Below are 144,179 nucleotides of genomic sequence, written 5' to 3'. Positions count from 1 at the left end.
TTTTTAATTGATTTGGAGAGTAATAACATTTAGTCCGTACATGTATAACACTACTGAGTAAAAAAATATCCATTTGCGACATTTTTTGTGTCATCATCATTTCTTCGCAGAAAAATTTGTCATTAATTTAAAAAAATAAAAATTTCCTGAATTTATTATTTCAGTCAAACTATCTATCTATCAAACTAAAAAATAATCAAAACTATCTACTCAGCGCGTTTATTTTTTATATTAAATTTATTTATTGTTGTTATTCTAAATACCTTGAGAACAATTACTCGTAGCGATTTTTACCAAGAGACATTTTTTATGTAGAAAGTCACGGAAATGTATATTTTTTTACTCAGTACTTTTATACAGATACGGACGAAGAGTTATTACTCTTCAAAACAGTTAAAACACATGTAGGTGGCACCTGGCACCCCCTACAAATAGAATTCATAATATTGACATCAAAATCAAATTTCTCATGTCAAAAAATTCCCAGACACCAATTTTAATTCAAATATTGAAATAACTTCAGAAATTATTAAAAATCGATAATAAAAATAAAACTTCTACACCCTGTATCTCGAAAAGTACACAATATAGGACATACATTCATACGAACTTTTTTACTTATTTTTACCTGCAGAATATGCTGCCGAAACCCCAGTGCTATTTACTGCTCTCCTTGTTTAAATTTTCTGTAGAACTTTTTCACGTAAATAATATATAACAGCTTTAACTAATATACTCTTTCAGAACAAGATGAAATTAGCATTCCAAAGTTTCACGAATGCCATTTACACTTCCGCTGGATGATGCTAAAATTTTTGAAATATCAGTCGACCAGGGTTTAATTAAAATTTTCATAATTTCAAGTGTTATAATCTGGTTCTGTGAGAACTCGTTCTATAACCGACTTAATTAACCCATTAACGCCCGCCGTACTCAAATGAGTACAGTTATTTTGGACAAACTCTGCCATCTGATGGGCAATATATTAAGTTGTTAGCTATCGCGCCATATTTTATTAATCTCTGGGCAGTGTTTACTGATAGTTGACAGGTATTGGTGTGTTTTGAAAAGATTAGTTACAGTTTTAAAATATGACTTATTTTGAACCTGGTAAGTAAAGTGAATATAATATATTTAGGAGGCTATTTGTATAATTATTGACAAATTACGCCAAATATCTATTTTATATGTATTAAACAAGTGGTAAAAATTAGCCATAGATTCATAACCTCATTTCCTGAAACGTGAATCAGCGCCAAACACGGATGTACTCAAATGAGTACAGTGGGCTCAAGTATGAATTTTTAATTTCAAGCTACGTTTTGTTTCAGAAATGGATGACGACTTTCAACCAATAACGACCACAAGTTTTTATGGTCGAAAAATATTTTCTACATTGCAAGAAGCTGCGGATGCAATTGAGAGTCACGAAGACGAGGCTGATGTAATAGTCCTGCCACCAGAACCGGATGTTCTCACCGATCAAGAAGAGTTTGATGATGATAATATTATGGAAAGCCATATTCCAAACGATGTGCCCGGATATATTGAAGTAAATTTTGGCAATACAGACGAATGGAGTGACAGTGACGACGAGCCATTATCAATATTTGTCAGCAAGCGTCCTCGTGCCGAAGAGAGAAATCCTGTATGGGAGAAAATTGAGCCGGTTTATGTTTTCTCACGTGACACAGAAAATGGCGCTAATGATCGTTTAGAAAAAGTAAAGGAAAGTTTACGTGGCTATAATCCAGTGCAAATTTTTGAGAAACTGTTTGACGATAATGTGTTCCAACTTATGATAGAGCAATCAATTATTTACTCTCGACAGAAAAATAATCATGATTTTTTTGCTACCATGGAAGAAATGAAAATTTTCATTGGAATTTTGTTGCTCTCTGGGTATCACAAATTGCCACAACAGAGGATGTATTGGTCTTTAGATGAAGATTTAGGTGTCAAAATTGTTTCGGGATCTATCTCACGCAATAGATTTCTAGAAATAAAAAGATACCTACATTTTGCAGATAATGATAAAATAAATAAAAATGATAAAATGTTCAAGTTACGGCCCCTTATGGACATTTTGAACAAAAATTTTAGACAGTGGGGATTTTTTCATAAATCTCTGAGCGTGGATGAAGCAATGGTGAAATATTTTGGGCACCACTCCGCCAAACAATTTATCCGCGGAAAACCAGTCCGCTTCGGATTCAAGGATTGGATGTTGTGCAGTTCAACCGGGTATTGCTACGCGTTTGACACCTATTGTGGCAAAAACAGTGAGAAGAAGGGGCAATCACTTGGTCTTGGTGCTGATGTGGTAATTTCATTGCTAGAACATCTAGACAACCCAGCTGACCACATAGTGTACTTTGACAATTTTTTTACCACTCTTCGTCTCATGAACCAATTGACAGCTAAAGGTATACGTGCTACAGGCACTATTCGTGAAAATCGGCAGAAGAATTGTAACATTCAGTCTTCTAAAATGATGGACAAAGAGGAAAGGGGCACATACGACTATAGATTTAACTGTGAGAATAACTTACTGATTGTGAAATGGAAAGACAATAGTGTTTGCTCAATGGCTAGTAATCACGATTTTATTGAACCTCTCAACTACGTCAAGCGATGGTCGCGAGCCAAAAAGGAGATAACTACGGTCCAACAACCTTTGGTTTTTCAAAATTATAATGCTGGAATGGGCGGCGTTGACTTGAATGACCAGGCAACAAATACTTACAGAATAAGCATAAGGGGCAAGAAATGGTGGTGGTGTTTATTCACTCATATGGTCAATGTAACCATGACAAATTCCTGGAAGTTACATCAAATTTGTGCCTCGCCGGAAGAAAAAATTAGCCTTCTTGACTTTACAAGATATGTTGCTCGGTATTATCTCCGCTTGAACAATAAAACTCGTAAAACTAATCGACCATGTCAAGTTCCTGGTGCTGTGAGATATGACAATGTTGGTCACTTCCCAGAGAAGATTGAGAAACAGCTTAGATGTAGCGTGTGCCATTTGCGTATTAGATGGCGTTGTAAAAAGTGCATTGTTACACTTTGCGTAGAAAGAGAGTGTTTTGAGAAATATCATACTTAAAAATATTTTATTTATGACCTAAGTTTTTTATTTGTATAGGTATAACAAAAATAACTAGTATATTTTCACTTATTTTGTTAAAAATACTTTAAATAGATATAGTTTTGTAGTATTAAAGGAGTAGTATTTTTATACACCCATTAGCCCAGTGTACTTATTTGAGTACGGCGCCATATTGCATTCCTAAAAGCCCAGATTGCCATTTTTTTATATTTCTAACTATTACTTACACCCAACTGAGTTACTTTTTCTAATAAAATTGGGTATTTTATTATTAATTTGCATTTGGGCCTTAATGGGTTAAGATTGTGGTTCTGAGTTTTCCATGTTATTGATCAAAACGTTAATTTCCTTTATGAAGGAGAAGAGAATTAAATTAAACTGTGTTGTCGAAAACAAAATCACTGATAAAACTTAATATTTATTTATTTACAAAGACTGGGATATAACGGAAATTTCAAAAAGCATCCTAGACTTAATTCTAATATACAGGGTGTTTCAAAACAAATGCGAAAAACTTTAGGGGGGTGATTCCTTGTTCAAAATAAAGGGTAGTTTGTTTATAAACGTTGGGTCAAAGTCAACCATTAGGGAGATATCGCGGTACAAAGATGGCGGAAAAATAATGTTTTTATTTTTATCTTGAAAACGAAAGAGATAGACTAATGAAATTTTATGGAAGCATTACTGTTATGAAAACACACTTTCTGGTAATTTTTTCATTTTTAAAATGAGGGGTTGAAATAAACTACCCCTATCATTCTTGTTAACAAAATTTAAAGAAAAATCTTATCAAACACATGCAAAAAATTAATTTGGATAGTTTAGTTTGTTTGGAAACTTTTTTTTTATCTCTTGTGTTTTTTGATAAAACTCACCGATTAGAAATTAAAAAATAAAATGTAAAGCATTACATGTCAGGACAAAAAACATTTTTAGATTAAGAATCTAGTGATAATAACGATAATAATAATCATCTAGATAATAACGTATTGCAGTAGAGTAATGTCAAATAAAATAATATTAGGAACATCCTAAAAAGTTAACAGCGGCCGACTAGATTTTTTCCTAAAAAAATTACAGCAGCCCACTAGATTCTTTATCAGAAAATGTTTTTTGTCCTGGCATGTAATGCTTTACATTTTATTTTTTAATTTCAAATCGGTGAGTTTTATCAAAAAAATACAAGAGATAAAAAAGTTTCTAAACAAACTAAACTATCCAAATTAATTTTTTTGCATGTGTTAGATAAGATTTTTATTTAAATTTCGTTAACAAGAATGATAAGGGTAGTTTATTTCAACCCCTTCCACTCATTTTAAAAAAGTGAAAAAATTACCAGAAAGTGTTTTTTCATAACAGTAATGCTTCCATAAAATTTTATTAGTCTATCTCTTTTCGTTTTCAAGATAAAAAATAAAAACATTATTTTTCCGCCATCTTTGTACCGCGATATCTTCCTAATGGTTGACTTTTGACCCAACGTTTATGAAGCAAACTACCCTTTATTTTGAACAAGGAATCACCCCCTGAAGTTTTTCGCATTTGTTTTGAAACACCCTGTATACAGTGGTTATACTTACTTTAAATATGATTATCTCTGCCAACTAGTACTAGAAAACAAAATTATTGAGCATGTATCACAGTTTAGATACATAGGAATAGATAAGTCGTACTACCATGATCCAGAGAAAGATTTGAGAAGCCAAATAAACAGAGCAACGGCCATGTCAGAAACTCTGATGCAAATAGTGTGGAAAAACTCCTTTCCTCATGCGAACTGTAGCGTTTTTTAAACCACTACCACTGCGAACGGCAGCTTTTCATCGGAGAGCAGTCGTGGATAAGGTATTTCACTGGAAAGAAAACTAATTAATAACAATAAACAAAAAAATACAGATATTGGGCGCCAGGCATGTACAGAGAAAGAAAACACAGTTGTATAATACTTAAAACTAATGACTAGATTTATTCATGACGTTCTTTGCTGATACATGATATTCTAGAGTTCTAGTAAATATATAGTGGTTATATGACAAAGAAAGTGGTGGTAAGAGTCGTACTAAATATCAATGAAAAAACAACTACGATAAAATACAGGACATGTAAAGTTTAAGAGAAAATATGAAATGTAGCATTACTTTAATTAATTCGATATACTCCATATGATGCTAAATCGAAGATGTTACAACCTGTAGATTCTAGAATCTATGTTTGATTATCCATCTATTAAAATAGTGCAATAATATCTATAAAAGTAATACCATTACAAGACGTAATGCAATGAAACCTAAGATCTAAATTATATTTTAAAGATTATATCGACATGAATGTTCTTAACAATCTAACGACTGAACATAGTCTGTACGATATTACTTAAGATGTACGTTATTGTTTAAGACTGAAAATATTTTAGATGTTAGATGTAAAACTAGAACTTAAATATACACTTAGCTGTTCTTTTATGTAACCTTGCTTCAAACAGTAGCAGCGTGAGGTGGTCTAGCATCTCTGTACTGTCTGTCGGCGATCCTGTTGGTCAAAACAACAAAGGGGCCAGATTGAGGACACCATGAATCCTTACAGCCGTAGCTACTGACTAGGCTTAGAAATGGGAGTGAAGCAGCATGGGACTCAAGCTACATCCACGCTGTGGCACTTAGATGTAAGAAAAAATCGTTCTTACTGGGGACACTCGTCCACAGGACATCTGTACATAAGATAATGTCTGTACATAAGGCACTACCCGTACCTTGGAAATAGTCTGTACCTTGGACACAGTCCGTACCTTGGAAATAGTCCGTACCTTGGACACAGTCCGTACCTTGGAAATAGTCCGTACCTTGGACACAGTCCGTACCTTGGACACAGTCTGTACCTTGGACCCTCGAAATACTTCCGAGGGCTCAATAAATAATAAACAACATGTCCTTTCTTCCATGTGACATTCTGGAGGACAAAAGAAAAGGGACGCCAACGTGCCAGCAAAACACAAATACAAGTTGGGACATCCGTAACTCTACCCTGTAGCTTCGAAATAGCAGCTGATTCAGATTATACAGCAAGATTTAAATAATCACCATTTCTAAAAGCTGGGATACAACAGAGCGTCAAAACAAAGTGAGGTTAAGCACAGAGAGAGTTGACAGAAGCGATGTTGACAGCGCGCGCCTCCACAGAATAGTAACAGGGTTGTGTCGAACGATAACAGGGTTGGTGACTAGGAAACGTAAAAATTACGCGTCAAATAAACTATCCGGCCTGAACGAGAGGGAATCCGGTGATGATAGGCCAGACATCATATATTATATATAAAAAAGACATGTAACGAACTAAAAACGTTACAGAACAGACAGCAAAATTAAGACCTGCATCAGACCAATAATGACATATGGCATAGAAATCCGAGAGGAAACAAACAAAACCAAAAGCATGTTAAGAGTCGCTGAAATGAAGAACCTAAGAACCATAAAGGGGAAGACTAGAAGAGACAGAATTAGAAACACAAATATCAGACAACAATGTGGAATACAGGACGTAGTGAGATGGGGTAGGCAAAGAAAAAGATAATGGTTCGCACACGTAAAATGCATGGAAGAAAACAGGCTACCACGCATATCTCTTGAAGGGAAGCCCATGAGTAAGAGACAGTCCTCCAAAAAGATGGAAAGACAGTTGGCAGTCCATCTCCCAAGAACTCCTACACAGGCAACCTTAAAACTAACAGATCGACTAGATCTCAAATAAGTAGAAAAAGAAGAAGTTATACTTAAATATAGCACAGGTTAGTCGTGACTGACTAAGTTAAGAAAAAAACTCAAAATCTAAGTGAGGATGCAGTCAATAATCACCACATAGACTAATAAAACTACTTTTTCAAATTTGTCAAGCTAAAATTCCAAATCATATGATGCTAGTTTTAAGGCCTTTTTTGTGCAGAGGATGTTTTTTACTAATTGACTCAGTCAAACTGTCCATATGATGGGAATAAAATTCTTGAAAGCTTGACAAATTTGAAAAAGTAGTTTTATTAGCCTCACTTACTGAGTTTTTTCTTATTTAAATATATCAACTTTATCTCTATCTTAACTTAATCCAACTATTCTTATTCCTTTTATGTATGTGCTCTATAAACGTTGTTCTACAGTAAAAAAATATATCATTATACAGGGTGAGTCCTAAATAAGTGCAAATATTTTCAAGGCTGGTATATTTTCTCCTTACCGTTTTTCAAATAAGTCCAAAATAACCGAGTTAATATAGTTTCAAAATTTCAAAAAAAATTTTTTTTTTACTTAAATTTTGAGAACCATTGGATCTTTTGTGGGGTTTCTTTCTTGTATATTTAATCTACTACTTATGTTGTCGTATTATCAAGAAATTATGTTTTTTAACTAAAAACTAAAAAAAATTTCAAAAATTTCACTCATGTACAAAAAATCCTATATGAAGCACGTAATTTTGGGCGAAAATCGAAAATTACCCGGCGAAAATTTCCCGCAGAATGTCTAAGTGACAATGACACATTTGTCACTTAGACGTAAAGTATTTTTAATAGGTATTCTAAACATGTCCCGATTTGGAAACGATTCTTTAAGTGCAATTGAAGAAAAAGTTGCCGAAAGTAAGCCGAAGAACACTATAATTAATAACCAGTATGTATGGAAACAGTTTATGGACTTTATAAAAGATAGAATCTACATTTTGGATGCGAACATCTCAATCTCGGCACTGGCCATGATACAAAGAATACAAGGTATGATATTGCGCAGGTTGGTCACTACGTCACAGGTGAACGGCACTATTGGTCGGCAAGCTCTGCGCGCCAATTTCAAATTGTGTCATCTGTGAATTTTGATTGTGTCAAAATGTGAAATAATTTTTCAAATGTCAAGCTCGATGTCAAAACATAACTTTTGGGGTTATGTCCTAATTCTTCCCTATTTTAGGTCTTTTTTTTATTAGTGGCAATTGAACAATATGGATATTTTTTTGTATGGCGTATAACGTCACAGGTGGTATGCGCAAACTTAACGAAATTGGAGCCGCTATCGATCATACCTTGTTTTCTTTGTACCATGGGCACTGGCCAATATTTTGACCGATTGGGCATTTAATATGAAAAGGAAAAACGGCCATGTAACAGCCAACCTATTAATGGAAAAATACCAAAAAATATAATATTAAATTTAATCCTTTTACTGACACCGAATTTAAAATATCCCGGGAGGCAAAAAGTGCCAAAAGGAAGGAATTGCAGATGGATCCTCTAAAAAGAAAAAAAGCTCTAAGGCACTCAAATACGAAGAATTCAAATTGATGGTACGAAATTGTAATGAAGAATGTCCATTATGGTTTGCAAAAAAAAATATTTTTTGTATTATCCCACGAATTGGCATGGCGAGGAGGAGAAGGAGGAAAATGTTTTGGTTTGGTTTGGATGATATTGATAATATAGAACAACCCACCGGTCGCATTGAATACAACCCGATATTCGATAAAACCACTCAAGGAGGAGATAAACCTTGTGCTCCGTCAAAATGGCTGGTCATAAATAGAGGTCAACCGAATATATGTCCAGTAAGTCTATTCTAAAGAGCCAATTTTAACCTGATGCGGTCATTACTGTGTAATGCCACCCTAAGTCTGAATCTTAGATACCGGTTTGTGAAGTGCTATGTACACCCGGTTTTGTTGTATGGCTGTAAATCATGGACTCTAAAGGTAACACCATTAACAGAATAGAAGCCCTTGAGATGTGGATTCTTCGTAGACTTCTCAAAATGCCTTGGACGGCACATGTCACAAACGAAGAGGTGCTGATGCGAGCCCAGTGCGAAAGAGAATTAGTGCACATAGCCAAGACACGTAAGAGAGTCTATCTGGGTCATATAATGCGTGGAAGTAGATATGAACTGTTAAAATTGATAATGGAGGGAAAAATTGAGGGCAAGCGGGATATAGGTAGAAAGAAATATTCATGGTTGAAAAATATCAGAGATTGGACGGGTATGGATGCACACTTGTTATATCGAGCTGCCCAAGATCGTCAGATGTTCGCCGAGATTGTTGCCAACCTTCAATAAACAATGAAGACGGCACTCTAAGAAGGCTATTCAAAAAAATTATGGAAAAAGGAGTCGCCTTCGGAGTCGGGCTCTTATGGCAAAATATGAATATAAACTCATGCAGTTTTTAGACAACATGCTTTCATGAAAAATTATCGGTAATTTTGATGCACTTGGGCAATTACTTCCGAAAAAAACCTCATAATCTAAAAATATTTGCACTTATTTATTACTCGCCCTGTACCTTTTGTGTCAAAAGGCGATCGTCACATTATGTGTTTGAATGTTTGGAATAGTAATCGTTACTTGATTTTAGATTAATGGCAATATTTCATAATTGTGTGAATTATGATTCACACTTTGTTTCTCAGAATAAACTCTAAATATTATATATAATAATATAAATACTATATATATAAATAATATATTTATGAAACGCCTAATTTATTCGTCTTAAACCAAAATTTATTTGTTGGGAATAAAATTAACACAACAGTATTTCAAAACGAAGAATTTAGGATGAAAAAATAAACTTTCTTTAAATGTTTCGCCGTTTCATCTGGATTAAAATGTTTATAAAGTATTAACTTTCTTTAAAACATCCAGGTTTTGCCGTGTCTTTGTTTTGCTTTGATGTTTTTGCGACTTAAACCCTTTATTGAATAAAAAGTATCGTAAAATAAAATTTAAAAATTTCAGAGGTTTATTTTGAAAAGATTAAACATAGTTATTTTTTATACAAGACGATAAAATACCATTCGACCGAAAAGATTAATTAATTTCGGGAGACGATAATGCAATTTTATCGTCGTGCATAAAATAATATTTTACGTTTTAAAAAATATTTAGGAATTATTATTTCAAGCAATTTATTACGAGTAGAAAAAAAATATTGTGCTGGGTGGCGTTGGTTTCTATGTAATTTGACAAGTAAACAAAGCTGTCTCTTTAGTTGTCAGTTTTGAGTCAATATGTTTTAATTCTCTTTCGTGTCGATTGCTGATTGAATTGGAGCCAGAAATGGCTCAAAATGAAATAAGTAAATTACCAACAGATATTCAGGCTGAGGCGACAAACGCCATATCCAAACTACTTCCATTTAAATCTCGAATAACTTATGAAAAGGAATACAAAAATTTTTAAAAATGGAAGCAATTAAAAAACGTTTGAGAAGAAATAAAGTTTTTAATCTATCCCCGCTGTTAAAGTATCATTTAATCTACCCTTGCGGTTAAAGTACTATTTTATCTACTATTTTTGATAGATATAAGGCAATTTTAACAGTTGCTATAGAAAAAAAAATATTTCACTAAGATAAATTATAATATACAGTAAAAAAAGGGAAAGGTTTGTAAATAAAAGTATCTTCTACATATTAAGTCCAAGTCCTTTAAGAAAATATAGAATTTGTTATCACTTATATAAATTATAAAACTAAAAATAAAACTTTTAAATTATTATTGTTTATTAAAAATAATAGTTTCATAATAATTAAAATCCTTTAAACCTTCGATAAACCTAAAGACGTGCCATTTGCCCTAATGGGACCAAAGCTTGGGGATATTAGAAATAAATGAGCTATCGTGTTCACTCGCATTTATTGTTATTTTTACGAGTGTACGGTGTAGGTACGTAATGGTGACGCATAATTTACAAAATGTCGGATTATAGGGCGGTTAAAACATAAACTATCCGTATATTTCGTTTTGGAGCATTACGCGGCAGATTAGTAGAAGCATTTATCAAAAATTTCAGATCCGAATGAATTGAATCGAAAAATGGGACAATAGCACACGGCTCAAAAGTAAAATAAAAATTGGTTTTAACTGTCAGTCTAATATTAACGAGACATTATATATATATATATATATATATATATATATATATATATATATATATATATATATATATATATATATATATATATATATATATATATATATATATATATATATATATATATATATATATATATATATATATTTTTTTTTTTTTTTTTTTCGTGGGGAAAAATCACGCAAACCAGAGACCGTAGTGGTACTGTCGGGGTGGTTGAGGTACCTTACCGACTAAAAAACCTCCACAAACCGCTTTGAGTATCTCCCCAAGGAACTACCTTTCGGCATTACTTCTGGGGGAGGCAGTTTTATTGTGATGTTACAGGTAATTGAGCACTTCAGTCAAAGTTGGACACTAGCGAGTGTGGTAAGTACAAAGCAGTACTAGAGCAGTATGGTAAGTACACTCAAATTATTCTTCTTTTTTTTTACTTTCCAAACCTTTTGGCTTCGTTTTCCTTTGCAGATATCAGCGCCTCCATATATTCCCGGACTGCTTTCCAGTTCTCATTTGACTTAAGCATCGTTGGAACCAAGTTAGTGTAAGTTAGTTTCTCTGTATTTAGACTCTCCATTAATTTATTTCTTTCATAGGTCCACCTTTTGCATTCCAGGATTGTGTGCTCTGCTGTGTCGTTATCGTGGTCACCGTAGATGCATTTTGGACTATCGGTAAGTTTCATTTTATATAAGTAATTCTTGAAGCATCCGTGTCCTGATAAACATTGTGTCATAGCGTAGGTAACTTCTCCATGGCTCCGGTCTATCCAGTTTCTTATATGTGGTATAAGTTGTCTTGTCCACTGCGCTTTCCCGTCTACATTGTGTTTCCATCTGTCGCTCCATGTGTTCAGTATTTTTTCCCGGTTATACTCTCGCGATCTATCCGGACACGCCTTTCTCTGCATCCTCTCTTGTATTAGAAGATCTATCGGTATCATGCAACTAATTACTTCTGCCGCATCTGCTGATATAGTGCGGTACCCTCGACATATTCGCAGCGCCAATCGCCTTTGAACTGCCCTTAACCTTTCCCTATTCTTCTTCACTTCAACGGCCCTTCCCCAGACCTCGGAAGCATACAGAATGGTAGACGTCTGCACGGCGGCCAACATTCTGCGCTTGGTTTCCCCCATAACGGACCAGTTCGGCATAAGTTTTGATAGCAGTATACATTGCCTCTTAATTAGGATATATATATATATATATATATATATATATATATATATATATATATATATATATATATATATATATATATATATATATATATATATATATATATATATATATATATATATATATATATATATATATATACGTTCTTAATTTTATTCATTTTTCTTAGTAGGGTAGTAGGTACCAGTGAGACTGGCACCAGCTACTGGATTATAATAAATCGAAAAAAAAATAGTCCCACTGAAGAGGGGCTATTTACAAATTTAGCGTTTCATTTACATAGCCTATTCTCCTCAAATTTCCCAAAATATTGCATCTGTCGAGGCGCATCCGAGGTAATCACAATAAAAATATTATTAACACAACTTAGGTTCCTTTATTTCATTTAAATTGTTTTTCATACAGTTGGCCAAAATATTACCTCTTCATCTTTTTTGAACGAACTTGGGTTGTTATACTTAGTAGAGTGCCCAGAGACTTTTACCTCGGAATTCAATTACTACGAATGTATTAATGTGAAACCTTCTGTATTGTGTTAATAGATAAAATACTAAAATGTTTACCCATTTTTTTTCGTTGCTTTTAATTTTTTATTTTAGTAATTTTAGTAAATTCTTAATTATTTCGTTCTTAATTTTTTGATTTTTTTAATTCTTATTTTAAAATAAATTTGTTGAAATAAATAAATCTAATGCATAAGCTATACCTATTCTGCTTATATTCTAATCATTGAAATTTGGCTTAAAATCGAATTATAGAGGGTGGTTTTTGCAAGGAGAACAGAAGTTTATATTGAAGTGAAATTTTATAAGAAATAAAAAAAATATGTAAGTCAATTTAAAGCATTTTCTAAAATTATGTAGAGTTCTACAGGGTGTCCCCAAAAAAAGTTACACATCAAAGTATATCATCATATGTTTTTTGTAATGGAACACCGTATATATTAATTGATTTTTGGATTCTAGTAAAAAAATAAAGGTTTGGTTCATTAGAAAAGTATATGACTAAAATGTATAGTTTTTGAAATACATTCACTGGCACGAAAAATGGGCACTTTAAAACTTTGATATATTTAAAGGTTAATATATTTTGTTTTAATGGGCCGATTTTGATGATTTTTTAAGCAGTGTGTAGCCAAATTATTTGACTTTTTAGTATCTTTTTCTAAATTAAAAATGAAACTCCCCATCTGTTAATTATACGAGGGAAAACAAAATGTTGATATTTTGGTGAAAGTTTGAAACACCCTGTGGAATATGTTGTAGAATGTAGAATGTTTAGGAGGGGAGTTAATCACCGCGACCTTATAGATCTATTGTGTGTTCCCCTTTCTTGAGCTATAACGAGTTATAACTCATCATACAGTCTCAGGGCTTTAAGAAAAGCCAGTATCTGAGACGGCTCCACAGAGGCTAGCTCTCCATCCTCGACATCAGACGTACCAAGGTTCATGGCACGAATGGTCGTCGTCTCGGCACACTCAGTGATAAGGTGTTCTGGTGTTTCCCCATTTTCCCCACAAAATCTGCATTCGCCGTTGTTTCTCAGTTTCAGCCTACTGAGGTGTTCGTTGAGGAGACAGTGTCCTGTTAGAAACCCCGTGACAATCCGAAGATTGTTTTTACTTAAATCAAGGAAAACCTTTGATTTTCCTCGGTCATAAGTTCTAAGGAACTTTTTCGAGTGTCTTAGACCGTTGGGGGACACCCATTCCAAGTTACGGATGGAGTCTTCCAGATTCTTCAGTTCCGCTTTCAGTTGGTTCCCGTTTGGAAAACAGAACGGTTCTGGTCCAGTTAGTGGAGTGTTCGCTCCTTTTCTAGCTAGATCATTTGCTTTTTCAAAGTGGAATATGTTAAAACAGCAAGAAATTTAAAAATAATTTTATCATCTAGATACATCCTTTATCGATAGATTGTTTTTAGTTCTTCTCATTAGCTTTATTTTTGTTGGAAATATTCGGTTTTGAAGAAGACAGTAACATTTTTCGTAATTTTTACATTAAGACATTTACATGCCTTTGCTTTTTGGTCTAGTCAACACATCTGGTAAGTTCTGGTCCCGAAGCAGGCCTTCTTGACATAAGATTTGATTCGTTTAATCTTCTTCTTATAGTCCGTTAGCTAATATGTACGTTCTTTAAGGCTTAAGGAAAAGTATATTATTGCACTTAGTGCAATTCATTATCAATTTGAAAAGCTGGCAAACGGCGCGGCGGTTTCTTAGCGATAAACTTACAATAAGTTGATCGTCTCGATTAGAAGTTCTCATACGAAGGTTCCTGGACGTGTAGATTGACATCCTCATGGACGTGGTCATAATTCAAAAACCATTTAGTATACTCTATGGTATTAAAGTATTTTTGGAACCGAAATTTTATAGCAACCCTGTATATCTATAAAAATATTTTTGAAATGTGAACTACCATTAAAGACATATTTTGTAAAAGTTTTGGAGTGAAAATCTCAAATAGGAATCCTGATACAGAGCTTTTCCGGAATACGGAGCCATCTTGTATGTATGCATTTGTATACACTACTGGCAAAGGAATATTAGCAATAGGAGGTTTTCAATGGGATAAAAAAAGATGGTAAGGCTGCAAAATACACTGCAGTGCAACAGAGACGGATAAAGTGTTTTCCCTACCATCGTATAGGGGAAGTGATCATAGAAGTGATACGACGAGAGAGCCCCTGCGAGAGGGGGCGCCGGGCGGGTCTTTAAGACGCTTGTGTGGGGGCTACCGCCTACTAATAGAACAGAATCGAAAAAATAGAAACAGGACGGACAGTGTTGCCATTCAATTAAATCGAAATTATGTTGGCTTGTCAAAATCCTAAATCTTCTAATCCCATTATCTTGCCTACTTAATGAAATATTAAATAAAGTACGAAACAATTTTAAGAATGTTTTCTCTAGGCACATAACTTCTTTCTAAAACGAAAAGTAACATGCAAAACTTTGAAATCATTTCTAAAATAGCAAGTGCAATTCTATGAAATGGCAATACTGTACGATCTTCCTAGCAGTCGCCCCGACACAGTCGGTCGGCGGCGGCGCTTGACAAAGCCGCGGCTGTGACAAAGGAATTAGGCCGAAAAAAACTTTATAAGGAGTAGCCGAACAGGGTTGCCGGGTTGGTTAGATTATAATTCCATACGAGAACAAAATTCTCGGTAGATCTTCAACAAAAATTAAAAGTACAGAAACGAAATAAAATATAATATTTAAGTCCAAAATTAGCATTCCTATGTGTCGTAATAATAGATCACTCAAATAAAATACAAATATAATAAATATAACAAGAATTAGAAATAGCTAGGTATATTATTTGATATTAAAAAAAATATTGAATTAAATAATATTAATATATTAATAAAAACATATAAAACTATAACAAGTAGGGATAGCAGTCACAAATTAGTGTAGCAGTCACTTTTTACCTTTGTACAAATTTTGATCAGTGATATCTAAAATTAATTTCATTTCAATGGGAAAGCTGTAGCAACTCTCAACTCTTTTTTCATATTAATATATTTTTTTGACGGGAAAATCACTAAAATATTTGTCCGAATTTAGGTTGTTTCTTAACTTAAATTTTGTTTTTTGTTTACATTTTTTGGGGAAAATATGGGTTCAACTTTAGTAGATGAATGAAATAAAATCTTTTCAAAAGATATCAACTTCTTCGGGCATGTCGCCAATACCGCGCCTAATAAGGAGTAATAAGGAGTAATAAGGATTTTTAGGAATATCTCTGTAACTCTGCAACTAGACAGAACGATGACCTGTATGTGTGTTATTACTAAATAAAATTTAATGAAACAATAATAAAGTCAAATTATACAGATTCCAACACGGCAGTCGCTTAATTTTTAGTCAAATAAGTCAGCTTTTTATAAGTGCTTCTATTGTAAAAACTAAAGACGCAGTTGAATATATCGTTAGATTTTTCTTTAAATCGGTAGATCGGTAGCTTACAGACGAAACCGGTAGACCTGGCAACTCTGTGATGAACTGACGGGAGTCGGAATAGCGAGGTGCGGAGGCGCGGGAAGGGAAATAAAATAATGGCGATAAATAAAGGGCAGGGAGATGGGTATCATGAGTGGATGGGAGGTGGCGGAATTTCCAAAATTTGTTATCTTATTGGCGTTTGTCTAAGTAGACAGTCGTAGTGGAAGTGGAAACGGGGAAGTTGTTGTCCATCTCTGTTTAAGCATAGACTTTTTATAGGCGTTTCATTCCAATGCATGTAATTCCTATGCCTAGAGATCCATTGCCGGGCCTGTATGTGTGTTTATTTAAATACTAAAGTGAAAACAACGAATTTAAATGGGTAAACTTTGTAATATATCTTATTAACAATACAATGCAAAAAGTTTTATAAAAATTCGTTCACAGTAAATGAATTCCGAGGTTTGTATCCCATAAGGGCTTAAAGCACTCCACTAACTGGAACCATATTATTGCAAGAACGGATAGCGACGGCAAAATTAATATTCAAATGAAAGAAGAGCAACGTCACTTCTAAATACATTGTCGTTGGTAAAAAAAACAAAATAAGAATATTGCTACACGCAAACGTTTCCCTATAACTCTATTAGAACTCGCCTGAAGTTCGCAAACGTTATCTAAAATAACTTTCGAGACATTGCGAACTTTTACAATGGCCCCGAGAGTTGGATAACAATTGACGCCGGTTCGATGGAAAAGCCTATTTGGCAGTCAATCGTTCGCCTGTGGAAAAATTGGAAGCTAATATGTTGCCCTTGGCAACTCTATCAAAACACCTGTGCTTCGCCTACATATTCTTTTACGATGTATTTGTGTTGGTTTGGTTTAGCTTATTTATGGTGAGGCAATTTTTAAATGAGATAAACTACACTCGCCGGCACGAAAAACGGGCACCTTAAAATTTTGTTGTATTTTAAAGTTTTATATAGTGTGTTCTAGTGGACCGATTTTGATGATCTTTTAGGCTATATAATAAAAGTATAGGGTCCTATACTTTTCACAAAGTTTAGCAACTTGGAGACTGAACCCTCCATGTAGCTCCTTGGCAATGGCCTATCATTGCCTATTACCGGAAACCGCACATTTGCCAGGCTGTCACACCGACATAAAATGTGTTCTGACGTTTCTTCTTCAGATTGGCAGAACCTACACATAGCTTCGTCTGTCAATCCCGTCAGTTTTAGATGCCTATTTAGCTTACAATGCCCTGTTAGTAGACCTACTACAGCTTTGACTGTCCTTATGTCCTTGCTTATCAAGTCTACCGTGAATTTTAGCGAATGTTCTACAATGAACCATTTCGCCTGTCTCTGCCCTGGTGAGTTTCTCCACCATTCTAGATATTTGTTGGCCACCCATCGTTCCGTGGCCATTCCCGTGGCCGCCTTTGCAACGCCGCAGAAGGGTTCTGGGCCTATGAATGGCATTGATGAGCCTTGCTTGGCCCTTTCATCTGCCTTTTCGTTACCCTTGTGACCCTCGTGCTCTGGCACCCAGGCCAACGTAACAGTTTTTTATGTTTTTTTTCTCAGGTAAGATTTCGACAGACGATGACAGAAGAAAAACAGATGACGCACATACCAATCTATTTATTTTACTAAAAAAATTTCTAATATTTTTTAAGTTAACTATGGATGGGTTTAAAAATAAATCCGTCATGCGGCGTGTCTTGTTGTTTTTAAGTAGTTTTATTGGTTTATTTCAAAAATGACAGATCATATTTCAATGTTATTGGTTTGACGGAACGATGGACGACAAACGGACGCCGATGCATATGAACTCGCCTTTAGATTTTTGAGGCTTGTCAAAGTCTTGCCAAATTATAGGTTATAATTTTCTGTCAACTTATGTCAAATACCCTGCGTTTCGAAAGATAATGCTTTGTGATCGTGTTATTACGTGTGTTTTGTGTCATTTGAAGTCAAGTGGAGGAAAAATCGAGGGAAAATTAACTGTAGACCCAGAGCACAGTTTATAGTTAATACACGGTGCTCGGGCAGAAAGTCTTATGCACCAATAATGTTACCATCAATAAAATTTGTATAGCATCTCGTCATTGATAAGTACCTCTCTTCACTAGTACAAGTACGAGTGCACCTAGTATATGATACAAGGATCGTACTAAACATATACTAAAAACTGGAGTAGCTATAAAATAACGACATCACACGATAGGTAAATAATGGATTTTAGTACTGCAGAAAAATAATGTCAAAAGGTACTGGTTTAAAAAAATTTAGATTAAAGTTAGTTAATCAACCTTTAAGGTATAAAATTCGGTGTTATTATTAATAAAACAGTTTGTTTTATTTATGTTGTTTTATTTATTCCTGTGGAATATTACAAATTTGTATTTGCACATAGGTCATATTGATAAATAATAATAATGCGGGAAGTTTCTTGAAGCCTGAAAGTAAGAAATAGTTCATTTTTATATTTTTTTGGTATATGGTGTTTTGTTCTTCTTTGTTTTGTATTAACACATGCCGCTTTTTTAAATGAAATAACTCGATTAGATTTTTTCAGTTTTATACAGTTTTTTTCACAATATTTTGAAGTAATCACTTGTCACTCAAATTTTAAATATAATTACAATACTTTGAAATTAAAATGACAGACACATCTATCACTGTCAAGGATCTTATCGTTGGACAGACTATAGTAAATGTTACTACTGTAAAGTTTTAATTCAAAACATCTTCAGAGCAGGGGCGCATATACGGGAGGGGTAATGGGGGTAATTACCCCTCCCAGGATAAAATTTATAACTAAGAAAATCTGTTATAAAATAAAATTGTCACAAAATAAATTAATAATATCAATCAAAATAGAAACCAAGAACAATCCAAGTTTATTTTGTTCCATAGTCACAACACCTTGGACTGAAAATTTAATTAAAATCTATTACTTTATTTAAATAAAAATAGAAAACAAATTTCTTGCAGTAGAGGTATATAATAAAATTATATAAGGATTCTTGCCACTTAACTGCTAATATAGAAATTTAATTCTACGCTGTGTTTGACATAATGCGGATCAACCTGCTCTCACTACCGGTTTCGGAGCCCTACTCCATCATCAGGTGAGCTTGGGAGATCCACAAAATGACAACCACAGCGCAGAGATAGTTAATTCCGACTTGTCGGAAAGTATCGGTTAGATATTAGGGAGTTTTCGTTGCTTACAAATTGCAATTCCGGTTAACGCTAATTGGCAACTTTGACATTTCAGTTTCGATTATCGTATATCGTAACCGCTAACTGCCGATATTTTACGAACGTTAGCCAAAGCCGTTAACGTAGCGGTACGCATGCGCAATGCGCACTAGCGCAGTAGAACACAACATTGAAAAATACAGATCTAACCTAACCTCGTTCTATTTTGTTAATGTTTTGATTATTTATTTTATCTGTGTTAAACTCGTTGGGAATTCTTAGTGCTTCAACTAATCGAGGAATGTCTTTTTTTTTCAAAGCGGAAATTAGCTTTGCACTCTTGGTCAGATAATATTTCTAGGTTAAACTCTGCTCGATATTCGATGTTGTTTTCAAATCCTTCCAACAACATAGCATCCTCCAAATCCGATTCATCACTAGAGTCCAATAAAATTAAATTGTCCATCCTATATAGCGATACCCAATAAAGTCATATAAAGCACTTTCAAATCAAACAACAATACAAAAACCAAAAATCAAAACACTACGCTACGGGCTGTGCTCTCAGTCAGCTGTCAGTTTTCGGTTATCGTATCGTATGTCGGCTCCGAACCGATGAACCGAAAGTCCGAAAACGGTTTTTTTATCTGTCAAAATAGCGGTTATGGTTACGTATCCGTTAACCGTACCGTTGAATTTTTTTAAAGCAACGAAAACTCTCTATTAAGTCCCGAACGGGAGATAGCGGCCTGCGTGCAATGATAGTACTTTCGTACCACCGAGGCGCAACTATCGATAGTAAAAGGATGGTAAAAGGCTTTTTTTCAGGCAAGCAAAATTATAAAAATAGAAAACAAATTTCTTGCAGTAGAGGTATATAATAAAATTATATAAGGATTCATGCCACTTAACTGCTAATATAGAAATTTAATTCTACGCTGTGTTTGTCATAATGCGGATCAACCTGCTCTCACTACCGGTTTCGGAGCCCTACTCCATCATCAGGTGAGCTTGGGAGATCCACAAAATGACAACCACAGCGCAGAGATAGTTAATTCCGACTTGTCGGAAAGTATCAGCGTAGAATTAAATTTCTATATTAGCAGTTAAGTGGCAAGAATCCTTATATAATTTTATTATATCTATTCCTATTTTATTATATCTATTTCTATTCTATTTTTATAATTTGGCTTGCCTGAAAAAAAGCCTTTTAACATCCTTTTACTATCGATAGTTGCGCCTCGGTGGTACGAAAGTACTACCATTGCACGCAGGCCGCTATCTCCCGTTCGGGACTTAATATCTAATCGATACTCTCCGACAAGTCGGAATTAACTATCTCTGCGCTGTGGTTGTCATTTTGTGGATCTCCCAAGCTCACCTGATGATGGAGTAGGGCTCCGAAACCGGTAGTGAGAGCAGGTTGATCCGCATTATGACAAACACAGCGTAGAATTAAATTTCTATATTAGCAGTTAAGTGGCAAGAATCCTTATATAATTTTCTTTATTTAAATATTGCCACTACCCCTCCCAGACTCAATCTCTGGATGCGCCACTGCTTCAGAGTGACATACATGACTTACATGACAAATATTTAATATTCCTGTTTTAATCGTTGTCATCATGCCCTAGACACTCAATGGTAATTTTATAGAACTACAAATTTAGTTTCTTCCGCATCGCCAGACGGCGCAAAAGACATTAAAGTACAGGTTTCTAATTTATATTATGAAGATGACATGACAGTCTCTATGTTAACTACTGTCTATGGTCTAGTTTTTGTCTATTTGACAAAATGTTGGTGATCCGTCAAGTTATTTTTAAATCATTAAATTAAATAATTATTAATTCAGCTATTCTCAGATATTCCTGATTTGTCGGAAAGTTCAGTGATTTGTGTTTATAGTTTGTGTTTTTATTAGTTTGTGCATTCTGATACTTACAGTCGATCATCATTTTCGTGTTAGATACTAAACTTTTTTATTAAAGTCATTTTGACATTTTAGAAATAATAATTTATAAACCAAATAAAAAAATAGTTTAATCATAAATAAGTAAGTACATAGTTGGTAATATATAGTATTTTTAGTAACAGTTGATTAGTAGTCTATAATATTTTTACTATATTATAATTTAGTTGTTAAATCAAAAAAAAATAGGCGATATGTGATCTATTGTTGGTGTTTAAAATGTATGTATTTATAATTTTAATTTTGTTGTAATTATGTTACACTTCTAATGATCTAATAAAACATAAAATGGCAGTAAAAAAGTCTATATTTATTATTTTATATTTTACAAGGAATAATTTTGCGCTTGAATAACGTTACCGTTTTAATTAGCGTTAATAAGTAACGGAACGCTAAAATTATGTTATGCTAAAACTCTCCATTAGTTTCTTCCGGATCACCAGGTGGCTCTAAATGACGGACCCATTTGTTTTATATCAGTGTCCAATCTATCTCTAGTACGTGACATTAGTCTATGGTTGTCATTTATTAACACAAAACGTAATATGAGGTTATTACCAAGAACCACTTTCACATTTGCAACGACAAATACAACATTTACCGACATACATAATTGTGTTCAGTTTACACGCATAGTTTTGTCCCGAAATTGTTTCTCACAGCCGGGGAGCATAAGCGTTCAAATTAGCTTATTCTAATTACAGTTGCATGTAAGGCACAAGCTAAAGGACATATTGTTTGAACGAACTTCAGCTATAAATTACAGGCGCTCGTACACTCCTTGTTCTTATTCCCTCAGGATGTGTTTCTATGGATATTATGATATTTATCGTGTTTTACATGGGTCTCTACAAAGTTCTTTGGGTTGGTAAAGTTTCTATATATTTTTATTATTTTTATTTATTATTATTATTTAAAATAAAGGACTTTAAAGACAGCCATGGTATTCTAGATTGAAATTTAAAATGCTATTTTTTAATTGAGAATGTCAAAATTTGACGTATGATATGTCATTCTATTCAGAATGTCACTTCCTATCATATAAAAAGTAAATAAATACCAGGGTGCCATTTAAAAATCAAAAGTTGTAGTCATTCCCGGTGAAACAGGAAGTGACCAAAACTAATAGGATAATGACATACCAAATTTCGTTATAAAAGTTATAATGGTGTATATGTTACAGTAAAAGTCGGAAATTCAGTGATTGTTAACATTCACTAGGAAATGCTAGCAATTACGCATTGGACCAGTGAATGTGGTATTTTAAAGAGATTTGTCGACTTTTCCTAGTAACGTTCACTAGTGAAAGTAACATTTACTAAAGGTTGCCAGTAAAAGTTATCCTATTATACAGGGTGAGTGTGGTGAGGAAGAATGTTGGTGGAAGTTAACAATAACAAATAAAACTTTTAAGAAAATTGGATCACCTCAATATTAAAGCTGATCCACATATTTAAAACTACAATTTACTTCTTTAGTATATTTATTAAAAATTATAGAAAATAACGACATAACCTTCTAAATATTAAAAGAGAAAACATAGTAAACATTTTAAAGCGTACAAAACAATTAAAAAAACATTCATAAACATAAAATTACTTATTGGTACAAGGTTTTTTTAATAAAGTTCTTCATCGTGAACAAAATAAAGTATGCCCGAATTTCCTTCACCGGGAGTTATTCGTTTTTTTGAAACCCGCTACTTCAAGCATATCAAAACGTTTAATAAGCTCATAGTTCATAGTCACGAGGTTCTTTAATATATTTTTCACTTGCACGCTTAACTTTTGCTATGACTTTATTATATTGAAAAAATGAAAAAAAAAGCACTATTACATTCTTAAGAGTGCCTAGTGTACCTTAATTTCTCACAGAAAATTTCTTCCATAGGGAAAATACCGCACAGCACTTTTGACAACATCAAACCTACATAACCACAAGAAACAAAGCGATTTACGCCTGATGTCTGTCCGCATTGCCAACGTTTAACCCAATTTAATGTTATCCTTATTTGCCTATTATTCGACTTGTCCTTATATTTTACTTTATATGACAACCGCATTAACTGAACCTTTCAAACTCACTGCTATCGTCCAGGAAATGCTAGCATTCACTAGTAAAAGTTGATTTCAAAAATAGCTGTTGAACTTTTACTGGCGTAGTCTTAGCAAATCAGTGAATGTGAGCTTTTACTAGTAATTGTTAACAATCACTGATTTCCAACTTTTACTGTAACATATGTTAACTCAGATACAAAAAGAAGCAAATGAAAATGTTTTGATCTAGTTTAAGATGTTATATATTTTTATTTTTAGCCCTATTTCCTTGATTTTCTTAGTAAACTGTATGTAAATATATCAACTTAAATTCGTAAACTCAGTTTATTATAAACTTTAGTATTTGACTTACTATACAGGGTTAATATTTTTTGGCTTATATTTAAAACACTCTGTGCCAAAAATTCGGAGCAAATTTTCCCACAGCATTACATATTGCATTACATTATTTTTCGGGCAGAACCATGTATGCTGAATATTTTGTTTTTTGACTCACATCAACACACGCCTTGGTTAATTTTGAAAAGCAAAATGAATTTACCACAAACATTTGCAATTTTTTCAATTATCGTTACTTTTCTGTATGTTATTCTTCATAATGACGAGGTGGTTTTGGTGATTTTTGTTGTGTACGATTGAAAATGTTTACAGTTATAGCAGCCGGGTGAAGCAATACAAAGTATTAGAGTATTTTTTAGGTTTTTTGTTTGTTTGTATACTTATTTACTACAATTCTTTTCTTATATTCTTAGTTTTGTTACTGTTACTAATATTTCTTAAAACCACAAGCCTCTGTCGTTACTTTTTAACGTTTTTTAAATTTTAGTATAGAGTTCTAATCCAATGTCGATAAGACATTACGACAATAATCATATATTATGTCACGAGACCTATAAATTTAATCGATTAAACCTTTGAATAAGAAGACTAAGGAAGGAGCATAATGCTATCCATGTATTCATGCATGGTGGGCGGAAAAGCCACCATAAAAGCTCTCTAGGGTGGGGATCCTTGACAGTTCTGTTTGACGATTCATTTGACACATTTGAATTTGATTTGAAATTTTGTGGATTTGTCAGTCTTTACGGAGCTTATTTTATGTTATTTATTATTTATTCTACTACTGATAGTTGTATAAAGGTAGTAAATCTAGATGGAAATTGTGGCAGAACTTAAATTAACAGTGACACTATCGCGATTTATCGAAAAGACTCTAAAATAGTTGGTTGTGTAGCGTGCGGTAGATCTCGGCAAAAATTGAGTGAAATAATGGAACAACTTTTCGCTAGTAAGTGACTATATAATATACATACGTGTAGTAAACCGATCATTTATGAAATTCGCTTAAATTAACTAAATTATATATTTTTCTTGCATTTTAGCTTTTATTTATTACTTGTCAAAGATTAGATGTCAAAGAATTTAGATACGTTAATTTGACTTACCTGCTTCAGTAGCGTATCGGATGTTTGTGTTAATAAATACTTATTATAACTTATCTATTTTTATTAGAATAATATATTTTTATAACAATTTTAATAACTACCAACATTTATTCACAACGTAAAATAAAACAACAAATTACTGAGTCTACCCCACGTCTACCCTACATCATAGTTTTACATTTTTTAAATAAAATTAGAACGACACTGATAAACCGGAATTTAAGTCGGCCATATTTGAGGCCCATCGCGGTGTACCTAAGATTTTTGATATGCTCCTTCCTTAGTCTTCTTATTCAAAGGATTAAACTATTCAAATATATTTTGCGCGTGATTTAGCTTGGAAAATAGTTGAATGTACAATAATTTAATAAAAACCCAAGACCGCGAAGCGGTCGATGGTTTTTATTCTAAAATATTACTAAACCGTGAATTCATTTTCACTAAGCGGTAAATAAAATTCACAATAAAATTTAAAGATGTTTCAAAATGACGTCTCGTAAGTAATGCTTGTGCTTCTGCTACCTTGGTTACGCATCCCAACAATGCATCGAGGACCGTTTCGCATGTCAACATATCAAATTCTGACGTATTTTTCTCCACTTATTTGTTCAAAATAATATCGAATAAAACGTTTTCACCGATTAAAATCGTTATTAAGTAATACATATGAGTTGTAAATCAATGTTTTTAAATGAACTGTTGCCAAAATCTCTCAGAATTAGTGATAAACGACAAAAAGAAAACCCAAAAAGAAGCCGAAAAAATAATCGCGGTTAAACTGGTCTTGGGATTCAATCACTTATCTAAACAAAATTTATTCGAAAAATTAGATTAGCTGATTGGTCCATTTCACGATGAAGGAAATAATCACCAAAACCATCCCGTTATATTAAAAAATAACATCATAAAGTAATAATAGTTAAAAAATTGCAAATTGTTGGTGGCAAGTTCATTCCGATCTCAAAAATTAACAAAGGCATGTGTTGACATAAATCAAAAAACAAAATGCTCAGAAGACATGGTTCTCATCGAAAAATAAAGTTTTAGGTAAAGATACCCACGAAATTATTGCACAGGGTGGTTTAAAATGACGGTAAAAAACAACTTTCAATTAACCCTGTATAATAAGCGAAATACTACAGTTTATAAAAAACCTGAGTTTATGAATTAAAGTCGATATATATACAGTTTGCTGAAAAAATCATGAAAATAGAGCTAAAAGTAAAAAAATAACACTTTCAGCTTAACGAAGGAATTTTCCGTTGCGTTTTTTTGCAAATGAGTGTTATTAATTTCTATAAATTATTTTGATGCCCCCTATACAATATATAATCTATCCACCATCAGGCTTTCACAATATACGTACGCTACTTGAACGGAATTGATTTTCCAAACTTTCCCGAAGGATTTATTAATAGTTTCGAACATAAAGGAGATAGATATTGTATTAATCCAAAATTAAACTTTAGATATTCGGCTCAGTATGAAAGATTTGAAATTTTAATCTGACTTTAATACTGATAAAGTAAGTTGCGAGTTGTTCGGAATTGACTGGGGAAACTTAATACTCTAATTTGACTAACAAAACAATATTCTCGGAGATTTTATCCTTCTCAGAAATTTATGCGAGTTTATAAAGTACCTACTGTTGAAATCTGTTTAATATACAGGGCGAGACTTAAATAAGTGGAAATATTTTCAGGGCTTGTAGATCTCTACCTTTTTTCAAATAAATCCAAAATAACTGAGTTATTTCCCAGTGAGCATTTTATTCCTTTAAGGAAAATGTGTTCTAGGTGACGTCGTTGTTACGTTACCAGGCCCTTCATGTTCCTGACAAAGAGCAATAAAACGCAGATACGTAACTATTTCCTAATGTTCCCTAAATGTGACAAAGCCTTGCTCACTGGGTTTTCTTTGAAAATGTCCAAAAAAAGAGAATTTTTGCTAAAATTTTGAGAACCACTGAATTTTTTCTGGATTTTCTTTCTTATAAATTTAATCTACTGCCTATGTTGCCATATCGTCGGCTTTATGACGAAAAGTCAAGGTCATGACATGCCCAATGGGTCATATTTTAACATAGCGAATTTGCGTATCTCAATATTGTACCTTTTTCATTTTATATTAGTTTAAAAATTTGCCCCATATCAAATACTACAATTCTTCGTTATGACGAAGAGACGTATGTTGAGATAGGGCTCTTTGTTATATCAATTATTGTTATACCAATTGTTATACCACAAGAAAGATGGAATTTGAGATAGGTCCTTTTTGTTTTAAGTTATGAAAATGCATGCTAGAGAAAATCACACCATTCTACCTAATTATTTTTTGACGGTTGCTTGAGACAAAATAAAGCGGCGCGCAGACCAGAGCGGGAGCGGGTGCGGTAGCGATGCGGTCACAATGCGATCGTGAACATCCGCACACCAAGCCGGTCCGCGGTCATAGATAGCAGAGCTAATTGGCGGTCAGTGTCAGCACCGTTTAGAGAAGATTGTTACAAATTTTCATTTTTTATAATAATGAACATCGAACAAACATCTTTTTTTCCAACGTCACAGAAGTATTAATTTTTACGACAAGATTGACAATATAAAAACGCAATTTTAAAGCCTAGGCGTAAAAGTAAAGCATTTTTACGCGTCAAACGTATAACTTCGCCACGATCATCATTTTTACTCTTAATAAACAATATACTATTACTCTTGGCTTTATTAGATAAATCATATAAAACTGGTTGCACACACACTTTTTCAATATTTTTTTCTGTATTATACATTATAACTAGGGTAATTCTACTTGTTAAATATCGTGCGAACTGGCGGGCAAATGGTGCATGCAGCGTTCTAATCTGCTGTACCGCCGTCCGCAAAGTTCCACGCGGTAGTTCGCTGCAAGAAAAGGCGGGCGCGTTCGCCAGATTGCGGTAGTGTGCTCTCTTCAATTTAGTTACATGTACCAATACTGTCCGCAACGCCACCGCATCCGCCAACGCTCTGGTTTGCGCGCCGCTTCTTCTATCATGGCAGCAGCTCTCTTTTACAGAGTCTATTTTTTTGCCAAAAAACATTGTTAGAATGAGCTAGACTCTGCACATAGCTGTATCGGGTATGCAAAAGATTGTCAGCGATTAAATGGCCGAATAAAAGAAAAATTTTGATCGAAAACAAAACAACGAAACGAAAATTGGCCCTAATGGAAAAAAAATCCCGAAATCATAATTTCTCTGAGAACATTTTAGCGAAGCAAAAACTTGCCCGAAAAATACAATAATTTTCATCTCATTATCATTGTCAGGCTATTGGCATTGTCATCCCTACCAATTTTTGGAAAATTTTATTTATTTTGCCTATCATCATCCAGCATAAACACGTAGAATGGAAGTCGAATTTGTTATCATTGAACAGGTAAAACAGAAACTGTTACTCCACAGTTATTTGTATAAAAAAAACGAATGAGGAAACATGTTTTGTTTTTGTTTAGTTTGGTTTTTGGACCGTGAGTTTAAATGCCCTGTATTAATGCCCTCAATTAACTAAAAAACTACTAAAAATATATTAGTTAAAAAATGCATTTTTGTATAAAAAACAATATTATTACAATAAGCTAGATAAGAGTATTTTAATTGATTATTGTCTTTACTTCTGGCATGAAAATTGTCTTTGTTTTCAGTTGATCTAATCCAACGGCATGAAAATTGTCTTTGTTTTCAGTTGATCTAATCCAACGCGAATAAAAGTATTTAAAAATATTTGTTTCTGATTTTTTGGCCATTTTCAGACTTTTTCTTGTATGTATGTATTGTATTTTCTTGTAAGTATTCCATAATGTGAATATTGTATCATTTTTTTTTTCTTATTAAGAACACTTTACCGTCATTTTTAAATTTATTTTACATGGGCGTATGTATACTATTCGTTCGGAAATTTATTATTATTATAACAAAAAGGCCTATCTCTATTAAACAACTAAAAATAAATTATTTATTAGAATTTACGCTCAATTTATCTTAAGAACGTTTCCTCGATGTCTCCGTTTAAGTGTTAATACAAAAACACTATTAAAAAATTAAAGACTTTACATTTACTGGCCAAATAAAGCAAGTGATTTTCTTTAAATTGCTCTCCTGAAAAGTAGCAAAAATCGAGATACGCCTTTTCGTCATAAAGCCGACGAATATTATCAACAAATTATGATTTTTAACTAAAAACTAAAAAAATTCCACTTTTTTTTAATTCCAAATTTATAAAATTATTTTCTCGCAAAGAAGACCTCATAATCGTGTTTCTGGGGTCAAAATATTCTGCAGCTAAAATTATTTGCACTTATTTAAAACTGACCCTGTATAGGGTGGTCCGAACTGTATTCCGGAAACTTCGGCAGCATATTCTCCAGATAAAAATAAGTAAAACATCATATAAATGTATGTCATAAAATGCTTAGTTTCGGAGATACAGGGTGTAGAAGTTTCATTTTTATTTCGATTTTTCCCAAATAATTTCTGAAGTAACGTCAATATTGGTGTCTAGGAGTTTTTTGACATGAGAAATTTGATTCTGATATCAGTATGGCTCCTATTTGGAATGGGTGCCACCTTTCATGTGTTTTATCTGTTTCGAAGAGTAATAACTTTTCGTCCGTATTACTGAGTGAAAAAATATACATTTCGATGAATTTTACTTAAAAAAATGTCTCTGGTTAAAAATCGCTACGAGCAACCGTTCTCAAGATACTTAGAATGGAAATAGTCAATATGTCATTATTGACAAAAAATAAACATGTTAAGTAGAGATATAGTCTGTGAAACGAATAACTTTGAATTTGACAGTTCCCGCGGGCTTTTCTAGTGTATATTTTATTAGGTTAGCAACTTGCGGCCTTGCTGATGCAATGCCGTCTCTAATAGAACAGCCTCCCAGAGCGGGATTTATGACGTCACGCTAGTTAGATACTACGGATTAATTATGTTGTAGAATACATGGAAAACATAATTATTCCTGGTATATGTAATTTTTTGGATTATATTCGAGACTATTTTTTTTCATATGACACAACACTGATGAATGCTATAAACGTTAGCTATAACGTTTTTTTAAACAAAACAAAATAATGAAAAACCAAATAAAAACTTAATCAGCGTTTTTCCCGAACCTAAATCCCAACAAAATCAAAAATTTGAGAATAATTTTACATATAAAATGACAGCGATCTTTATTTCATAGCCATCGCTGACGCCTTTTTTTCTATGATATTGTATTATTTGCAAATATAATTTTTCGAACATTGATGCTTGCAAAATATACATATAAATTTTGTGAATGCAAATAATAATATATCACTATTAGTAGATATTGAATGTTTTTTGTTAAATTAAATCGATTTTCAAACCCCAAAATTTAAAATATATTTTAAATTTTACCCATTATCTTATGTACCTATTCATTATTTGTATATTGTGAAGCATTTGCTGCATTTGTATGGTTCATAGTTTATTTGCCAAAGTATTTATTACGATAAATAGGTATATATAGTGTATTTATTAACAGTATATTATGTATATTTCATGTAAACTATATCATTTTTATAATACAAACCAAAAATACGAGGAATAATTATGTTTGCTATGTATTCTACAACATATTTATTAATCCGTGGTATCTAACTAGCGTGACGTCATAAATCTCGCTCCGAGGCTGTTCTATTAGAGACGGCATTGGTCTGATATTAGAAATGTCAAAGGTTGATGACATTTAACTTTTGTCAATTATGACATTTCGTGTTGATTTTTGCAAGAAGAGGAAGAACTGTCACTTGTTTTATTATTTTCCTTTTCTATTTCACGAAATTAAAAAGAGTTACCTATCTGATTCGTTCAGGCACTCATTTTAAAGAATATCAGTAACTTTTTGGACAGAGGGATTTTATATTTGCCATATTGGTAAAAAATAACGGTCAAAATTCAAAGTTATTCATTTTATAGACTATAGTTATTTGACTGAAATGATAAATTTGGGAACTTTTTATTTTATTAAATTAATCATACATTTTTCTTCGAAAAAATGATGATAAAACACTTTATGTTGGATTTTTGGCACAAAAACATTTCAAATTTATGATTTGAGTCTAATAACTATTTAGTCAACATGTTTAATTTATGTCAATAAAGATAGGTATTGATAATTTCTATTCTAAATATCTCGAGAACCATTACTCGTAGCGATTTGTTTAGTTTGGTTTGGTTTGGTTAGGCTAGTTTGGTTCGGTAAATTATACAGGATGTTTAAAAACGTTAAAATTTTTTAAATACTCTAAATACAAAGAGTGGTAATTTTTTAATTCTTATTGATAAAAAAATGATATACCCGGTATATCATTTTTGACAATGGCTACCAATACCCTGTATATAATTTTTTTAGTAATAAAATATAATGTTCTATTTAAAAAAACAAAGAAAAATTATTTTATATTTCAGAAAGTTTGGCGTAGAATTTTGAACAACCTGTATGATTTAAGATTATCATATTTATAGCAAAGTAAGCATATAAGCATATTTTCAGATAATGTAAAGTGACCCGAAACGAAACCAAAAATTCAATAATATACGGGGTGTTCCATTTTAAAAAAATCATCCCGATCCACTAACACTTTTTTGAGACACGCTATAGAAGTTAATTAATACTAATTTTCGTGAAATACATCCCTGTACATACTTTAGGTTTACACTTAAACAAAATTCTCAAGTTTTTTTATGCTAGGAGCTGAGATGCCCGATGAGGATTCTGTATTATAGATTTTAATATCAGGAATTGGTTATTTAATTAAATATATGTTTTACCGGAAATAAGGTTTTAAAATTTTAAAAAGTCAGAATTTAACATATAAACATAACGAAATTTCAGAAACTATTATCCGATTTTATTTAATATGGAGCATTATAATTCATAATATTTTTAGAGTTAATTACTTTCCAGTAAAATAAATTTCAAAACGTGCATTTTGCTTCATTTCGGTCAAAACTTGTTGTGAATGGCAACATAATAAGCGTTTTAGCGTAAAGCCGTCCGAAATAAAAATAAAACGTATTTAAAAGAGAACGTTTTGGCATTCATAATTAAATAAAGCACTTTCTAAAATAAGGCCATTGTCAAAGAATAACGAAATTTTCCATTGTTGGCATCTGTTCCTCGCACATTAAAATAGCGGTGTGCGATGCAAGAGCACCTTGTCAAGATGGAAGAAAATAGTATTATCTTCGGAAATAATTAGAAATTAGAAATTTATTGAAAAGGTTTAATAGAATTTTTCCATGATTTATAAAGAATTTATTAGTAGCTTCCAAAATACATACATATACACACATACATGGCTTCCAAAAATAAAACAAGATACAGAGTACTTAAAAGAGCCGTTTCTTTTATTATCAATCATGGCCTACTAATAAAAATCATATTTTAATGAAAATTTTTAGATATTGTAGTAAATAGTGAAAATAAATATAGAGTGATATATATTTTTCAGAAACTCATAGCAAGACGGAACATATGATTTATAAATATACAGGGTGTTCCATTTAGGAAAACATAACTTTGTTCATATGTTTAAAACTATTTTTTTTTGTAGAATAACAGACTACGCCACTGTGTTCTATGTAAAAAACAAAAACACACGAACTTGTAATGTCACACATAGCTTTTGTAACAATTTGTGAGATTATTTATTTTGGTTCAACCGTTTCCATCCATATTTGTATTTCATTAAGTTCAAAGTCAATAAGCCCAACCAATAATAAACTGAATTACGTAAATATTAACACACATCACAATTACCACCCTTTGCAACAACTTTCTAGAAGCCTCGAATGTTTGAGCTTTGTTACCTATAATACAAAAGCATATAATGTTCCATAAGTAATAAATAATACATATAACAGTGATCTTCATTTCATAGCCATGGCTGACGCCATGTTTCTCAATCATATTGTATTTTGATTATGAAGTCTTTTTGTGACGACATTTCTAAAGTATCCGATAAATAAATTCACAACAAAGCAATAGACAATTAATTTTATTTAATGCGAATATTTCATAATTACGGTAACTATGATTCGCATTTCTTTTTTCAAAAATTACAATCAATATATTAAAATTGTGCATTCCGGTGTTTATGCGTTGACAAAAATGACAGATATCAAATGTCAAGAGACCTAATCCCTGCCTAGGTATTCTCTAAAGTTTGATTTTCATGCATCAGTTGTCCGACGATATGATAATACGATATTAATTTTATTGGTTCAATTATTGCATTTGCATGCCTCCGTTCATCGGATATACGATTTGCTTGTGATTGGTGTAATTTTATATTTTCATTTCCATAACGATTTCGCTGTTTTACTTATAGTTTAAGAACTAGCGACATTTTCGAGAAAGAATTTTAAGAAAACTGGTTCTTCAATATATCTTTTGCTATGCTCTCCTGAACAGAGTGCGGACCGTCTGGCTGCCGGTAGACGTTGCGTTCACTACTGCGCATCATATCTGTTTTCAACATCTGTTCACTACTGCGCATCACAAATTCACCCTGTATTTCAGGAACTAAGGAGGCTAGGACAAACCTATGTGTAGCATATTTAGTTTCATAAAAAAGTATCAAAGTAATGTGAAAATCGCATTATTGTAATCTGTGTATCTCTACTCATAAACGAGAAATCTCATAAAACACACGAAAATGAAACACCCTGTACTGATGTGATGCGCAGTCATGCACCGCAGTAGTCTACCCGCAGCCAGATGGTCCTAACTTTGGTCAGGAGAGCATAACAAAACATATATTAAAGAAACAGCTATCTTAAAATTATCGTTTTCCTGACGGTGCTACCTCTTGTACGATTATGTTTTTATTAAGGTTAGATTAAATTTGTCAAAAAAGTGTCAAAACGTCCGTTATCTTACGATTTTTCTCCGTTGACAGGCTGAAATAAAAAATTGACGGTTGAAAAGTGGCGCGAAAACGCAATGACCAATCAGAGCGCCGCGCCGTAGGGCCATCGTATCAAGGGATAACGGACGCATGAAAATCAAGCTTACAGCTACCACATACAATGTCAAATGTCGAAACGTGAGAAAAGACTTATTGTTTACACTATAGTTATTTAAAAAAGTCTGATTTTTCTGAGCGATGAAATCGCGAGTGAATTAATTTCGGGAGACGATAATGCAATTTTATCATCGTGTATAAAACAATATATTTTTCCATAGCGAGTTACGTTTTAAAAAATATTCAGAAATTATAATTTCAAGGAATTTATTACGACTAGAAAAAATATTGTGCTGGGTTGACGTTGGTTTCTATGTAATTTGACAAAAAAAGTTGTCAGTTTTGAGTGAATATTTTTTAATTCTCTTTCGTGTCGTTTGCTGATTGAATTGGAGCCAGAAATGGCTCAAAACTAAATAAGTAAATTATCAACAGATTTTCAGCCTGAATGGAGCACGACAGACTGAATATTATCAAGCGACAAAAACTTGAATACCTTGGCCATACAACCAGAGGACCTCGATATGAATTTCTCCGATTAATCCATAACGGAAAAATCGAAGGAAAGAAGTGGATTAGGCGCAAGAGGCTTTCGTGGTTGAGGAACTTGTGGCAATGGACAGGCTTGAGCGCGGATGAATTACTCCATGTAGAGCAAGATCGAGAGCGATACAGAGATATTATTAACATGGCAGTCGTCAACGTTCACTAGGAACATGAGACAAGATTCAGGCTGGGGCAACAAACGCCATATCCAAACTACTTCCATTTAAATCCCGAATAACTTGTGAAAAGGAATACAAAAATTTTCAAAAATGGAAGCAATTATTATAAAACGTGCGAGAAGAAAATAAAGTTTTTAACCTAACCTCGCTGTTAAAGTATCATTTAATCTACCCTTGCGGTTAAAGTACTATTTTATCTACTATTTTTGATAGATATAAGGCAATTTTAACAGTTGCTATGGAAAAAATGTTATTTACACCAAGTCTAGAGCCATAGATAAAAGAAAATAATCTACTATTAAGAATCTAGAGCTTCCTTAAATCTACTTCAATTTGCCACTGAATCCCCTATACAGGGTTGTTCACCACATACGACACGGAGTATTGTGGCTAAGCGATGAGATTTTTACAAATTGTAAGTCTTGGGTTCGATGAAGGACTATTAGAGGTACAATTTAAAAATAATTTTACAAGATACAGAGTGTCCCAAATAAGTAAAAAATATAAAAGTTGTATTTTTTTAAATGGAACACCCTCTATATTATTGCATTTTTAGTTTCTACGATTAAAATAAAGGTAAATTTGATTAAGGTTTATTATACTTAAACCTTACCGTTTTTGAAATATTTTCAATTTTGTGAAATTGCAGTAAAAATTTTAAGGCTTCATTCCTCCAAGGGTACCAAAGTTTTTAATACTAAATATTTACTGAAGTTTATTTATTGATCAGTTATTGTGTTGCAATAATAAAAATAATACTACCTTATACAGAGTGTCTAAAAATTTATTTTAAATAATTATTACCTTCAAACGGCAATAACTTGTTTAATTTAAATAGAACACCCTGTATATTTTACGAGAATCAGATGCACAATTTAATTGGCTATCAAATTATGTTATACCATTTTTTACCTATCTCTTTAAGTTTCCGTAGAAAATGCATTTTCTTGTAATTTAGAACTTATTTATCAATATACCCATGGAATATTGACATTTTAGATTATTTTTAAAGATGTACCAAATTTTTAAAGAGTACAGATACTAATATTGTGGATATAATTCGTTTATTTCATTAAAAAATAAAAAAAACTGTTTAAATATTTGTTAAAGAGGACCAATTAATATGATTCCAGTATTCAAACTACATTAACTGACTGCATTGATTAATAATAATTGTTCCAAATACTAAAAAACTGAATTTTGTATGGGTATTAGACAGTGTGATAAAAAGTAACACCTTAAAAATGATATTTCATTTTTTAATAAATCCTTATTTATAACAACAGAGACTTTAATTTTGATAACTTATTATTATATTGATTTCTGACTCAAATCCGCATTTATTTAGAATAATTTATTAACGAATACAATTAAGTATGTAATTAATTAGTATATGGGCCGAAATAATGGTGCTATATTTAATTAATGGTATACTCTTTTATAAAGATTTAAAGAGTTTTCTTTTTGCATACAACATTATTGTTTTTAGCAAAACGATAATATTACTAGAAAACAATATATGACATCAATATTCCATGGGTGTCAATAATAAAATGTCAATATTCCATAGGTATATTGATGAATGAGGTCTAAATTATAAGAAAATGCATTTTCTACAAAAACTTGAAGGGATAGGTAAAAATCGTATAATACAATTTGATAGACAATTAAATTGTGCATCTGATTCTCCTAAAATATACAGGGCGTTCCATTTAAATTAAACAAGTTATTGGCGTTTAAAGCTATAAATTATTTAAAATACATTTTTAGACACTCTGTATAAGGTAGTATTATTTTTATTATTGCAACACAATAACTGATCAATAAATAAACTTCAGTAAATATTAAGTATTAAAAACTTTGATAGCCTTGGAGAAATGAAGCCTTAAAATTTTTACTGCAATTTCACAAAATTGAAAATATTTCAAAAACGGTGAGGTTTAAGTGTAATAAACCTTAATCAAATTTACCTTTATTTTAATCGTAGAAACTAAAAATGTAATAATATACAGGGTGTTCCATTTAAAAAAATACAACTTTGATATTTTTTACTTATTTGGGACACTCTGTATCTTGTAAATTATTTTTAAATTGTACCTCTAATAGTCCTTCATCGAACCCAAAACTTGAAATTTGTAAAAACATAATCGTTTAGCTACAATACTCCGTGTCGTATATGGTGAACAACCCTGTATATACTTGCTCACTGTTGCCGGAATAAAAAAAAACAAAATCTGTTAACCCTAATGCCATTAATCACGACCAAATCAGAAATATTGCCCTTTTCTATTGACTCCATCATCATTTATCACCCTCTCGATTTTTACATAGTCCAACAACATGAACTGTAGAAATAAAATGCAGAAAAAAGGATAGAAATGGAAGGCGTGTTATATAGGCACTCACCTCGGCCGTAGTGGTTATTGTTGACAGCTGACGCTCCCATCGGCTTTTCCCTGCCCATCTCGTCTTCGCCGCTCATCGTGCCGTCCCTCGAACTTCTGTCGACGTCCATTGATGCGGCGCACTGTTGCCGATTTGGCAGTTTTGCACTAAATAGTCACGAAATTTGCACACGACGAAAAGTTGTATGAGTTTTCGGATTGTTTTGTTGTTCTATGAATTCCTCCGAACTTCTGTCTAATTTAGATGACGTTCACGATCTGAAACAACGAAACATTTTAACTATTGTGTAAAATAATAATTTTATACTATGACTTATACAGGGTGAGTCTTAAATGAGTGCAAATATTTTCAGGGCTGGTAGATCTCGATAAAAGAAACATATTTTCTCTTTGCCGCTTTTCCAAGAAGTCCAAAATAACCGAGTTATGTAAGTTTTAAAATTAAAAAAAAATTGCTTTTTTTTTGAAAAAAATTTGAGAGCCACCGGATTTTTTCCGCAATTTGTTCCTATCACGGGGGTGTCACTTGTATGGGAAAACAGGCAACAGTCAAATTTAAACGTGCCAGGACCAACGACAAAGAAAGCAACATCTGCCAGGCATTGGCTTTCTTTGTCACTCACATTGCTTAAATCAAAATTATGGCCATTTTGCCAACAAAGAAGGTGGCCGGGCTGTCCTGGCAAGTGATTTAAAACCTTTTTCCAGTCCAAAAACACTGAATATCCTTTTGATTGGCTAGGTAAATGCGGAACTGAATTTTCGAGCCATAATGAGCCGGGCTTTTTTCCGTCTCTACAATCGTAACCGACGCTGAAGAATCGACAATGCAAAATGCAAATAAAAGTGGATATTTTGCCCGTACTTCACGTTTGGCATGTTCGTACAATGAGCGGAATAAATAGGCACATTCGCCAAGCATATCACAGTAACAGTGTATTACTATGGATAACAACAGGGAGAGTATCCATAGATGTTTAGAAAAACAGAACTTGACATGAATAGAGATTGCTTTTCATTTTTTGTACTGTCATATTGACCAAAGAATTTTTTGCAGTTCATTATCTGAATAAAAATAAAATGGAATATTTATATTGAGCATTTATATTTCTTTATTGAATTAATATATATAATATTTTCTGAAATTCATATTTTTAAAGCATCAGCAACACGCTATATTATTTGAAAAATCTATCAATTTGTATTTTACAAAGGAATATTACACCTTGGCATTGTACTTACATCATATACGGCGTCCACGGGCAAGAGTGTTCTACCAGCGTTCTTTTCTCGAGAAAAATAATTTATAAACTTAGCAATGAGCTCTTGTACGTTTATGTTAAATCTTTGAGGTATTTTTGCAATAAAAAAAATTGAATTTTGTTTTACAGTAACAATCAAACTTTAATTTTCACATTGATCGATGTCCGTCAATAAAATTATAACCCCAAATCAAATGACAATGGCTATTACTAAAAAGATTCTTTGCTAAAAAGAATATGCAGTAATAAAAATGCCTGTAATTTACAAAAATGAATGTATGAAATTCATTTTAGCTTTTATTAATACTTGATTTAGGATGATTTTTATCAAAAACCAGAAAATCTGCCGTTTCCAGTCCAAACAAACCTAATGAAATTTTTTATAGAGCTGTTATTCTTGAAAAGCTTCCAAATGTTTTTTTTTAATACGTGACTTAATAAGATAACAGACCAGTATTTTTCTTCTCCATTTAGTAATTCTCTCTTCGGGGAGATTTATTATTTTATACTTTTACCAATAAGTTCACTTAAAATCTCTCCAAGGTCTAAATTATTGCCGGAAATTTTTCCAGTCCATGATCCCATGAAAATTATCACGTCACACGGACACTAAGGGTAATTTTCAAAGAAAAATATAAGGGTGAAAAATTCCTGGTTATTAATTCAGGCACGTAGGGAGATTTTGAAATAAAATTTTACACAAATTACACTTTTCCAAACTAGTATTTTCCAACGTCTAGAGAGAAATAGCTTGGCTGTAATTGTCAAAAATGCTTAAAACGTGATAACTTAAAGTGATATACAGGGTGTTTCAAAAAACATGTGCAATCTATCGTGGGGAAATTCCTCACCGGTGGGCGCGTATGATTTTTTGAAAAATATTCCAGTGATAACCCATATGCACGTCCCTGATGAAAAAAGCTATCGCTAAAGTACTTGGAAGAAAATTATAATAAATCGAAAGATTATTCAGATTTTAACACCCTGTAGCTACGAAACAAAGCAATATGTTGATATGAAAAATAAATCTTATTTTTACTTGAAGAATCTCCCAACAAGAGGTGGCACCTGTTTTTTGAAACACCCTATATAATGATATATGCCAAAAAAAAATCCTATGAGTTTTTATTTTCATGATGATATATCATTAAAAAGATTGACTGCTATAAAAATAATTAAAATTGAGAAAAATAATTTAATACCAGATCTTTCACCGTTACCTAAAAACAGTGTATCATGTACTAGAAGGTTATGCAATTGATATTTAAGAAATCATTTTTATAATTATAAAAAAATGATACTAAAAACTTTAGAGAAGAACCTAAAAGTAGGAAAAATGAATTATCTATACAGGGTGATTCACGTTAGACGTTTATGGAGAACCCGTGATAGGATTTTTTTGAAAATTTTGATTTTTGCATAAAGGCGCTTGCTCCATCAGTCTAAATTATTTTCAGCATTACAATTGCCCTTTCGTACTAAAAGTGGTAGCATCTTTGTTATTTTAAATAGAACACCCAGTATATTATTATATTTTTCGAAACTACTTCAATATCTTAACATTTTTCTATTATACTCACCTATACCAATCTCTAATAGTTTTCGAGATAAAAAATAAAACTTGATCTAGAATAAGCATTGGTTAAAAAGGTACGAAAGTACTACCATTGCACGCAGGCCGCTATCTCCCGTTCGGGACTTATTACCTTTATTATATACCTATACTGCAAGAAATTTGTTTTCTATTTTATAATTTGGCTTGCCTGAAAAAAAAAGCCTTTTACCATCCTTTTACTATCGATAGTGGCGCCCCGGTGGTACGAAAATACTACCATTGCACCCAGGCCGCTATCTCCCGTTCGGGACTTAATATCTAACCGACACTTTCCGACAAGTCGGAATTAACTATCTCTGCGCTGTGGTTGTCATTTTGTGGATCTGCCCAAACTCACCTGATGATGGAGTAGGGCTCCGAAACCGATAGTGAGAGCAGGTTGATCCACATTATTACAAACACAGCGCAGAATTAAATTTTTATATAAGCAGTTAAGTGGCAAGAATCCTTATATAATTTTAGTAAATTTATTGTGATATATAGTAGTTGGAACCTTAATCAAATAATAATAGTGACAAGTTACCATGTTCCTAATATGAAAACTACCCGAAATTCCTGTTTCAATTCGTCTTGGTGTCCAGGAAACTTTACAAACTGGCCGAATAATATTGTTAGCCGACAAGGTCCTTAAAGTTGGAGGACAGAAATAAATGTACGCTCTCAATTATAAGTTGGAGCGACAAAACACGTAACAGAATAGAGCAGTAAGCAAGAGGAATTTATTAACTGGAAAGGTAAAGTGACTCCTACGTTTGTTAGAGGACTTTTGCGGACAAGAGGGTTAATAAGTGAGATAATTTAACTGAATTATGGAGTTTCGCAATACATTTCATAATCACTTTATTATACAAGGTGTTTAACAAAACATGTGCCATCTCTCGTGGGGAAATTCCTCACGTAAAAATACGATTTATTATTCATATCAACGTAGATCCAATTCTGCTTTGTTTCGTAGCTACCGGGTGTTAAAGTCATAATTTTCTTCCAAGTACTTTTAGTGATTCGAATGAAATTTTCAGGGTAAAAGTTACTATAAGTGCTACATATTTTAATGCTAAAAAAGAAACACTAGAATATTTTTCAAAAAAAACATGTGCGCCACTGACGTTTTACTTTTGATATCAAAATTGTATAGGCGGTTTAATCTCTTGATAGGTTATCAAATTCGGCCTTCTTGATGAGATAAACGCTTTTTTATTAATCACATATTACATTAAAATAAAAATAAAATTAATAAATCATATATTTTAGTCCAACCTACAGCAATTTCAAATAAAAAATAATGTTATTTAAGATAATTACAAAAAACCTAATTTTAAAGTTTTAACATCCTGTAACCCTAAAATCCATTTCCATACCCATGTTTATAGGAACTTTTTTTCGTATTTTATGATGAAGAATCAACGAGTACTTATTTAAAACTTTCGCAAGTTAATGATATTAATTTTTTTTAAAGGTTGCTATTAGACTTGGATCAAGGCAAATTAATAAAATTGCGTTTATCTCATCAAGGAGGCCGAAATCGAGAAAATATGAAGAGACAACTTTTAATCAGCATTAAACTGCTTACACTATTTTGCTAATAAGAGAAAAAAAAGTGAGCAGTCAGTGGCATACATGTTTTTTTTTCTCAACATTTTATTCGAAACGCTAAAAGTAAAAAGAAGAAAATTACAATAAATCAAAAAATATTAAAACTTTAATACCCTGTGTTTTTATTTTGTTAGAGAGTTATCCCGTGGTCTAAAAGGAATTTTTAAAAATGTCAATCATAAACTTGTGTATAGTGCTAATAATAAATTACAACAATTATTAGGTAATCCAAAGGATAAAACACCTCCACTGGAAAGGTCGGGTATTTATGAAATTTCTTGTAAAGATTGTAATCAGAAATATGTTGGGCAAACTAGAAGATCAATATTAACTAGATTTAAAGAACATTTAGCTCAGATAAGATATGGTAGACCGGATAAATCTTGCGTTGCCCAACATATTGTTGATAAAGAACATTGTATAAATCTTAATAATTTAAAATTAATTAAACAAGTCTCAAATTACAGGCAATTAGATGCATATGAAAGCATCAGAATTAATAAATGTAAAGATAGTATGAACAGAGACAACGGTCCAATTCCTTCAAGTTCTTTGTTCCTATTACTCTAGTGGCGGAAATCTAACTGTTACGCTCAGTGGGCTCTGACTCGGTTGTGCTAGATTTTGCCACGCCCACTCGGTGCCCACTGAGCGAGTATATAAACGCTCAACTTGTAGATTGTACTTTAGTTTATAATCATCTGCTGATGGTGCTAACATGGTTAGCGAAACGCGCGGCCAGTGTAAAAGTAAAAGTGTTTTGGTGTATTGTGGTGATTTAGTGTTTTTATTTTGCTGTGTAACACCAAAGGTTCCAACCCTCAACTGTAATATGGTGTATTTGAAATTAAAACTTGCGGTTTGTATCAAGTAAATGTGTGGTATCAAATTATTCCCAAATATGCTAATGAGCCACCCTCGTTCCATTTGAAAAAATTGAGATATGATTAAAAATACGATTTGGGCATCTTTTAACCGGCCAGGATAAGACACTGAAAACATTAAACGATCAAATCTATTTTTCCAAGAGTCTTTGATTAAAAATTAGTGTTTTAACATAGCCATGGCACTCTAGATTGAAATTTAAAATTCAATTTCGTTTTAAGCGAAAATGTCAAAAGTTGACATATGATAATGTCATTATATTCAGAATGTCATTTTCTATTGAATAAAGTAAAAAAAAAATACAGAGGGTGCCATTTAAAAATCAGAAGTTGTAGTCATTTCCGGTGAAACAGGAAGTGACCGAAAACAATTGAATACGTCAATCAACCCTAATTTATGTCATATACTAACCTACCAAATCTCGTTTTTTATCTGAAGAAATAAAAAGTTATAGGGGTGAGCCACTTTTGAGACGCACCCGGTATAAACGCTAAAATTGTATTTTTTAGATTAGTCTTAATCATCTGCTGATTATGCTAACATGGTTAGCGAAACGCGCGTCCAGTGTAAAAGTAAAAGTGTGTTGGTGTATTGTGGTGATTTAGTGTTTTATTTTGCTGTGAAGAATCTCCCCACGAGAGATGACACATATTTTTTGAAACACCCTGTACACTGATTATTTACGATATCCTCCGATGGTGAAGAATGCGCCAAGCCTGTATAGAAAGCTAGTTAAATATAAACTAAGGTAAAAAGTAGCTTGTGTAAACACATCATAGGAATTTAATATCTACCTTCGCGCAAGGAACTTCCCCTAGGAGATGCAAGACCTTGTCGTTGGTGGGGAAGCTCCTTGTCAGGTGCAGGCGGAATCTCTTCTAGCACTTTGGCTCGGTCCAAGAAGCATCTCACTCATTGTCTTGTCTCTGGCTGTAGTGGCCAGGGAATTGCACCAAGACATTTAAACCAGGCACCTTCTACTGTCTGTGGTCAAGTCTCGCGGGTAGAGGGTGTGGGGGGGTCTTGGCTTAACCGCCTGGACCAAGAGGAGACAACCTCACCAAAAACCTAAATCCTACGATGGCGGGGCCAGGTCAAAGGGATGCGTGGCTAGATAGAGGACTAGCCATTACTGGTTTCAACCTTGGGGCATCAGGGGGCACCCCATTGTATTTACCCCTTACTTCTACATGCGGGGCTCTGTAGAATTGGACTGACTATCCCTAGCGCTGGCCTCTGTGGAGCCGTCTCAGATACTGGCTTTTCTTAAAGCCCTGAGACTGTATGATGAGTTATAACTCGTTATAACTCAAGAAAGGGGAACACACAATAGATCTATAAGGTCGCGGTGATTAACTCCCCTTCTAAACATTCTACATTCTACATTCGCGCAAGGAAATGGTCACATAACCACTAACTGCATTAATTACGTACCCAATCGATAGCCGACTAGTGAAGAGCCACTCGTCCAAAGACAGAAAATATCAATTAGGAGTTGAAAAGGCAATGAAAATAGAGGACAGGGCTTAAGTTAATTAAAACTGGGTTATGTACACGCCGCGCCATAGAGCCAAAGGAATAAAAAATATATGAGCTGAATGTTAGATAAGAGACACTTTGAAGAGTAGAGCAGACATTTATCGTTAAAGTGTAACCAGTTTACATATAAAAAAGCGAATAAAATAAGTTAATATAGATATTATTTTAAAAGATATACAAATTGTTCGTTGTTGTTCCTCGCCTGGTGTTAATTTATTTATAAAGAATTTCCATTAACATACAAACTGGATACAATTTTCTCACATTTATGTCAGCATGAGCAAAAAAATATAGCGATATTATTATATAACTTGGTAATATTTGAGGAGTAGTTTCATCTCGTTGGAGTTCGACTTTCGAAAAATCTGTTTGCCAAAAATAAGCTTTTTACGTCAAGCAGTTTAAGCAGAATCGTGGTTAATCAATTATCCAACTTTTTGGAACACCCTGTATGATTTTTTACAAAATTTCAAAATATGTAAAAAACAAAATAAATTATGCGTGTCCAAGCGTTTTCCCGAAAGACTAACCGTTTTTTAAATAACAAATATTGTAATATTTGAGGGGCGTTTTCACCCTCTTGGATTTTTGACAGTCAATCCGTTTACCAAAAATCAGCTTTAAACGTCAGGCAGTTTAAGCAGAATCGTGATTAATCAATGGTCATATTTTATGAAACACCCTGTATAAACTTTTTTAAAATCTTAAAATATGTATATATACACTGCTGGCAAAGGAACATTAGCAATAGGAGGTTTTCAATGCGATAAAAAAAGATGGTAAGGCTGCAAAATACACTGCAGTGCAACAGAGACGGATAAAGTGTCTTTTCCCTACCATCGTATAGGGGAAGTGATCATAGAAGTGATACGACGAGAGAGCCTCTGCGAGAGGGGGCGCCGGGCGGGTCTTTAAGACGCTTGTGTGGGGGCTACTGCCTTCTAATAGAATAGCATCGAAAAAAATAGAAACAGGACGGACAGTGTTGCCATTCTATTAAATCGAAATTATGTTGGCTTATCCCAAATCCCAAATCTTCTAATCCCATTATCTTGCCTGCTTAATGAAATATTAAATAAAGGACGAAACAATTTTAAAAATGTTTTCTCTAGGCACATAACTTCTTTCTAAAACGAAAAGTAACATGTAAAACTTTGAAATCATTTCTGAAATAGCAAGTGCAATTCTATGAAATGGCAATACTGTACGATCTTCCTAGCAGTCGCTCCGACACCGTCGGTCGGCGGCAGCGGTGGCAAAGGAATTAGGCCGAAAAAACTTTATAAAGGAATAGCCGAACAGGGTTGCCGGGTTTGTTAGATTATAATTCCATACGAGAACAAAATTCTCGGTAGATCTTCAACAAAAATCAAAAGTACAGAAACCAAATAAAATATAATATTTAAGTCCAAAATTAGCATTCCTATGTGTCGTAATAATAGATCACTCAAATAAAATACAAATATAATAAATATAACAAGAATTAGAAATAGCTAGGTATATTATTTGATATTAAAAAAAATATTGAATTAAATAATATTAATATATCGAGATTAATATATTAATAAAACATATAAAACTACAACAAGTATAGATAGCAGTCACAAATTAATGTAGCAGTCACTCTTTACCTTTGTACAAATTTTTATCAGTGATATCTAAAATTAATTTCATTTCAATGGGAAAGCTGTAGCAACTCTCAACTCTTTTTTCATATTAATATATTTTTTGACAGGAAAATCACTAAAATATTTATCCGAATTTAGGTTGTTTCTTAACTTAAATTTTATTTTTTGTTTACATTTTTTTGGGGAAAATATGGGTTCAACTTTAGTAGATGAATGAAACAAAATCTTTTCAAAAGATATCAACTTATACCGCGCCTAATAAGGAGTAATAAGGATTTTTAGGAATATCTTTGTAACTCTGCAACTAGACAGAACGATGACCTGTATGTGTGTTATTACTAAATAAAATTTAATGAAACAATAGTAAAGTCAGATTATATAGATTCCAACACGGCAGTCGCTTAATTTTTAGTCAAATAAGTCAGCTTTTTAAAAGTGCTTCTATTGTAAAAACTAAGGACGCAGTTGAACATATCGTTATATTTTTCTTTAAATCGGTAGATCGGTAGCTTATAGACGAAACCGGTAGACCTGGCAACTCTGTGATGAACTGACGGGAGACGGAATAGCGAATTGCGGAGGCGCGGGAAGGGAAATAAAATAATGGCGATAAATAAAGGGCAGGGGGATGGGTATCATGAGTGATGGGAGGTGGCCGAATTTCCAAAATTTGTTATCTTATTGGAGTTTGTCTAAGTAGACAGTCGTAGTGGAAGTGGAAACGGGGAAGTTGTTGTCCATCTCTGTTTAAGCATAGACTTTTTATAGGCGTTTCATTCCAATGCATGTAATTCCTATGCCTAGAGATCCATTGCCGGGCCTGTATACAGGGTTGTTCACCACATACGACACGGAGTATTGTAGCTAAACGATTATATTTTTACAAATTTTAAGTTTTGGGTTCGATGAAGGACTATTAGAGGTACAATTTAAAAATAATTTACAAGATACAGAGTGTCCCAAATAAGTAAAAAATATCAAAGTTATTTTTACGTGGAACACCCTGTATATAAAAAAAAAAAAAAAAAAAACAAGCGAAATTGGGGGCGCTAGTAGCAGTAGACTTGTCAACAGTGTCAAATTTAAACGTCAATTTCACTTTCCAATATTTAGCAAGGCGCTCGCACTTCTTCTTGTGTATGTGTTTTGTGGTCGGTACCGTGCGCTCGCACGATACACATGTTTGTGTCGTAATCCTAAGTACTAAAATGTAATAAAGAAGTTATGAGGGAAATCCAGTGTTTTATTTGAAAATACAAGATCTATTGTTTACACTAGTTTTGTACCTTTTGTTAACATTTTAATACGTTTTTTTCGTAATTAATTAGGATGATACACCATAGGCGTAGTCAAAACAATTATCAAAAAATATAAATATTGCTTCAAACAGCTAGGTTAAGAAAAATATGTGCTACGGCACTGTTTGGTGATATCGTCACAATTTGCTCTCGGGTGTTATTTGTCCTTGGATTCTTTAGTCATTGATTTTGTTAAAGTTTGATGCCCCCTAGCGGACAAATGAAGCACTTTTGTATAGAGGTAAATTTGGTCCAATAAAACTTATTTTGATTCCAAAAGTACGTAGTAATTAAATGTCCACGGTGTATGGGAACACCCGGTACATTTTACATAAAAAAATATTCTGGTATTTATTATTCATTTACAGTTCAGTCAAAATACATACACAAATTGGAGAAACAAAATCATAGAGTTTTAGGAATCGTTTTAAAATTTTCGGTCAAATTAAAAAACCTTAAGTTTATTAAAAAAAAAAGGATTTTCGCAAATCTAAAATTTGTCTATATTGATTTTTGCAAATCTAAATTTTGTCTACATTCATGGGACACAATAAAGACCGTACAGCTGCTACACACAAACAAGTCATAGGTTTGAAGTTCATGTATGTATTCGCAATTCTTTTTAATTATTTATTTGGATAAAGCTGATACATAAAAAAAATTATAAATAAGATTTACCTTCAACGATTCCATCTTTGCACATTAAAGACTTCTCCAGCATCAATTTTTGCTCAAACGTGTACTCTAGGCGAGTTTGCAGTGTCAGTATTTCCGACTCCAAATTCTTAACTATCTTAAATGCCGTCGCCTGATTTTCGAGTGATCGCTCGATATCCGATTCCTTTTGAGCGTCTCGTTTTTCAGCGGAATATTTCATGGACTCGTGGAATTTCTCTTTGGTCGATATCAAATTTTGCTGCATTTGTTGCAATTTTTCCTCATAAGATTGTTTAATCTATGAAGATATATTTTTATTTTTATCCAGAAACGATCAACTTAACTTAAAATTAATTATATTATTGAGGCACCTTAAAATTTTCTTGAATTTTAAAGTCTAATATATCTGGTTCTAGTAGGCCGATTTTCCAGAGTTTCAAAGCAGTTCATAGCTAAATTATTTGACTTTTTAGTAGGTATCTCTTTCTTAATTAAAAATGAAAGTTTCCATCTGTCAATTATTCCCCATAATTGACAGATGGAAACTTTCATTTTTAATTAAGAAAGAGATACCTACTAAAAAGTCAAATAATTTAGCTATGAACTGCTTTGAAACTCTGGAAAATTGGTATCTCTTTCTTAATTAAAAATGAAAGTTTCCATCTGTCAATTATGGGGAGGGGCAAAAAATGTTGTTATTTTGGTTATTAAACATCCAGTGGAATCGATTAACAAAGTAAGGAACATAAAAGCCACTTTATCATGAAGGTGCATCTTTTCTCTATAGTTTGAATTTTGATTCTTCTCAATAGCCAGTTTTTAGCCGACCATACCAACAGGTATGGTAGGCTATTAAGATCGACAAAAAAAAGTTTTTTAATTTCACTCAAAATGAGTTATTTGGGTCATAAATGACCTAAATACAAAATATTTTCATGGTGTCTGTCTGTCCGTCTGTAACACGATAACTCAAAAACCGCTAAACCGATTTTAACCAAATTTGGCACAAAAATACTGTGGCACCCGAGAATCTGGCCATTAGTTGTTGGTGGGGGTGGGGGGTTGGTAAGGGGGTATGGGAGGGGGTTAAAAATTTAAAAAAATCGTAACTCCAAAATTACAGTAGCCAGCGAAACGCGGTTTTCAATTTAAGATTAGGAATAATATTTGCAACAAAATTTGTAATAACATCAAAATCAGTCAAAGTCGCAGTTTTTGAAATAAAAAAAAATTGGAAAAATTCCTTTACTTTGAAACTAAAAGAACTGCCTACCAACTTTTTATTAACATATTTTAGTATGGGCGGCTATACGTGCCTCCCGGCGCCAATTTTTTTGTTTGAGATATTTGATTTTGAAGAGGACAGCTTGATTTACAATTGTAATTTTAGCATTCAAAGCATTTGGTCCTAACTAACACACCTATGAAATAATGTTTATTGTTTTTGTAAAATCACTGTCATTAAAAAGTCATATTAATATGTATTAACTTAGTTCTGGTTTTTCCATTACCGATTCTGAACCTTCCTAGAGCATTACAGCGCTTGCGCAGATGAAAAAATTGCTGCACACGCGTATCATAGTTCTTTCTAGGACAGTTTAGAATGGAATTCACACCTATTGTTTGTTGGCAGTTACTCTAGCAAAGATGGTTTTAAATCCAGAAGTTGTATCGGGCTATTGTTGCCTAAGATTGTTGCTTTAATTGAACATGGTAGAGATCAACTTCTGGACTTTAGAACCATCTCTTCTAGAGCAACTGCCAATAAACAATAATAATAGTTTTCAATGACGGTGACATTAGAAAAACAATAAAACTATTTCACAGATTGTGTTCGTTAATGTTTTCTTCAAAAGCGAATATCACCAACATAGAGAGCTATGAGCTATGAGATTAATTAAAAAACAGACTAGAAAGAAAAAATGCACCTTGGTGATCAAATGGTTTTTAAAATTCCTTACTTTGCTAATTTTGAGTTTGGTGGAGTTAAGCCTTAGCCTCCTTAGCTTCCCCCCTAGTTGCGCCACTGCTAACCGACAAAAATGCTTAACATTTCAGAAGGTAACTTGGTTTCCATTTGGATTCGCAGTGGTATTTAATTATTATTAAAAAATAGGTAGGTGCCCGGTGGCGTAGAGGTACTGCTCTCTTCTACCAATTCAAAGGTTGTGGGTTCGAATCCCACAGCCGGCGTTTCATCAGCCGACTATTTTTAATAAAATAAAAATAGTTTGGGTACCTAGGATGACTCAGCCTTAAATGAGTAGTTGTGATTCACAATCCTGAGGTAATAATAGGCGGTTGAAGCGTAATGCTAGCCACATTACCTTGCTTGTATACCGAACGGCTCTAGTATGGCAAGCTGTACCTTGCTACTCCTAAGGCGTTAAAAGTAGTGATGGGAAAAACCGATTAATTTCAATAATCGAGTACTGGAGTATCAAGCGATTGCAATAACCGAGTGATCACTCGATCGATATATCACTCGTATTTAAAAATACGATTTTCACCCGTCGCATGTTGTAAGTACTCGTTAACGCCAAGCGCCAAGCAGTTAGTTGCGTGCGCAGGGCACATATTCTTTCGGTAAGGAACGGCAAGTAGTAAGCAGCGGGCGATTCGCTTGATCGGTTGATTTAGTTTATTTCGAAGCATTGTCGATGTAGGTCGTAAAATTTTGTCCCTCAGATACGCAACGGATAAATATACCGGGTGTGTCTCAAAAGTGGCTCACCCCTATAACTTCTTTATTTTTTCAGATAAAACAACGAGATTTGGTATGTTAGTATATGATATAAATTAGGATTGATTGACATATTCTATTGTTTTCGGTCACTTCCGGTTTCAGCGGAAATGACTACAACTTATGATTTTTAAATGGCACCCTCGGCATTTTTTTACTTTATTCGGTAGAAAATGACACTCTGAATAGAATGACATATCACATGTCAACTTTTGACATTTTCACATATGGTTTATTTGAAATTGTAACATGCGGTTCATAACGACAATTTGACTCGAAGTACCAAGTGTGTGGTATCAAATTATTCGTAAAAAAAATCTTTTTCGAAATATGCTAATGAGCCACCCTAATGAAAAAAAATACGATTTGGGCATCTTTTAACCGACCAGGACAAGACACTAAAAACATTAGACGATCAAATGTATTTTCCAAGGCTCCTTGATTAAAAATTAGTGTTTTTAACACAGACATGACACTCTAGATTGAGATTTAAAATACAATTTTTTATTAAGCGAGAATGTCAAAAGTTGACATATGATACGTCTTTCTATTTAGAATGTCATTTTCTATCGAATAAATTAAAAAAATACCGAGGGTGCCATTTAAAAATCAAAAATTGTAGTCATTTCCGGTGAAACAGGAAGTGACAGAAAACAATTGAATACGTCAATAAATCCTAATTTATGTGATATATTAACATACCAAATCTCATTTTTTTATCTAAAAAAAATAAAAAAGTTATAGGGGTGAGCCACTTTTGAGAAGCACCCGGTATATACGGCGTCGTATAAATTTGCTACCTGCAATATATGTAGAAAATTCGCTCGGCTTTTTATCGAGTATGTCACATTAAAATCGGATTTCAATTTATTTCATTCTAGGATCGCTTGCGTTCGTCGCTTGGTACTCGTCACTTGCATCGCTCGTTCATAATCGAGCGATGTCGGTTATTTCAATAATCGGGTACTCGAGCGAATTTTCGCTCGAGTTATCCCATCACTAGTTAAAAGCTATATACGGGAGATATTATTATATATTAAAAAACAACTATTTTATTTTGTAGACTTATTTCCAGTGGCGAAAAATCAGAATCTTTTCCAGAAATGAACCCGCCACAAGGGTACCTATAGACGTTATTTTTTTTTCTTGTTTTCTAAAACCACTCTACGGGGTGTTTCAAACTTTTGTCAACATATTAACATTTTTTTCCCTCGTAACTTCATTTTTAAATTTAAGATGAAATAATTTAGCTAAAAATTGATTAAAAAATCGGCCCACTATAACAAGAATATTGAACTTTAAAAATCATGAAAATTCTAAGTTGTCATGATTCTGAGAGTTATGTTTATCATTTAAATTTTTTAATTCACAGATAAATTGTATTTTCTGACTTTTTTAAGACGTTGTCTGTCGAAAACTTGCCTGACTCTGGACACTATATTTATGTACCTACCTTTTCTATTTCAGGCTTTGTCATATAATCATCTTGTCCCAGACTGATCATTCTAGCCTTATCTTCTAATATCTCAATAGTTTTAGCGCTATTCTGCCATAATTTCATGACAGTATTCTTCTCCGTTAATAGCTCATCGATTCGTCCTTTCAGATTAGCAATTATATTTTCGTAATCCTCATTCACCTTCACTTTTAGACTACATTCCGTATTCAAGAGTTTTTTCAAAGTATCGGACAATTTCTTATTTTCTTCAATAACCGATGAGAATTCTTTCTTTAAAATGGCGTGGCTGTTCTAAAAAATGTTGCTTGAAGTTGCAGTTCTGAATAAGTAAGTGTCCGACATTTCAGAGGATGAATTTTCAAGTATTTTTAAGATAAAAAGTTGATTTGGTTAGGTTAGGTTAGGATACAGAGTGTTAAAATTTTAAGAAAAAAATCGTTTTTTCATAATATGAATACCACTCCAATATATTTTTTCTTATGGAACACCCGGTATTTTATTTCATTTTTGGATTCTTGGGCCCAAAAAAATATGATATAAAAAAGATATTTATTATAAGGGTTAAATATGTTTAAAATCTTTGGTTTTAGAGATATTTAAAGATATTTATATTTGCATGCTACAATAGAATAGATTATTAACACCCTGTACATTACTTTTCAGAATTTATTCTTGTGCTGAGTTTAAAGGTAGAGAAATAAACTTTATAGAAAAATGTTATTGCTTCCTTAAATATATACAGGGGTATCAAAAAATGCTGGTTTATTATAAATATTTATTTTACATAAAAACCTCGTTATTTCGAACGCAACGCGTATTTTTTTTAAAATAAGTCGCAGCAGATTTAAATGCTCTTTCAAACTATATTAGGGTTTCCTATACCTATCTGGCTCAGATTTTGAATAAAAAGCCATTTTTCAGTAAAATTGTAATCAAGATGGCTAGTGTCGTCATGGCAAGTTTCTAGTGATAGTAGCTATTATCAAAAACGAAATTAGTTTATGGACTTATTTAAATTTCAACCAGTTTACTTTTATTTAATTTACCTGCAATAGTTTAATAAATTTATTAAATAATAATTATTAATTTATTAAATCTTGATAGAATATTTACCTATTTAATAAATAAATATTATTTATTAAATAGGTGTTTATCATTCTATCAAGAAAAACGAAGAAGTAGTTCTTTAAATTATTTTACAATGACTTGTAGATATATGGATTTTCTATAAAAGAGCCAATTGCGGAAAATTATTAATTTTCTTCACTTCTAACGACGGGTTTCTGCTTAATAGGTTTTTTTTAACCACGACACTCTGCGAAATAGGACAAGTAGTTTTTCAAAGAAACGCTTATCAGGAAGATTCCTATTTGAATATTTTTGAGCATAAGCCCTTGAGACCAAGAAGTAATTTTCCTCACAAAATAATATCACTAGTAGCATACCTATTCGTTCCGCCAGCAGATACTGCTGTATTTTTCTTGATAAAATAATGAATACTTACTTATTAAACTATTGTAGGTAAATTTAAGTAAACTGTTATAAATTATAAATAATAATGTCCATAAACTAATGTCGACTTTGAAAATAGTTACTGTCACTAGAAAATTGCCATGGCGACACCAGCCCTCTTGATTGCAATTTTATTTAAAAATCGTTTTTTATTCAAAATCATAGCTAGATAGGTATAGGAAACCCTAATATAGTTTGAAAGAGCATTTGAATATGCTTCGATTTATTTAAAAAAAATACAGGGTAATAGATCAGCAACTTTTGATAGCCCTATATAAATTTAAAGAACCAACACCATTCTTAAGTAAAGTTTATTTCTCTACCTTTAAACTCAGCATAAGAATTAATTCTGAAAAGTAATGTACAGGGTGTTAATAGTCTATTCTATTGTAGCATGCAAATTTAAATATCTTAAAAACTAAAGATTTTAAACATATTTAACCCTTATAATAAATGCCTTTTTTGGGACCAAGAATCCAAAAATGAAATATAATACCGGGTGTTCCATAAAAAAATATAACTTTGGTATGAATCTTAGTTCTGAAACACCCTGTATATTTCAAAATAATTTTAAATTGTGCACATTGTCTCCCCCCATATACCCATAAAATATTTTGTTTCTACATCTTTCTGTTTTCGTATAATCAACTGAAGCGAATGAGGTGCGCTACACTGTATTATACGAAATTCAAATAATCACTTTTTTGGCAGAAGGAAATAAAATTGTTCGATTGTTTGACACTTAATGTCAAAGGAAGGCACATAAATCATAGCACATAAATTCAAGAAAAATTTATCTAAGAAAGTTGCTGCCAACTTCCTTATTTATATTGAAAATATTTATAATTGATAGATCTAATTGTGAAACAATGATGAGCAAAAACTCTCCGATCTAGATATTGTAGTTCTTCTATCTAAACTTTTAATGCACGCTCAGACTGGGACACCCTGTATACCCAGTGTCTAAATACAGGGTATATTTGAATTTAGGTAAATACCATTATATCCAGTATATTATACCCAAATATACTTACTTCGTTAATTAAAGGTACTCTTTACAAATTTTAACGATTTGTTATTCAATACATAATATTAAAAATACTTCAAAATCACCCTGTGAAATATCAGACACTTATTTAGAAACATCCTGCAGATATACTCACTTTTAAAGAATTTAGTTCTTCGTTTAGATCTTTTATATCTCCGTCATAATTTTCTAATTCCATATTTCTTAAAATTAATACATCAGCTGCAAACTCAAAGGAATTATTTAAAAATGTTAAATATACTTACAAAATATTTATTTGGTTTTCCATTTATTGTCACCTTTAGAATTTGTAGTCGATTTACAGACATTTATGAATTAAAATTATTTGTAATCGTTGCTTGACTACAGTAATACCTATATCAAAATAATTATATTGGTTATAAACATTTAAAATAAAGTTCCTAAAATAGCTCTTTGTGTTTTTTAAAAGACATTTATTTATTTGTCAATGCATTTTCGAGGTAACTTTGGTGACTATTTGTTTGTGTTTACAACAAAAATATATTAAAACATAAAACCCTTAGCAACCCTATCGACCAACATTCCTAACGTAATCAATACCCCCATTTTTTGTCGTTATAAATTTATTTATCGATTCAAATTAGACAGAAAAGAAACAGGCGAATTTAAAATTTATATTTATCGCGAATCTAATATAAAGGTTAAACTATTATGGTGAATAAATATTTTTAGCTATATTATAAACTTTTTTATCCATTTATTGCAATGAAAATGGATTTGTTTTCTTTGCTTAATATATCAACTATAATTTTTAACAATTTTTATTATGTAATTTTAAAGTATATTTTGTTGTCAACTTTTGGATGGCAATCCAAAAAAATAATGTTTTTCTTTGCCGGATCATACTACTACTACTGCCATTGCTCGCTGACGAGTATTTGACACGCATCAGAAGATGGTTACGCAAGGTGTTTTCTTTCAAGAGCTTTTCTGTAACTGAAAAGCCCAATACGTGGTGTTATCTCCCTGAGTTTACAATTCTCCATTGCGTTCTATTCTGCGCTGCTTTCTCCCACGGATTCTGCATACTTACACCCTTAAAGTTTTCATGAAAAATATACTTGTACCTTTTGAGTTATCACCCGGTTTCCTCTTACCGTCAACAAGCTCATCTCTACGATGAGAGAAGATATTTCGGTAGGCGGTGTTCTTGCATCCTGCGTATGTGACCAGCCCATCTTAAGCGGGATTTAGTAATCAGGACTTCAGCGCTCTTGCAGCTAGCTTTTTCAAGGACTGATATTTTTCTATATAATTATTTCTATAATCCTAGATATTCATTTACCGATAAATACCGTATGATCGAAAAAAATGGCGTCCAGTTGGCTGGGAAATAACGATCGATGACATTTGCCAAATAAAATGACAGCGATTTTTGTTTCATAGCCATCGCTGACGCCGTTTTTTTTTCGATCATACGGTAGGTACTATTTTACACTTAAATTACGCTTTTTTAATTACCTATAATAAGTATGTTTTAAATACTGTATGATAAAAAAACGGCGTCAAACACGGTTAGGGAATGATAATTTCACAAGCATACACGGTTTTGGACCTGAGCAACTAAAAGCAATTTCTAAGATAATTTTTGAGGCTGTATCCAAATCAGCAGTCCATTTTTTAAGATTCTTCTAGTTTTCGAAATATTCAATAAATTCATTATTTTACTATTTTTTACCGTTAACGGTAATTTATTTTATTAAACAATATAAATCAGAAATGAACAGAGGTTGAACTGAGTCTTTTATACTGCTTGGGATCTGTTTCACGGATTAGGGCCCAACAGTAATCGCTCATCATGCCTTCGTCCCAAAATCCTTGGTATCGCCTTTCGATTTTCGGTATATCTTGGTGTAGCCGCTCTCCTTGCTCGTCGCTCGTGTCGCCCAAGTTTTGTGGAAAAAAATCAAGATGTGAATGCAGAAAATATGTCTTGAGAGACATTCGAGCTCCAATCTTGTGGTAATTTTGCAACAAATTGTCGATTACTTGCTTGTAATCCGGTGATTCATGATTACCGAGAAAGTTGTGAACAACACTTTGAAATGATGCCCATGCTGCTGCCTCATCAAGCGTTAAACATTTTGTAAACGTTGTGTCAGATATTAGTTTTCGAATATCAGGTCCGACAAATATTCCTTCTTTGATTTTTGCGTATGACAGTTTTGGAAACAACTTGGTTATGTACTGGAAAGTCGGTCCTTCGCGATTGAGGCTTTGAATCGACTTTGCAACGTTCTCTCTGCATTTTCACACGTTCCGCAGCACAATCATAATACAAATCCAAATGTTGTTGAATGCAACGTCGTCAACTGACCGTGCGTCAACTACCCGTTATAAGATCGCAGTGGTACTGCCATGCGCGAACACGAAAACTAGAGCCAATCTTGACAAACGGATTGAAGATTTGAGTTCAAGGCAACAAATAACGTTAAGAATAGTGATGGGTTGTTATTTAACTATCTGTTATTTTATAACAATTATTTATAAATAACATAACGCAACCGTTACTACTTCTAAAAAATAACAGATATAAAATAACAACACGTAGAGATCGGCCGCTCGTGAAACGAAAAACGAAGTCGGCGCTCTGCACCGCTACGAAATTTTATGCTGCTCGAAGCAATTCCAAAAAACAACTAGTATGGATGGAAAACATGTTATTTCGTCAACCATCGATACAGGCGGCGAGACAACGGAGTGGGGAATGCGCTACGGCGAACGTAGCTGCTTCGGTCGATGCCGTTGATGGTCGTATCGGGCTTACAACAGCTTAAAAATAATAGGATATAAAAGAAGCACGTTATTTGAAACAGTTGCGGGCATAACGCCTGGCGGCCGAGATAACAGGAGTGGGAAAGGAACGCTGCTGCATCGGTCCATTGTCGATGGAGGCTCGCAACGGGTTGGAGAAGCAGTCATTTTAGATACGTTATTTTTCAACCTGTTACGAGCATAACAAGGCGGCGGTCGAGATAATCGGAGCGGGAAAGGAACGCTACTGCATTGGTCGATTGTCGATGGAGGTTCGAAACAGATTGGAGAATAACGCATCAGTTGTTTTAGATACATTGTTTTTCAACCTGTTACGAGCATAACGGGCGGAGGTCGAGATATTATGGCGCTGTATGTTTCAGTACTTACTTATTAAGTTTCAATATTTAGGTATTTATTTATTCTGAAAAATTTTCAGAATAATATTTTAAGATTTTTTAAAAATGTATACAGGGTGTTTTTAAAAATCTGGTCATTGATTAATCACGATCCTGCTTAAAACCCGTGACGTAAAAAGCTGATTTTTGGAAAACGGATTTACTTTAGGGTGTAGAGGTTCGATAAAAAGGGTTTTTTCGAAACTCGAATTCTAAGGGGGTGAAACTACCCTCAAATATTAGAATATTTTTTATTTAAAAACCGGTGAGTTTTTCGGAAAACTCTTAAAACACGTATATTTTATTATGTTGTTTTACATATTTTAAGATTTTTTAAAAATATATACAGGGTGTTTCATAAAATATGACCATCGAGAAATCACTATTCTCCTTAAACTGCTTGACGTTTAAAGCTGATTTTTGTCAAACGGATTGACTGTGGGGTTGAGGTTCGATAAGGAAGGGTTTCTCGAATCTCAAATTCCAACAGGGTGAAAACGCCCCTCAAATATTACAATATTTGTTATTTAAAAAACGGTTAGTCTTTCGGGAAAACGCCTGGACACGCATAATTTATTTTGTTCTTTTACATATTTTGAAATTTTTTAAAAAATCATACAGGGTGTTCCAAAAAGTTGAGTAATTGATTAACCACGATTCTGCTTAAACTGCTCGACGTTTAAAGCTTATTTTTGGCAAATGTGAGAAAATTTTATCCAGTTTGTATGTCAATGGAAATTCTTGTTTTGCTTTATCATCACCATTAGAAATTATTAATTCGACGCGAACGAAGTCGCGGGTACACGCTAGTTTAACTGTAAAATGAATTCGAACTCTAGTGTGTAGTTGGTTTACTTATGAAGAATATACTACACATTTTCTTATATTGCTATTTTTTGACCGTAAATGGTAAAATCATAACTAAGAGCTTCTCGCCCGTCGAGTCAGATGCACCCTGTACACTGTTACGCAATTCAGGACCTACGCGGATCGAGGGGCAGGGCGTAGGTAGATCGGAATGTATAGGTATAGACGAGTGGCGGAATTTTGGCTTTTTTTATATAGTGGAGTAAAATCACTGAGAAAAGTCGCTTCCTTCTCGAAAAAAAAATTTTTAAGGTATAACCACAAAAACTCGTTATGAAATGATCGGTTAGAGCTTTGTGCATGTGAAATGACTAATTACGACCTTTTTGGCGGGGTCAGAAATTCGCGAGAGCTTTTGTATAAATGACCAAGTGTGCTGTTCTATAAATATTTTGTTTTAAAGTTTGAGCTAATAAATCTTCGGTAGGTGGATTGTTTATAAATGGCAAGTATAATATTTTGAAAACAAAAATTTCGTTGTCAACTAAAGTGTTGTTAAAATCAGTCCAGTTTAAAAAAGTTACTTTACTTGTCATGCTGGATTACTTACTACTTGCCATGCTAGATTCTTTTTTAGATTTTTCTCTTCTTCGAATCTTTTTTTTAGATACTTTTCTATCCAAAGTTATAGATTTTAATGAAGAATCTCTAACTATAACTATAAGTATTGTTACAAAGCCTAATTAAGCATGGGACATTGTTAAAATTGAATTAACTGAAGCCTAAAAACCAATAATACTTACATTATATGACTACAGTTGAATAAAAATATATGCATAGGTATGTATATCGCATTTAATATTAAATAAATATTTACTAAAAATAAATATACTTTCAATTAAAATGCGTAAAACTTTACTAAAAGTAATTTTAACATAGAATTAGAAATTAAACTACCTACATGTGACATATGCTATAAATGCTATCTATAACACAAAAACTATAATTATTTAAAAAAAAGCACCCAAGAAAACAGCACAACATTTTTTTCACAAAAAATAAAAGCGGGAAGAGATATTACAAAAAATGCCAAAAAAAAAGTCACTGAAAAATTCATCCAATGTATAGTATGCTTTCTTAATTAAAAATGTTGTTAATTTAGCCTTGATTTATTTGGGATTATTTATATAAACAAACGTTGTGGTATTTAGCATCATATGCAAATAAATCGTCATAATATCCAGAAAGCTTTCCGTACAAAATAAAGTATATAAAGTCGGATTCTGACGACTCGTGTACTTGGCAAGTATACTATTTTTGTAAACAACATTTTTTTGTAACAAGCTTGACGCTCACGCTACGCGGCGAGTGACAAATAATTGCACGAGGAACCACTCACACCATCATGGCAAGTATATCCCACTATCAAATGTTTGTACAAGTACACGAGTCGTCAGAGTCGACCTTAATAAAAATAAACTTTAATAAATAATAATAGAAATGTACGATTTTTGATGGTCATAAGCGGTTATAAACTTTAATAAATACATAGACATCTTGCTTTTTTTCCGCAGCATTTATGATAGTTTTTAGGTCTCGTATAGTAGGATTTTTAATAAAAAACTTATCATTTTCGTTTATAGTTTTTCTGCAAATTAAACAGTCCATAACTAAATAATTTATAACGTACAGAATTTACTAAATTTCAAACTGCAGGTACAATGCACATAATCAGAAATAGGCTTAAGGAACTTCGCGTCCGCCGTGCCACTAAATAAAATCTACTCTCGGGGCGGTTATATAGGCCCGAGCGCCGATCGGTCTCGCGCGCGGCCTATTCTATATATCTAATTTAGGATAACTATAAAACTATTAGTAATAGAAGGTTTTAACATGTTTTAAAAACTTTTTCAATATTTTTTCTTTATTTCATACGCAGATACTATGTAAAAATTCCTTCAAATAAAAAAGTTTCTCGCTTACCGAAAACCATGATACAATAAAGTTAATGTTTGAAGTTTAATCCATTTTCCAAAAAAAAATACCCTCATTATGGAACTTTAATTACCTCAGCTATCACCGCCTATGTGTTCCCAATCGATTAAAAAAAAGGGTATGTGAATAAGTTGATTAGTTTAGGAGTTATCGCATAGGAAAGGTAAAAAAACATGGTTATACATTTATGAAAGATTTTTGACATTTTCCGGGATAAAAAATTTCTGACCCCTCCAAAAAGGTCGTAATTAGTGATTTCACATGCACACAGCCCTAACTGATTATCCTGTATAGATAGCATGTAGTTATACCTCCAAAAAATATTTTGACACATTTTTATATCGTTTTTACTCGACTAATATCGGAATTTGTAAACAGCGCTTATTTGTAAACAACCACCGTTTTTAGAGAGGTATTTTAGATAACAATCGATATTTAAAAATGTTTTGACACCCTGGAAATACTACCACCGAGCACGTCATTGTTGCAACTTGCAACTGCGTTAATACGCCTGGCGGTGACCGCCTCATACTCTTTCAGATATTTAGCAGTAAAATAAAGAAACCTGTTATTTTAAGCTGTTTTTTATAAATAACTATAACAGTTTCAACTGTTATCTAAAAATAACAGTTTTGCCCATCACTAGTTAAGAATCGTTCTCATCTGCTCGGGTCCAAAAGTTGACCCGAATTTGTAAACTTGTGTTTGGTGAGGTCAATCTCGAGACGTCGCGTTGACTAAAAATTGACATAAAACTTGTCAATAATTAACACTAAGCTCTCCAGCCGTCTCCGGTGTTGTTTTTTTAGATCGCATGATATTTTATAATAAAATTTTGCTGTTTTAATCAGCCAAAATAAGTATTTTTTAAATATAACTGTTCGAATACTTACCAAAACAATTCAGAGATAAATAAAAACAATTTCAAAGTAAAACACTTTATTTTAAAAATAATTCGTTATTCAATCTTACGTTACAAACGTTAAAATACGAACTTACACATTTAAAGTTTTACCTTGTATAACGCCGACTTTAAGTTCATATACAAAATGTGACAGTTGCAAGCCAAAGTGCAAGTATTTTGATTATTTTATGTACTAGTGACAAATACTGATTTTGATTGACAACCTTAAAATGCATAAAAATAATACTGAAAACATATACAAAACTAATTACATACTTAAAAGAGAGATTTTTTAAATCAGATCTCACGAAATGATAGATTTAAAATAATCTAATCATTAATTTGTACTAAAATTTTTAAAAGAGCGTTGGTTTGTTAATAAACTAACTAAAATAATTTAAGAAATTATCACAAAAATTATCATTATTCGCAAGCCAGTTTGCCATCGAAACTACTCAGTGCAATTGCAAACGCTTGAAGGGCACACAGAGGATAACGGTAGTCCATGGTAAAGGCATCGTCAGCGATACGGCCAAATTGCATGACCACGTATTCGGGATCGCTGTCGTGAACTATTTGAAAATTCTTCACGGATGCCTGAAAATATAACGGTTATTTGAATATCCGATCGACTACATGAACCTTATTCTTGAACCAACGAAAAAAAGTGTTCTATTGTTAGCTAGTGTTTTATTAGAGAGGATGTTCCCATTACGTGACGAAGGAACGTTCGTGAATGTTCTCGAACATTCTCTTTTAAAAGCACGTATAAGTACAATAAACGAGAATGTTGAATCAACATTTTTTTTTACATTTTATAAAGTTATTCTTTATTTTTTAGTCTAAATAGCAGCAGTAGCCTATACGGTTTTCAGCTATTTTTGGATTATATAGAAAAAAATGTATATACTCACATTCTATTGTCCTTAGAGATTGCAAATATACTGGAGGACGAGAGAAATTGTGCAAATTTTGAACCGTGCAAATATTGGCTCCACTATTAATTTTACAGCTAAATCGTAAATAGGTTTTTTAAAGGTCAAATTTGAACAATTTTGGACAAGCCGATTTTAAGTAATTTAAGAAAAACTGCATCTATTTTTATATACCGGGTGCGACTCAAAAGCTGCTCACCCCTATAACTTTTTTATTTGTTGAGTTAAAAAAACGAGATTTGGTATGTTAGTATATGACATAAATTAGGATTGATTGGCGTATTCAAATGTTTTTGATCACTTCCGGTTTCACCGGAAATGACTACAACTTTTGATTTTTAAATGACACCCTCGATAAGTTTTTACTTTACTCGATAGTTCACTCTGAATAGAATGACATATTATATGTCTACTTTTGACATTCTCGCATATGGCTTATTTCAAATTATAACTTGCGGTTCATAACGAAAATTTGACTCGAAATACCAAGTGTGTGGTATCAAATTATTCGTAAAAAATGCTTTTTCTAAATATGCTAACGAGCCACCCTCGTTCCATTTGAAAAAATTGAGATATGATTAAAAATACGATTTGGCCATCTTTTAACAGCCAGGACGAGACACTAAAAACATTAGACGATCAAATCTATTTTTTCAAGGCTCCTTGATTAAGAATTAGTGTTTTTAACATAGCCACGGCACTCTAGATTGAAACTTAAAATACGATTTTTTAATAAGCGAGAATGTCAAAAGTTCACATATGATATGTCATTCTATTCAGAATGTCATTTTCTATCGAATAAAGTAAAAAAATAGCGAGGGTGCCATTTAAAAATCAAAGTAAAGAAAAAGATGTTTCTTTTGGCTAGATCTACCACCCCTTAAAATATCTGCACTTATTTCTGGAGCACCCTGTATATGTAGCTACTGATTTGCCGTTTAAAGGTTGATTCTCACTATACCATCCATATCAGCTCGCTTCCGTTTACGTAAAATATTATATCATGTAATGAACAGGACAATGCACACTATCCGTTCCGTTTCTCTTCCGTTCCATATCCTTTAAGTCCATACATTTTTTGACGGACGGACTGAAGCGTATCGGAAACAGCGTTGTCAAGTTCTTAATTTGTACCAGCTTTGTTAAAATTTTGCTGATATTTTTTTTTGTATGTATCATCTTTATATTAACTTTTTTTTAAAAAAATGAAAAATATGCAACAATGTTTTTATTTATTGTATTTATTTCATTTCATTTATTTATAAATATGTACAATTATTATAATAACTTATAAACATATATTCAAAATTATTCCGCATAAGCTTGAGTGCTTGTGCGTGGGAATAATATTTGTAAAAATTAATAAAAAATAATAGAAAAAAAGAAAATTTGTTGCGTAGACTAAACTCTAGCAGTTACATAATAAGTTCACTATGTATAATCAAAAATAAGAAACAAAAAGAGTTACTTACATATTACAAGTCAAATAAATACTACCGATTTTGTCAGCACTACAAAGCACGGATACCAGAGAGTCACTAATAGAATAGATATACTATATATTTATTCATTCTTTCACCTCTTAATTAAATGTATTACCTTTTTCAGTACAAGATACAATTTTTTAAAATAAAACTTTCGTAATGATATAAATTGTACAATAAAAAGTATGGAACTGATACGGAACGGAAGCTTACGTATAGCGTCAATACAATAAAAAAATATGGAACGGATATGGCATGGAAACGGAAGGTATATGAGAATCAACCTTTAATCTGCAAATTGCAGTATGTAGTGTAACTCTGCAATATAAATACGCCCAGATAAAAGGAAAATGTGTTCTGAATACCTATTTGTTCTTTTTGTTCTAAATGATCTTAAATTTTCTTAACAGACTTTAAAATTAATAAAATATATTACCTGTGTAACTCGTCCATGGAAATTTAATACATAAGACTGAGTATCGTCGTTCCATACCGGAGTTTTATTTCTTAATAAAACGAGACGATCGGTTCGTCCAGAACGCCACGCCTCCACCAAGGGCTCGTCCGGGCCTGCCCTCCTACCGTCGCCCAATGCAGGAACTAAAACCGTCATACGACGTGGACCCTAAGGGTACACGTCATCGCAATGTTAAAATTTTCTGTAGTAATTCAACAATATCTTAAGGTACACAAGCCTCACGAAACTAGCAAGGTAGAAGGTAGGTTGGTTAGGTTATGAAAATACTAGTTGAACACACTACAAGGTGAAAATAGGGTAGTATGAAAAATTTCTGACATCACAATGTTATAGGACAACTCATGCAACAAAATCTGTGCAATTTGTTTGCGCATCATTTGAATTTTAGCCATTTTCGAAGCTATATAGCTATTTGACACTCGCTTAATAGAGTCGATGTAAAGGTTATGATGAAAATGGAGAAAATCGAGAATCCAGCAGTCATCAAATAGTTGTTTTGAGAGAAAATACACCTACGCAAATCAAAAAAAAGTTGGAAGCCACATATTAAGTCATTTACAACATGTGGATTCGAGTCTACTAAAAAAAAATGTTTTGTAGTTCATTCTTTGTAGTTTTATGACGCTTGTATAGCATCAGATATTTAAATTAATGGAAGATATTTTATGTTAACTACACCAAATGGTTCTATATAACAGCCGAATTAAAGTAAGACAGATAGCAGAAATAAATGATAAAGTCTAAAGAATGTGTTTCTCGTGTACTCAATCAAGATTTGAGCAATAGAAAACTGTCTGCTCGTTAGATGCAGCGTTTGATCATTTGGGATAAAAAATGTATTCAAATGTACATTTTCAACACTCTGTTGGGCATTATAGGTAGAGTAAATTCGAGTTTTGGCGCCGATCAATCATCACTGTAGATGAACAGCAAAATAAAACACTCGTTGAACACACTACACCAAAACACTTTACCTTTTAACACAAGATGCGCGTCTCTCCAAACGCATTAGCCTCATCAGCAGATCACTAAAACTAGTTTAATGATATGACTAAAGTTAGTTTAAAAAAATATTTAAAACTTCTGCTGTTAATTAAAACATCTTCTGGTGGTTAGCGAAACGCATGTGAAGTGTTTCTATGTATTGTAGTAAATTAGTGTTTTAGTTTGCTGTTGTAAGACCAAACGTTCGAAACCAAACTGTATACTGTAGATGAGACATTGATAAATCATTAAAAGCATACATAGAGACAACGTTACTGATTAGCCTATTTTTTTCATTAAAATTAAATAAAAATTTCAAAATATAACATTCTTCAATAAAACAAAATTTGAAAAAATGCAAAACTGCTAATTTATAATTAAATATGTATTGTTTAAAATTAAAACAATTATTATTACTTACCTTAAAACCTAGAACGTTGGCATCATATAAAACTGCAGCCAATTCCTCTTTAATATGACTGTCAGACTCGTCTCCAGACTCAGGTTTAGTATTCCCGTTGCTTTTTCCGGCCCAAGCTTGGAAACGAGTGCCTAAAGCATTGCTCCGTAGCTTGCCCACAATTCCTGTGCCGCGCCTGGACAGATCCGTTGGATCTGCACTAATGACGTAATGACTAGTAGCACTCTAAAAATACAATTTTTTTTATATAAACCAGAAGATATTTGTGATAATAACTAACTCTTTGAAACGACATTTTTGTTTTCATAGGAAAATCATTTAGCACTGTTTCTATTAAATCTTTATAACGACACGACGTTTCAAACATGTGGATATCTGATTATTATCAATTTAAATTTAACATTATTTTCACGAACTACTATAAAGGGCTTTAAATAGGAAGCCTAAGCTAAGCATATCAATAAACCTAATAAACTAGCATATCAACAAAACTCTCGCTAACGCGAATTGGAGTATTAATATGATTGACTTAAATTTCGATTTATCATCAAAACCTAACCTAACCAAAACCATATCACACGTCATAGAAATTCAGTAGACTCTCGATTATCTGAGCTAATGTGGATTGTACCCTAGCTTGGAGAATTGGCGGCTCGGATAATACAGAATTTTTTAATTCTGTTTTTTTATTAATTATTATATATTAAATATAAAATGACACCAACGTATATCCGATAAACGGAGGCATGAAAATGCAATAAATTTAAAAACTGCGTTATTTTCTAACCAATCAAAGTGTTTAACTTCTACCAATAAAATTAATATCGTATCAACGTATCGTCGGACAACGGATGCATGAAAATCAAGCTTTAAGCTTTATTGGTTGAATTTAAAGACTTCGATTGGTTAGAAACGGTTAACCAATCGAAGCCTTTAAATACAACCAATGAAATTAATATCGTATCAACGTATCGTCGGACAACGGATGCATGAAAATCAAGCTTTATCCATTGATACGATGATCCGACGGCGCTCTGATTGGTCATAGCGTTTTCGTGCCACTTTACATCTGTAATTTTTTTACTCCAGCCCGTCAACGGAGAAAGATCGTACGATAACGGACGTTTTGACACTTTTTTTGCAAATTTAACCTGACATTAATAAAAATATAATAGAACAAGAGCTAGTAACGTCGGGAAAACGAGAATTTTAAGAAAGCTGGTTCTTTAATATATCTTTTGCTATGCTCTCCTGTGCTCTGCTGACCAAAGTGCGGATCACGGCACATAAAACAATCGGCACGCCAACTCTACTCAGATTCCATTGTTTAAAATTTCTATAAAATTTGACCTTGTCGGCGCCATTATGGTTTCCTAGTCAGGGCCGGATTAAAACGTATTAAAAAATTTCTCAGAAAACACGACAGGGTCGTATTAAAAAAATACCGTAATTGACTGAAACTGAATTTTATTTACAATACTTTTGTCCAAACAAATGAATCGTTAACCGCGCATACTTCTTGAAAAGTAAAAATGAAAAAATCAATTAAATATTTCACTGTAGAGAATAGACAATTAAAATTAAAAAACATGCAACTAACAAAAACATGCCAGGAGTTACAAACAAGAATTAAAAAAATACCAATAAAATATTTATTGAACAATATAAAGAGGCTACGTACAAATTATGCCCATCAATGGGCGTAGCAAATTTTATTAATATTCAAATTTCACAAATTAATAAATCCACAATTTTTTTGAGAAACTTCTATTTTTTTCATGGCAGGAAACAAAGTAGGTACCGTATTGTATTGTATACGGTTACAAAGTGAATTGGTAAACATTTTAAATTCAAAGTGAACAGAACACAACCTGTACTTGTGGGCCTTATTTATATCTTCAATCAAGTCTTCTCCGTTAGCTGCAATTGCCCATGTTCTTGCCCTAAAAATGTATTGTTAACTTGTTACTAATCTATTGTTATTTTCGATATACTCATTTTATTTATTTTTATAATTTTATTTAAATTAATAATATAATTATTTTTAAATTTAATGTTGAATGTCTAGATACAACATTAAATTTTACTAAATATTTAACATTTTAATCTTGCTAATATTTTATATACATATAGGGTGAGTCTTGAATAAGTGCAAATATTTTCAGGGGTGGTATATTTCGACCCCAGGAACACGTTTATGAGTTTTTTTTCGCTAAAAAAAGATATTGAAAATCGTGCATTTTCTTTTAACTTCCCTGTATATTTTTCGAAAACTTTTTAGAACTGCCTGTTCACCGCAAATTTTCCCACGGTATAATTTCTTAATCTCTGATATTACCATAGTTACGGCTTTACTCTATGGTTGCGGCACTAAAAGGGATGCAAATACAGAAAAATTCGGTGGCTCTCAACTCAACATTTAAAAAAAAATTTTTTTTTAAACTTAAATAACTCGGTTATTTTGGATTTATCTGAAAAAGTAAGGAGAAAATATGTTTCTTTTATCGAGATCTGCCAGCCCTGAAAATATTTGCACTTATTTAAGACTCATCCTATATATAAGTTTGTTAACATTTAATATAGATGCTGAACTTGTATATTTTTAATTAGATCTTTCTATTTAGCTGAATGTCCTAATATGTATACTACTGTTTTTTTAACTAAAATATGTTAAAATAATTAATCACATATGTATATACATACCTAATCGGATCTCTAGGAAACAGAAAGAAACTTTTATTGCAGTTTAGTCCTCTACTCGGGCAGTTTTTTGCTGCACAACTTCGCCCAGGCATTTTAAAAACACGTAAAAATTAACGATTTAAAAATGTTCAGAAAAACAAAAATAAATTATATAACACAAGAAACGAAAATAAACTAGAAAAACCAAATATATAACACAATAAACAAAAATAAAACAACAACTATAAAATATAACTCAAGAAATAAACAAATTAAATTAATCCGAACGCTACTGACTCGAATCAGCCGAAAGTGTGCGCAGTCGATGAAAGAAACTACGACACTGGTTACTTTCTGTTGATGGAAACCCTAATGGCGGCGTGCGCGACGGTATGCGCGTAGCGTTCCCGCCAAAGAGAGTTAGCCTGCCGTGTGATTTATATGCCGTGGTGCGGATCGTCTGGCTACCGGTAGACTACTGCGGTTCACTACTGCGCATCACATCTGTACAGGGTATCCCATTTCGGTGTGTTTTATGGGATTACTCGTTTATGAGTAGAGATACAATAATGCGATTTTCACATTACTTTGCTACTTTTTTATGAAACTAAATATGCTGCACAAATGTTTGTCCTAGCTTCCTTAGTTCCTGAAATAGAGGACGAATTTGTGATGCGCAGTAGTGAACAGATCTTGAATACAGATATGATGCGCAGTAGTAAACGTAACGTCTACCGGTAGCCAGACGGTCCGCACTCTGTTCAGGAGAGCATAGCAAAAGATATTAAAGAATCAGCTTTCTTAAAATTCTCTCTCGAAAACGTTGCTAGCTCTCTTAGACTATAAACGAGACTGTATGTAAAACAGCGAAATCGTTATGGAAACGAAAATGTAAATTGACACCAATCACAAGCAAATCGTATATCCGATGAACGGAGGCATGAAAATGCAATAAATTTAAAAACTGCGAAATTTTCTAACCAATTGAAGTCTTTAACTTCAACTAATAAAATTAATATTGTATCATCGTTGGATAACGGATGGATGAAAATTAAGCGTAATCCAGCGATCGGAAAATGGTGAGTCGGATAATCGAGAGTCTACTGTAACTATATTAGAAGCATCTTTCTAAGATTCACAATAACCTCACTGTAATGACACTGACACACTGATACAATGTTTTTCAAAATTTGTACACTTTACATGAAACCAAATATAGAATAAACAAGAAATAACATAAAATAAACCCAAAAAAGACCAAAAAATCCACAATGTCAACTGAAACGTCAAATAGTTTCAAACAGAACTGTCAAAAATGGGATGTTATGGTGTCGATTCCGTTTGTAATGCAAGTAACACAAAATAGTAATAGACTCCTTCTTTAAATCTTTTATTTAAAGATACAGGGATATTCACTTATTAGAAACGAAGTATTATACACGGTGTGCTAAAAAATTCGAAACGATTTTTTTGTTCTTCAATTATTGAAAAAAGTTTTAAAATTTTCGGCATGCGCTGTATATACATACCTTCTTCCGCTTGCGAGCCGCCAGCAATAAAGCTTTCCTACCTCTCGGCCTTTCCAATTGCAAAAAATAAGTCGGAAATAAACCTCTGTCCACTCCCCTTCTGTCTCTCGCTATACGACATCGAAAGAGAACTTTCGGTTGTGCGGGTTCCAGTACGAACGAAGCAATGTCGTCGTTTGGTATGTCGCCTTCTATCTCTAAACTACCGGCAAATACCGCCTGTAAATAAATTAGAGTAGGCTTAATAACAATTAGAGATATCCCAAAGATTTATTTGAAAATGGTAGATAATGATAAAATACGCAATAAAACTTCTCGGACTAATATTGTCTTACATGTTAAAATTTTGTGCGACATCGTATATGATTTAGACATATCGACAACGATAAAACGATAGGATCAAGCGTGCTTTGGGCGATAACAAAAAATCATTTTGTAGGAAATTTCATGAGAATTTTTTAAACTGTCAAAAGTCTAAACCCATAAAAAGTAAAATTACTCGGTTATTTTGGACTTATTTGATTTGAAAACCGGTAAAGAGAAAATATGTTTCTTTTATTGAGAAATATTTAACTTATATCCTCAAAATATTTGCAGTTATTTAAGACTTACCCTGTATATTCGTTAGTGTCACAAAAGAAATCAGAAAATTCAGAAAATAAACAAAGTAAAAGTTGTATATCGAACGCAGAAAAATGTCACAGTTACATGTTGCCATTCTGTTCCCCAATAAGTAACCGTCCAGTTAACAATATGTATATAAAAGCCTTGATATAAGTATAGATACTAAAATACTCAAAAATCCGAGCAAAAACAAAAATAGGAATTTATTATTGCAGAATACAACAATATTTGTATCGGATCGCTATCGCATCTGAAGGTCACTTTACATTGTTAATAAAAATCATTATTTATTTGTTATATTGGAAAAGATGTAAATAAACATAAACATAGTATAGCACGTAATTAATTTGTTATATTGGGAGAGACTAACTCACATTGCATAGGAACAAATGAAAACTTAAATGTGTCAGGTATTTTCAATACATATGATGCTTGCGTAAGGTGCGAGAGCTGTGAATTTTTTTATAGGTTTTTTGTATGTGGTGTTTTGTTTAACATACACCCTTGTTTGTTTTCTATTAACATATACCGTTTTTTTAATATAATAACTCGATTAGATTATTTAAGTTTTATATACTTTTTTTCATAATATGTATTTTGAAGTTAATCATTTGCCATTAAAATTTTAAATATATTAATTTCCTGTTGCAATTTTTTTTCTTTAGTAAAATAAAATAAACTACTACTGAAGAAAAGTATACCATATCAGTGCTCAGTGGCGGATACAGAGGGGGGGCCTTAAGGCTCTGCCCCCCCCCCCTAAAATCTATAATTTGTGTTAAATATTAGGATATTGAGTTAAAAATTGATGTAAAAAGGCATATTCTACATTACTTTTTATTTGCCCCCCCCCCTAAAAAAAATTCCTGTATCCGCCCGTCAGTGCTGGCATATCAGTGATAACTGATATGCCAGCTACTGAATATATGTAAATTACCATGTATATTGATTTTTTTAAATATTAGTTTACCTTTCCCTGAATTAATAATTGCCATCATTCTCTCAACAAGTGTGCATAAATTAATGTTATATTAGTATATTTGATAACAATTAAAACTTTTAGTTACGTAATCGAAGGCGCGATTTTTAAATTCATTGTTGCCAAACATGGACATATTCGGCGCTGGACTGACTAACTGGAATTTAAATTTCGCTCTGGGGATTCAGGTGGTAGCTCTGCTGCAAAAAATGTCAAGTTGCCGTTTATTTATTTATTTCCTGACATTGTCATATATTTTGACACTTTAGTTTTGTATGAGTTTTAGGTTTAAATAAATAGTGTTGTGATACTTTAAGCTTAAAAATGTTTACTAGCATTGTTCTTTTTAGAACATCTTTTAGTGTGAAGTGTACAACATAGCTTAATAGCCGCAAAAAAACTGTTCGCAACTTTATTAGAACATTTGGAACGGGAAAACGGTAGTAATGGCCCTTTATGTCCCTTAAGTGCTATTAAGATGAGTTTTGTTCATGTAAATAATAACTGTTTATATATTTGTAATTAATTTATTTTTGTTTCCTAAAATATTTTGATTAAAAGAAAATATATAAAAGTGGGCAACACTGTGCCGGTCAAGCTTAATCACGTGATTAAAAGTTTATTTGGTTTGGTATAAACTGTAGGTAACTTACTTTGCTACCCTCTGAACCTGAAAATTCACTATTGGCATTCATATCATCAGGCTGATTATCAATATCATTCGTTGCAGTTACAGGTGATGATTCTTCATCTTCAATATCAAGTAAGTCATTACCTGCCACATTGTTCATCATTAAATCAGACTCCAGATTACCTAAATAATTAAAAAATCATTAATAATGAAGTAAAAAAGTATAAAATTAGAGTACAAGCCTACCATCAATGCTATCAATACTAGATTTAAGGGTAATAATTTGATCTGGATTGTTATCTTGGTTCATTGCATATTGCAATGGTCCATCATAGCCTAGAAGAATAAAAAAAATAGTATAAAAATTGAAGGGTTCAGGGGTGAAGGGGTTCAATTGAAGGGTTCAAAACATGATAAGCATCATTTAGTAATTTTACAAGAGAGCACTGGACGCCTGGTGGTTATCAGGTTCTTTCCGTGTAATCTATATTTTTAATAGGCATATATCACAAGATTTAACAACTTATTGCCCTACAGAGTTTATGTCAGAGCTACTATAATATTGTAAAATCTTAAAATTAAGAAATTGGCGCTTATCAAGTATTTCCCTTGGACCCTTCAATTACTATTGTTAATGATTCCTTTATAATTACTCACAAGAATATAAGGTGATTTAGATATGTTTTTAAACTAACTAGACGTTTTTAAATAACCTAGTAAAAAATTCATTGTGAAATTAATAGACATCTCAAACTAATACTCAATTTTTGCTGCTGATATTTGTTTCCTAAAATATTTTGACTAAAAGAAAATATGTAAAAGTGGGCAAAGCTGTGCTGGTCAAGCTTAATCACTAAGACTTGACTAAAAGTTTATTTGATATGAATAGAATCTCTTAATATGAAATGAATATCTAATAGAAAAATTGATTCATAGGTATTTTGAAACACTGGCTAATTCTGTAATTGGTAAATAGGTATCATAAGCATTTATTTGTTCACTAAATAAATAACAAAAATACATTATTAATACTTGGCTCAATATAATGAGTCTCAATTTTAGTTGGCTTTTGTTACCCCTAGCAAAGTAGGTACTTACAATGCAGTTCAGAACTGGTACTACTACTACCTCGGCTTCTCCCAGAATTGTTTCGTGCATCTGATGCTTGAACCATACCTGATGTAAGCCTTTTGCGTCTCATATTCTGTTCTAAAATATGTCTCTAAAAAGGATATTCAGTTTACACCTAGTCTTCCATTGATCAAAGGAGAAAAGCAGTGAATAAGGAAACTTACCTGCTGTTCTAATTTCTGTGTTCTTGTATCCATCTTCCAGACAGCTCATGCCCTTGTTCTAAATTTGTATTTGTAATAAATGATTTGTTGTTACTCTGGGAGATTCAATAAATCGATTTTAACCGACTCAGTTTCACTTAAACATTTTTGTTTACTGTTTCGCAGCGACCATAGACAAATATCGACCATAGTTAACCTTGACAGTAGGGATGTATCGCATTTTATTTTATTTTGGAGCGTTATTTCCTGTAACGCTCCGGTATCGTAATTCCTTATTGTGAGAGTCAATAAAAACTGACATAGGCTGTCCAGCGAAATGACATGATAGTAGCAGTCCATCTGTTGTTTTCATTGAATATTTTCTCTCTGCGATTTTTATTAAAGTATTTTTTCTGTAATTTTTTCGATGTCGTTTGTTAGATTCTCTTATTACTGAACAGATTATAGATATTTATCTTTATACCGTACGATCGAAAAAAAAATGGCGTCCAGTTGGCTTGGAAATGACGATCGATGACATTTCCCATATAATTTTACATATAAAATGACAGCGATCTTCATTTCATAGCCATCGCTGACGCCGTTTTTATTCGATCATACGGTATTATCAAATCACAGATTATCAAATGTCAATATCATATCCATAGGATTACCATCCGTACTCTTTTAAGAGTACATGTTCTCTTTTCAAGGGTACACATTTCTGTACTCTTACTTTTTTTAAAATTCGTTAAAATGTTCTCTTTTTTAAACTGAGCTATGAATTATTCTTTATTTTTACTCTCATAAACTTTAGAATAGGCAACCACGTTTTCTCAAAAATATGACCTTTTTTTATGCGATACCTGCACACAATGCTAATTTATAAAGAATTTTTAGTTTCATGAGAGCCTGTGATGAGAGCGCAATGGACCGATGAACGAAATCGCTTTTTACTGTCTTCCATTAAAAGTGTTTTAATGGTACAGTTTAATTTTAAAGACACCAGTTGTGTCGATTTTTCAAAGCATTGCAAAGGTCAAAGAGCTTTTTTGGGTAAAATTCGTGGTAATGCAAAATACCATAATAATTAGTCTAGTTTTTGTTTTACTTTGTAGTACCTACTTGTTGTTCTGTATTTTATAGCTAATAAATACTGTTATGTTATAGCTAATCAAATTTACTAGTAAGGACCCAAGTGTTTCGTATGATTTTTTTTGAGTTTGGCGTGATGCCTCACCAAAACTACCCGATGTAGGTACTCTTTTTCATGATGACCTATCTGGTAACTCTAAATATCCATTATAGCGTATAGCCCTTTATAGCCTGTCCAACGAATCACACAGATAAATTGTATTTACTGTCATTTTTCAGATGTCTCTCGAAATCTTTCCTGACTCAATGGAAAGACTTTTTTATAAAACTTTTTAGTTATGACGGTTATGACCAGAGGTTATGACGTTTCAGTATATACAGGGTCCAGCAATAGTGCGTCGGGCATCTATAGCTCCTAGAATAAAAAAAACTTCGGAATTTTATTTAAGTGCAAACCTAAAGTATGGGAAAATATTTTAACTTCTATAGGGTGGCGCAAAAAAGTGTGAGTGGATCGGGATGATTTTTTTTAAATGGAACACCCTGTATATTATTGCATTTTTTTGGCTTCCTTTCAGAACATTTTATACAATCCGAAGATATGATATTATATGTTGCGATAATTTGAGAGATATTAATAAATAAATAAAAAATATGCATTTAAAGCCTTTCTTAAAAAAATATTAAAAATACGAGAACTGTCCTAAAATCAAAACTATATTAGGTTTATATCTTGCTATAAATATGGAAATCGTAAATCATACAGGATGTTCAAAATACTAAAAAATACAAAATAATTTTTCTTTATAAGTTTTTCTTTATATGGAACATCCTGTATGTTATTCTTTCAATAGATGATGGATGATTAAAAAATGAATATTTTTTGTATTTAGAGTATTTCAAAAATGTTAACGGTTTTGCAGATATTCGCGGTTTTATATTTCATATGGCATTTTCCACAGTAAATTTTTATCAAAGTCACCCAATGATTTTCTCTCGTATTTACCCAAACTAAACCTATTTTACCCAAGCCAAACCGTTGAAAGTAGTTTACCATAATATGAAATAATACTGCGTGTATCTGCGAAACCATTAAAAATTTGGAAATACTTTAAATACATACAAAAAATGTTAATTTTTTAACTCTCCATCTAATAAAAAATAATATAGAGGGTGTTCCATTAAAAAAAAACAAAGAAAAAATATTTTATATTGTAGAAAGTTTAGCGTAGAATTTTGAACTTCCTGTATGATTTAAGATTATGATATTTATAGCAAAGTGTATGGACCAAATCATCTAAAGTAAATACCTAATATAGTTTTGATTTCAGGAAAGTTTTTGTATTTGTAATATTTTTTTAAGGAAGGTTGAAATATATACAGGGTGTTTCAAAACAAATGCGAAAAACTTTAGGGAGTGATTCCTTGTTCAAAATAAAGGGTAGTTTGCTTTATAAACGTTGGGTCAAAAGTCAACCATTAGGGAGATATCGCGGTACAAAGATGGCGGAAAAATAATGTTTTTATTTTTTATCTTGAAAACGAAAAGAGATAGACTAATGGAATTTTATGGAAGCATTACTGTTATGAAAACACACTTTCAGGAAATTTTTTTACTTTTTTAAAATGAGTGGAAGGGGTTGAAATAAACTACCCCTATCATTCTTGTTAACGAAATTTAAAGAAAAATCTTATCATTTGTTTTGAAACACCCTGTATATATTTTTTATTTATTTATTAATCTCTGAAATTATCGAAATATATTTACTCATATCTTAAGATTATTTAAAGTGATCTGAAAGGAAGCGAAAAATGCCATACTCTACAGGGTGTTCCATTAAAAACAAGCATTTCGATCCACTGACACTTTTTGAGCCATCCTATAGAAGTTGAAATATTTTCTTGAAATACGTCCTCGTACATACTTTAGGTTTGCACTTAAAAAAAATTCCCAACTTTTTTTTTATTCTAGGAGCTACAGATACCCGACGCACTATTGCCGGACCCTGTATATTGTTTATCAATGCATGACTTTAAGCACAGACTAACAAGGTCTGTGCGTTAAGGTAGGTATATTAAAAAAATGAAGTAAAATAAATTTATTTAATCTACGAAATTGTTATTACATAAAAAATAAGTAACTTTCGTCGCATTTAAAACAAACTAATCGTTTCTTTAAATTAATATTAATTAAACATAACTAAAAAATTTACATTAGTTTAACTTCAGCAACATATTATTAAAATCCTTGAATAATTATTTAAAAACTAATTATAAGCATTTATAATTAAAACAATTTTTAAAGTTTCTGATAAAAAATGTAACATCTATAAACTTGAAACTCAAAACACAACAATAAACTATATAATCAGTTATAACATTTAATAATGTTATAATAAAAATTAGTAACGTAAAACAACGAAACAATTTATGAACTAATAGTTAATTTTATAAAACAAATTAGAAATGGTATTTCCTAACACCTCTTTCGACAAATTCTAACTCACAGGAACCGTTTTCGCTATTTAATATTACATATCTTCCTTTTGCAAGAACTAGAAAGAATAAAAATATAAAATAAAAATTAAGGGATATAATTAAAACAAAACGTATCGTACGGTTAAAAGGCTTTATGATCAAGAGAAATTTCATAGAAAAAATCTAATGCTAAAAACTTTGAATAAAAAGATTGGAAGGAGCATATTGTTACGGATTCCGTGGGTCCACTAATTTAAACTCACGATAAAATATTTAACGAATTTATTATCTCACTTTATACACACAATAACTAACTAGTTATAAAATTACTTCACCAAATTGTCCGATTCGTAATAATTTAAAGCGCGGTATGTTCAAACTATGGAGGGCTTAAAAAAGGAGGTTTATCGGCAATGGGCATATTTGAAATTTCTGTCCCCACTTTTAAGCAGGTTCCTCGGTTTGACAGTAGAGGCACTGCGATCGATAGGGATACTATATTTTCATTGATATTATACGGTTTAAGTTTGTTTTTGCTAAAATTATAGTTAATTTGTTGGCTGTAGAAGTGGATATTTCAATGAAAAAAAAAAGCGAAGAAAGAAAAGTAACCCAAAACTTTTCAAAGCTCCGAATGTAAGTAATATGGTTATTTAATTAAAAAAAAATATGATAGATGTTAAGAAAAACATTAAAATTATATACTATCAGTGTACAGATTTATTTAAAAATCATATTAATAGAGAATATAACCCAAAATCGAACATCTGCATGACATAACCTAGAGAGTCTAAAATAATAATAATTTAATACTTTAATACCTACTAACATGTTATTATATATGTGCTACTGGGTGTTTAAATTACCTGTTATTAAATAAGTAGGTATTAATAATGTATATTAACAACCATTGCTATTAAATATTTGAATAGTCTAGAAAGTAAATATTAAACATTATTTACACTTCAAAAATGTAGTTTTAAAATAACAGCTACCTCGAATAGTGAAAAATATTTTTTTAAATTTATTTAATAATTAGGTATATCTCTTTTACTAGGATGACTAGGATCCTAGCATCGACAAAGAAGAAAGACATCCTAACTTGCTACAGCATTGGCAAAGGGCAGTTCCCCAGACAAAATACTTCGCAGTAGTGATGCGTTTTATGCACTTATTTAGACAAAATTAGTTGACGGAACCAAAACGGAACTATCAGTAGATAAGGGTAGATAATTTATTTTACTATTAGTAGATAATTTCTTTATTGTATATTCAGGTGTATATTACATTTATTAAATTTAGCTATTTGGAGTTATTCCACTATTCGAGTCAATTAATCAAAATAAAAGTTATGTATTTATATTCCTAAATAAATAAATTTAATGTTTTAATGCTTTCAATGTTTCCTGTAAGCCTATTTTTTAATGTAGTTTTTAGAGAAGGTTTTTTACCACATTGAGTAAGTTCTTTCTACTTGACGACTTTTATAGCCTTTTTTCTGTAACATGTATTTCCATTTCAGTGTCCTGAGGATGGAATAAATAAATTCCGCAAGATTGACCATTAACAGAGTGTATTGATTCTAGTCCAAACCCTTCCGACTGCAGCCTCACTAGTTCCTATATTTTCTTTCTCACTAGTCAGTCGATACTACTCATAGATACTACTGTCTGCCTAAATAAATATATGAAGGAATACATACAATATGATCGAAAAAACGGCATCAGCGATCATTTTATATATAAAATTATATGGGGAATGTCAAAGATGTTCATTTCCCAGCCAACTGGACGCCGTTTTTTTCGATCATACGTTAGTCCTTGACTTATTATTTTATTTACAAACCTACCTCATACTTGTATTAATAGTAAAGTGGATATCAACAGAAGGAACTTTAATTACAGATCAAATCAAATGTATACATATTATTTATAACACAATTGTTAGGTGACATTGAACATAATACATCTTCAATTTAAATGTCTGTGAAACAGTCATAATTGGCAAAACTTTGCTGATGTACATAAATAAAATTGTCATAAAACCACTACTAGTTTAATAGTTTTTAATGTTTATTATCAGTATCACAATGAACTGCACGTAAACATGTCCATTCCAAGTGTTTTCATGAAAAATTATGAAACTTTAAACTGCATCAGCAAAATTATTAATAAATCACTAACACACCCACATCATAAACTATTTAATTCACATTTCTCATCAAGGAACAATTACTGTTTACATCAAATCAAAGGTTGAACTGGTGATTCGTTTGTTGCTGGAACTTCTATATTTTTTGTACACCAGTTGAAGGAAACATTTACTTTAGCAGCTTATATTTTTCTTCGGCCATGTATGCACTAAATAGAACCCCATAATAAAACATTTTTATAATAACAACTTAGGATAAGAATATCTAAAACCGGCATCTGTTATAACCTAACTAACTTTTCAAACTCAAATTTAAGGTATTGTATTCACAATTTTAGCCACGCACATTGCTCAATTCGAAAAAAACACGTTTCTAAAAGTTAACTCTGGTAAAAATATGCCCGTATATTAACTTGGCTCTATAATTTATAACAAAATAGTTATTCTTGCCATAAGAAGCTGTGTATTTTTAGTATCCCTATCATCACAAGCGCCCCTAACGGCGATCTTCGAACTTCATTTAGATCATGAAATCTGGGCCCAAAATTTTTGCGTTCGATTCGCCTCCTCCTTTTAGACTCCATAGTTCAAACTTCAAAAATTGTCCCAACTACCGGTTACGCCGGCTTATATACTCTATTGACTGCTTCTCGAAACTTCTACAATTCTCGGAGAGCGTTCTACTTCATACTGGACAATTCCATTGTCTGATTCGCTTACTTGTCGACTTGATTAAGAGATGGCGCATAAAAATGTTTTTTACTTTCTGGCGGATGCGCCATTTTTCTTGACACGTTGCGGTTGTGTAGGCAACCAGTAACACATTTTAGCGCTACATATACCTTCACCTTGACAATATGAACAAATTTAGGACTCCCGGCTGATTTAAATTTCGGCTTATAAGAAGTGCCGTTCTAATTTTATTTAAAACGTGTAAAATTATAATGTAGAGTAGATAGCTTGTATTTTATATTTTGTCAATAAATTATAGTTATCATAAAATACTTAAAAATCATATTTCAATTAAAAATACAGGGCCCCTTTTATGTATGGAAACGGTCGATTATTAGGTAAAATATAGGAGGCACCGCAAAAAGTTAAATACAAAAGTTATAGGATTTTTAAAAATCTATCAGCGAGTAATAAATTTAAGTATACAGGGTCGTTCATAAAGTTGTGGCACATCAAAGTTTCATTTTTTTAAATAGAACCCACTGTATATTATTACATATTTCAATTCTTCCTTCAATTCTAAGCAAAAATCGAAATACACACAATGTACCTGAAAGCAACCGTTTCTGAGTTATTGATTTTTAAAAATATCACTTAAACAATTCGATTTAATTAATTTCGATGTGTTTGGTTTGATTTAATGATGCCATTCTGCCGAAACTGTAATACTGTTGTAATGGGTTTTTAAATTCCTATTAGCTACTAGTAAATTTAAGTATACAGGGTCGGTCATAAACTTGTTTCACATCAAACTTTATTTTTTTTAAATGAAACCCCCTGTATATTATTGCATATTTCAATTCTTCCTTCAATTTTAAACAATGATCGTAATACACAATGTACAGCTGGTTCCAAAAAAAATGAATACGACTCTACACATTTTTTTTCGAATATTTGAGCAGTGTATGTGTCAAGTATTTTGACATGTTAAGGTGATTGTGATATTGTGTAAAACAACTTTGCTTCTGACAAAGTGGCAAATAAATTTTTCAGAACGTCAGAATCATAGAATATACTGCCCGAAATAATAAAAATGTGTAAAGAGTCGTATTCATTTTTTTTGGAACCAGCTGTCCATAAATTGAAGAATTGAAATGTTAAACGAAAATTTTGTAATTTCCAGACTTGCTATACTCTCATTTTATACATCTATAAATTCTAACTTGGGAACTAATGTCAAATATTTTAAGTATCACAGTTTCGGCAAAATGGCATCGTTAAATGAAACTGAACATATCGAAATTAATTAAATCAAATTGTTTAAGTGATATTTTTAAAAGTCAATAACTCGGAAGAATCGAAATATGCAAAATATACAGGGGGTTCCATTAAAAAAAATGAAACTTTGATGTGCCACGACTTGATGACCGACGCTGTATACTTAAATTTATTTCCCGCTAATAGACATTTATAAACCCTATAACTTTTATATTTAATTTTTTGCGGTACCTCCTATATTTTACCTAATAATCGACCATTTCCATACATAAAAGCTACCTTGTATATAAGTTATAATAATTACTTACTAACAAAAATACCAGATTTTTCAAATAGAACGAGTGTGGCTCATTAGCATAATCAAAAAAAGATTTTTTTTATCAGAAAATGCAATAAATTTAAAAACTGCGTAATTTTCTAAATAAATCGAAGTCTTTAAATTCAACCAATAAAATGAATATCGTATCGTCGGATAACGGATGCATGACAATCAAGCTTAACTCAACAACTTGGAACAAAACCAATTCTAGATTAAGAAATAAATATTATATAATAAGCTCAGAGAATCTCAACAAATGCGCACAATTTCAAATGAAATTCAAATCTGTCAATTGAAACGTCAAACAAAACTGTCATGTCTGGTGGTCATAATGTCCATTCCGTCTCGAATGCATAAATACAGGGTGAGTCTTAAATAAGTGCAAATATTTTCAGGGCTGGTAGATCTCGATAAAAGAAACATATTTCCTCTTTACCATTTTTCACATGTCCAAAATAACCGAGTTATTTAAGTTTGAAAATTAAAAAAAAAAGATTTTTTTTGAAAAAATTTTGAGAGCCACCGGTTTTTTCTGTATTTGCATCCCTTAAGGTGCGTATTCATTATCCGCACGAACGAACGAACGAACGTACGCTAGTGGTATGGACGGGGACCGCACGATAGGACCGCACGAGAAGACCGGAGGCATTTGTTGGCGAACGCCTTTGATGTACCGACTCGAAACGGATGGTCGAGCGAACGAACGAACGAACGGCCGCATGTGTTCGGTCCCCGTCTAAATATACCGCACTTTCATTCGTTCGTTCGTTCGTTCGTTCGTTCGTTCGTTCGGATAATGAATACGCACCTTTATATTGCCGTACCCATACAGTAAAGCCGTAACTATGGTAATATCAGAGATTTAAGAAATTATACCAGGGGGGGGGGGGATTTGCGGCGAACAGGCAGTTCTAAAAAGTTTTGGAAAAATATACAGGGAAATTTAAAAGAAAATGCACGATTTTCAACAATTTTTTTGGCGAAAGAAACCTCATAGACGTGTTCCTGGGGTCGAAATATACCAGCCCTGAAAATATTTGCACTTATTTAAGACTTACCCTGTATTGTATAAATATTAGACTCCTTCCTTAGTCTTTTTATTTAAAATATAGACAAATGTTTGATCATAAAACGATTTAATCATATATTGCACTACTACTAGTATATCTTAAGCATCTTTATACCTAATAAGGCTGCAAAAATACGGGCCATGCTTTGTTTTGTAATCCTTTTTCCCATTTCCTTACAAATATCTACCGGCTTAATTTTGACCTGCACTTTCAATATAACCTTCATTATCTCATCAGACCTAAACAAAAATGATTAGATTATTAGGTATGGTAAAAATGCGACTAAGAGTCTCAGTCTGTCCAGTGAGATAATTTTTGACTTTGACAGATAACATCTAGAAAAATGCCAAAGAAAAGGCAATACACTTTTGAAGTCAATTAACAGCACAACTGTCACAAATGTCACATATTCTTTCACAAAACCAGTGAGCTTACAATCTTATTGCACTGGTCAGAGTATAGTCAAAATTTAAAAGTACGATACGATAAGAAAAAACGGCGTTAAAAAAAATATTATTTCGAAGCTGACTTCCAAAAAATATTTTTTTGTCATATCAAGCTATGGAGGCGCATAAAATCTATTATGCTCTTAATAATCTAGTTGGCGAAAATATGGAATTTTACGTTAAGCTTCATTCAGAACCTCGCAATTAGTGGAATATATTAGTGTAGATCAGTTTCAATTAGTGTAGAAGTTTGTTCCTTTAATTTTAATGTAAGCATTCAGAACATCAAAATTAGTGGTAGATATTTTCAATTAGTAGAAAAAGTTATCAAACTTTTAACTTTTGCACTAATTATACTTCAAAATTTGTGAGAAATGTCATTTTGGCCTTTGATTATCTTTGGTCAAGAGAAATTGTGGTTAGAAATCAAAGTTTTTTGTTTTATAAGCTGAATGTTTGGCTTTCTCTATGGATACAACTGACTAACGCAGACTGTTGCTAGGATATTCTATTAATTTTAGTTGTGTTTTTTAAACATTGTGAATGATCGCAAACTAGAAAGTATAAAGTGTAATTAAAACCACTAATTTATTCCACTAATTGCCTTCTGAATGAAGCTTTAGTATTACAAATTATATTTGACAGTAAGCTTCATAAAAGCTTGCAAAAATTAATAACTTTTAAATTAACGTTCGAGTTTATTTTTGATTGATGCCCTCTAATGGACAAACGAAGCACTTTTGTATAAAGGTAAATTATGTGCAATTGATTTATTTTGATTCAAAGAATACGTAGTTGTTCTGTTCAGGGAATATTGGAAGTCCCTGTATATTTTGTAGGTTTACTTTGGAAAAATAAATTCTCCAAATTTTTTTCCTAAAAACTATGCTTTGTATAAAAAATGTAGTAAATGCCAGAAAGAACATTTTGTGAAAATAAAATCGGTCGTCGGTTGAGATAGAAAATATTTACACTAAAATGTATGTAGGGGTGGGAGTAGTTTTTACCCTTGCCGTACTTTTTCTTGATTTTTGTGAATGTCAAATAATGTTAAAGCACTTAGCAAAACATAGACACCCAAAATCTCATTCAAATCGGAATAACGGTTCTTAAAATATTTGAAAAATTGTGTCGAATGAACTTATTTTCATTCCAAAAATACGTAGTAGGTCTATGTTCACGGAATATTGGGACACTCTGTAGATGATGTATATTTAAATATTTGATGTATATTACCATTTTTCTGTAAATGCTTCCACGGCCGGTGGTGTAGGTGGTCTAAAAGAGAACAAAATAATTTAGAATAATTAAATTTAAGAAATTGAAATTTAAATTACCTTTTTGTTGTCTCAAACAATTCTAGAGGCTGAATGAATGAAATATCTTCCATTGGAGGATGCGCGATATGTTCATCAGCCTTAACTTCTTCGATAGTAACGCTACAAAAATATATTAGTGATTATGTAATTTATTTACGAAATAACGTACATTTTTGGTCTCTTCCTTGGAGTAACGTCTAAATGCCTAGGTGGTTCAATAGCCTCTGCAGCTGGCGGAAACATTTCTGTGATTGTCTCACTAAAAATAAAAAATCTCAACGAAAACTTGATTTGAAAAGTTAAAAAAATAATACTAAACATTCTATAAAGTTTCTTTGTGTTTTTTAAACATAAGTAAACGTAAAAAGAGTAAAATTTTTATAATAGTCTAAGATCCGGCTGCATGATTATTACGCTCATTGTATTTTTAATCAAAACCTATGAATAGGAGAATACACTTTCCACAGGATGCCCGTCAAAAAGTTGCCGCAACTATGTTTAATTAACAATAGTAATAACTGATTTTGGAGACGACATTACGCTATAAATTTTTTGATCATTTATATCTCAAATTAAAGCTACTTTTATTCTGGGTGTCTTATCAAAAACTTGCCGCAAATAGGGGTTGCCAAGGTTCAAAGTTTTTCCTACGAGCCTGGCAACAGTGCGTCGCGTCGGGCATCTGTAGCTCCTATAATAGAAAACTTAGGAATTTTGTGTGCAAAACAAGTATATAATAGTGCCAACCTAAAGTATATAAGAGGATCTATTTCAGGAAAATATTTTAACTTCTACCGGGTGGCTCAAAAAAGTGTAAGTTGATAGGGATGACTGTTTTTAAATAGAACATAAAAATACCTGTATATTACTTCCTTTCTGATCACTTTACATAATCATAAGATATTATTCAATATGTTTCGATAGTTTCAGAGATATTAATTAATAAATAAAAAAAGAAGTGTTTTCAGTCTTTTTTAAAAAAAATATTAAAAATACAAGAAAATCAAAACTATACTCAATATTTACTATTGTTGGTACAGACCTCGGTACAGAACAATTAAGATGGTAATTCTTAATTTAAAAATTTCATTATTTATAACTGTCAACATTTTATAGTCATACTTTTTTGTTAGGTTAGGTTAGGTTAATCCTCCTTAATTAGGCTTATATCCCTAAATTAGAAATTGTATTGTTAAATAGTTTCTTCAAGGTATCTTTTATGTATTTCAGGGTATTAACAGCTGTATAAGCATAACGGTTAATGTTATGATTAACATATTGTACTAACTTTTTACGCACGAAAGGATATTTTTTAACTTCTATCAATCCTTTTCTCGAGGTCAATCTCTAGATGTCATTTACTAAATATTGACTTAAAAATTGTCAAAAATTAACACTAATTATCAGTGGCGGCTCGTGGGTAAAAAATTAGATGAAGAGTTAATTTTATATAAATAGAAATTTTTTTTGGCGCATTCACCATTTTGTCAACTTTTTAAAATATTATTTGAAAATCTTTTGCTGCATTCACCATTTTGTCAACATTTTTTTTTATTATTTATACACTAATACCTATAATATTTTAGTTTTAGTTTGGGCTAAAACGCATTAACTAAAAAGAGATACAACCAGTTTTCCATAAACACATTATTTTGCATTCCAGTGAAAATTTAATTAAATTTAAATTAAATATAATAAACATAATATACAGTGTCCACCATAAAGTTGGATCCATATGGACGTTTTTTTTTATATTAGAGTTTTAAAAAATCTTTTTGTATCAATCACTTCTGCTTTGAAAACAACTTAAAATGCACCAAGCCAAAGTTGACAGCTAACATCTGGGAGCTGTCAAATTCAAAATATTTAAAACAAATTTTTCAAAATTGGTTAAATTATTATTATTTTAAAAAAAGTGACTAACAAAATTATGTTTCAACTTTGACTTGGTGCATTTTAAGTTGTTTTTAAAGGAGAAAATCCATCCATATGGATCCAACTTTATGGCGAACACCGTAATTATTGAATGGCTTCTCCGAAAAACGTTGTAACCGACATTTTTTTCAAAATAGAGATAAGGTTGTAATGAAGTAAGAGTGAAATAAGGTTGTAATTTTCATAGGTAAGTATAGCGTTTTATTCTTGGTTTTTTCACTGAAATTTCGATATTGAAAAAATTGTTGGTTACAACCGAGGGGCCATTCAATTATTATTCAATTATTACATTAATTATTATTACATTAATGTTTACTAAGCAATATTACCCAAAATAAATTTGACTTATTTATATTACTAACCTTACTAAATTTTGTAAATCAGCTCAATTTTTCTGTTCTTTATTGATGCAAACTTATCAGTAATATCGTCATTTAATTAATTAATTATATTCATTAAAGCCTATTTAAACGAACATTTTCATTAAAATTAAGCTTATAGAGTCTAACGTTTTTTACTAAAGCATGGGCTATTGTATTTTGATTTTTTTAATTTCTTAGCATTAACTGACATTTTAAATGTTCTGCAGAATCCCAGTGTTTATGCAAAGTTTATGTATACGTTCATGTATGCGTTGTGCGTCCTGTATGAAAACCGCGACAGACGATGTGCGAAGTTTATTTTCATTTTTACCAAGTGAAAGATTTAGATGTATTTAGTTGCGATAAATGCTTTACGATATCCTACTTTGAAAACTTCGTAAGTACTCAAAACCTGTTTTCACTGGGGAAAAAAAACTCTTTGAAGTTAGGTCTATTCTTATTAATTGTGAAAAAAATTGTCCACATATAGCTATAATCAAAGTAATTCGATTTTGTCTGACAATATAATAGACTATGAGGTCTTTATCGAAATAGGTTATAAATATAACTTTTGGTGCGTTTAGACTTGAGCACGCACGTGCTGAGCGTGCGCGCACGGCATTCGTTCGCGCTCTCGGCCCCGCTCAAATTAAAAACTTATTTTTCGACGAATGAAGTGATCCATTTGTGCGCGCACAGCAGAGTAGTATTGGCGAAAATAATGGACGACCAAGAAATAGTAGAGGCTAAAGTCATTGTTATGCACAGCTTAATTATTAAAAAGAAGAAAAATCGAAAACATCGTCGCTGGTGGCAAACCCAAATTTTTAGAAATCGATATAATTTACTGCAACAACTTAGTGTCTGAGGAGGGCTATGAGCAGTTCAAAAACTTTACAAGAATGACCAGGCCCGACTTGAAATATTTACAAAATTTAATAACACCAAAAATTACGAACAAAAGATACAAATTTTAGAATAGCAATTTCATTAATATCGACATATTCAATATTAATTTTATTTACAAGGTTTTGCCATGCGTTATATTTTTTTTGATTTTTTAATAATACAAAGAATGTTTAACATCCCATAATATAGGCAACTTTTCATATTTTCAATTAATAATAACGAAGATTCATTGATCCACTCCATAATTTTAATAAAGAAAACGAAAAAAAATCACACACGCACGAACTAACGCAGACAAAACAAATTGCCGGTCCAAATTGAGCGTTTGCGCACACATAAAATCCCTTTGAGCACGGACCAAAAGCCGACACCAGACGGCTCACGTTCGTGGCTGCTGGCGCACAGACAGATTCAGAGTGAGCGTGCGCGCACAGCCGTTTACACTTGAGCATTTGCGGAGGATCAGTGCGTGCGTGCTCAAGTCAAACGCATCATAAGATAACTATTTTTTACGAATAATACATGAATACATGAATTTTCCACGAATATGGTGTTTTTCAGTTAAAATTTCCCTTTTCTCTCTGGATCTCGAAATTTCCGCCGAATCGGGAAATTTCCCACGAGTTGGCATCACTGTCGTAATTGACAACAATGACAACGGCATGTCATAACTCTTGAGGATATGATTGACATATTCCTAATTATTTTTATACAAAGATATTTGACCCGTATGAAATATTACAAGCTAATAAATAAATAAATTAAAATTAAAAATTTATTTCTCTTGTTTTTCCGCTGTCTGCCCAGTGTTCGCTGAAATGATAGTAGCCCGCGTAAAATTAAAAATGACACCAGAATGTTGAGTGTATTCGAATTATTTATTTGCATTTTATGAATAATTTAGCTCCAATACCGTCAGTCGCAACGAATGACGCCAACAATTATGATGCAGAATGTATAATATTTCGATTTATTTTAAAGATTATTGCAATTACTTAGATCGTTTGGAAATACTCGTGTGTAGTTATCACAAACCATAATTTGATGTCCCAACTTATATTATTTTCTAAAGTAATAAATCTTAATGTTATGTCCAACAATTTTTCACACCTATACATTATTCAAAGCCAAGATGCAAACAAATACATGAGGTATACACGTGAACAATAATAGTACAGTAATACCATACAATAAAAAAAACGGCTTCAATGACGGCTGGGGAATGACAGCCGATTATAATTTTAGGGAGGTCATGCAAAAATGGTTTTATGTTAATATTAAGTAAATGACATCTAGAGATTGACCTCGATAAAATTACTATCGATTGTCATTCCCCAGCCGTCATTGACGCCGTTTTTTAGATTATACGGCATAATATTACTGTTACAAAAATAAGTATTTTAGAAACAAGGATTGATAGAAGTTAAATATCCTTATATCGTGCGTAAAAAGTTAGAACAATATGTCAATCATAACATCGACGGTTATGTATATTCTGTGTTTGTTATTACCTTCGACAAGGAATACATACAAGGAACCTTGAAAAAACTGCTATTTAACAATAGAATTTCTAAAGTAGGAGTACAAGCACAAAAAAGTATAACCATAACAAAAAATGTTGAAAATTATAATTGCTTCAATTAATCGCTAGACGTGACTTATGGTCGATCATTCGAGGGGAACGTTCCAAAAAAAAAACAGGCACAAAAAAAAAGGTATCTAAAAAACGGTATGGGTCGATAGCGGTTGTGTGGTGTCGTTAAATTCGAAACAATTTGAGATGGCCTGCCTATTTAAAAATAATCATATTTCTATAAATTCAAAACTTTCAAGTTTAAGGCCCGTATTTATAGTTGCATCTCGAGACGCCAAGACGGTCTTGGGCTCTCGAGAGCGGAATCCACAGAATACACAAGCAAAGGTCATTTTGGAGATTGCGATTTTCATTTTGGAGATTGTCATTTTGGATAGTTTATGTTATCTGTGGATAGCACGGGGGTGTCACTTGTATGGGAAAACAGGCAACAGTCAAATTTAAACGTGCCAGGACCAACGACAAAGAAAGCAACATCTGCCAGGCATTGGCTTTCTTTGTCACTCACATTGCTTCAATTATGATACCGCGGCCATTTTGTCAACAAAGAAGCTGGCCGGGCTGTCCTGGCAAGTGATTTAAAACAATTTTGCTTTTTTACAATATTAAATTACCATTTGGATATATTTAATGCGATTATTCAGTTAACTGGTAAGTCAGAAATTACACACAAATACTTTATTCGTAAATACAACTAAGACTTGCAAAAACCTACCAATCGTGGTTTACCCATTCTCCCCGTTATTCAATTACTAATTTGTTTACGGTTTTATACGACTTGTAGTTTTCAGATATTAAATGGAGACATACTTGGTATTAGCCAACCCACAATAAGCCAGATTATCAAGAGGGTGTCCATTTTAATAGCAGAACATTTGGGTGAATTTGTATGATGCAACCATAAATGGTTGAACAGCATTATTATTCCAATGATACTGCCTTCAGCTTGTGCAGATGATAACAACAAATGGGATACATATATTAAGAATATAGATAGAGCTATAAATACATCTGTGAATAAATCCACTGGCGAAAAAAACTCCTGAATTATTATATGGATATATTCCGAAGATTGAAGATGGATAAGTGAGATTATTGACAGTAGAGAATGAAAAGTATTCAATTACCTGAAAAATTGAGAAAAGAGGTCAAAGAACATATAGAAATGGAACAAAGGAAGTATAAAAAAATTATGATAAACATATAGATTTAAAGGTATCACAAAGATAGGAGACATGGTCTATATGAAAAGTGCTACTAAATATAAGGGACTATTTACATTTACTATTTTATGATAACTAATAATAGACTATAAGAAATTACTTTGTTACATACAAAAATATGTTACATGTAAATATATAAACACTAACTTAACACTAATAGAAAAGTAAATAAAATTATTATATAGGTACTAGTTACCTTGGAACATTACTTAACATATTACATAATTACTAGATATACATATATTAATACAATAAATACATTAATTTGCAAAATGTTGAATAAGATTTCTTCAAAAATCTAACCCTTTTTATTTATAATTGGAATGTGTAAATTAGCATCTTCAAAATTATCTAAATTTTCCCTTAAACCAATATTATGAAGAACAGCTGTAGCACAAATAATAGCAACAGTTGTTTTGTAAACCTCGGAGAAATGGAAGACGTTTTTACCAAGTCCCAAATAGCCTTTCAACATTTCGCTTTCTTCTATGGTCAAAGTTATACCTGGTTTCTTGTTGATTACCTAGCTGTAGAACAGAAGTCAATAGAATTGGCCTACATCTATATGCATTGTCTCCAAGAAGTAAATCACGAATATCACGCCTTTCCATTAGCATTCTTAAATTACTTGATTGAATATAACACTATCATGACTTGACCCTGGATATCCAACTATAATATCCATAATTTCCCTTTTGGGACCTGAACATTTAGACTAAAAAAAATTTTTGCGATTTTGAAATACTCCACATTATTGCATTATTCTTGATTATCTGGCTTATTGTAGGTTGGCTAACACCACGCAAGTCTCCATTTACCATCTGAAAATTACAAGTCGTATAAAACTGTAAACAAATTAGTAATTGAACAACGGGGAGAATGGGTAAACCACGATTGGTAGGTTTTTGCAAGTCTTCAATTTATAAGAGGTAAAATAGTTTCTGTAATTGTAGCCTTGTTAAACCTATATTGGCATAAATCCCCCCTCGCTAAACATTTCTATTGGATTTCCTGCATCCCGTATATACCTTTTTGGAACTCGAAGACGATTTTCTTCTTCCACATGGTCCAAAATATCCTCAAACTCTTCTAACATATTCAAAATTCAAAACTGTTTAATCAGACAAAACGGATTTACAAGGGATCTCTTCTTTTTTTATTTTGTTTACTAAAAAAGTTAGGTTAAGAAACTATCCACAGATCACATAAACTATCCAAAATGACAATCTCCAAAATGAAAATCGCAATCTCCAAAATGACGTTTGCTCGTGTATTCTGTGGATTCCGCTCTCTAGAGCCCAAGACCGTCTTGGCGTCTCGAGATGCAACTATAAATACCAGCCTAGGTCACTCTGTATACATAAATAAATAATTATTGATTTTTAAAATATTATTCGCAAACTAGGAAGAGGGAAATGAAATAATCGTTGTCATCTCACAGAGATGATAGGTGTTAGGTAATATTACAGTTGAGGGTTGGAACATTTAGTGTTACACAGCAAAATAAAATTACACTAAATCACCACAATACACCAAAACACTTTTACTTTTACACTGGACGCGCGTTTCGCTAACCATTTTTTTTTTCGCTAACATGGTTAGCGAAACGCGCGTCCAGTATTTAGGTAATAGCTTTGAGACTACCGTTCGAGACCTATTAATATTATTTTGGTTTGTAAGTTTTGGTTTCTGAGACAAAGAATATTATTAAAGGTAAAGTAAATAATGTTTCCCCATTATTTCACTAGTGTTAACTAAAGCATGTTATTTTGTTTTCCTGTTGTAATATTCTGTGCTAAAGCTTTCCCTTATTTATTTCACCTCAGAATTATATTATATAACATGTGTATGTATTTAATGGAATCGATTTATGCTGTTAATAATTTCAGTTTAAAAGTAATAATGTATACACAGGGTATCCCACTTAAGATGGATACAAGCCAATATCTTGGTTGTTTGTTGAGCGATCTTTTTCATTTTTGGCAGGAGGTTTTATGGCTATAAGACGTACATTTTGCCCAGGGTAAGAAATGCGATACCTCATAGACGTACGTTTTGATGGGGTTTGATATTTTTCGAGTCGAGAGTAAACTACCCATAGGACAGTATTTATTTCAAATCTGATAAATTATATTGAATTCTCCTTACCTAAGATACTTAAGTTCTAATTTTGATAAATATTGATACAGGGTGTGTCATTAAAATAAGACATTTTTATTATTATTATTATTTTTTAAGTACTTACTACGCCACTGGATAAACAACTGGTTTATTATCAATAACCAATTATCAATTAATAATCGTTTTTTTATGGTGGTTTGGTCGAAGATGTTGACTTTTAGTTCGTTATAGTTTTATAAATCTTTGTTTAGAGCATATTTTTCAAAGGTAATAGTGATTGTTTTAAATATATCTAACTATTTGGATTTTTTAAAATATTCCTCAATAAAACGAATAAAAATCATATTTCAGATTCCCTTGAAAACTGGGTTTTTAAATTATTTTGTAACTCATTTTATTCATTTGTATTAGCAAACTTAAAAAACAATTTTTTAAAGTAAACAAAATAAATTGAAAATATTTAGTTTTTTAGTATGACGACCCTTATTGTTATACTGCAAATTTAAAAATATAACAGGTATAAATACGCAGTAGGCTGAATCAACACCGGGCAACCACCGATATAGTCGAGATGGAACGTAACAGTCTTTTTCGTGTTTAGCGTGCAATAGCGAATGATGCTTTTTTCGGGACAGGTTTGAAGTGTGGCTAAGAATAGCTATTTAAATAACAGTTTTGCTGACGGCTATTTGACAGCAGCTATACATACCGAGGTCGCTTTCTTGATTCAACTGGTGGTTCCGAAGCAATTTCGGAACTTCTAGCTCCTATACCTTGAAACGAAGGTGTATCGATCAATGGTGTGATTGTACGCCCTTCAGATCTAATGGTAAGAGGAGTGCCTGACGTTCTAAAAATGAAATAATATGTAAGTTATACAATTAAATATATTAAGTTAAGAAGCTATAGAAACAATCAAAGTATCAAAGATATGTAAGACCAAAAGGCTTATCAGATTTTTTATTTGAATTTTGTACAAAATACTCGGGCACACATAAAAAAATTGTTTAAAAGTGATAGACAATAATGTCTCTCATTTCTTGAAAATTAAATTAATTAAGCGTGTAAACTTTGAATAAAACGATCAAGAAAGGAGCAAAAACAGTTTTATTTGTATCCATTTTTGTTTACACCTGCCCACGTACTATTTGTAAATTGAGTTGCCTATATTGTGTCATGTATCAAGCGATGGCGCCATCTGTTATGTTTGTTAAATCTATATCGGTCGATAAAAGGTTTTTCTTTTTCTGTCAATCAAGCTTATCGATCGGTAAAGATGTTTTCTAAATGTAATGTTGATCTCCTGGACAACAAAATAACAATTTTAATTTTAAACCATTGCCTGGAAACTTATATGGTGAAATTTTGATAAAATAATTTAGTACACACTAAAAACACGGTATGTCGCTAGTGGTAAGAAAAATAATTTTTAGAGGTTACTAGTTTATTTGGTTGCCTGTGATATGCATATACAGGGTGTTTCCTAATTAATCTAAAAAATAAAAAATCGTTAGAAAACGAATTAAGGCGGGCTCTTAATAAGTATATTTATTTTTTTCTCGACAACCGTTTGATGAACAAGAAAAACGCAAAAGATCAATTTTGTTGAAAATGGATGGCCAGTCAAGAAAAAAATATATTTTCTTTAAAAAAGCAGTGGTATACCATTTGTGTTAAGCAAAAAAAATCGATTTTTTAATTTTTAACACCCTGTAGATCAGAAAGGAAGTACTTTAGACCCAATGGTTATATAAAAATTGTTTTAATAACACATGAGGAATCACACCATAATTTTTTTAGACTAATTCGAAAACACCCTGTATATTGTCAACTTGACAATGACTGCTGATAAATCAAAAAATACCTTTTCAGTGAAAAAAGCCTGATTTTCGCAGGAAAAAATTTGATTTTTATTGAATTTGGGCCTGCGTTTGCAAATACTCGTTTGTTTTTTAATTTTCTGCCTATCTAAATTTTAAATATCATAGTCAGAATTAGTTTTATTATTTATTCTGCCTATCTAAATTTTAAATATCATAGTCAGAAATAGTTTTATTATTTATTAACTGTAAAAATGGTGTTTTCTTGTTGTGTTACATCTTGCGAAGGATCTAACAAAACTCCAAAAATGTACGTGTTTCCAAAAGACTATAAGGTATGTATCTTAGATAAAAGAAAAATATATGGTATGTATTCGTTGTTTGATTTTTTTTCGTTCGCTTTAAAATTTATAAATCTCGGTCTATTCATTAGACAGCCAGTCGACTTACGATCATTTGCATGAAACTCTGTAAAATAAATAAAAAAATAAATTGTAAAATATATATATATTCTTATGTTTTATTAAAGTTACTCTGATATACTAATATATCAGTGTAATTTTAAAAATAAATCCTTTGAATTCAAATATAAACAAAAAAAACATTTACAGCAGAAAAGGCGAAGGCGCTGGGTTAAACGTAGCCTCCACTAAAAGCACGGAGGGGCGCTTTGACCCAAAATTTTACTATTAAGTTTCATATCTATCTTAATAGTAGATTATTTTCTTTTATCTATGACTGTGACATAATATTTCCATAACATGAAACAAATATTAAAGCTAAACATAAAATAAAAATATTTCGATTACCTTAAAGATTCTACTTCTTCAGGACCTCGAGCGACATCTATTGCTGATAAACTAACATCCTCTCTTGGCCAAAATTCTTCTATACGTGCAAACTTTGGCACTTTAAAGTTTAAATCTACTGGCAATCTTTCCGGGAAGAGCTCCTAAAGCCAGAGAAATAGTACTATAAAATTAAATGGCGTAAATTTTATTCGGTAATGTCAGACTATGGTCAGAGTAATTGGTTTGGAGTAATGTGAAAGCTTCATTCAGAACCATGCAATTAGTGGAATAAATTAGTGGTTTCAATTACACTTTATACTTTTTAGTTTACGATCATTCACAATATCTAAAAAACACAATTAAAATTAATAGAATATCCTAGCTACAGCTTGGGGTAGTCAGTTGTATCCATAGAGAAAGACTAATATTTAGCTTATAAATCAATAAACTTTTGATTTCTAACCACGATTTCTCTTGACGGATGATAATCAAAGACCAAAATGACATTCCACGCAAATTTTGAAGTATAATTAGTGGAAAAGTCAAAAGATTGTTTACTTTAAAACTAATTGAAAATTCCTACCACTAATTTTGACGTTCTGAACGCTTAGGAGGGGAGTTAATCACCGCGACCTTATAGATCTATTGTGTGTTTCTGAACGCTTACATTCAAATTAGAGGAACAAACTTCTACGCTAATGGAAACCACTAATTTATTCTACTAATTGCGAGGTTCTGAATGAATCTAAAGAATGTTTTGAATTTGACCGTTGCCTATGATAAGAGCTTGTTAACCAGGTTTTACCTGGTTAACAAGCTCTTATCATCAACGCATAACACAAATTTCTTCACTTTCAATATAATGAAATCATGATTTTACTAATGCTTGTTAAAAATCGCATTATTGTTAATATTACACGTCGTATTAGGTGTAAATATGGGAAAGCATAGCAGAAAAATTTTGAAAAAATTAGAATGAAATTATTGCAATATTATACCGCGAGATCAATTTAAAATAACAATGGTGCTACTACTTTTCAAATGAAGCAACAGCACAGTAATTCTAAAAATTATAATGGAGCAGGTTAAAAATAAACGTCTACCATCGGCCTTGAATCACCCTGTATATAATTATTTAAAAAACTATATAGGGTATTTCAAAAAACATGTGCCATCTCTCGTTGGGAAATTCCTCACGTAAAAATAAGATTTATTTTCCATATCAACATGGGTCCGATTCTGCTTTATTTCGTAACTAAAAAACGTTAAAGTCTCATTTTTCGAATTATAATTTTATTCCAAGTGCTTTTAGCCGATCCGAATGAAATTTGGAGGGTAAAATTTACTATGAGCGCGACATATTTTAATGCTCAAAAAAGTGTTGACAGATTCACCAGGGCCGTGCATATGGGTTATCACTGGAAAATTTTTCTAAAAAAAACATGTGCGCCACTGACTTTTTTCCTCTTATTAGAGCATAGGCTATTTACTGCTGATTAAAAGTTAGATCTTGATATTTTGTCCATTTCCATCTCCTCGATGAAATAAACGCAGTTTTATTATTCAGAATTATTAAAATTAAAATATAAAATTAATAAAAAATTATTTATTTAATGTAGTTTATTACTAAATTTTATTCAAATTTGAATACCCTATATGTACTACCTACCGGTGGCTTATTAATTAATACAAATGCTGCTTTTCTTGGTAACAGCAATACTTGCCCAGGATGTCTGATTGGTTCAGCTCTTACTGGAGTCTAAAAAATACAGTAATTTATTAAAGCAAAATATGTTAATAAATACCCTATACAGGATTTTTATTTTAAAATTTACACCATATAATCTTTTTTTACAAAATATGATCATGTCTCAGACTAAAGTTATAAAGTAACAACAGTACAAGAGTACAAGTGACAAAAATACGCTGTTCGAATACAATTCATTCGCAAACTCTAGTGCAGAACTAGGTTCTTCTGATGTTAGACTATACCTTCATTCCCGAGAATCTATAATTGTTGTCAGAAAATATGCTGTTTTATATCTTTTATGAAACAGCTGTATGTTGATCAAGATCACTTCTGCCTTCTGCAATTTATCTTCTGGTTTTTTCCAAATTTCTACCGACATTTCGGTCTGCAGTAAGTACTTTACACTTTCAGTGTTTCTAAGTACTTTGACATTAGATACTAATTTCATTATCAAGTTAAGACTATTTCCGAACAATGGTGTATTTATTTTTTCGTACTTTTGTGCTTAGGCATAAGTGCTTTACTTTTATGCCTAGGCGTTAAAATGACAAAAATTAATACTTTTCTGACGTTTGAAAAAAAAAATCCTTTCGATCTAAGCGAGCGACTTTTTTGTGGAATATATTGTGACCGATATGGAAAAATGACGGCGCACTAGAATTGTTAATGTTATCTGTATCGGGCAGAGTTACGAAGATTTGGCCATTTAGTATAGGAATTTTAATTGTAGACAAGCCCTAATTATTTGGAAATCCGATTTAAATCATTTCTATTAAAATCAAAAAAATCTGTTATAGTATAAACAAATCTGATTTTTTAAAATCATTTTTGCCAACCCTGGAAAATTAACCTTGTCGATTCGTATGGGCGAAAATGTAACAAAAATGTAAACTAGCAAAGTGGCAATTATTTTTATCTCTCCTTTCCATTAGTTTTGGAATTTTAGAAAAACTAAACTACTCGAAAATAATAAGTCCATTATTAAAAGTCTTAAGAAAAAACCCAAATAGTACGCTAAAGAAATCTTATTATTTTCGAGTACCGTAAAATGGGGTGAATAGAAACATAGTGGTGAATAGAAACAAAATTTCTGAAAAAAATCAAATCACGATTAAAAATATTCAAAGTAAAAAGAGTCGACATATCTAATTTTTCTATCATTGGTAATACACAATAAAATGTAAAAACTATATTTTTATCTGTGGCAGCACTGTTTCTGTCAATCAGCTGATCAATAAATGTGAGATCGATTTATCACCTATTTTGTATGGCGCGAAAACTTTATAAATAAAATATTTATTTTAAAGTAATACATAAGCTGGTACATGTAAGTTGTCATATTATATGTATTGTTATTTATTGTTAAACCTACTTAAATATGTAATAACTTACTGTTTCTAATCACCTTGTTGGAAGTAGAATAGATAAAACCTAAACATCAATGTGTGTTTCTATTCTCCCCAATAGCAGGTGAATAGAAACACAAATGTTATTTTCATTTAATATTTATATGCATATTTTTCAAAAATCAAATTATATGTATACGCAAAGAACAAACAAAGACCCATGTTTTAAAATATTCGGGAAAATAATACCACATTTTTATCAACCGGTATATCGCTAATAGCCTACGAAACTGTTTCTATTCACCCCATTTTACGGTATTTTATTTTTTTTTCTAAAATTCCAGAACTAATACAAATGAGAGATGAAAATAATTGCTTAATAATGAAGGGCAAATCGTTGTAAATACCTGTGGAGGAACAACCAAAGGCGGTTCCGCCTGAACTGCTGGCACTTCAGGCTCTTGCGGAACTACAGCAATATCCTCATCCTAAAATAATATTATGAGAAACTTTTATAATTAAATATCATTTTTATCATTAATCTAATTAGTTATTTATTTTTTCATTGTTTCCTGATGGGAACCAAATGAATTTTAGAAAGAATATCATCGAATGAAAATGGCGTAAAGCTGGCAATAGACCAGCATACATGTGAGTCGACATGCATGACATTCATGTATGAGAACACAAGAACAAAATGATATCAGTCTCTATTATGAATTTTGTCAAACAAGTAGATAGCTGCCCACAGACGGGCATATACCGATTTAGTCATCGAAATTTGTGGTCTGAATTTTAACAGGCAAGACAGTGAAAAAGAGATAAAAGTTGGGTCGATACTTTTTTTCTATGCGGAATTGCTTGATTTCGCATCAAAATTTCAAACCGCACAAGTAGGCGTTAACGAAAAATGTTGCACCTATGGTTGGAATTTTATTTTTCACTATTAGTTACTCATTTTACTACAGCTGTAATAGATTATATTTAGCTTCGATATATTATCTTCATTTCAGTAGTATACATAAAGTTTTTAAAATAGCTTATATTTTTCTACACACATTTTCCTACAAATGTATAAAACCGGCAACACTATATGTCGCTTTTGATTTTGTCTCTCTGTCTCTCAACTGGTCATTTATATTATTCTCTGTCACACGCATTAAATTCCAGACCACATAGTTTGGATGACCAGCAGGGTATGTGTTCATATTTGTATGCCATTTATGTCAGCCTTTAGAACTTTTTTTTTTCTAATTCTAAATTCTAATTCTATGTCAGCCTGTTAGTCTTTTGCTCTACCGGACTCAATCTTGAGGCACCAGGGGGCAACCCATTATATTCTCGTCTCCCTTACCAGGGACCTAATTTTCATCTGGTCGGGCCCTCTTTTCCAATAAAATTCAAAAATTCAAGAAATTATGAATATTTTACAACCTTTAACGGGCCCCCCAGACCACCGGGCCCAAGGCCCGAGCCTTATGGTAAAATAGGCCCTGAGTGGACCGACTAACCCTGTATCCGTGTATCACCAGCTTTGCCAGAACTCAGAATGTAAAGATATCGAGTTGGCGAGTCATCAACTCAGGGAGGAGGGCCATGGTCAGGTTTTCACAATAGGAATTGACCCTAAATCCAAGGAGGCAATATATTAAGAGATATATCCTGTATTATAAATCCGATAAGTAACCAAGTTAAAGAGGTGAAAGTGGAGACAGATCCTCCAGCCTCCACCTCAAGAGTACCTCAGCCGGTACAAACTCCTCGACTGTAAAGGACACGGAGGGCTAAACCTCAACCGTAGAAGGGTGTATACCCTCGTAGGAGGTAGATGTCCACTCCTCGCAGGATGAACAGTTGTCAGTGAAGAATGGGAAATACCCTGTACCCTCTACAACGTAAGATGTATGATGAGTTATAGACTGTATGATGAGTAGACTCTTTAAGCTCGCGGTGATTAACCCCCCTTCCACTCCTTCTACATTCTAGTCTTTTGCTAACTGTTAGCGCCATTACCAATTGAGGCTACCAGCGCCAAAAAGGCCTAATCCACAAGCTCGAAAATTTGAGCTGTATGGTATTTATTTAATTAAATTCATTTTATATGTGTATTAATAATAATAATTGCATGAAAACTATTAATGGCTAAAGACAATGGAAGCCCGAAATTCTTTTATTTTCAAGGATTCTAAAACGACCCGTGCTATAATTCAAACTGAAATGTTATTTATACGCTCTTTTGATTCGATAGTACAGTACCATATACAACCAAAAAACGGCGTCACATTGGCCTCGATAATAATTTCCGAGGGCGGTCTCTTATTAAGCGACATCGTTTTTATAAATTGAGATAATCAAAGACTCGCCAAGTAAGCTATTTAGTACAAAATCTTCTTTGAATTTTTTTTAATGACAGTTGACTCGTGAAAGCTTTTTATTTTTTTTTTCAAATAAACATTATTTCTTGTGAAATTTTTATGTTAGTTTTTATTAGGGATCGGCCATACAGAAATTATTATCGGTTGTCAGGCCGTTGATGACGCCGTTTTTCTATGCATTATGAAATAAGTTGTTACATTCTTCTGAATATGTCTTTGTAACTACCATACGCTCGAAAAAAAAACGTCACCAAAGACGGCTGGGGAATGACAATCGATGACAATTTAGGCGAGATCAAGACTTAGACACCATTTACTTGACCCGTAAACTTCTTTATTTTTAACGCCAACTGGCAGTAAGGCCTTAAGAAAAAACAATTTCTTGGAAATAGATTTGTGTGTCTAAAAACGTTATATTCTTTATTAATCTTTCTATAATTAGCGTTAATTTTTAACAAGTTTTATGGGAATTTTTAGTAAATGACTTCTATGACGCCGTTTTTTTTTCAATTATATGGTATTAACTCTAAAGAGAATATTCCAATTATGATAATGGAATAGATCCTTGCTGTGCAAATGTTTTTTTTTTTAATTCGCTATAATGCGCGCTATAAAATGTAATAAATGTGCGCTATAAAATTTTACCAGTCGTATTATACATACCCTTTGAGGAAGAACCACAGGCGGTTCCTCTTGAACCATTTGTACTACAGGCTCTTGCGGTGCTACAGATACATCTACCTCCTAAAAATAAATTATCAAAAACGTTTAGAACTAATAATTCGCAATATAATACAAGTGGAGCTGGTACTGGTATTTCAATTTGTGGCTCTTCTAGCAAAATGGCTGCTTCCTTCAATGGAACTACTGGTGGTTCAATTTCTGCCAATTCTTGAGGCGGTACTTGAGGGACTTCCATTGGAAGAGGTTCAGGAATACTAATTTATAAAGAAAAAAAGAAATAAATAAATACAAGAAATGTACGAGAAAAATAAACTTTACCCTCTTTCAATAGGGCGCATGTCGACTTCTAATAAATTGAAATCATCATCCAATCTGTACATTTCCTAAAAAATATATGGATTATTCTCTAAAATACAGGATGCTACAAATTCGGGGTCCGAGCATTGTATCTCGGAACCCGTAATAGATACGAAGATGATTAAATTGGGGCAAAGTTGCGCCATGGGCTGTTCACCAAGATGCCATCAAAAAAGGTTTAAAAATTTCAAGGACTGCTGAGTTTTTTGAAAAAAAAAGGATTTTTTTGAAAATCAATTTTATTTTTTCCCGTCGTTATTTTTTAGAAAATCATAGTTTTTTATTTTCTAAGAATTGCGCATTCTCGTAGCCACTTTATTAGGGCTATCTGATAGGATTAGCTATATCGATTATAGATTCACTGATAATTTGTGTGATACAGAGGCCAACTTATTTTTTTTAAATACGGACCTGCATTTTTTATTTCAGACTTTGAAAGAACTCGGTCTCCTGAGTACAATGATATGCCACACTTTATACTTTTTTTTGGATACCTTAACAGCAACAAAACTACTTAATTATTATTTAAAATAATTTCCGACTCTGATTTTTTAATTATTTAGTCTGATTATATTCATCGCAACAATATTGATCAGCGCTAATTAACACTGAATAAGGAAAATTGAACCAATTGAAAGATTCAAAGAAATAATATCCAGATCAGCAATTTAAAGATATTATTTTTAACTTTTTTTATTGTGAATTTGAAATCTCTATGTACGATCTAATAATTTGCATAATATTAATCGTAGTTATTTTGAATAAATTAACTGCTACAAACTAGTTTCTAATGCTCTACATGTTCGAAAGGGTTACCACCCTCACTATTGCACAAATTTATTTTTCGTTCAATTTTATTTATAGTGTTGATTTCACTTTTACAAATGACGTCAAGTAATGATAAAATGGTGGATCCGCTTTAATAAAATGGCGGATGCGCTTTAATAAAATGGTGGACGCGCTTTAAAAAAATGGTGGATGCGCTTTAATAAAATTGTGGACGCGCTTTAATAAACCAAAACAAAGCAACGCTTTATTGTGCAAAAAGCCAAAACAGCTTCATCGACAAAGCAATCACAAAACAAACAAAAGCACAAAAAAATATATACAAACAACAAATCATACAATTCAAAAAAATTTAAGTCATTATAATTACAAAAAGTACATACATGAACAATTGCAGAATAGTAAGCAGTAAATAGATATAATTTAGTTACAAAATTTTAGAGTTACAAAAATTTAAATTTTTTAAATACTTGACCTTTGACCAGTGTGTGAGATGATCAAAATTTCAACCAACCAAACCTCAAAATTGTTCATGATTAAACATCAACAAAAAAGTCGTTTACCGCATATAGGGCTCTCTCCAGTAAGTATGATTTCAGAGCTTTGCGAAATGCGGGAAAGAATGAAAGCGACTTGATATTCAAAGACAGATGATTGTACATTTTTTTGGCATTGTGCAGTATTGAGCCTTTAACTAGTTCTAAGCTCGGGGTTGGCAGATAAAGATCGTGCTTCGCATTCCTAAGTGGATAGTTATGGGATGGCCTTTCGGGAATAGCAGATATTGTTCTTGCGGATTAAGCAAACGGATTCAAAAATGAATAAAGAAGGAAGAGTCAGTACCTATTTTGAAATGTTTAAAGAAATTCTGGCAGTGAGTTCTACTGTTCAGTCCCAATAAACATCGAACTGCTTTCTTCTGAAGTCTGAAAATACGATCAAATTTTGTTGCGCAGCAAGTACCCCAGAACGGAAGGGCATAACGAAGATGTGACTCAAAAAGGGCATAATAGGCTATTCTAGAGGTTGATAACCAGGTTTTAACCAATCTTTCAATGATCTTAGATAATGCAGGCAGGAGTGCAATTGGGCGATAGTTCGAAGCTTCATCTTTATCTCCTCCTTTATGCAGCGGAATTATTATTGCTGTCTTAAGGCAGTTTGGAAAAACTCCTTGTTGGAATGACTCGTTAATTAAAGTAGTAAGATGGATTAATGTGCATTCAGGAAGTTCAGAGAACATTTTGAGAGTGAGCCCATCAGTCCCAGATGAGGATTTGTTTTTAATACTATTAATTACACTACGGAGCTCATCTAATGCTACGGGCGTGAAGAAAAAACTGTGTAAATTCTCATTTGTTTTAGGGAGATATGAAAGTAAATCATGGGAAGGAGTTATGGTGTTCACTAAATTTTTAGCCACATTAACAAAGTAAAAAAAATGGTGGATGCGCTTTAATAAAATGGTGAACGCGCTTTAATAAAATGGTGGATGCGCTTTAAAATGGCGGATTCGCTTTAATAAAATTCATGAACTGTTCCATTTCGACATAAGATTCAAGTCTTACCTGTGTCCTAGGCATTTCTTCCCTAATTGTAATTTCTCCCGCCCTTGCCTGGAGAATAGCATCGCTTTCAGGTGGCAGTTCGGTAATCTGCAGAGGCTCTAAATTAAAAGGCTGTACATCCGGCTGTCTAATGCTTCTGGTTTGTAAAACCCTGAACAAAATTCTCATTTATCAAATTAAATTCTTAGACCGAGTGTCTCACCCCTATAACTTTTTTGTGAAAAGTGGCTCACCCCTATAACTTTTTTATTTTTTTCAGACAAAAAAACGAGATTTGGTATGTTACTATCTGACATAAATTAGGATTGATTGACATATTCAAATTGTCTTCATAATCACTTCCAGTTTTGCCGGGAATGACTACAACTTTTGATTTTTAGATGGAACCCTCGGTATTTTTTTACTTTATGACACTCTAAAATTAAATATTAGTGTACAATCTAGAGTGTATTAAAAACACAAATTTTTAATCAAGGATCCTTGGAAAAATTGATTTGATCGTCTAATGTTTTTCGTATCTTGTCCTGGCCGGTTAAAAGATGCCCAAATCGTATTTTTAATCATATATCTCAGTTTTTTTCAAATAGAACAAGGGTGGTTCATTAGCACATTTAGAAAAGGCATTTTTTACGAATAAATTGGTACTACACACTTGGTATTTCGAGTCAAATTTTCATTATGGACCGCATGTTACAACTTCAAATAACCCATATGCAAAAATATCAAAAGTTGATATTTGATATGTCATTCTATCGAATAATGTAAACAAATACCAAGGGTTTCATTTCAAAATCAAAAGTTATAGTCATTTCCAGTGAAACAGAAAGTGACCAAAAAATTGAACACGTCAATCAATCCTGGTTTATGTCATATACTAACGTACCAAATCTCGTTTTTTTTATCTGAAAAAAAAAACTAAAAAAGTTAAAGAGGTGAGACTTCTGAGAAAGGCCCGGTATATTATGTATAGTTACCTTTCTAAAGATTGTGGGGTTTCAGCATCTGGCTTTTTCTTTGTAATTTTAGTTCTTGGTTTGGCTTTTGGTTTGGGCAATGTTTCCCCATATTGATTTAGTGCTATCTCACGATTCCTGATTATTTTATCGATTTCCACTATAGGAAATTTAAAATAAATCGAATATGATGACATTCCTTATATAAATTTACATATAAAATGACAGCGATCTTCATTTCATAGCCATCGCTGACGCCGTTTTTATTTCGATCATACGGTACTTATATTTTACAGACAAAATAACAACAATCTTCATTTCTAAACAGCTATCTCTGACGTCGTTTTTTCTTCGAACGTTTGGTAACGCATAATAAAAAAAACAGCGTCGGTAGGCTTTGAAATGACGCACAATGACATTCCTAGTATAATTTTCCATATAATATGACAGCATTTTTCATTTCCCAACCATCTCTGACCCCGTTTTTATTGAATCGTATGACGCCGTTTTTTTTTCGATCGTCTGGTACCGTATGATAAAAAAATCGCGTCTAGTATAGATCTTGAAATGACGCTCGATGATATACGATATCAATTTTAGAGATAAAATGACAGCAATCTTCATTTCTAAGCCATCTCTGACGTCTTTTTTTTTCTCGATCGTTTGGTACCGCGCATGATAAAAAACAGCGTTTGGTAGGCTTTGAAATGGCGCTCGATGACATTCCTCGTATAATTTTACATATAAAATGACAGCAAACATCACTCTGTGAAGCTATCTCTGACGTCGTTTTTTTTTCGGTACTTTTTATATATAAGTATAAAAGATATACTAATAAAAAAATATAAATCTCTGTACTATAATAACAAGATATAAAACGTACCTTGGAGCAAAAGAACTTGTTTCTTATAAATTAAACAGACGCCGTGTATTAAAATGGAGGACAGTCTCAGTGAAAACCTTTTTTTCGGATTTAACGAGTTATTCGTAACAAATTCATTGATGCAGTTACTAAAACATTTAGCGTTAACATAAAAGATAGACACACTCTATTGTTTATTACCATAATGCGACGATATCGCATTTTCTTACATCGTAATTTGATAATCTAGATATTCCCAATGTAGCGGCCCGCCATGGAAGGGCGAATCTCATTTTATGTTGCGGATGCAACAGTATTATATTGAAGAACATTGTTTCTAGAAAAAGTCTACAGAAATTTTGAATACTAGCAACCTATTAACTAGAATTAATATCTAATTTACTTACCTATTGAACGACACAAATTAATCCTCGAAACTTCTAACGAACTTTGCAATATTCGTTTTTCAGTTAACCGATTCGCTTTTGTTTTAATATTGGCGGGAAACGCTCTGTCAAAGGAAAAGGAATCTACATTTAAATTTTTACCGCCCTAAATTGTACCGTATGATCGAATAAAAACGACGTCAGCGGTGGCTCTGAAATGACGATCGATGATATTTCCCATATAATTTTACATATAAAATGACAGCGATATTCATTTCATAGCCATCGCTGACGCCGTTTTTATTCGATCATACGGTATTTCTCAAAATAGTATTAACATACTATTCTGATACTATTACAATAGAAATATTGAAAGGTATTTTAAATATTAATAAAAATCAAAAGCATTAAGTTACATTAAAAATCTTATAAGACGGTATGGTTCTAATCGATGATTTGCGGACTGTGACAGTTAATTATTTAATCTAATTTAACGAATTGACTTATCCATTGATATAGTCCATCTTGAAGTAACTTAAGATTATGATAAATATTTTTTTTAATTAACCTGTTAAATTATTGATGAAAATATATGTATTATAATATAAAAAACGTCTATCTTATTATGGAATGTATGTTTGGTTATCTACTTAAACTTAATATGATGTTTGAATATGATGTGCTTTTCAAAAATTTATTTGGTTGGTACTGAGAGAAATGAAATATTTTGCTTGTCATTTGTCATATGTGTTGTAAATAAATTGTCATGTGTCACTTTTGACTTATCTTTTTTATTTGTAAAAAGTCCACTAATATTTTAAGTTTATAACGTTTATAATAAGTTTTTGTTAATTTCTATAGTTTTATTACATACTGAAATGGATTCTCAATTATCTAAAGAAGATATAACAACTGTGTTTCACAGGTTAAAATCTATTTCGGGAAATAAAGTGAGTAGAATCTTTTAATGTTATTTTATTAAATATGTTATAACATTTTTAATGACGTGTCCCCTGCAACTTTAAAATTGGGAACTATTCTTTTTTATTGATATTCTCAAATATAAATGGCTATTTTCCTTAACGTTAAAAAATGCCAGCATCGGATTATTAACATTACCATTTTTTCACGAATGCCCTATAATATTGGCTGAAACTCGTAATAACTTGTATATTTTAATTAAAATGTTGTTTATGACATTAGTTTAAGTTAATATTACACTATAAAAAGCTATTAAATCATTTTAGGCATGTTTTGACTGTGGTGCTATAAATCCAACATGGGCTAGCGTTACTTATGGTATATTTATTTGTTTGGATTGTTCAGCTACACATCGTGCTTTAGGAGTCCATTTGAGTTTTGTTCGATCCACACAGTTAGATACAAATTGGACTAGAGTGCAAATACGTCAAATGCAGTTGGGTGGTAATGACAATGCTGTAAGTTTCCAAATGTATTAAAAATTTAATTTTACTAATATAAATGCTCACTGTTATTTATTTCAGATGCAGTTTTTTTCACAACATAATTGCAATACAACAGATGCTCAAAAGAAGTATAATTCCAGAGCTGCCCAGTTATATCGAGAGAAACTTCATCAAGCTGCCTTAAATTCATTAAAAACAAACAATGAGGTAATTGGTCTGAAAATAACAATTTAAAACAATATTTTTAACTTATTTCTTATTTTATCAAAGATATTTTTTTTGTAGAAGATATTTATCAAATATTTGGTTATATTCTAAAATTGGTGGTATATCTTTTATTTTATTATTTAATTGTTTTGTTACTATCAATATTTTTTATTTTTAGGGTGAATTTAATTTAAATGTTAGTAAACATTGTACTTTAAACCAATTCATATGTCCTAGACAAGCTAAGGTTATTATATACATACGTATAATACCATTTTTCTTTGAATTGTGTGTTAATGTTGTTGTTTCATTTATTTTCAAGTACATAACAAAGTTTTCAAGTGATATTTTTAACTTTCACCCATACATATCGTCAATGAAATGTGTTAAACTGCTAAACTTCATTATACCTAATTTTACAGGAGAGAAAAGAAACGGTATAAAAAATATGTACATGTGTAGCAAGTATATTCATGTGCTAGTATGATAAAGAGGTAACAATACTATTTTTTGGGTACCAATAAAACTCAATATTTCGTTAAAAATTTAAAACAAAAATTATGTATGAAATGTATTATTTAATTAAAGTCAAAAATGGAGTTGCAGGTTAACACGTTTCACTGATGATATACTAAATACCATTTTATAGCATTATTCATAGTACAAAATCATAAAAAAAATGAATTGCCACCATTATTCATTATAAATTTAAAAATTTTTACTCATTCCAATTATATTTGATATCAGTTCACAGAATTAATTTGTTATTGCTATTTTTATAGTTTGCATGAGCTTAGCTTTATCAGTTATAACCTTATATTGGATGGTTTTAGTGCCATATAAAAGGACTGGATTGTAGTTGTTTGATACTACTTTACAGTCTAAAAAAAATGCTAATCAAATGGTCAAATTTTGCTTGTAGGTCACTAATATGTCCATTTACACCAGAGTTAAGTTCAAAAATTTTTAACTGAGTATTTTTAAAACTAAACGTCATAATGGGTGCGATTTGTCGATTTTTTTAACAAACAAAATGTTTGTAAAATTATACACTATTTGATATTTTGTAGACCCATCAACATGGGTCCGATTCTGCTTTGTTTCGTAGCTACAGGGTGTTAAAGTCTTAATATTTCTTCGATTTATTATAATTTTCTTCCAAGAGCTTTTAGTGATTGGAATGAAATTTTGAGGCTAAAAATTACTATAAATACTACATATTTTAATGCTAAAAAGTGTCGACAGATTCATATGGGGTATCGCTGAAATATTTTTGAAAAAGAAAAAAACATGTGCGCTACTGACTTTTTTCTTTTGATAGCAAAATTGTATAGACCATTTAATGCCATTTAAAAGTTGTATTTTGGTATTTTGTCGATTTCGATCTCCTTGATGAGATAAACGCAGTTTTATTAATCACAATAGAATTAAAATAAAAATTAAATTAATGAATTATTTATTTTATCTAATTTATTATTAAACATTACTACTATAGTAAAATATTACTATTAGTTTTTATTACTATTAATCCAACTTATAGCAAATTCAAATAAAAGAATAATGGTATTTAAGATAATTACAAAAGACCTAATTTTAAAAAGTTTTAACATCCTGTAACTTTAAAACCATACCATTCCATATTCTTGTTTGTAGAAACTTTTTTTCATATTTTTCGATAAGGAATCAATGAGTACTTCTTTCCTCACATCTTACCAACAATTTTGCAAGTTAATTGATATTATTTTTTTTAAAGTTACTATTAGACTGGATCAAGGCAAATTAATAAAATTGCATTTTTCTCATCAAGGAGGCCGAAATCGACAAAATATCAAGGGAACTTTTAATCGGCATTAAACGGCTTACACTATTCGCTAACAAGAGAAAAAAGTCAGTGACGTACATGCTTTTTTTTAGAAAATTATTCCAGTAGTAACTCATACGATATGTCTCTGGATAATATCTCGACACTTTTAGCATTAAAATATGTCGCACTTATAGTAACTGTTATCCTCAAAATTTCATTCAAATCGCTAAAAGTGCTTGGGAGAAAAATATAATAAATCGAAAAAATATTAAGATTTAACCTCCTGTGCCTGAAACAAAGCAGAATCGGATCTATGGTGATATGAAAAATAAATCGTGAGGAATCTCTCAACTAGAGATGGCACATGTTTTTTGAAACACCCTGTAGACAGCACTTAAATTACTTTTGTGTCAAGAGCTAGCATCGTTTTCGAGAAAGTATTTTAAGACGTCTGGCTCTTTGATATATCTTTTACTATGCTCTCTGGAGCAGCATGCGGCCCGTCTGGCTGCCGATACCTGTTGCGTTTACTACTGCGCATCAGAAGAAGATCCTATATTTTTTATTAATTTAGTCCTATAAATTCTAGTATTGAATATAAATCGAACATGTCTCCAGAGCGCAGTGCGTAGAGTTTCCGACTACGAACCGATGATTCAGAGTTCTAATCCGGGTCAGGTCAAAGACTTTTTTATTTTATTTTCGTTTATATTCTGTTAGTAATATAATAATAGCTCCCGTATATAGCGTTTAACGCTTTGGGAGTAGCAAGGTACAGCTTGCTATACTAGAGCTGTTCGGTATACAAGGAAGGTAATGTGGCTAGCACTCTACGCTTCAACCGCCTATTATTACCTCAGGATTGTGAATCCCAAGTACTCATTTAAGGCTGAGTCGACCTAGGTACCCAAACTATTTTTATTTTAATAAAAATAGTCGGCTGATGAAATGCCGGATGTGGAAATCGAACCCACACCTTGAGATTGGTGACGAGAGCCTGTACCTCTACGCCACCGGGCACCTATATTCTGTTAGTAAAGTATTAAATAATTCTGGTAATTAAAGAAAAACAAATATTTAATACTTTGCTATCAGAATATAAACGAAAATAAAATAAAAAAGTATTTGTCCTGATTCGAACTCTGAATCATCGGTTCGTGGTCGGAAACTCTACGCCCTGCGTTATGGAGACATGTTCGGTTTATATTCAGTACTAGAATTTAAAGGACTAATAAAAATATAGGATCTTCTTTCAATGCGCAGTAGGGAACGTTTACCGGCAGTCAGACGGGCCGCATGCTGTTCTAGAGAGCATAGTAAAAGATATATCAAAGAGCCAGACGTCTTAAAATACTTGTTTTACCGACGTTGCTAGCTCTCGTACTGGTACTTGAAAAAATACAAATAAAATGTAAATTATTTACACAAATTAGAAAATCTAAATAAATCCGCGCAAATAAATGGTTGCCCAGCAATTGTGTGTCAGTTAAAAATCTTGCGTGGGTTAATGTCTGAGCTACAGGTAATAGGTTTTCCACCACTGGTCTACACTTACTAAGATCTTTTTATAGGAGTTTCTCATTTTAGATTCTAGATTAATAAAAAAAAAACTCATAGTGTTTAACTCTTTAGAAAATAATTTTTGTTACTTCATTATTAAGAAATTGTGTTGGTGTAACAAAATGAAAGGTTGAAAATACATTTTTTACAAAATTACTTAAAAAAGGTTTTAATTTTTCTAGTTGCATGTTGGTGAAGATAAAGAACTAAAAGTTGTAGAGAAACAAGCAACCGATTTCTTTTCTCAGGAAGAATTTTCTCACAACTTTCATGAAGAACAGAAGGTATTTTATTTAATGGTACTTATTAATAATACTCCTTTACTTAAAAGTCTTGTATTCTATTTTAGGAGGAGGAAAAACTAGATATTCAACCCAAAGATAGTTCACACATTCAAGAGCCAAGAAAGTCAACGATCGGTGCAAGGAAGGTCACTAAAAAGGCTACAGTATGTATACGAAATAATTGTTTTTATCATTTAACGTTAAATATTTCTTAACTTAGAGATTTCTATCTCTCTTTATAACAATATTTTTGGATTTATTTGATACCCATTTCATTGAAGCGTTGGGTTTATTACAGCTCGGGACGAAAAAAGGTCCTGGTTTGGGAGCTACCAAAGTTAAAACCGATTTCGCCGCTATAGAACGGGCGGCCGAACAAGCCGCCGAAGAAGGTCGACGAGGAGCCGAAGAGGCGGAAAAAGCAGCGCAAAGAGCGAGCGAAGATGCCGAACGTGCCGAAGCCGCTTTGAGGCTAGCCTATAGGTGAGTATTTTGAAATAAAAGAAACAATGTAGTAAATATGTATATATACACATAAGATTGGTATAGGCCAATCTTATTAGAGGAACAATAGATAACAATACTGTACTGTACAGGGTGAGTCAACGATAGAGTAAAATCAAAAGTTATAGGGACGGTTAAGATGCACATTTTAAAATTATTATAGAGTATACAGGGTGCTTCAAAAAAGTGTGGCGAATATAACATATGTTTTTTTAAATGCAACACCCTATTTTTATTTTATTTTTATATTCTGCGTAAAATTCCATAATTTTTTTATCTATAATGTTATATGCCTAAAATCAATAGTTTTTGTAATATTTCAATTTGTTTAAACAAATGTTAAATTGCAGTGTGGTAAAAAATTGTCAGGTGATGCTATTGTTTCTGAAGTTGGACAACTAAAATTTGGTAGGGAAATTTTATAGACATAGAAAAAGACTATGTAAAGATATTTTAGTTAGATAATACAGGGTGTTCAAAATATATTTATGAATTTAAACTACTTAAAATTAAGAAATTTCAAATTTTTAAAATGGTACACCCTATATATTATCATTTTTTCTCATAGATTTTACAAAACTCTTCAACTTTTATTAAGCATGTCATATACCGATTTTTAATAGTTTGCGATATATTTTTTTTTTATTTTTACCCATATTTTTAATACAATTACGCTATAACGTCATAGTTGCCATGACAAAAAGTAATAATTATCAAAATTTCATGTCTGTTAAGCAAGTTAAGAACAAAATTTGAATTTTAGTTTAGTTTATTGTAATAAGTATAAATGGTACAGATAATAGTTAGATATTTTCCTGAAATGAATTAGTCAATGTGACTGATATACACGAACAATCCAAGAAAAACCATATTTTTTGGTTCATTACTATATATTATACAGTACTTTGCTAAGTACTATAAGAGTAGATGTAGATTATCTAGAAAACATATTCAGTGTGTAATGGGACGGTTTCGTGGCAGTAGTAATATTGGCTTTACGAAATGAATTATAAACCAGTTACTACGAGAAAAAAAACTTTACTGTATGTCGAAGAAAATTCCTATATCAGTAGTCTTCAACAATTAGATAATCTAGTATTACTCTAATCTGTGGCTATTCGCCCCGACGGAAAATCCAAGTGTCACCTTTCATAATATAGAAATACCTACACCAAGAAATTCAGGACTGCGATTTTAGTTTATTTAATTTTAACTAAATAATTTTAACTAAAACCAGCAATTATAACTAACTATTAAGCTACTTGTTGAAGATAAGTAATAAATAGTTTTGTTTTGTCATGTCAACTATGATTTTATAGCGTGCGTAAATGTATTAAAAATATGGGTAAAAATAGAACAAAATTGGAATAAATCGCAAACTATTAAAAATCGGTATATGATATACTTAATAAAAGTTGAAGAGTTTTGTAAAATCTATCAGAAAAAATGATAATATATAGGGTGTACCATTTAAAAAATTTGAGATTTTTTAATTTTAAGTAGTTGAAATTCATAAATATATTTTGAACACCCCGTATCATTTAACTAAAATATCTTTAGATATATCTTTTTTTTATCTCTATAAAGCTGTCCTACAAAATTTTGGTTCTCCAACTTCAGAAATCATGGCATCACTGACAATTTTTTACCACACTGCAATTTAACATTTGTTTAAACAAATTGAAATATTACAAAAACTATTGATTTTAGGATATAACATTATATATAAAAAAGTTATGGAATTTTACGTAGAATCTAAAAATAAAATAAAAAATAGGGTGTTGCCTTTAAAAAAACATATGTTATATTCGCCACACTTTTTTGAAGCACCTTGTATACTCTAAAATAATTTTAAAATGTGTATCTTAACTTTCCCTATAAATTTTATATTGAACATTTTTTTGTAAACCTCGTAACAAATGAGATAATGGACTTTACTCTATCGTTGACTCACACTGTACAGTTTATAAGGAGGTTTCATAAAAAAACAATAATACTTATAGTGAAAAAATAGATAACAAACTATTCTCAGACCTATATAAGGGCACAAACATAGTGAGGCATCTCGATGCGATGCTCGCCAGGATGCTGGCCGCGCACTGTTTTAAAACGGCGAATAAGTGCGCGTAGGATGCATCGCGACTATCGTGCAAACATAGTGCAGGGCATTTCACCTCGACGCGATGCGCGCCATTCTCCTCGCCATCCGGCGATGCTGAATCAAACATGTACAAATTTATGCGTCAAAACATACTGGAGCCTCGCACCTCGCCACGCACCTATATGTTCAGCGCGATGCTTCCTAGGAAATGCCTGAAACTTTACGTTTGATTGGTCGGTTTAGGATCACAATTCGTTGAGCATATGTCGAACTAGAGTCGGGTGGAATAAAATGTTCACAATACTAGTATTTAATTTATTACCAACAATGTAATCACCTTGATTCTACAGGGTCCGGCAATAGTGCGTCAGACATCTGCAGCTCCTATAATAAAAAAACTTATGAATTTTGTAGTCCAGACATAAAGTATGTATTCCAATCAGTGTTAAATGCTTTAAATCACATTATTTTAATAAATATGTTAAGAATAATTTTGGCAAACTGTGGTCAACGGGCCTTTAATTTGATATGGTTTTGACTGGCTCACTGCTCAGCTTTACAATTTTGGAAAATATTTGTGTATGTGTTGAAATTGTATTTATATACTTTTTAACATTGCTAAATTGTCTTGCGGACGCTTTGTTCTGTGCGCTCGGGGTTTCTTTTTGCTTTGCCGGTGGTCCTCTGTTTTTCTTACGGGTTTGTTTGTTGTTGGTATATTATTGTATTGAAAATTAAATTCTGTTTAGTTATTTTTTACAGGGAGTGTGCCACACTGATGCCTTTGGCAATCAGTGAATCGGTTTTATAATCGCGGTGCATTCCTTATTAGGCTATTAGGCTATTAGTCAGCTAAAGTATGGTTTGTATTTTGTATATTTTTTATATTGGGCCTAATAATAAGATTTTATTTGATTTGATTTGATGTATTAGGACATATTTGAGGAAAATATTTGAACTTCTAAAGGGTGGCTCAAAAAAGTGTGAGTGGATCGCGAATATTTTTTAAATGGAACACCTATATACAGAGTGGCGCAATTCATTCGCCTCGGTTGATACGAAAACGGAAGAATGTAGATATTTTATGGGCATATGTGGGAAGACCATGTGCATAATTTAAAATTATTTTGAAATGTACAGGATATGTCAGAACTAAGATTTACACCAAAGTTATATTTTTTCTTATGGAACACCCGGTATTTTATTTCATATTTGGAGCCTAGGACACAAAATAAGGCATTTATTATAAGAGTTATTATATATTAATATGTTTACAAGCTTTGGTTTTTGAGATATTTAAAGATATTTAAATATGCATGCCACAATGGAATAGATTATCAACACCCTGTGTATTACTTTTTAGAATTAATTATTGTGCTGAGTTTAAAGATAGAGAAATAAACTTTACTCAAAAATTGTATTTGCTCCTTTAAATTTATAAAGGGGTACCAAAAATTGATTTATTTTAAATATTTATTTTACATAAAAACCTTGTTATTTCAAATACGACAACCTGTATTTTTTTAAATAAATCGAAACAGATTCAAATGCTCTTTCAAACTATTATTAGGCTATCATATACCTATCTAGCTCAGATTTTGAATAAAGAGCAATTTTTCAATAAAATGGCAACAAAGAGGGTTGATGTCGTCATGGCAAGTTTCTAATGACAGTAGCTATTTTCAAAATCGAAATTAGTTTATGGACTTTATTTATTTATAGCAAGTACTTTAATCGCTAGTTGATTAAAAAAAAGTATACCATTAATATTGCAAATTATATTTTATCCTCTCATAGTATATGTCTTTTTAATTATTTGATGATGTAACGAGCACTTTGTTTACTCAATTGTTTCGTCGAAATGCTTGAATCCATTTTTGCTTTTGATTGGTGTGAGAAACTATGAAGCTATAAAATTTTGTTTCGGGAAAGTTGAATATCCGGGAAAGTTGAGTTGTTGAATGTATGTAATTGCACCCAACAACGCCCTAAGTACGCTCTCCTTTACGCGTTAACATTTTTTCGGCAATTTTATTAACATTTGAAATTGTCACAACACAGCACGACGCCTAGTTCGAATTCTTTTTCATTTATTTTTTATTACCCGAAACAGCGTTACATCACACAAACCTCGTACCTGAGTGTTTTATCTCGTTTTTGTATAAATAACTGCACTAGCAAAAAACTAAAATACTTAAATATTATAACCAAACCACGATATCAATATTATTTTATGCGATCAACATGACGGCGACGTGAAATAGGTAGGGCCTATCTGATTTTAGCCGTTGTAGCGCTGCGGTCGAAATTTGTTGAAATCAACTGAAATGCAACAAGGGCCTGTACTAATTAATTAATTAATAACTACTTTATATAAACTGGTGTTTAATAAAACGGCGATGGTAAATGCTTCAGTATGCCTACGCGCACCTATTCGCCGTTTTAAAACAGTGCGCGTAGGATGCATCGCGGCTACCATCCTGGCGAGCAGCGCGGCCAGCATCTTGGCGAGCAGCGCGGCCAGCATCTTGGCGAGCATCGCATCGAGATGCCTCACTATGTTTGTGCCCTAAGGTAATATAAGGTAGATTAATAGATTAAGTATCTTTTTTACAGAGAACGAGAAGAAACAGGCAAAAATGTCACTTCAGAGAAAGCAGCACAAATCGAGCGTCTGGGAATGGGAATTACGAAGACATCGCGTGGAGCTGTATCTCACTCTGCTTTAGGAGACATGCAATTTATTGAACAAGTAAGTTTAAGATTATAGTCTGTCCAACGGGAGGATCCCTGACATTCCTGACAATAACAGTTGTGTCTCTCATGTTAATTCACAAGCAAATCGTATTTTCTGTCTTCTTTTGGATGTCGGGCAGAGATTACTGGTATATAGGCAACTTGTAATTCAATTCAATTGATTGGCTTGAAATACTTTTTGTTCAATTCCGTGCCTATCGTCATTTTTTTTAATCCATCTTAATGTTTCTTCTTTCAATTCCTAAATATCAGATAACAATAGAATACACAAAAAGAACAAAGATAAGTGTATAAGATAAAAAAAAACATGTTTTAGTGAGTTATTCAGAGAGACAAAATAAAAACTAGATTTTTGGTCAACAGAAATCCGTGTACGGGGTCCGGCAATAGTGCGCCGGGCATCTGTAGCTCCTTGAGTTATCTGTAGCTCCTTACAAGTTAGAAATTTTGTGTAAGTGCAAACCCAAAGTATGTATTAGAATGTATTTCAGGAAAATATTTTAACATCTACAGAATGGCTCAAAAGAGTATGGGTGGATCGGGATGTTTTTTTTAATGGAACACCCTGTATATTATTGCCTTTTTGACTTCCTTTTTTATCGCTTTCCGAAGATATGAGTAAATATCCTAAGATAAGTAAATATATTTTGATAGTTTCAGAGATATTAAAAAATAAACAAAAAATATATATTTTTCAGCCTTTCTTAAAAAAAATTGCAAATACAAGAACTCCTGAAATCAAAACTATATCAGGTATTTACTTTAGATGGTCTATACTTACTTTGCTATAAATATTGTAATCTTAAACCATACAGGGTGTTTCAACAATTCTACGCCACACTTTCTGAAATGTAAAATAATTTTTCTTGGTTTTTTAAATGGAACACCCTTATATTATTTTTTATTAGATGGAGAATTAAAAAATGAACATTTTTGGTAATTATAGTATTTCAAAATGTTTAACGGTTTCGCAGATACTCGCAATATTATTTCATATGGCTTTTTTAACGGTAAAATACAAGAGAAAAATCATTGGGTGGCTTTGATAACAATTTACTTGAAATATAAAACTGCGAATATCTGCGAAACCGTTAAAAATTTTGAAATACTCCAAAGTCATTATTTAATTATCCATCTACTAAAAATTATATACAGCGTGTTCCATTAAAAAAAACGAAGAAAAATTTTATATTTTAGAAAGTTTGGTATATAAATTTGAACATCCTTTATGATTTAACATTACGATATTTATAGGAAAGTAAGTACAGACCATCTATAGTAAATACCCAATATAGTTTTGATATCAGGACTGTTAAAGCGTTTAGCATATATATTTTTTATTTATTTATTAATATCTCTGAAACTATCGAAACATATTTACCCATATCATAGGATTATGTAAAGTGATCTGAAAGGAACCCAAAAATGCAATAGTATACGGGGTGTTCCGTTTAAAAAAATCAGCCCGATCCACTCACACTTTTTTGAGCCACCCCGTAGAATCGAAAATATTTTCCTAAAATGCATTCTAGTACATACTTTAGGTTTGCACTTAAACAAAATTCCCAAGTTTTCTATTCTAGGAGCTACAGATGGCCGACGCACTATTGCCGTCTTAAAAAATCATCTTTATTGTATAAAGATGACTTTTTAATTTCGTATATTGGACATATATCGCATGACAAATTATTTTCAATGGTTCATGAATTCAATAGAATGTAGAATGTTTAGGAGGGGAGTTAATCACCGCGACCTTTCAGATCTATTGTGTGTTCCCCTTTCTTGAGTTATAACGAGTTATAACTCATCATACAGTCTTAGGGCTTTAACAAAAGCCAGTATCTGAGACGGCTCCACAGAGGCCAGCTTTCCATCCTTGACATCAGCCGTACCAAAGTTCATGGCACGAATGGTCGTCGTCTCGGCGCACTCAGTGATAAGGTGTTCTGGTGTTTCCCCATTTTCCCCCCAAAATCTGCATTCGCCGTTGTTTCTCAGATTCAGCCTACTGAGGGGTTCGTTGAGGAGACAGTGTCCTGTTAGAAACCCCGTGACAATCAAGGAAAACCTTTGATTTTTCTCGGTCGTAAGTTCTGAGGAACTTTTTCGAGTGTCTTAGACCGTTAAAGGACACCCATTCCAAATTACGGATGGAGTCTTCCAGATTCTTCAGTTCCGCTTTCAGTTGGTTCCCGTTTGGAAAACAGAACGGTTCTGGTCCAGTTAGTGGAATGTTCGCTCCTTTTCTAGCTAGATCATTTGCTTTTTCATTGCCTTCTATCAATTCATACTCAATATATTTTATAATAATAATGTTTCCAATTTTTTTTTCAGGAAAAGCCATCAGTGCCTTCAAAAACCTTAGACACTCTGGGCCGCCTCAACTTGAACGACGGTCCCGACTACTTCGACGACTACATCAACGAAACGGGCGTGTACAGCTCCAATCACAAAGACAGCTGGGTGATCGTGGACGACCCGCCCGAACGGGAACGGCGCCCCGCCTTGGAACCGATCGCTGGCAAGAGCCGGAGTCAGAATTACAAGTCCGACGCGTCCCAGTCGTCCGACGAGGCGCAGCGAAAGTTTGGAAACGCCAAGGCCATATCGTCGGCGCAGTTCTTCAACAACGGCGAGGCCGATGCCGAATCCAAAGCCACTCTTAATAGATTTCAGGTATTTTTTGTACCAATACATATTCTTTATAATTCGTTTATTAATAACACTGGGCCCGAATTCTGTAACTTACAAAATGCTAAGCGCTTTTAGACGCTCAGCGTATCTGACGTTAATTTTCGCTTAGTGCGCACTTAATTACCGATTTGGGTATTCTCATCTGACGCGCTTAGCGTCTTTACTGATTGCGCTAAGCGATTTGAAAACGGCTACCTTAAAGAACCGTTTTGCTTGTCGAACTGTCAATAAAAATAGAAAAAAATGTGATTTTGTGGGTTCTCTTGTTCTTTAGTGAAGACTACTTCTTTTATCAATTCTTCAATAAGTAATTGATAATTTACGACTTGGCAGCTTATAAATATTGTTCAAAACATCGAAAATGTTGAGAAGCCTCTTTACCATTTCCTTCGTATAATAAGTATCCATAGAAAAATAGGTTCACATAACTCAAGAATAAGTTATGAAATTCATGTAACATTGACATTTTTCTTTGGTTTATCCACAGTTTTATTACCTACCAGGAATGGCTGAAATATGTCAAAAATAAGTGAAAAAAATATGCAAACCAAATTTTACATATTTCTTCTTTTACATTTAACAACGTCGGGGTAGATTTGTTTTTAAACATGGCGACACACACATCGTAGATTTCTTGGGATTTAAACAAAATCAAAAAAGCAATCAAAACACGCTATTACCCTGGATCGTATATACTTACGTGGATAAGTACCTCACTATGGAAACTGTCGCAAACATATCAACAATTTACATTTATCTTCTCTCTTTGTTGTACACGCAATGCTTCTACTCTATTTATCCTTGTCGAGGAGCTAACGTCCTCGCGCCAGAAAATTAATTTTCAAAATTTAATTTGTAATGCATATATTTGAACAATAAATTGAATGTTTACTGCCACAAAAAATTAAATTATTTAAAAAATACATTTAGCCACTCCGTACAAATATCAATATTCTTAGAAAATTTAACCAGAAAGTATGCGTGTGGTTTAATATAAATAAAAAACAACTAAATACTTTATTTGCCTGTGAAAAGATAATTCGGGGACCTTTATATTAGAACTTCCACACACCAAACACTTTCTAGTCATTTCTACGAGTATTTAAGAAGACCAACGAAAAAAATAGAAATATAATTATTGCACAAATTTAAAATTAACTTCTCACTGAACACACTTGCATCCTTGGCTATATAAAAGCGATCGATAAAAGAGTAATTAATTCAATTTTTAAAATAAAAAACGCAAAAAACAATCGTCGTTACACAATGGAAGTAAGATTATGACATATTATAACAAGATTATGACAATATGATGACGAGATATGAGAAGTTGGTTTCGTTGGTTTCCATATTTGGAAATACATGCAACTTTTAATGCGCATGCGATGTCATCGGAAAAGACAAACCTATTGAACGTGTCATAAGTGCAATAAAGAAGGTTTGGAAATGGCATGTCGAGATATCGTTTTTAATGCTAATCGTATGGCGTTTAAGCATCTACGTAAGTATATATGATATAGGGTAGGTACGCCTGTAGAAAAATAAAAAAAAATCTATATTTGTTGGATTCGAACCTGGTATATCTCGATCCCGAAGCGACCGTTAGCTGACCTATAGCTAGGCATTACATACTTCCGCCGTTCAACTGAAGACAAATACGTATGCTGATGTGGCAACACTGCTAATATGTACAATTTGGTTTGCCTAGCAGATTCTTTAATTATTGCCGGCGTCACAGTTTGTTGTTGTCCCGGCAGTAGTTACATATTTTGATGACGTGCACGCCAATTTTATTGATTTTCCTATATTGTAATCCAAAATATTTTTCGATGCACGTCATCAATCATATCGACATTGGCACTAAAGTTTATAAACCTGACTAAATTAAATTTTGGCAAAAATGTTTAAATTTGTTGTATAATTTAAGATACCGAGCAGCTCTTCTTTTTACTTTATAGAGCAAAAAATGATTGTAACAGATATTTTATTTAGATTAAAGCTGCAAAAATTATTTTAAACCGAATTTTATTATCGCTGTGTTGGTCACATTACGCCGTGTTCAGCAATGTTGTCCTTTATTATTTGACAATTATCCTAATGTCAGTCATTATTTTGTATATTATCATGTTGTTGTTGAATCTTCGCGAGTAATTCTCGTTTTTTTTGCCTATTTTCATAGTCTTTTTTTAAAAATTGCAGTTTTAAGCACAAACAGTTTTTTTAAGAACTAAATTTTCGAGTTTTTGTATTGCATTTCTTGAAATTGTGTGTTGAAAATATGCCGAAGCATTTAAACAGTCGAAGCAAAGAACTTGTAGCTTTCTTGTTTTTTTTTTTAAACTATTTTGAACCAGAACGTGACAATAAAAGTCTTTTATTACCCTTGACTGCAGTCAGAAAAGTAAGTTTGATTGATAAGCACATTATACCACTTTCAAAGTTAGTTTTTACTAAATTCCTTGATTATTAGTTTCTGCATTAATAGCATCCTCTTATTTATTATTAGGACTTATGGCGTTGTAAGATGCACATCAATAAATAAATAACTCATAATAACGCTTATAATGATCTTTATAATGGTCTAGTTTTTGCCAATATGTAATAAGTAAAATAAGCTATAAAACAAATAACTCAATTAATCACTAAAATATTAGTTATTAAATTAAAAATAAAACGTAAAACTCTATAGAGAATTATTAACAAATTAATTTAAAGAAATGAGGTCTAATATCGAAATGCATAAGCAACAGACCACCAAATATAGACTTATTGGTGGTCTTATATTGAATTGCAAATGCAATAGATTTATCTGCTTAACGATATTATGTCACTACGCATCCTGTAATTTTCAGGGATCAAATAGTATTTCATCGGCAGAATTTTTCGGTCGAGATGAAGATGCTCGACGAGGTCTTGGACCGTCAAATCTCCCCGCCTATGATTTAGAAGATGTGAAAGAAAGCGTGCGTCAAGGCGTGACTCGGGTTGCCGGAAAAATTGGGTCTCTTGCCAATGGACTGATGTCTTCGATACAGGTAATACTATTAATGTGTCATCTCTTTTGGGGAGATTCCTCTCGTAAAAAAAAGATTTATTTTTAAATGATTAAATAAATAAATGCCTTTATTGTCAAAAAAGTTTACAATTTGTAGACAAAGGTAAGGTAAACAATCAAAGTAAACAAACAAACAAACAAAAGAGAATACAAAACATACAAATTACATTGTCAGTCTTATTGTTTAAAATAAACATTTATAAATGTTTACAATGTGAAAGAATAAAAAAAAATAAGATTCAAAAATATTTAGTAAGTTTATAGTAAATATCAATGACCTCTAAATAAATTTATTTCGATGTCATTGGTCTATATAGTAATAGCAAACATTAGATCAGTGTTTACAAGATCAAATTCGATTATCAAAATATAAGTAATTTACGGCCTAGAAAGCTTTGTTTAGTAAATAAGATTTCAATGCTTTGCGAAATGAAGAAAATGATGTTATGGATTTGATTTCAAATGGCAGGTGATTGTGCATTTTTTTCGAGTTGTATAATATTGAACTTTTAACATGGATTTGATTTCAAATGGCAGGTGATTGTGCATTTTTTTCGAGTTGTATAATATTGAACTTTTAACTAACTCTGAGCGTGGGGTAGCTAGATAAAGATCTTGCTCCGCGTTCCTGAGTGGATAAGTGTGAGTGGCCTTTCTTGAGAAGCTGATACATGCTTACATATTAGGCAAATTGATTCAAATATAAATAAGGAAGGAAGAGTTAATATTTGTATTTTTTTAAAAAAGTCCTGGCAATGAGTTCTGCTGTTTAGTCCCAGTCATAGATAAAAGACTTATACTATTAAATAGATAGGCAACTTATAATACATTTCAATTTTATTATACAAGGGCGCCTCTGGTAGATGGAGGAAGAAATACTAATGGAAGAGAGGGGTGCGGGGAAGGGGGGTTGTTTTAGTTAATTTAAAATAAATTTAGACATACATGTAAGAACACTTTGTGTGCTTTTAATTAGGTCGAACATATTATAAACGATAAATCAACTGAATTAAAAGCATACAAAGTGTTCTTATATGTCGGATATTAATTAAAAAATATATTAAAAATACTAGAAATAGTGTATATTAAGTTGTTACAGTTATAATTTAATCTTTGGCGGTTTTCAGCAAATAGCAGGCAGTTTTACATAATTTTCCTCCCTTTGAAGTGAATTGGAAACGGCTAGGTATATAATTTTGGTGTAGGCAAGATTCCCAGTTTGTTTCCGTTTGGGACCTGAAATAATAAAAACAAATTAAATCAGATGTAATCATCTGCTGATCATGCTAATATAAAATCCTTACATGCACCGTAAAAAAAATTAAAAAACTGCTCTGCAAGTAGCATTTATTAGCAGTACTAATTTAAAAAATCTATAACTGTAAGTAGATATGTTTAATTTACTTACCATTGTATCCTTCGGAAACCAGGTGTACAACAATTAAACTCCATGATAAAAAATAATTAAGAGTTATTACAAAACACAAATTGTCCCACCATTTTTAAAAAACATTGTCTAAAACAGAATACTGGCAAAAAATCTGAAGGAATTTCATTTTACAATAATTCGACAAATCAAAACGAAATCAAACCGTAAAATCACAACAAAAGCGTCTCTGAGTGACAGTTAAAAATCAAATTTTATTGTTGTCAGATATTGACATTTGCATTGTTAATATTGACAGTTTTAATATTTTGCGCCTCTGCATCTTGGAGGAAAAACTATTTTTAATGAACTGTCATTTCCATTTAAGTTTCCCAGCCATGGTCCCAGTGAATATCGAACAGCTCTCTTCTGGAGCTAGAAAATGCGGTCAAATTGAGTCGCACAACACGTACCTCAGAATGGAAGGGCATATCTGAGGTGCGACTCAAAAAGTGCATAATAAACAGTTCTAGCCACTGAAAAGTTAAGCTCCTTAGAAACAGATCTTAATGCAAAACAGGCAGAGCTTAATTTTTTCGATAAAGCGTCGATATGCCAGTCCCATTTCAGAGAATTGTCTACAACAAGCCCTAATAATTTTACAGATTATACGTCAATTGTGGTGTTGTTAAGTACAAAAGGCTGCAGCGAGATTTTATACGACAAAGCTTGTTTTCGAAATGTTGAGACTCAGGAGGTTCGAATCGAACCAAGATTTAATGGTGATTAAGTCATTTTATATAATCCTATGAAGTGCCGTGACGTCATTGTTGCTCCAAGTGAAGCTAGTGTCGTTCGCAAAAAGACATATTTTACCACTGATGTTTATGTTAGCAATGTCGTTAATAAAAAGAAGAAACAAAATAGGGCCTAGTACTGAGCCTTGTGGTACTCCACATTCTATTGGCTTGCTAGAAGACAACGTGATATCCACCCTCATAAGTTGACTTCTGTTGCTCAGATATGACTTAAACCATTCGAGAGATCTTCCCCCTGAACCCATAGAGCTGCAGTTTATTAATTAGGATTTTATGATTTACACAGTCGAACGCCTTAGAAAAATCGCAGAAAATTGTTGCTGTAGAATGATGGTTATTTAGGCTGGAGTAAACTTTATTAAGTAGGCAAAACATAGCGTCATTTGTGGACTTATTGCTTAGAAATCCAAATTGATGTTCAGTAAGTATTTTGTACTTAAACAGAAAAGATACCAACCTTTCTATGATCTTAGATAGCGTTGAAAGAAGTCCAATTAGGCGATAGTTAGAAGCTTGATCTTTGTCTCCTCCTTTATGCAGAGGAATGATTATTGCCGTCTTAAGACATTTTGGAAAAATACCATTTTGGATTGGCATGTTTATTAAAGTAGTTAGGTGATTCAGAGTGCTTTCTGGCAGATTCGAAAACATTTTTAAAGTTAGCCCGTCGGTCCCAGATGAGGATTTATTTTTGATGGTATTAATTGTACTGCGAAGCTCTTCTAAAACTACGGGCGAAAAAAAGAAACTGTGTAAGTTTACATTATCATTAGAGAGATATGAAAGTGGATCATGAGAAGGACATATGATATTAGTTAAATTTTTCGCTACATTTACAAAGTAATCGTTAAGGTTCTCAGGTGAGGTAGAGATATTTCTAGACGAAGAAGCTTTGTTTCTCAAATCATTCACAATATACCATGTTTCTTTAGCAACATTACCAGAATTGGCGATTCTCCTATTATAATAATCCTTAGCGGCTCTTACAGTCTTATGATAAATTTTTCTGTATAGTTTTACGTAATTGTGGAAGAAGACACTTACACACAGATTACCAACATAGGTCCGATTCTTCTGCATCTATGAAAAAAGTAGAATTAGACCTACATATGTTGATATGAAAAAATTATCTTATTTTTACGTGAGGAATCTCCCCATGAAAGATGACACTTGTTTTTTAAAACACCTTGTAGATGAGAAGTTGTATACTTCATATTGTTGTACAAAAAATAATTATATTTTTTTAAATAAACCAAGTGAATTATTGCTTCATTGTTTATATCTATTCATGCGTATTAATTAGAATATTTGTTTCAGGATCGTTATGGCTACTAGCAAAATGTTTAAAGTTCGCTGAAAATTTGTGTAGATATTGTAAGATTGTTATAGAAATGAATATGATTCTGCGCATAAAAATTACGTTTATTGATTTCATATGATTATTGTATTATCTCGATCATATAAAATACATACATTTTATTTTTCTTCGTTAGTGTAATATTTTATACAGTAAAAAAAACAGGTAATGAAAAAATATGAAACCACTTTCATAAACTTTGTGTACTGATTCATGATACAAGAAATATTTAATTGTCCTCATTTCAATAATATTTTATTTTGCTATAATTAAGATAAGTTAGCACTGTTGCATTTATAATTACATTTTATCTATATATAAATATGTAATTACTGAGAAGGGGCGAATGAAACATAATGTAGGCAATTTAGTTGATGTATACCTAGCTTAAAGATATCGTGTACATAAAATGCTTTATAAAAATTACTTTGATTTAAAATAAATGTATAAACCATATTTAAAATGTTTTTGATTTTTTTGACATAACTTTTGCTTTGATTTTACTGCTAAATTAATGCGTAACATGCATAAATAGTATACATGTAGGGGTTTGGCCTTATTTTGCTATTTGTACTTTGTTTATGGTTATAAATACTCTGTTCACTGAATCCATCATATTTTTGTTTTGCAGACCAAAACTACATATTTTAGGATGAATAAAAGATTATTTATGTTTTATTTGGTTTAATTTCTGTTACAATTAATGAACACTAATGAAGTTTAATATATATTACAACAATTTAGTATAAACGATATTTAAATAAAGAAATTATTTCCACTTTACGTGGTGCTGATTCTCCTCTGTTACTCACTGCCATAATCTATATACATTCTGGATGAAACGGATGTAGGTAATTCCCCGCCACACATCCAGTGGCCGATTTTCCGAGTTTGATGCAGGTGCCCACAACCCTTTTCATTACCTATGGAATAGAAATAATAGAGTGTAATATAACAGTTGCGAAAAAAATACGAAAAGTGATTGTCCCTTATAGTGTTCCATAATCTTTAAAAAGCTTATAGTACGTTACAAAGCTTATAGCAACGTCGGGAAAACAAGTATTTTAAGAAAACTGGCCCTTTAATATATCGTTTACCATGCTCTCTTGTACTGCGAAGCTCTTCTAAAACTACGGGCGAAAAAAAGAAACTGTGTAAGTTTACATTATCACATCCAGTCGCCGATTTTCCGAGTTTGATGCAAGTGCCCACAACCCTTTTCATTACCTATGGAATAGAAATAATAGAGTGTAATATAAAATATTAATAGTAATATAATTATTATGCGGCCCGTCTGGCTGCCGATAAACGTTGCGTTCCCTACTGCGCATTGAAAGAAGATCCTATATTTTTATTAGTCCTTTAAATTCTAGTACTGAATATAAATCGACGGAGTCTCCATAGCTCAGCGCGTAGAGGTTCCGCCTATCAAGCGAGGAGTCGAGAGTTCAAGACCGGGTCAGGGCAAAAACTTTTTTATTTTATTTTCGTTTATATTCTGATAGTAAAGTATTAAATAATTCTGGTGATTCAAAAAAAGCAAATATTTAATACTTTACTATCAGAATATAAACGAAAATAAAATAAAAAAGTTGTGATCCGGTTTCGAACTCTGGATCATCGGTTCATAGTCGGAAACTCTACGCGCTGCGCTATGGAGACTTGTTCGATTTATATTCAATACTAGCATTTTACGGACTCAATAAAAAAATATGATCTTCTTCCGATGCGCAGTAGTGAACGCAACGAGTATCGGCAGAAATGGGCCGCAAGCAGTTCCAGAGAGCATAGTAAAAGATAAATCACAGAGTCAGCTTTCTTAAAATACTTTCTCGAAAACGTTGCTAGCTCTTAAACCATTAGGCAACTTCTCGCATATACTTGTGCTGTGCGTCATCAGTTTTTACAAGTATATAGGACCTACATTTTATCGCGAAATCTGATCGGCACTATTTGTGAGATTGAACTAGTAGTTAAACCGATCTGGTTATTAAAACTGGATTTTAACTTGTAAGACAGTGATGTTGACAGCTTAATGGAAAATTAAATGTATTAAAAAGAGATAAAAGTTGGGATGATACAAAGAACAGTAAACTAATCGAGGGTTGTCTCACTCGGGTGCAAAATGTACACGTACTGCCAAAATATCCTTCCACTGCTAAGCGACTGCCAATGACTATGAAGAAGACTGCCTATGACTGCCATGTAAATATTATACGCGACTGCCATAAGACTGCCAATGACTGCCAGCGACTGCCAAGAAAATGTACATGTAATTCCAATAGTGAGACACCCCTCGAAACTAATATTAAAATAAATATAAAAAAATAATTAGGTTAACTGGTCTTAGGTTGATACATTTCTTCTACGCGGTATTGCCAACAATTAGTTTCTCATTTTATTACAGCTGTAATAGATTATTGAAAGATATAAATAATATTAATAGATATTAAATGAAAATTTTTATATATTTTTTTCTACACACATTTTACTACAAACGTAAAAACCGGCAACACTGTATGCCGCTTTTTATTTTGTCTCTCTGTCTGTCCGGTTATTTGTATTTATCTCTGTCGCATCCATTAAAATACAGACCACGCAGATGAAGTGACCAGGGCTAGTATACCGAAGGTGGTTTTCTTTGAGGTGCGAAAAGAATGCAGTTTTCTCAAAATGTCAATAATAAAAAGTTTCCTTTTGTAAAGACAATCCGGAAATATACTGTATATAAAAAGTAAACTAAAGTAATTACACTTATTTATATACTTTTTAGTTTACGATCATTCACAATGTCTAAAAAAATACGGTCGGGTATTTCGCGTGCAGTCTAAAAAATACCCCAGTGATTAATCAATGCAATCAAAACACGCTTACGGCTACGTCAATATGCTTACGGCGTGTTTTGATTGCTATTATCTAGACCAACCTTTCACTACACCTCGATACCTGTGAAAAAAATAAAAAAAAATTATATTTGTAGAATTTGACCCAGTACATCTCGATCCGCAAGCGACCGCCTTACTAATAGAGGTACAGCTGCTTTTGCAAATAGGCTATAGGCTTGGTGCATTTCAGTTGATTTCAACAAATTCCGACCGCAGCGCACTCTACGGCAGAAATCAGAAATTTCAATATATAGTTCACGCCGCCGTCATGTCTATCGCATTAAAATAATATTGAAATCGGGGTTTTGTCATAATATTTAAGTATTTTAGTTTTTTGCTACTGCAGTTATTGAGACTATAAAACACTCAGGTAGGTACGAGGTTTGTGTGATGTAACGCTGTTTCGGGTAGTAAAAAATAAGTGAAAAAGAATTCGAACTAGGCGTCGTGTTGTGTTGTGACAATTTCAAATGTTAATAAAATTGACAAAAAAATGTAACGTGTAAAGGAGAACGTAAGTAAGGCGTTGTTGGGTGCAATAATAATCAATAACTCAACTTTCCCGTATATTCAACTCTCCCGAAATAACATTTTATAGCTTCATAGTTTCTCACGCCGGCGCCGATTTGATCAAAAGCAAAAATGAATTCAAGCAGTTCAACGAAACAAATGAGTAAACAAAGTGCCCGTTACATAATCGAAAAATTATATAGACATACTATGAGAGGATAAAATATAATATATAATGGCAATATTAATGATATACTTTTTTTCATCATTTTATAACATCTTCTAAAATTATAATTATGTACATTTAAAAAAATTCGTTATAGCCGAAATAGCCCCAATTATGACCCCACTAGCAAAACCGGTGATTAAAACTATGCTCGCTACCGTAGTTTGTTGAACTCTATCCGAAAAGTTTTTTTATCTGGAATAATAAATAATAATAATACAGGTTAAATCTTCTGAAGAGATCAAAATATTTAGTTTTTTATTTTTATTAGAATTTTCACAAATTATACTTATTTACACTTATTATAAATTTTTCGTATACTCTCTATTTAAACCCCTGTATTTGTAAATTATACTAGTTGTTTACGATATTCTCCGATGGTGGCAGCACCGGCGAAAAATGGCACCGCAAGTCCATTAAAGCTATTTTAATCCATATTTATATTTTCTAGTCTATTTAGTGCGGTTCTACTTATTTTTATAAAATTAGCAATTTTGTTAGTTACATAACAAGAACTGTAGGTAATAAATTTGAAATATCTTGACTAAAATACTGTTAATAGATAAATAATGTTAATTATAAGAGCACTTACTTGGTATTCCATATGACAAGGAGCATGTTCAATTTCTTCTTTAATATTTTCAGCAACGTCATTTTTTTCATTTCCTTCAACCTCGTATATTGGTACTTCATCGTTTACAAAGATATCACGCGATTGACAGCCGATTACATATGACGAAAGCAATATTATCCACAGCGTATCCATGTTATCTGGATGTGGACGCGTATGGTTATGCCTTTTGCTTTTATTTGGAATTTAGGAACTCATACAAGTGATTTTCCAATTAGTTCTTTTTTTATTATTGTTTTATTTGGCTTCATTTTATGTGGTAGGAATAAATGAATGAATTAATTGGGGTAAACAAGTTTATTTTCAGACAGAGATATTTTTACAGGGTGTTTATTGATTTGGTTTGGTTTGTGTGTAAAAATGTTGTTTTTTTTTCTTAAATGGAAAAACTTACTGCAATAATAGTACACTCAGTAATGGCAGGCAAATATTATTTTCTTTTTCCACGGTAAATATTATTGAAGGATATATGCAGTTTATGTGACCTATGTAGATTTGTTGAATAAGATAAGTAGGCAAGTATATTTCAAAATTTAATTTTCATCTGATTAATTTTAAACAATTATTGCGAAATGTATTCAAAAGAGAGTCAGCCAAACGATTTTTGGGACTATTACAAAAAATCTTTACTTTTAAAATTAGTCACATTTCTTCAATTACCGCAAAAATTAGACGCTAATTAATTTGACTTTAAGAACGAGGGTAGTTTGATAAGTTACCAACTTTACTGTATTTACGACAACCACTCATGTAAGTTAATCTCTACAAAAAAAAACTATTTTCTAAAAGCTCTCCCTGTCTGGCCAACGGTGTCAAATTGGCTTGCAAATGATTAATCAGGACATTCACTATATAATTTTACACAAAATATAAATCCAAAAAGAAAAATCCAAATAGTGATCGTCATTCCAAAAGACAAACTTTCACACTAATTTTTTTCATCATATATTTCTTCATCATTAAGAAATACATTAAAAATATATTAAAATCTAACATTTCTAATGAGTATTTAAATAGTTTAGTTTCTATAAACATTAAAATAAACTGTAGGCAAATAAATAAACAAAAATATTGCACAATATCGTGACAACTAAATGTTCGGACACTTTAAAAAATAACTGTTCTAATATGGCATTACATCGGCATGAACTTTTGCAACCACTGCATGTCTGTTTGGCATTGTTTTTATTAATGATTGACATGCGCCAGAGTAAAAATTTTGCCATAATTCACTTAATATCATCGTCAAATGGGCAACGGTTTCTTGGGGATCGTGGCGCAATTTTTGTTTTGTTTTATGCCACATGTCTCGATATGCCTCGATAACATTAAGGTCCGGAGGGGACCTTAATGTTCATATCCCTAAACCATTTTTTAGTAGTTTTAGCCATTTGGCATGCCCCGCCATCCTGTTAAATATAAAATTCATATCCTGCTAAAGGTCTCTCGCACTTGGCACAAAACTGTTTTTCAAAATTTCTTGATATTTTGACACATTAGTTGTGCCTTTCTACCACCTCATACCTTCCTAGACCCATTGCGGACATAAACTCTAAAAGCATAATGTCTTTAGGAAATTCTACTGTCTATCTTTCATAAAGATCATGCATCCGTGCAGATGTAATCCTTAAACTTGCAATTTGTGATTAGAATTATCAGCGTTGGATTGGAACTTCTGATGTCACAAACTACAAAAATGACATTAAGGTAAAATATTTAATTATTTCCCAATCCGACGCTAATAATTCCAATCGCAAATGGCAAGTGCACGAATTACATGTGCACATGAGCCACCTTAATATCGATATAATTAACACCGCTAGAGTGTCTATTGGATAAAGATTGCCTCAAAAGGACAGTGAATTTTCCTAAAGGCATTATGATTTGAAGGAGTAATGTCCAAAATAGGCCCAGAAAAGTATGAGGTGGTAGAAGGCATAATTGATGCGTCAAAAAATCAAAAAATTTTGAAAAATATTCTTGTGTCAAGTGGGAAGGACAAAGGTCCTTGTAAGGAATTGTTCTGGTAAAGAGCAGGACAATAATTTTATATTTCAACAGGATGGCGGGGCATACCATACAGCTAAAACTACTAAAAAATGGTTTAGGGGCATGAACATTAAGGTCCCCTCATGGCCTTCGCACAGTCCGGACCTTAATATTATCGGGACATGTGACATAAATCAAAACAAAAATTGTGCCACGATCCCCAAGAAACCGTTACCCATTTGACGATGATATTAAGTGAATTATGGCAAAATTTTTAATCTGGCGTATGCCAATCATTAATAAAAACAATGCCAAACAGGCTTGCAGTGGTTGCAAAAGTTCATGCCGATGTACGCCATATTAGAACAGCATTTTTAAACTGAACATTTAGTTGTCACGATATTGTGCAATCTCTTTGTTTATTTATTGGCCTACAGTTTATTTTAATGTTTATAGAAACTAAACTATTTAAATACTCATTAGAAATGTTAGATTTTAATATATTTTTAATGTATTTCTTAAATGTAAATAATTCAGTTAATGAAAATAAAAATTTTTAATAAATTTTTGTTTGTCCGAACATTTAGTTGTTAGGACTCGTATATCACTGTAATCACAAAACTTCAATCTATCTCCGTATTGTAACGGCATTTTAAATTATGCCTTTATTTTAGAGAAAATTTACTCCAAACATAAGGAATATGTTGTTGATGTTTGATCATCAAAATCTTAAAAATAAAGAAGTTGTCTAAAAATGTGCTACAATACGGATATAGTGTAATCCTTTATCTTTAATTTCCTTCTTCACTTGTGTAAAAATACCTAGCCAGTTTTACATAAAACGTTAAATGCCGAACGCTTATCTTGCTACTTTTTCGGACTAATGAAATGGACTCCCCCCTTGCTAAAATCTCTCCACACCCTCTGCTCGTGATACATGACAACAGACAGTAAAGGGTGCCTGGTATAATGGACAGGGTAGTCCCATCCGGCATCGTTATATGTCTTAGTACAATTCCATAGCCACGACACTACAACCAAGGACAAGACAATGATATGCTTCTTAGAGCCAGCCAAAGTGCCAGGGACAAGCTTCTCCACCAACAATAGGGTCTCGCATTTCCTAGAGGAAGATTTTGTAGCATTGTGAAGTCTGAAACTTTTCAGACTACCCTCGTATTTACATCTAAATTAAAAAAACATATTTTTCCAATTTAATACATTTTACAAGAACATATTTAGCTTATCCTTTGCCGCTTGGCTTCATATTTAACTCGTGGTTAGCAACGATGCGTGAAATCAAAATAGTTTTACAAAACACACGTCCTTTAAATGTCAACCCACCGCAAAAATTCGTTGTTACTCTTCATGGAATTCTTAAAATGTATAAAATCGCCGATGATTTGAATCGATTAGTTTAGTGTTCTTTGACAGATCACAAGGGATTTTTTGAACCATTATGAATATCGCGACGAGTTTTTGGATCGTATTTTGGGTCGGTGTGTCGGTCCAAGGCAGAGAACTCAGTTCTGTGTATATGAAAACGTCAAAATCGGACGATCAAGCGATGCTAGGCTCTGAATTCTCTTATGGAGCGGAGATTCCTGCGGATTTGTACGAGAGTGATAGTGTAGAGTCTCCTAAGACACCGGTCAACTTCGAAAATGACCCTGCTTTCGTAGAAAGGTAAGCTATTATAATTTTTAATTGATTGAAGTTTTAACAAAGTTATCTATACATAGTATAAATGAACAAGTACAAAAAAATAAGAAGGGAAACAGCGTGTATTACAAAATAAGGGAAGTGTTCGTATAAAATGTTTCGATTTGGCGTTTCGTACGGAACTATATATACATGGCGAACCAAAATTACAATGCTATTGAATTTTTCCAATAAATTTTGAATGCTATACAGGTTGGCGCACCTAATTCACCTCGGTTGATTATACGAAAACGGAAGAATATAGAAGCAAAATATTTTATGGGTATATGTGGGGAGGTAATGTGCACATTTTAAAATTATACTGAAATATTCAGGGTGTTTCAAAAGTAAGATCCACACCAAAGTTATATTTTTTCTTATAGAACACCCGGTATTTTATTTCATTTTTGGATTCTTGGACCCAAAAAAAGGTATTTATTATAAGAGTTTGATATGTTTAAAAGCTTTGGTTCTTGAGATATTTAAAGATATTAAAATATGCATGCTATAATAAAAAAGTTTGTCATAACACCTTGTACATTACTTTTCAGAATTAATTCTTCTGCTGACTTTCAAGTCAGAGAAATAAACTTTACTAAAAAATTTGATTGCTTCCTTAAATGTATACAGGGGTATGAAAAATTGCTGGTCTATTTTAATTATTTATTTTACATAAAAACTTCGTTATTTCAAATGCAACACTATGTATTTTTTAAAATAAGCCGAGGCAGATTTAAATTAAATATAGGGTTTCCTATACCTATCTGGCTCAGATTTTGAATAAAAAGCGATTTTTCAATAAAATTGTAATCAAGGTAGCTGGTGTTGCCATAGTAATTTTCTAGTAACACTTAGTAGCTATTTTCGAAATCGACATTAGTTTATGGACTTTATTTAAATTTATAACAGGTTATTTTTATTTACTTTATCTGCAATAAGGTTAATAAGTAAGTAATTATTATTTTATCAAGAAAATTAAGCAGTAACTGCTACTATAATTAAATAAAAGTAAACTGTTATAAATTTAAATAAAGTCTATAAACTATTGTCGATTTTGAAAATAGCTACTAACTGTCACTAGTAAATTGCCATGGCGACACCAGCCATTTTGATTGCCATTTTATTGGAAAATCGCTTTTTATTCAAAAACGAGTCAGATAGGTATAGAAAACTCTAATATAATTTGAACGAGCGTTTAAATCTGCTTCGACTTATTTTAAAAAATACATAGTGTTGTATTTGAAATAACGAAGTTTTTATGTAAAATAAATAATTAAAATAGACCAGCAATTTTTCATACCCCTGTATACATTTAAGGAAGCAATCAAATTTTTTAGTAAAGTTTATTTCTCTGACTTGAAAGTCAGCAGAAGAATTAATTCTGAAAAGTAATGTACAAGGTGTTATGACAAACTTTTTTGTTATAGCATGCACATTTAAATATCTTTAAATATCTCAAAAACCAAAGCTTTTAAACATATCAAACCCTTATAATAAATGCGTTTTTTTGGGTCCAAGAATCCAAAAATAAAATAAAATACCGGGTGTGTGTGTGTTCCATAAGAAAAAATATAACTTTGGTATGAATCTTAGTTCTGACATATCCTGTACATTTGAAAGTAATTTTAAATTATGCACATTGGCTCTCTACATATACCCATAACAATTTTTGTTTCTACATCGTATAATCAACCGAGGCGAATGAGGTGCGCCACCCTGTATACATAATTCATTTCAGTATTTCTTTTTGAACCCTTAAGGAAGGTAAAATTAGAACATATTAAATACTGAAGGTTTCATGACATCTCGTTATTTTTTATATACAGAGGGTGGCGCACCTCATTCGCCTCGGTTGATTATACAAAAACTGGTAATTGGTTCTTTTACAGAAAATCCAATATATCTACAAGTCATCGTAATATAAATCAAACAACTACTTCTTCGTGTTTCCTGATAAAATAATAAATACTTATTAAATTATTGTAGGTAAATTATATAAAAGTAAACTGTTATAAATTTAAATAAAATCTATAAATTAATGGCGATTTTGAAAATAGCTACTGTCACTAGAAAATTGCCATGGTGACATCAGCCATCTTGATTGTCATTTTACTGAAAAATCGCTTTTTATTTAAAATCTGAGCCAGATAGGTATAGGAAACCCTAATATAGTTTGCAAGATTAAATTTAAATCTGCTTCGACTTACTTTAAAAAAAATACAGCGAGTGTTGCAATAACGAAGATATTATGTAAAATAATTATTTAAAATAGACTAGATATGTTTGATACCCCTCTATACATTTAAGGAAGCAATCCATTTTTTTAAGAAAGTTTAATCAACAAGTTAAGTTTATTTCTCTGGCTTAAAAGTCAACACAAGAATTAATTCTGAAGAGTAATGTACAGGGTGGGTCAAATTCGACGCTTTTAAATGGAAACACCCTTTTCTATAGGAGATAGACGAAAACTAATATCGGTGTCTGGTGCTCAATTTTCATTAAAAACATTATGGTGAAAACCGAAAATAAATATCTGTTACCGTTACGGAGTTACGGGGTGTTTTTCAAAAATGTGCATTTTTAACAAATCGCTGTAACTTTTTTGCTATGGAAAATTTTGTATTTCTATGAAAACATTTCCAAAGCACTTATTTACGTAGAATTTAATGGTCTAAGTATAATTTTTTTAAAATTAATAATTTAAGAGTTATCAACAGAAAAATTAATTTTTTATTTGGGACACCTTCTATATTTTTAATTAGCTGAAAAGAATTTAAAATTACCTTTCCAAAAATATAGCACACTTGATATTTTGTTATAATCTCCTTCGAAATACAAAATTTTTTAAAGTTCGCCACTTTTAACTAGTAGGCTTTGGACCCTCTATGGATGATATTTCCTTAATGGAACTCGAAAACATATTTTTCCAGCAAGACGGCGCACCACCTATGAACGCTGAATTTATCAGCAAATGTTTGCAGCCAATTTTAAGAATAATTGAATACTTAACCAACATCCCAGCCAGTAACGTTGGCCGTCGAGGCCGCCTGACTTAGTGCCCATGGATCTAATCCTATGGATATATTTGCGGACGAATAAGGCTCCTTATTCTTCCGTATAATCTAGACAAGAATTAGAAATACTTAGCAGTTATGAGAGGGTATCTTTCACCCCCACTGAGTTAATGAATTCCGCGAGAAATGTTCAAAAACTGCCCCGTCTGTCCATAACAGAAGACGGTCGATATGTCGAACACCTGTAACAAAATCTTATGTGTTGATTTGCTATTTATTTTTATTGTTATTAGATATAGTTTAAATGTGTTGATGTTGGCTAAATATATTTTAAATTGTTATAAAATTCTGCAGCTCTCATAGCAAATATTATTTTCGTTTTAATTGATGTTCACAGCTAGAATTTGTTTGCATTACAGCCGGAGCCGTTCAAAGCCTACTTATTTAAAGCGGGTGAATTTTTATATACTCTATATCTCGAAGAAGAATCTAGCAAAATATCAAGTGTGTTATATTTTTGGAAATGTAATTTTAAATTATTTTAAATAAATTAAAAATATACAGGGTGTCCCATATAAAAAATCAAATTTTCTGTTGATAATTCTTAAATTATTAATTTTAAAAAAATTATATTTAAACCATTAAATTCTACGTAAAAAGGTGCTTTGGGAATGTTTTCATAAAAATACAAAATTTTCCATAGCAAAAAAGTAATTTGTTAAAAATGCATATTTTTGAAAAACACCCCGTAACTCCGAAACGGTAACAGATATCGATATGCGGTTTTCACCATCATGTTTTTGACAAAAATTGAGCTCCAGACACCGATATTAGTTTTTGTCTATCTCCTATAGAAAAGGGTGTTTCCATTTAAAAGCGTCGAATTTGACCCACCCTGTACAGGGTGTTGACAAACTTTTTTTATTACAGCATGCATATTTAAATATCCTTAAATATCTTAAAAACCAAATCTTTTAACATATTAAACCCTTTTTATAAATGCCTTATTTTTTGCCCAATAATCCAAAAATGAAATAAAATACCGGGAACACGGATATAAGACCGGGAAGAAAAAATATCACTTTGGTATGGATCTTAGTTCTGACACACCCTGTACATTTGAAAATAATTTTAAATTATGCACCATCCCCTCCCCACATATACCTATAAAAATTTTGTTTCTCCATCTTTCCGTTTTTGTATAATCAACAAATCAACCAAGGCGAATGAGGTGCGCCACCCTGTAATATAGAGAAACAATCCTTTAATATTTAGGACTTAAAAACGTCCTAAATCAAAATGCATTTATATTTATTGCTTAATATATAAATATGCTTAATACTTTTATGTAACGCTAAATAGATAATAATCGATTCTTGTTACATTTTTTGTTCTTGTTCACTCTTGATTGTATTTGTACTGAATTACCAACTATACGTCATGTATAGTATGCATCATGACCAGTATTCCGAAAAACTTAGGTTTAATCAGGTTACCTATCTTTTTTCAGGATTTAATAGATATAATGAATGATACAAATACATATATTTTTACATCAAAGTTGCATTAAAGTAAAGTTAAAGTTATTTAATATTCATTCTTTATGATAATTTGAATTCGTTCCTTTTTTAGATACGCTAAAGCTGTTCCAATATCATCATACGAGGTTCGACAATTGCTACCTCAAGAAAAAGTGCAGTATGTTCCATATTCTATTGTGGATTATTACAAAAACCTTGGGTTAGTATCTTCAACAATTTTAACACTGATCAAATTTGTATTTAAACTTAAAATGTTCTTAGTTTATTGAGACTCTAAGTTGATCTAAGTTCTTAAACTATAAAATAATCAACGTCAAGATGTACCAAATACAAACAAACATATGAGGCATAAACGTTAACAATAATACTATAGTAATATAATATTACTCCAGTATTACGTGTACTCGTATGTGTCATGAATTTGTGAATTTGATTTCAAAAAATTCCGACCTCAGCGCTGTATGCGGCAGAAATCGGAAATTTTAGCTTTAAATTTCATACCGTCCCGGTTACAGTTCATGTTGATCGCATTAAAATAAAATTGAAATCGTGTTTTTTTCATAATATTTAAGTATTTTAGTTTTTTGCTGGTGCAGTTATTGAAACTATAAAACACTCAGGTACGAGGTTGTGTAATGTAACGCTGTTTCAGGTAGTAAAAATTAAGTGAAAAAGAACTCGAACTGGGCGTCGCGTTGTGTTCTGACAATTTCAAATGTTAATAAAATTGCCAAAAAATAGTATTCATAAGAATAACATTCAATAACTCAACTCTCCCGAATCAACATTTTATAGCTTCACAGCTTCAAGCAGTTCGACGAAACAAGTGAGTAAACAAACTCCCCATTACATAATTAATAAATTAAATAGACATATATTATGAGAGGATAAAATATAATTTGCAATAATAATGGTATACTCTTTTTAATCAACTAGTGCTTAATTTTTTTATGAATATCTTCTAACATTATAATTAGTACCTTCAAAAAATTTCGTTATAGCCGAAATAGCTTAAGTTATGTCCCAACTAGCAAAGCCGGTGCGTAAAATTATCCTCGCTACTGTAGTTGAACTCATCTAAAAAGTTTTATTAGCTTCAATAATAAATTATAATACAAGTTAGACCTTCTGAAGATATCAAAATATTTACTTTTTTATTTTTTTTAGAATTTTCACAAATTATACTTCCTAACACTTGAATAATTATATAAACTTTTTTTCCGTATACTCTTTATTTAAACCCGTGTATTTGTATATACAGATTGTTTTCGATATTCTCCGATGGTGGCAGCACCGGCGGAGAATGCATCAAGCCTATACCTATATTCTTATCAATAATATTGTACTGACTAGGTACTGGGTGGGGCACCGTCGTTGGAAACAGGAAATCCTATGCCAATTTTGAATTGTTCAAATATTGGCTCCCTTATTGATTTTACAGCGAAGTCGTAAATAGATTTTTTAAAGGTTTATGTATGGTAAATACTAGTAGTGGGAACTATCGAATGAATACTATCGAAACATTCGATAGTTGCAATTCATTCGAATAATTCGATAGTTAGTAAAAAACATTCGTTGAAAACTATTCGAATAAAAATTATCGAATAGATGCGTCATCTGCCTTGAAATATTGTATTCTAGTAATTCGGCAGCAAAAACCATTCATTTATGAAATTCATTTATTCGTCAGGATCGATTATAATAAAATATTAACTGAATTTTAGTTGTAGCCCGGCGACGTAGGTTTCTTTCCAAGAAACCCGACAGCGGTCGGTGGCAATGCTATGAAAGAAGCCGGCATCTTTGATTTTTTGCGGAGTCAGATATAGATAAGGACACATTATTTTTTTTATTGAGGTGCTAGTATTTACACAGAAAATACATTATGAAGGGCGCTGTTGCCATATTTTGGCATTAGTTGATATTAGCAAAGAATATTATTGTTTGGCTTTAGTTAGTTAGGGATAGTATGTCTATATATTCTGCATTTTTTTTTATTAATATTCTGTTGTTACACTGCAATAATACTTGTTATTTTGGATGTAAGAACATGAAAGTGATTTTTAATGTTTTTAAGCAAAGACTGGTTTAATAAATAATAATAACAGTAATAATTTGTTATACCTATTAACAACAAAATTTAAAATGATTTAATATCAATATTTTTTTAAGTAGTAGCAAAATATAAACAACAAATTAGATGTCAAAATTATTTATATTAGATCCTATTTAAAAATAATATAGTCTTTAAATTTTTTGGCAACGTTGGTTTGTTAAATAATAATAATTACAGAACTAATTTGTTATATTAACAACAAATTTTAAAATCATGAAATATAAACATTTATTAATTTTCTAAGCATGCAGTGTAATGGAACGAAAATATAAATAAAAAATTAGAAATCAAAATTATTTATATTAGGTGCTTTATATCTCTATTTAAAAATTATATTAATTAATTATATTACTTTTACTGGCATTTACTTTAAAAAATAAATGAAATATTTCTTCGCAAAAAACTACATGTAAGAGAATTAGCATAAACAAAATACAAACATCGTTAACTTTTTTTTAAAATTGGCACGTGTAAAACTTTCATTTTAATTTTCTCACCCCATAGTTTGAGTTCGATAACCCCATTTACTTAACCACATTACTTAAATATGATTATTAAGTTCAACTAATTCATATTATTAAAACATCTAAAATACAAATATGTATTTTAAAATTAATTAATAAGTTCATTTCATCTCTCTTAAAATTGCTACTTCTCAAAATTTCCCATTAAAAAATAGACATATACCATATAAAATTAAATAATTGAAAGATCGGACTACGGAAAACCACACAAATTATCGAAAAAATTTTGACCACCTGCACATGCACACAATCGTCAATAAATAAAATTAAAAAATAACTACTATTTTAGTATTTTAACTATTTTAATAAACGCAAAAATAGCACAGTATTTATACGGCGAAGTTATAAAAATTTGGAAGAACCAATAATGCACTGACGCATACAAAAATCAAACGAATACTAAATTTCATTTATCAAAAGCATTCGATAGTCGTGGCTCAACGATAACCATTTAGTCGCACGGCGAGGTTGTCACATATGCTTTAGTATACAAATGAATGAATGATTTTATTCGAATAAAACCATTCGATAGTTGAAATCATTCATTCATTAACCATTCGATAGTCTAATTCATTCGATAGTTCCCATCGCTAGTAAATACACATGCCAAATTTGGATCAACCGATTTTGAGTAATTTAAAAAAAGATTGCAACTATTTTTAAATTAAAACCGTACAAAACAGGTAACAATCAAACACCAGTCAATGGCCAGGTAGGTTTATAAACTATGATTTTGTCATTGTCAAAAGTACCTAATTTAATTTTAATCAGAGATTTTAATATTCAGGAGAAATTAACCGAAACATGTCAGATACACTGTCTAAGCTATTTCTCGCATAGTAGCATTTTATCATGCTCACTTTTTCTTTGTGTGTATAACAATAAATTATTACTAGTACCATAGATAAATGAAACAAGTTTAGATTGGAAAGTGCCCATAAGGACAATGTAAACACTATTTGGCGCTATTCTTGCAACGGTCGCGACCCAAAACTTTTGAAAATTTCGGAGCGGTTCGGCATTTTCCGGAATTATATCGCCAAATATTGTTTATTCAAATTTATTATTATTTTCGTTTAATTTTATAAATAAAATACAGTGTGTTGCATACAAGAAACTTTATTTTATATAAGGACGCATGTATGAAATACCTATGAAACATTGGAAACCGACGTTATGCCACGATCTTCGAGGATTTTTTTGTAGTTCACAGTTCACAGCACAGCTTTTTAAATTTTTAATGCTACTTTTTCACAATTATCACCGGTTGGAGTAAATAAAACTTGAATTAAACTCACAATAATTACTTTCAAAATGGACGCTATAAACACTTTTCGGAATTTCTTTAATGAGAGCGGTTTAGATTTTGAAAGATCATTATGATTTTTGAAGATTCTGACTTTGACAAGACATGGTAGAAAATTATTTCTGTTTTTGTTTGCCGTTGTTCTTAGCGACCGCTATAGCAGCGCCAGTGTATTTTATTTATAAAATTAAACGAAAATAATAATAAATTTGAATAAACAATATTTGGCGATATAATTCCGGAAAAAGCCGAACCGCTCCGAAATTTTCAAAAGTTTTGGGTCGCGACCGTTGCAAGAATAGCGCCAAATAGTGTTTACATTGTCCTTATCGGCACTTTCCAATCTAAACTTGTTTCATTTATCTATGGCTGACACTAAAGTTATGTCGGTTTTTGATTGGTGTTTGATTGTTACCTATTCAGTTTTAATTAAAAAATCGATTCAGATTTTCTCAAATTACTCAAAATTGGCTTGTCCAAAATTGTTCAAACTTGGCATGTGTGCTTACCAAACGTAGAGCTTAAAAAAATCTATTTACACAATTTCGCTATAAAATCAATAGGGGAGTCAATATCTGGACAATTCAAAATTTGCATGGGATTTCCTACGTTTCCAACGACGATGTACCACCCGGTATACAAATTATCTAAATTAACTTCAAATATTTCTTTCAGGGCTCCCCAAGCTGCTGGTTATGGCCAAGGCAACTACATAACAAAATTCATCGACGAACATGGAAACGTATACGACTTGACTGACGTCACAAAATACGGCGTAGCAGACAAATCAGGGTTCGATACGGTTCGTCAATTCGACAAGAAACTAAAAGGCAAACATTCCAACAGCGAAAACAAAGCCTATTATGACGCGAAAGGAGGAAAAAAGGAAAAAGCATTGGAAAAGGACGGAAATTATGCAGTCAGCGACCAATACGGAACAGTCAACCAAGGAGGATCATTTGCGGAGAAAAAAGGACATAAAAAGGGTGGAAATACCAGCGGGTATCACAAAATCTACCGGAAAAATGACTATAACAAACAACATAAGTTCTACGATGTTGCCGACAGGCGAGGACATTTCAGAAAATACGGCAATCTGAACGCCAAAGAAGGCTCAGGAAGTGGATATTACGTAAAGGGCAATAATAGAGGAGAACGGTATGATGGAAAGAAAGTCAGTGCAAAAGGTGTCAAGGACAAAGGTTATTTAGATGAATATTTAAAAAATTATAAAGGCGCTAGTGGAAAGGACGCTTTCGTGAAGGAATACGCTAATTTTGATAAAGATGAGGGTAGTGAAAAAGCGCAGCAACAGTATAGTGCAGATGTTCTAAAATAAGTTCTTTTATGAAAGCCATATATTGACATAGTAGACTTAAGTATGTGTTTTTATTTATATTAACTGTTTTTATTATGTAAATAAATATGTATATAAAAGTTATTGATATTTTTTTACTTTCACAACATAATGCTCTTTGTCAAACCGCTATTCATTAGTACAAATAATATTTCTAGTAGTAAATTCAGTAATAAAAAATAAATCGAACCTTCTCTCAGGATCTCCGGGATGTAGTCTTTGTAAAATGTTTATTTTATATCATTTCAAGTCCATTCGCCGAAATTCCCTCCAAACATCCATCTGCGGAACATTATAACCTTGTTCTCATTTTGTTCTTACGCTATTTCTCTCTCTCTCTCTCTCTCTCTCTCTCTCTCTATCAAATTTAAAGTCACTAAATATCTTAAAAAAAATTATAATAATATACCGTTCTGGCAACTCTTACTTTTGGGTCGGTATTTACATGTGTGGAAGTAAATCGCATAGGGATCTCATTAAGTCGGAGTGAGAGAAATGCGACGGTGTGCTGTTGCGGCGTTTCCACATACATAGGGATAAGGAAAGGCGTACCTGCGTTCGCCGGTTATCGTTAGGGTGTTCATTTTTTTATAACGAGAAAACGTCAGTAATCGCGATAACTTTAAAACTCAACTTTTTAACACATA

The 144,179-nt window shown here is 32.1% G+C and overlaps 6 protein-coding genes across 7 annotated transcripts; 3 read left to right on the top strand and 3 right to left on the bottom strand.

Moving 5' to 3' along the window:
* Positions 1 to 1,333: 1,333 nt before the first annotated feature.
* Positions 1,334 to 3,109, top strand: LOC115881258 (piggyBac transposable element-derived protein 2-like). Its single transcript, XM_030898674.1, has one exon. The coding sequence runs from the start codon at positions 1,334 to 1,336 to the stop codon at positions 3,107 to 3,109; it is 1,776 nt and encodes a 591-aa protein (XP_030754534.1).
* A 44,381-nt stretch (positions 3,110 to 47,490) lies between these two features.
* LOC115881256 (chromosome partition protein Smc-like) lies at positions 47,491 to 54,726 on the bottom strand. The gene is made up of 4 exons (XM_030898673.1): positions 54,494 to 54,726; positions 54,364 to 54,430; positions 51,683 to 51,979; positions 47,491 to 47,784 (listed from the first exon to the last, which is right to left on the bottom strand). Exons 1-4 carry the CDS (start codon positions 54,514 to 54,516, stop codon positions 47,491 to 47,493), a joined length of 681 nt encoding a protein of 226 aa, XP_030754533.1. The 5' UTR covers positions 54,517 to 54,726.
* A 6,424-nt stretch (positions 54,727 to 61,150) lies between these two features.
* LOC115881247 (protein king tubby) lies at positions 61,151 to 73,339 on the bottom strand. Its single transcript, XM_030898665.1, has 8 exons — positions 73,170 to 73,339; positions 72,973 to 73,096; positions 72,121 to 72,210; positions 71,897 to 72,057; positions 69,641 to 69,859; positions 65,430 to 65,654; positions 63,983 to 64,171; positions 61,151 to 61,724 (listed from the first exon to the last, which is right to left on the bottom strand). Exons 1-8 carry the CDS (start codon positions 73,200 to 73,202, stop codon positions 61,551 to 61,553), a joined length of 1,215 nt encoding a protein of 404 aa, XP_030754525.1. The 5' UTR covers positions 73,203 to 73,339; the 3' UTR covers positions 61,151 to 61,550.
* A 3,112-nt stretch (positions 73,340 to 76,451) lies between these two features.
* LOC115881249 (titin-like) lies at positions 76,452 to 105,881 on the bottom strand. The gene is made up of 17 exons (XM_030898666.1): positions 105,820 to 105,881; positions 105,614 to 105,749; positions 105,434 to 105,561; positions 104,572 to 104,710; positions 103,598 to 103,748; positions 101,205 to 101,269; positions 100,999 to 101,140; positions 100,866 to 100,946; positions 98,235 to 98,315; positions 96,401 to 96,490; positions 94,750 to 94,892; positions 92,830 to 92,970; positions 84,146 to 84,235; positions 83,995 to 84,096; positions 83,894 to 83,935; positions 82,326 to 82,450; positions 76,452 to 76,798 (listed from the first exon to the last, which is right to left on the bottom strand). The coding sequence occupies exons 2-17, from the start codon at positions 105,742 to 105,744 to the stop codon at positions 76,704 to 76,706; spliced, it is 1,746 nt and encodes a 581-aa protein (XP_030754526.1). The 5' UTR covers positions 105,745 to 105,749; positions 105,820 to 105,881; the 3' UTR covers positions 76,452 to 76,703.
* A 671-nt stretch (positions 105,882 to 106,552) lies between these two features.
* Positions 106,553 to 126,188, top strand: LOC115881241 (ADP-ribosylation factor GTPase-activating protein 2). Of its 2 annotated transcripts, XM_030898657.1 has the most exons (11): positions 106,553 to 106,748; positions 107,046 to 107,237; positions 107,304 to 107,432; positions 107,611 to 107,679; positions 110,979 to 111,080; positions 111,146 to 111,244; positions 111,379 to 111,563; positions 116,302 to 116,437; positions 118,777 to 119,118; positions 121,989 to 122,171; positions 125,693 to 126,188. In XM_030898657.1, exons 1-11 carry the CDS (start codon positions 106,677 to 106,679, stop codon positions 125,708 to 125,710), a joined length of 1,527 nt encoding a protein of 508 aa, XP_030754517.1. In that variant the 5' UTR covers positions 106,553 to 106,676; the 3' UTR covers positions 125,711 to 126,188. The 2 variants fall into 2 exon arrangements, with proteins under 2 accessions (XP_030754517.1, XP_030754518.1); XM_030898658.1 differs by lacking the exon at positions 107,611 to 107,679.
* A 7,085-nt stretch (positions 126,189 to 133,273) lies between these two features.
* Positions 133,274 to 143,567, top strand: LOC115881243. Its single transcript, XM_030898661.1, has 3 exons — positions 133,274 to 133,659; positions 138,321 to 138,428; positions 142,851 to 143,567. Exons 1-3 carry the CDS (start codon positions 133,433 to 133,435, stop codon positions 143,512 to 143,514), a joined length of 999 nt encoding a protein of 332 aa, XP_030754521.1. The 5' UTR covers positions 133,274 to 133,432; the 3' UTR covers positions 143,515 to 143,567.
* The last annotated feature ends 612 nt before the right edge of the window (positions 143,568 to 144,179 follow it).

Source organism: Sitophilus oryzae, unplaced genomic scaffold, assembly GCF_002938485.1.
Source record: "Sitophilus oryzae breed Bouriz unplaced genomic scaffold, Soryzae_2.0 scaffold_170_pilon_pilon, whole genome shotgun sequence".
NCBI classification, from domain to species: Eukaryota; Metazoa; Arthropoda; class Insecta; order Coleoptera; family Curculionidae; genus Sitophilus; species Sitophilus oryzae.
The sequence above is the reverse complement of the archived record's forward strand: the minus strand, read 5'-3'. Positions and strand labels throughout refer to the sequence as shown.

Excerpts from the sequence above, each read along its gene's own strand:
- LOC115881258 (XM_030898674.1), top strand. The coding sequence starts at position 1,334 with ATGGATGACGACTTTCAACCAATAACGACCACAAGTTTTTATGGTCGA.
- LOC115881256 (XM_030898673.1), bottom strand. The coding sequence starts at position 54,516 with ATGGAAAACCAAATAAATATTTT. Across the intron at positions 54,431-54,493 it reads GAAAACCAAATAAATATTTT|AAATATGGAATTAGAAAATT; the intron begins GTAAGTATATTT and ends ATTAATTTTAAG. Across the intron at positions 51,980-54,363 it reads AAGAACTAAATTCTTTAAAA|AACAGCCACGCCATTTTAAA; the intron begins GTGAGTATATCT and ends AACATTTTTTAG.
- LOC115881247 (XM_030898665.1), bottom strand. The coding sequence starts at position 73,202 with ATGGATACAAGAACACAGAAATTAGAACAGCAG. Across the intron at positions 72,058-72,120 it reads TAGTATTGATAGCATTGATG|GTAATCTGGAGTCTGATTTA; the intron begins GTAGGCTTGTAC and ends TTAATTATTTAG. Across the intron at positions 64,172-65,429 it reads CCAACGTTCTAGGTTTTAAG|GGTCCACGTCGTATGACGGT; the intron begins GTAAGTAATAAT and ends GTGTACCCTTAG.
- LOC115881249 (XM_030898666.1), bottom strand. The coding sequence starts at position 105,744 with ATGTTCTTCAATATAATACTGTTGCATCCGCAACATAAAATGAGATTC. Across the intron at positions 101,270-103,597 it reads AAGAAATGCCTAGGACACAG|GAAATGTACAGATTGGATGA; the intron begins GTAAGACTTGAA and ends TATATTTTTTAG. Across the intron at positions 92,971-94,749 it reads GAAGAAGTAGAATCTTTAAG|AACGTCAGGCACTCCTCTTA; the intron begins GTAATCGAAATA and ends TTTCATTTTTAG.
- LOC115881241 (XM_030898657.1), top strand. The coding sequence starts at position 106,677 with ATGGATTCTCAATTATCTAAAGAAGATATAACAACTGTGTTTCACAGG. Across the intron at positions 107,433-107,610 it reads CATTAAAAACAAACAATGAG|GGTGAATTTAATTTAAATGT; the intron begins GTAATTGGTCTG and ends TTTTATTTTTAG. Across the intron at positions 107,680-110,978 it reads TATGTCCTAGACAAGCTAAG|TTGCATGTTGGTGAAGATAA; the intron begins GTTATTATATAC and ends TAATTTTTCTAG.
- LOC115881243 (XM_030898661.1), top strand. The coding sequence starts at position 133,433 with ATGAATATCGCGACGAGTTTTTGGATCGTATTTTGGGTCGGTGTGTCG. Across the intron at positions 133,660-138,320 it reads GACCCTGCTTTCGTAGAAAG|ATACGCTAAAGCTGTTCCAA; the intron begins GTAAGCTATTAT and ends TTCCTTTTTTAG. Across the intron at positions 138,429-142,850 it reads GATTATTACAAAAACCTTGG|GGCTCCCCAAGCTGCTGGTT; the intron begins GTTAGTATCTTC and ends TATTTCTTTCAG.